Source organism: Haematobia irritans, chromosome 1, assembly GCF_050003625.1.
Source record: "Haematobia irritans isolate KBUSLIRL chromosome 1, ASM5000362v1, whole genome shotgun sequence".
NCBI classification, from domain to species: domain Eukaryota; kingdom Metazoa; phylum Arthropoda; class Insecta; order Diptera; family Muscidae; genus Haematobia; species Haematobia irritans.
Window position 1 is genome coordinate 221677046 of NC_134397.1, and position 101070 is coordinate 221778115.

At 34.2% G+C, this 101070-nt stretch overlaps 4 protein-coding genes across 4 annotated transcripts; 1 reads left to right on the top strand and 3 right to left on the bottom strand.

Moving 5' to 3' along the window:
* The first annotated feature begins 27657 nt into the window (after positions 1–27657).
* On the top strand, positions 27658–91827 carry ChAT (Choline acetyltransferase). Its single transcript, XM_075292885.1, has 6 exons — positions 27658–27849; positions 79230–80209; positions 80270–80392; positions 86614–86818; positions 86878–87078; positions 91390–91827. The coding sequence occupies exons 1-6, from the start codon at positions 27697–27699 to the stop codon at positions 91585–91587; spliced, it is 1860 nt and encodes a 619-aa protein (XP_075149000.1). The 5' UTR covers positions 27658–27696; the 3' UTR covers positions 91588–91827.
* On the bottom strand, positions 32845–33850 carry LOC142222641 (uncharacterized). The gene is made up of 2 exons (XM_075292886.1): positions 33767–33850; positions 32845–33654 (listed from the first exon to the last, which is right to left on the bottom strand). The coding sequence occupies exons 1-2, from the start codon at positions 33774–33776 to the stop codon at positions 32936–32938; spliced, it is 729 nt and encodes a 242-aa protein (XP_075149001.1). The 5' UTR covers positions 33777–33850; the 3' UTR covers positions 32845–32935.
* On the bottom strand, positions 46056–46891 carry LOC142219887 (uncharacterized). The gene is made up of 2 exons (XM_075288652.1): positions 46888–46891; positions 46056–46729 (listed from the first exon to the last, which is right to left on the bottom strand). The coding sequence occupies exons 1-2, from the start codon at positions 46889–46891 to the stop codon at positions 46056–46058; spliced, it is 678 nt and encodes a 225-aa protein (XP_075144767.1).
* Positions 72356–78278, bottom strand: LOC142219888 (uncharacterized). Its single transcript, XM_075288653.1, has 2 exons — positions 78131–78278; positions 72356–73294 (listed from the first exon to the last, which is right to left on the bottom strand). The coding sequence occupies exons 1-2, from the start codon at positions 78276–78278 to the stop codon at positions 72480–72482; spliced, it is 963 nt and encodes a 320-aa protein (XP_075144768.1). The 3' UTR covers positions 72356–72479.
* Positions 91828–101070: the final 9243 nt, after the last annotated feature.

Genomic DNA, 101070 nt, shown 5'->3' on the forward strand with positions numbered 1-101070 from the left:
CTTTTATGCTGTTTGTTTGTCACATGTCTATTCTCTTGGTTCCGAATGTCCACTCTCTTTATTCAAATTAAATAATATTTAGACTTAAGCATATCAAATTGTTGGCCTTATCATAAAACAGTTTTCCGAAATAACATACAAGCGGTTTCACAGAAATTGTTCTCTTTTGGTTCTTTCACTGTGTTATGTTGATATCTTTTGTCAACTCTCCCGGTTTCCATCTCTATTTCTTTCTCTATACTCTCTCTGTCGCTTTGAATAAAATATCATAACATATGTATGTTTAGTCGAAATTTGTAAATTTATATATGTTTGCATTCACACATATGATTTTTATGAAACATTCATGCCTCAAACATAATATATTCTAACATATTAACATAGATACCCCAAACATTTAGTGTTAGTTTAGGAACATTACATGTTTGCACTTAAATATATTGTGTTTTAAAATTGTGCCCGAAACACATTTTGTTTATATCGGAACATATGAAAAACATATTTTTCTAAGAGTGTGTATAGATCTTAATGGGGAATATTTTGAAAAACAATAAAACTATTTGCCCGAATTATAAATTCGTCCCACGTGCACCACTTTTCCCACCCGTCTGCAGCAAAAGTCAACACAAAAACTGATTTTCCTTAAAAAATTTCAAACTCAGAAAAAATGTATAAAATTTTGTCAAATAATTTGGCTCACGTCAAGAAACGTTTCCTCGGCACCACAATTTTTAATTAAAGAACCACGTACGCGCATGTCTATGCATAAGCAACAGATATGTTGTCAGGTGAATGTATATTCACTTGTGAAAGATTCGAAGCAAATGGGTATGTTATCCTTGCAGATATTCCAAGTGGATATGATGTACTTAATTACATAATGTCATTTGAGATAAAAGCATTAAAGGTAACGTCATACCATAGCAAGATTTCGGTTATTTTTACAATATAGAATGCATTACACACACGTGACAAGATGTACATACAACACAACGCAATAGTGTGAAAGAAAATAAATTTTCAGGCGACACCGAAAAAATTCTCTTCGTTATTTTTACAAAACATCCCATCAAAAATAAGAGCTTCTGAAAAGTAGTTTAAATTCTCAGCTTTAATGATTTTTTTCATATTTTCTGGTTTTTGTTTTTACAAATTTATGAATATTTTACAAAACATTCTGCGTTAACCTTCCACGAATTATTTGAATTATAAAAAGGTTTAATTAAAATTGTCAATTATGTTTTACATGTAGAGAAAAAAACTGGTAAACGAAAAAGATAAAAATCTTTTAAAAATGTTCAATACTTTATAAAAATTATTTTATTGCGCTCAATATCATTTAAATTCGTTATAGTATTTCCAATCAAATTGTTTTTTAGATATTGTTAAGTTAATAATCCATCAAGTTAAAAAGTGGCGCCCAACGCCGGATCGGATGAAATTTGCTTCTCTTAGAGCAATCGCAAGCCAAATTTGTGGGTCCGTTTATATGGGGGCTATACGTAAAAGTGGACCGATATGGCCCATTTGCAATACCATTCGACCTACATCAATAACAACTACTTGTGCCAAGTTTCACGTCGATAGCTTGTTTCATTCGGAAGTTAGCGTGATTTCAACATATGGACGGACGGACGGACATATTCAGATCGACTCAGAATTTCACCACGACCCAGAATATATATACTTTATAGGGTCTTAGAGCAATATTTCGATGGGTTACAAACGGAGTGACAAAGTTTATATACCCCTTTCCATGTTATGATACCCATTTTTAAGTCAAATCATTTATTTATAAAGACAATATGACTTCATTGAAATGTTTATCGACTTTTGGGCAAGAAAAAAACTTTATATTATATAATAAAAACTTTATATTATATATATATATATATATATATATATATATATATATATATATATATATATATATATATATATATATATATATATATATATATATATATATATATATATATATATATATATATATATATATATATATATATATATATATATATATATATATATATATATATATATAATATATATATATATATATATATATATATATATATATATATATATATATATATATATATTTATATATATATATATATAATGCTAAGCTAAATTTGCATTCGACTTTGGTTGAATTCACCATACCATCGATAAACACTGGTCTTTGAGGGAAAGAAGTACATGCGCTTTATTTTATTTAATGTTCCAAAATTATCAACCCTCACTTTAATGGTTACCTACATTTGTCACCATTAAATACTCAAAATAATCATTAAGTAAACTAAGGCAAAATAAATTTTTTCTCAGTGTGAAAACATAATAATAGGATCCATTTGGCTTACTATATGTTACATGTCAGTCATGCATCCCATGAAATTTTTAAATTTTAAATTGGAATATTTTTTTTATTAATTTTTATAAATTAACTACCATTTATCTCAATGTTGGTTGGCAACAGCCATCCTCCCTTACTGGGATATTAGCTTTGCGGTCCTTGGTTACAATAACATAAATAAATGTCACGTGTCTTGGTTGCTGCAAATATAATTCCACTCACCCTAAAATTTGTATATTTTGATATTTGCGTACACCTTATCTTAAGGGATGTATTGTTCGTTGAGTATGTGAATGAATTTTCTTTTAATATTTTTCGTTGCGGGATATCATCCAATTACAAAAATATTTCTTTATTAAGGTGTAATAATGTCAACCTGATTCTGTTACCATGGGATTAATGCTATATGTTGATGTAGCAAGGGAGACTGAAGATTTTCTACTTTCAAAGGCAACCAATGACAATAAATTGAATAAAATGAAATTTTTAAAGACAAGTAAGTGGTCAGGTCAACTAACAGAATTAGTTTCTCGCGAAAAAGTTTACTGACTATAAATTTATTTATATTTATATTAATATATTTTATTTATCGCTTAGGTTTACACAATATAACTATTACCCAGTAAAAAGCGTTCGATCAAGGCGAATCTTAAATACCACCATCATGAATCAAATATAATACGAGTATTTCTCAAATTTCATTTCCATAAATTGAAATAGCACGTAAATTTAAATTGGATACTTTTATATCAAGCCCTTACCGATATAAACCAAATTTTACTTATTTCAGGGCAATTGGATAAAACTTGATGACCAAGAATTCAAAACGGTGGATAGGCCTAATGGGAGTTTTTCCAAATATAAAACACGACACAGGTCTTTGTGGGCCTAAAATATCTCTAGATTTCGAATTTCAGGAAAATCGAAAAAATACGGTGTCTAGAAGCCCTAGGTTAGGTTAGGTGGCAGCCCGATGTATCAGGCTCACTTAGACTATTCAGTCCATTGTGATACAAGATTGGTGAACTTTTCTCTTATCACTGAGTGCTGCCCGATTCTATGTTATGCTCAATGACAAGGGACCTCGTTTTTATAGCCGAGTCCGAACGGCGTTGCACATTGCAGTGAAACCACTTAGAGAAGCTTTGAAACCCTCAGAAATGTCAGAAGCCCTATGTGGGGGCTTTACCAATACTGATAAAACCAAATTCGACACAGGTCCTAACTTACCTCTAGATTTCCAATTTTGCATGAAAATTGGAAAATATTGGGGTTTCTAACAGCCAAAAAATCAGGCAAGCCCAAGAAGTCAAAACAGGAGATCGGTTTAAATGGAGCTACATCCATTAGCGTAGCTAGATAATTTTCCTAGGGGGGGCTATAGCCCCCCTAGCTAAAACTTTATAGACTGAACTTATAGGTTCAACTAATGTTTTATTTCATAAAATTGAATAAAAATAGACATTATTTCATAAAATTGAATAAAAATAGACAAAGCAACTAAAAGTACCCTACGGGAAATTGGTGCAAATCGCTACTGACGGACCTATCACAGAACTGGTATCTGTGCTCCAGTTAGTTGCAATTTTCACATTTAGTGAAATAAAATTATCAGAATAACCGTTTGTTCGACATATTTCAAAAGTTTTTTTTTCATTTCGGGTTCGATTAGGAGCCCAAATTGAAAGAGATTTCTAAGAGTTTGTCCGAGACTGGTTCCTGAGGACCTGTTTATGGATTGCTCCTGCTAAATTGTCCCAGGACGTGTCCTTTGGGATGAGTCCAAGACGCGTCCTAAAATGTAAGTTTACTCCGTCAATGACAAACCCATGTTAAAGAGGACGGTCCATTCCATACGTTTTGATCAGAACTGGGACTGGTCCATACATAGGTTGATCCATTTCCCGTAGGGTAGTTCCACACTTTTCCCAGCAAAAAATTGGGAATTGTTCTAAAGGCACAACTTTAAAAGCACTTCCAAAAATGTCCTCACAAAAAAGTTTACTATTTTAACTACACAGGAAGTTTTTTACTTCATTTTTTTTATATTTTAATGCGTAATTTTTTGTTTTCTTTTTGCAAATAGTTTAAAAAAGAGTAAGAATAAATAAAATGGTACAAATTATTCAAAGTTTGCCACAAAAATGCTAAATCCATTATATAAAAATCGATAATATTTGAAAAAACGTTTCAAACAAGCGTTAGAATGCATTAAAAAATCACAAAATTTTTAATTCACATTCAAAACACTGAATTCAGATCACACCTTAAGAAGTGATGCAAATTCATTGCAACGGTTGTTGAAACGGTGGACATTCGTTCTATGACAAGTTCGTATTACATTCATCGCTTCTCCGCCAATTTTGTACCACTTCCAGACCCAAAAAGAACATTTTCACTTCTTTTTTGGCGACGCTTTTTAGCAGCATTATTAAAATATTAATTTATGAAAGAATAGTTTTAATATCAATTACTATTTTTTATTCAACTAAACCACAGTTTTATTTCATAAATATCAGACTTCTACCACAACCCACTAATTCGATCGTGCATGAAAGTCTTTAGTGAAACTTTGTGCGTTGTACGAGTATATACTTGTTTAATTTTTATAAAAATGTAAAATCGTAAATAGGTTTTCAAATTCTGGGGGGGCTAAAATTTTTCTGGGGGGGTCTAAGCCCCCTCCCCAGAGGCCTTCCTACGCTTATGGCTACACCAAAACAAACGGTAATAAGTATCTATAATCAGGACACTTATTACCGGGTCTAAAATACTTTTCCAATTCAATTTCAAGCGAATCAGATACAAATTTGTGTGTCTAGACGCTCTAGAAGTCAAATCGGGAAATCGGTTTATGTGGGTAGTAGAGGTATGCACGTAACACGAAATTTTCGTGACTAACGGCAACGGCGTGAGCTTGCGCGAACGTGATTAAAAAACAAAATGTGCGTGAGTCACGAAAATAATTTCATTGTGAGTGTGCGTGAGTAACGAATTTCGGAAAAAATCCGCCCACGGACATAAAACGTTTACGGGTGGAATTCATTTACAATTTTAGTGATACCTGGGATGTTAAGATTTTAATAACGCTCCCGATTTTAATGGGGGTATATTAACTTTGTCATTCCGTTTGTAACACATCGAAATATAGCTCTAAGACCCCATAAAGTATATATATTCTGGGTCGCGGTGAAATTCTGAGTCGATCTAAGCATGTCCGTCCGACCGCCAGTTGAAATCACGCTAACTTCCGAACGAAACAAGCTATCGACTTGAAACTTGGCACAAGTAGTTGTTATTGATGTAGGTCGGATGGTATTGCAAATGGGCCATATCCATATCCGGTTGAAATTTGGTACATGGTGAAATTTGGTACATTGCGCTTGTATATGGCCGCTAACAACCATGCCAAAATTGGTCCGTATCGATCTATAGTTATATATAGCTGATCCCCAAAAATAATCTTCCAAAATTGTATTCTTATAGAAAATTTTTTCAAAATTTTATTACTATAGAAAATTTTGTCAAACTGAATTATATACGTATTTAATCTGCCCTTTTTATTTAATATATACACCGTATGGACTAACTTACAATTGAGAAGACGGTGTTAAGTAGTTTTAAGATACATTGCCATCGGAAAGTGTTACCGCAACCCAATTAATTCGATTGTGGATGACAGTCTTTAGTACAAGTTTCTATACAATCCATGGTGGAGGGTACATAAGATTCGGCCTGGCCGATCTTACGGCCGTATATACTTGTTTTGTTTCAAATAGGTTAAAAACAGAGTAAGAATTCATAAAATGGTAGAAATCATTTAAATTTTGTCGACAAAACTGTAAAATCCAATCTGAAAAAATTGTGAATTTTTTAAAATTTTTGAGGTCAAACGTTTCCGACAAGCGTTAGAATCCATTAAAAATTATAAAAAATCATAAAAATTATTTATTTGACAAAATATCACAGAATTTGTTAATTTACATCCAAAACATTGAATTCTGATTACACCTAAAGAAGTGATGCGAATTCAGTGCAACGGCTGTTGAAATGGAAGACTTCCATCCTATCCCAGCAAAAAAATGTGGAAGTTCTTCCAAAGACACAACTTTAAAAACACTTCCAGAAGATGCACTCCCAATGATGTTCTTAATTTTAACTACCTACCTTGGTTTTTTCATACTTTTAATGGATAATTTTAACTTTTTTGTTTCAAATAGGTTAAAAACAGAGTAAGAATTCATAAAATGGTAAAAATCATTTAAATTTTGTGGACAAACCTGTTAAATCCAATCTGAAAAAAATTTGAATTTGTTTAAATATTTGAGGTCAAACGTTTCCGACAAGCGTTAGAATCCATTAAAAATTATAAAAAATCACAAAAATTATTTGTTTGACAAAATATCACAGAATTTGTTCATTTACATCCAAAACATTGAATTCGGATCGCACCTAAAGAAGTAATGCAAATTCAGTGCAACGGCTGTTGAAATTGAAGACTTCCATCCTATGACAAGCCCATGTTACATTCCTCGCTTCTGCGTCAATTTTGCACCTCTTCCGGATCCATAAGAACATTTTCATTACTTTTTTGGCGACGCTTTTTTTGCTGGGTAATTCATCCGAGGAACGCTAATTTGAGACAAATAAGACTATAATACCCACCAAAGTTAAGAATGGAAGTCAGTCAAATGGCTCTTCGCCAGCTATTAACAAAAAACAGTTCATGATGCAGTTTGAAAACTGATGTGCGTGGTATTTTAGGACTGGAATATGTTATCAAGATACTAAACTCATCTTCGAAGAATTCTCCAGCTATGAATGCGTGAATTGGTTTTAGATGCATTTGCAATGCAGTGTCATTTGGAGAGCTGCAACCACATAAACATATGATTTTGACATCTTAAAATTTTCTCGAAATAAAAAAAATTGTAATCATGTGGGCCCATGAGTTAACCTTCTTATTTATCCATGACAGGGATGTTTGGCCGCCATATAGGGTTGCCAGATGGACTGGAATGGGCTGGAATTTCCAGATTTTCAATGTCCTGTCCAGTTACAAGCTATTCAATAATATTTCCAGCTAAATATACTTTTGAAATAATATTTCAATACGTTTATTGTTTTATTTTTTTATACCCTCCTCCATAGGATGGTGGTATATTAACTTTGTCATTCCGTTTGTAACACATCGAAATATTTCTCTAAGACCCCATAAAGTATATATATTCTGGGTCGTGGTGAAATTCTGAGTCGATCTAAGCATGTCCGTCCATCCGTCCGTCTGTTGAAATCACGCTAACTTCCGAACGAAACAAGCTATTGACTTGAAACTTGGCACAAGTAGTTGTTATTGATGTAGGTCGAACGGTATTGCAAATGGACCATATCAGTCCACTTTTACGTATAGCACCCATATAAACGGACCCCCAAATTTGGCTTGCGAATCCTCTACGTGAAGCAAATTTCATCCGATCCGGCTGAAATTTGGTACATGGTGTTAGTATATGGTCTCTAACAACCATGAAAAATTGGTCCACATCGGTCCATTATTACATAATATCCCAGCAAAAAAATTTGGAAGTTCTTCTCAAGGCACAACTTTAAAAGAACTTCCAAAAATGCTCTTCCAAAGATGTTCTTTATTTTAACTGCACAGGAAGTTCATTTAATTCAATTGTTTTTATAACCAGATTTTTTCATATTTCTAATAAGAAATATATTTTTATTTGTTTCAAATAGGTTAAAAACATATTAAGAATTAATAAAATGGTACAAATTATTTAAATTTAACCGAAAAAAATGTTAAATACTTTCTAGAAAAATTGCGAATTTTTGAAAATATTTGATGACAAACATTCCGTTATAATGCATTAAAAATCATAAAAAAAAAAATTTAAAATTATTTATTTATCAAAATATAACAAAAAATCTTAATTCACATCCAAAACACTGAATTCACCTCACACCTTAAGAAGTGATGCAAATTCAGTGCAGCATCTGTTGAAATGGAGAACATCCGTCCTATGACAAGCCCATGTTAAATTCATCGCTTCTGCGTCAATTTGGCACCACTTCCGGATCCAAAAAGAACATTTTCACTACCTTTTTTGCGCCGCTTTTTTTGCTGGGATATAATCCCCATATAAAGCGATCCCCCGATTTGGCTTGTGGAGCCTCTAAGAGAAGCAAATTTCATCCGATCCGGCTGAAATTTGGTACATGGTGTTAGTATATGGTCTCTAAACACCATGCAAAAATTGGTCCACATCGGTCCTTAATTATATATAATCCCCATATAAACCGATCCCCCGATTTGGCTTGCGGAGCCTATAATAGAAGCAAATTTCATCCAATCCGGTTGAAATTTGGTACATGGTGTTAGTATATGGTCTCTACTGACCATGCAAAAATTTATCTACATCGGTCTATAATTATATATAGCCGCCATATAAACTGATCACCAGATATGACCTCCGGAGCCTCTTGGAAGACCAAAATTCATCTGATTTAGTTGAAATTTGGTACATGGTATTAATATATGGCTTCAAACACCCATGCAAAAATTGGTCGAAATCGGTCCATAATTATATAGGCCCCATATAAACCGATCACCAGATTTGAACTCCGGAACCCCTTGCAAGAGCAAAATTTATCCGATTCAGTTGAAATTTGGTACGTGATGTTAGTATATGGTATCCAACAACCATGCAGGAATTGGTTCATATCAGTCCATAATTATATATAGCCCCCATATAAACCGATCCCCAGATTTGACCTCCGGTGCCTTTTGGAAAAGCAAAATTCATCCGATCTGGTTGAAATTTGGTACGTGGTGGTAGTATATGATATTTAACAACCATGCCATATATAGCTCCCATATAAACCGATCCCGAGATTTGGTTTTGGAGCCTCTTGGAGGAGCAAATTTCATCCGAGTCAGTTGAAATTTGGTACATTGTGCTAGTATATGGCCGTTAACAACCATGCCTAACTAAGTCCATATCGGTCTATAGTTATATATAGCCCTCAGATAAATCAATCCCCAATCACACAAAAATTGGTCCATATCAAGTTCATAATTGTATATAGCCCCTCTACATACCGTGTAAAAGTCCATATCGATTCGTAATTATTTGTAGACTTACCTATACATAACTTGTTTGTCTAATATATACCACGTATGGACTAACTCACAATTTAGAAAACGATGTTAAAAAGTTTTAAGATACGGCAACCCAAGTAATTCGATTGTGGATGACAGTCTTTCGTAGAAGTTTCTACGCAATCCATGGTGGAGGGTACATAAGATTCGGCCTGGAACATACGGCCATATATACTTGTTTTTTTTTTTTAATTAAATTAAATTTACTTTCTTGTATTTATGTTTATAAAACTACTGAATTATCAATATTTTGTTGTGTTTTTATTATTTATTTCAATATTTTAATAAATACATAGTTTTATTCCTCATATGTGGGGATTTACGAAATCCATTTTTTTCCAAAATTCCAGACAATACGCCACTTCAATCTGACAACCCTACCACCATACCTTATTACATTTCATGTATAGTTTTTTTTATAAAATCGCGAATTTAATTCAATTAATTAAAATGGATACAATCAAGTACAGTAGAAATATCACACATTTTTTTCCAATTAAACTTTTAAAAATCATTCAATTAATAATTTAATTCATTCAATTTTTTAATTTAACCAACAATCTATCACAAAAATGTTCTGTTTCAATTCATTTTATAACTGGATCAATTAAACATTTAATTGAAATTTATTGTATAAATTAAAAATTACATTTAGATTCGCTTAAAAATTTAACTTTTTGAATATTTTTTCAAAATCAGTTAAAATTTTAATTGAAAATAATTTTAAACCGCCGTCCTAAATTCGGCACAAGATGTATCTTTTACACTTCTCTCGAGGACAAAATATCCAAATTTTCCGAATTCAGATAATATGAAACCTTAATATATGTCATCCAATTAAGATATATCGATCCATCCATGAAATTTCCATTCGAAACTACTATACTTCATGGTGTTGGTAATTACTAACACGATGAAACATAGGAACACCCCCACAAGTGATTAATTAATTAAATGCCACATCATGTCTGGTTAGAGGCAACAAACAGGACCATACAACCAAAATGAAATCCTTGCGGATTTAGGCTTGTCTTTCAAAGGTTTTACACACATGTTCCAATCAATTTTGTCATCAAGATTTTGATGATAGGGGAAATGAATGTCATAGTCATAGTCTTTAAGGAATAGTAGTCCTATTACTTTAGCTCCAGGGAAAAAAACCCTCCCAATGGTTTAGTCTTCTTTTTCCATAAACGAAAAAACAAAAATCCTATCAACAGCAAGAGGAAACTGAGGATATAATTAATGAAAGCAAATGATTAAGTTGGCCACAGGAGTTAAGTAGTTAATCTCCAGTGAAACCAATATTATTCCTGCATATAGCATTTGCCGCAAACTCTTGGGTCCATGGACCTTCTATACCTACGAGATAGTCTTTAAGGTTTATGCTATAGCATATAGAAAGTGTCATCTGATGATTTAGTTACATTCAATGAATAAATCTGTCGTGCTTGGACTACACTACACAGTTACCAATAAATCTCTAAGGATAAAGGTGACCATAAATTGGTTGATATGAAACCAAGGTGTCTGTGTGTGTGTGTGCGTATTAAATGGCAAACTGCCATGGTAGCAGAGTTCTGTTTTTTTTTTTTTTTTCCACTAGCCAATTTATCTCTTTGTCACTTTATTGCCCCATAAACTATATCATTTTTCATAATTAATTCGAGTTAATTTCAATTTACAGGTTGGAAGGATTCAATCCTCTCATTACCCAAACGATGGCTTTCCACTGCAGAATCTGTAGACGAATATGGATTTCCTGACGTAAGTAACAATCGAAACAATTTAACTAGAATATTGAAATCTTTGTTGGAAATTTATAGAAATCGTAATGGCAAATATTAAATTTAAAAATTGCATAAATTTGTTAAATTTTGCAATTTAACCACACCCAACAAACAAGTGAACCCACCATGAAAGAAAATATAGGTTTATTTTAGAAAATTTGAACTAAAATAGTTTTCTAATTGCAACATGTTACAAATAATTTAATACTTTTTGTCAAATTAAAGAAAATTTATTAAAAATAATAATTTTTTTCTGTTGTTTAAGAAAATTTCATATTTTGAACAAAAACAAGTATATACAGCAGTAAGTTCGGTCGGGCCGAATCTTAAATACCCACCACCATGAATCAAATATAATACTTCACTTTGAAAACTCTTCGTCGTAGCGGGTTTCTTGATAATATATTGAATTTTAGGGGGTTTGATGACAAATTTTCTCCAAAGCAAATCAGTTCAACCGGATTCTACATATGAAGACTAGATCAGATTCTGGATTTATGAATACCAATTTTGTCAGACTTATAGAGAAATCATAAACATATCGTGTGTTATAATGCCTTGATTTGAAATCTTAAATCTGTAGATTTTTTCCGCCATTATTTAAATGAATACGATGATGATCAGTGCGCCTGTTATAACATACCCTGAAAGAAGTGTTTTCTTTTCTGAGGAACGAAATTTTAGACAAGCATAGTTTTCTTTTGACACAAATTTTAGAGACAATCGTTGAACCGCTTATTAAACATTCGGATTGGTTTGCTCTAAACGAAAATACATTATACGAAAGGGAAATTTCGTTTGTCTAAAAATTCATTCCGGAGGAAAATATTTTTTTCTTTGGGTGTTAAATCAGTCTATATAGATGCATTACCAAACGGTAAAAATAAATGCGATACAGATTTTTGAGGGTCTAAAATTCCAGTATATTTACATTTTTGAGCAAATCGGAAAAAAAACTACGGTTGCTAGAAGCCCAAGGAGTTAAATCTGGAGATCGGTCTATGTGGAGGCTATATTATACTAAAATATGGGTCGACACACACCATATTCGGCTGACCTATTTGTGGTCAGCCGGATTCCAGAAGTCCTAAAAATAAATTCGGGATTTAGGTCTATATGGGGGCTTTACCAAAACATGGACCAATACTCACCACATCTTAATATTCCTCACAATACCTCTAGAATTCCACTTTCAGAAGAATTGGGTGAAAACTAAGAATTCTAGAAGCCCAAGAAGTAAAATCGGGAGATCAGTCTATATAGGGGCTATACCAAAACATGGACCGATACGGACCATTTTCGACACACCTCTTTATGGTCCTAAAATACCTCTAGATTTCTAATTTCTGGCAAATTGGATAAAAACTAGGGATTCTAGAAGCCCTAGTCTATAGGTCTATATGGGGGCTATACCAAACCATGAACCGATAGGCACCATTTGCGACACACCTATTTGTGATCTTAAAATACTAGATTTTCAAATCGGCTAGAAAATATAGTCTCTAGACGCCCAAGAATCTAAATCGGGAGATCGGTCTATATGGCGGCTATACCAAAACATGGACCGATACGGACCATTTTCGACACACCTCTTTATGGTCCCAAAATACCTCTAGATTTCCAATTTCAGCCAAATCGGATAGTAACTACTGTTTCTAGAAGCCCAAGAAGTAAAATCGGGAGATCGGTCTATATGGGGGCTATACCAAAACATGGACCGATACGGACCATTTTCGACACACCTCTTTATGGTTCAAATTACCTCTAGATTTTCAATTTCAGGCAAATCGGATAGAAAATAAAGTTTCTAGACGCCCAAGAAGCAAAATCGGGAGATCGGTCTATATGGGGGCTATACCAAACCATGGACCGATACGGACCATTTTCGACACACCTCTTTATGTCCCCAAAATACCTCTAGATTTCCAATTTCAGGCAAATCGGATAGAAACTACACTATCTAGACGCCCAAGAAGCAAAATCGGGAAATCGGTCCATATGGGGGCTATACCAAAACATGGACCGATATGCACCATTTTCGGTACACTTTTTGATGGTACTAAAATACCTCTAGATTTCCACTTTCAGGTAAATTGGATAAAAACTACAGTTTTTATAAGCCCAAGGCCCCAAATCGGGAGGCCGGTTTATATGGGGACTATATCAAAACTTGGACCGATATAGCCCATCTTCGAACTTGAACTGCCTGCAAACAAAATACGAATCGGTGCCAAATTTCAGGATGATTGCTCCATTATTGGAGGCTGTAGTGTGATTACAACAGACAGACGGACATGCTTATATCGTCTTAGAATTTCTCCCTGATCAAGAATATATATACTTTATATAGTCGGAAATCGATATTCCGATGTGTTAGGTTAGGTTAGGTTAGGTGGCAGCCCGATGTATCGAGCTCACTTACACTATTCATCCCATTGTGATACCACATTAGTGAACTTCTCTCTTATCACTGAGTGCTGCCCGATTCCATGTTAAGCTCAATGACAAGGGACCTCCTTTTTATAGCCGAATCCGAACGGCGTTCCACATTGCAGTGAAACCACTTAAAGAATCTTTGAAACTCTCAGAAATGTCACCAGCATTACTGAGGTGGGATAATCCACCGCTGAAAAACTTTTTGGTGTTCGGTCGAAGCAGGAATCGAACCCACGACCTTGTGTATGCAAGCCGGACATACTAACCATTGCACCACGGTGGCTCCCTTCCGATGTGTTACAAACGGAATGACAAACTAATTACACCCCCGTCATCATTCTATGGTGGTGGGTATAAAAACTTCATAACATTCACGAAATTTCTCATTAAAATTCAGCCAACGAAAGTGTTTCGTAGATACAATGCCATTGTTCACATTTGTTATGAATTTTCTATTAATAATGAAATAATTCATACAAAAAATGAATATCTTATCTTAATGTGAAATTTTCATTATGTCAACGAAAAACGTATATTTCTCTGTAGTTTTGTATTTATGAAAAATAATGATTGTTTCTGTTTTATTTATTTTTAAAGAAAAAATTTTTAGAAAAAAAAAGTTTTTTCAAAATTTTGAAAGATTTCGTACATGTTATGAATTTTCTATTTAATAATGAATGAATTCATACAAAAGGTGAACGTTTTCATTGTTTTAATGAAAATTGTTTATTATGTCAATGAAAAACTTTTCTTTCTATGTAGGTTCGTATTTAAGAAGTAAAATCGGGAGATCGGCTATACCGAAATATGGACCGATACACCCCATTTTCGACACACCTATTTGTGGTTCTAAAATACGTCTAGATTTAGGCAAATCGGGTAGAAAATAAGGTTTCCAGTAGCCCAAGACCCCAAGTCGGGAGGTTGGTATATATGGGGGCTATGGACCGATAGGCACCATTTTCGGCACTCATATTTATGGTCCTAAAATAAATTTAGGTTTTTAATTTCAGGCAAATTGGATAGAAAAAACGGTTTCTAGAAGACCCAGACCCCAAATCGTGTGGTGGGGGCTATACCACAACATGGACCGATATAGCCCATCTTCGAACTTGACCTGTTTGGAGCTAAAAAAATGAGTTTGTGCAAAAATTAAGCAAGATAGCTTTGTTATTGAAGGCTGTAGCGTGATTACAACAGACATCCAGACGGACGTCGTTATATCATCTTAGAATATTTCCCTGATCAAAAACATATAAAGGGTGGTTAAAATTTTAAGGGCCGATGTTGATTTTGAATAAAACACAAACTATTTAGGAAATTATTGTAATTTTATTTTATTATGATATATTAGTATTACTCAATTATGTACTGAGCAAAAATCGGCCAAATGGGCGCCGCGACCTCGGTGGCACACCTTCATCCGATGGTCCAAATTTTCGATGACGCTGAGGCATAATGGAGGTTCTATGCCGTTAATGTGCCTTTATTTCTTGAATTGTTGCTGGCTTATCGACGTACACCTTTTCTTTCAAATAACCCCAAAGAAAAAAGTCCAACGGCGTCAAATCACATGATCTGAGCGGCCAATTGACATCGCCATTACGTGAAATAACACGGCCATTGAATTTGTTGCGCAAAAGAGCCATAAAAAGTTCGTTATCATCTCACGATAGCGAACACCATTCACAGTAACTTCCTGACCGGCCTCATTTTGGAAAAAATACGGCCCGATGATGCCGCCAGCCCATAAACCGCACCAAACAGTCACTCATTGTGGGTGCATTGGTTTTTCGACAATCACTCTTGGATTCTCATTCGCCCAAAGGCGACAATTCTGTTTATTGACGAATCCACTGAGGTGAAAATGTGCCTAATCACTGAAGATGATTTTCTTCGAAAATTGATCATCCACTGTTGCCATTTCTTGGAACCATTTAACACCTTGTTGGATTTTGTATCTCTCCATGGTTCAAATTGAGTAAGTCTGAAATAGAGAAATGTCAAATAAAATTCGGAAAAAAAACATGGCGTTTAGGTGTGGTTCACATTCGCCCTTACAATTTAACCACCCTTTATATACTTTATATGGTCGGAAATCGATATTTCGATGTGTTACAAACGGAATGACAAACTTATAATACCCCCATCACCATTCTATGGTGGTGGCTATAAAAATAATTAAAAGAACTTCCTGTGTAGTTAAAATAAAGAACATCTTTGGGAGGACATATTTTGAAGAGCTTTTAAAGTTGTGCCTTTAGAACAAGTTTCAATTTTTTCCTGGGCAGCTTACTGTATATGAAATTATTTTATTATTTAATCGTTTGATGATATTTTTTTAAAATTTCCACAAGATTTAATATTCACGGTCAGTTTAATATTTTACCAAAAAGCTATTACAGACAAGCAAATGATTTTCATTGAACCATTTATAAATGTTTAATATTGAAATCCATTAAGTCAAATCGAATGGGCTATTGTCAAAGCAATGACATAAAAAGTCCTTAATAGTCTATTTGTAGTCAGGTGAATTAGTTAATTTTTTATAAACTAATCGATAAATACTTTGCAAGTATCTTTTTCTATTCTATTATGGGAAATTCTATCACATGAAATACCTTAGTTGAATTTGATTGAAATTCTTTCATTTATTTATTTTATATGGGGTGCGCACACATCATCTCACCATTCTGCCATAAATTCGAATGAGACCTTAAAACATAGGACTTGATTTACGCACACATACAAACACAACCAAAATGTATAAATTGGTACCGGATACAATAGAAATGTCATGGTGACATTTACAGCTTTAATACTGAACTACAACAAAGAAAGCAAAAAGGACCTAAACAAACGCGGCATCTCTACACATTTGAGCTATCTGCCTGTCTAGCTAACTTCCTTCTAACCAACAATGAACATTTGGGGATGACATTATACTACCGGAAACTGGTAGACAAATACATGCCACAGTAGCAACAGAAGTTCATTCAGGTTCTTTTGATTCAGCTACAACTACTCAATGTCCAATGGATGCTGTTAGTGTGGGGGGATGGAATGATATGGTCGGGGGAATTAAACTTAGGATGGGGTTCTATCATTCGACAGGTTTGAAAATATTTGCATTACTAATTACAACAAACGGGATTACTCAGACTTTGTTTGTACAACGAAACCCCCTTTATGAATTTCAGTGTGACAGTGGGTGAAACAATGGCAAATATTTTGAATTTTTCGACCAAATAAATTAATTTAAGAGTATACAGGGTAGAAAAATTGACTAAAACATCAAATAAAATGTTCTTTTTGGATCCGGAAGTAGTGCAAATTTGGCTCAGATACAAAGAATATTGCATGGGCTTGTCATAGGGTGGAAGTCGTCTTTTTAGGCATCCACTGCCTTGCTTTCGCATTAGTTCTTCACAGAAAAAATTTTCACCCAAATATTTCCAATTAAAATTTTAATTGAATTTTCAAAAATATTCAATAAAATTTTTTATTGATTCAACAAATTCTTTAATTAAAACAATATTCAATTACAAAAATTAATAGTATCAATTAATTTTTTAATTGATACTATCATTTCTGTGATTAAAAACATTTCAATTAAAAATTAATTGGATCATTAATTTCGTGATTAGATCCAAAACTTATTTTTTGGGATTAAAAAAATAAGGAAAAACTAAAACTAAATTTTTTTTTAAATTTTTTTCAACTTTTATCTCTGCATAGAGTCACCCCAGCAAAAAAATTGGAATTTCTTCTAAATGCACAACTTCCAAAAATGTCCATTTCTTTTTTACTACACAGGAAGTTCTTTTAATTCAATCTTTTATAACTCTTTTTTCATCTTTTTAATGGGTAATTTAATCTTTATTGGTTCGAAGTAGATTAAAAATAGAATAAGAAATAATGAAATAGTAGAAGTTGTTTAAATTTTTGTCGAAAAAATTTATAAATCCCGAAAAATTTGGAATTTTTGCAAATATTTGAGATCAAACACTTCAGACAAGCGCTAGAATGCATTATGTTATGCGCTTTACAGACTATCAGTTATTCCAGACGGAATGCCGGTGTTTGTAAAGAATCTTACAGTGTGTCGGATCGATACGACTTGTCGGCGATGACTAAATAATCGGTAAATGTGCTATCGATCCCATAAACATGCAGCAGTATCGATTATGCCTTCGGACTTAACTTATAATGTGCACAATATATGGGATATGTTCGACACGAGCACTGTCGTCCGGAATAACTGATAGTCTGTAAAGCCCATTAGAAATCATAAAAAATTTTAAAAAATATTTATTTGGCAAAACATCACAAAATTTTTTAATTAACATCTAAAACACTGAATTTGGATCACACCTTAAGAAGTGAAGCAAATTCAGTACAACGGCTGTTGAAATAGTGAACATCCGTCCTATGACAAGTCCATGTTTTCTTCTTCTGGATCCAAAAAGAACATTTTCAATATATTTTTGGCATTTTGCTAGAATTCAGTGGGACAATTGCAGGTCGAAAAACTAACTAAATCCCAAGATCCCAAGGGATCTGTAGATTCAAATAACTCTGCGGAGGAACTGCATATACAAAGGACTTCGTGGCGGTACTGTTGCTCAAAATAACTCTATGGAGGATAGAAAATCCGCAGAAATTAATGGGGGATAAGATAACATGAAACTCTAGAGGGGGAGCGGCAGATCCGAAGAGCTCTGTGTGAGAGGAAGAACTGTAAGCCGAAAACTCAGTGGAGAACTGTACAACCCAAGAACTCGTTATGGATCTGTAGTTGCGAAGAATTCAATGGGGGAAGTATGGATCCTAAGAATTCAGTAGGGGAGCATTTTATCAAAAAAATTCAGAAAAAGAATTGGGGACCAAAAAACTCACTGGAAAACTCTATGAGGGATCCGTGGATCCGAAGAACTCTGTGGAGGAACTGCATATAAAACGAATTTGGTGGCGAGACCATTTCTCCAAAGAACTTTATGGAGGATTGAAAATCCGAAGAACTTAGTGGAGCATATGTCCATCTGAAACCCTTGGGGGAGCTGTAGCTCACAAGAACTCAGTGTGAGAGAAAGAACTATGGACCGAAAAATTCAGTGATGAACGGTAGATTCCAAGAACTCGTCATGGATCTGTTGTTGCGAAGAACTCGTAGGGAGTAGTATAGATCCTAAGAATTCAACACGGGAACATTTTATCAAAAGAACTCCGTGGGAGAATTGCAGATCGAAAAACTCACTCGGAAACTATAGATCCGAAGAACTCTGTGGGCTCTTTCTCTAAAGAATTTTATGGAGGATACACAAGGTCGTGGGTTCGATTCTTGCTTCGACCGAACACCAAAAAGTTTTTCAGCGGTGGGTTATCCCACCTCAGTAATGCTGGTGACATTTCTGAGGATTTCGAATCTTCTCTAAGTGGTTTCACTGCAATGTGGAACGCCGTTCGGACTCGGCTATAAAAAGGAGGTCCCTTGTCATTGAGCTTATCGGGCAGCACTCAGTGATAAGAGAGAAGTTCACAATGGACTGAATAGTCTAAGTGAGCCTGATATATCGGGCTGCCACCTAACCTAACCTATGGAGGATTTTCAATCCAAAGAACTTAGTGGGTCGATCTGAAAACCTCGGAGGAGCTGTAGATCCCAAGAACTCAGTGTGGGAGGGAGAACTGTGAACCGAAAAACTTAGTGATGAACTGTAAGAACTCTAAGGGATATCTGTAGATCCGAAGAACTCAGTAGGGGAACTGTAAATCCAAAACAAAAGTCAGTGGAGGAACTTTTGACCAAAAGAACTCAGTGGCAGAACTGTGGACAGAAAACCTTAGTAGGGGAACTGAAGCTCCTAAAAACTCAGTGAGGGATTTATATATACGGAAATATCACGGGAAAACTGTAGATCCCAAGAACTCAATGGGAGAAGTATAGATCCCAAGAATTGAGTAAGGGAACATCAAAAGAACTCCGTAGGAGAATTGGGGATCGGAAAACTCACTCGGAAACTGTAGATCCGAAGAACTCTGTGGACTCTTTCTCCAAAGAAATTTATGGAGAAGTGAAAATCCCTAAAACTTAGTGGGTAATATGTCGATCTGAAAACCTCGGAGGAGCTGTAGCTCCGAAGAACTCAGTGTGAGAGGGAGAACTGTGAACCGAAAAACTTAGGGATGAACTGTAAGAACTCTAAGGGAGATCTGTATATACGAAGAACTCAGTAGGGGAACTGTATATCCAAAACAAAAGTCAGTGGGGGAACTTTTGACGAAAAGAACTCAGTGGCAGAACTGTGGACCGAAAAACTTAGTAGGGGAACTGAAGCTCCTAAAAACTCGTGAGGGATTTATGTATACGAAAATATCACGGGAAAACTGTAGATCCCAAGAACTCAATGGGAGAAGTATAGATCCTAAGAATTGAGTAAGGGAACATCAAAAGAACTCCGTGGGAGAATTGGGGATCGAAAAACTCACTCGGAAACTGTAGATCCGAAGAACTCTGTGGACTCTTTCTCCAAAGAAATTTATGGAGAAGTGAAAATCCCTAAACTTAGTGGGTCATATGTCGATCTAAAAACCTCGGAGGAGCTGTAGCTCCGAAGAACTCAGGGTAAGAGGGAGAACTGTGGACCGAAAAACTCAGTGATGGAATCTAAGAACTTTATGAGCGATCTGTAGATCCGAAGAACTAAGTAGGGGAACAGTAAATCTAAAAAAAGACAGTGGGGAACTTTTTTTGGAAAGAACTCAGTGGGAGAAATGTAGACACAAAAACTTAGTAGGGGAACTGAAGCTCCCAAGAACTCAGCGAGGAATTTATATATACGAAAATATCACGGGAAAACTGTAGATCCCAAGAACTCAGTGGGAGAAGTATAGATCCTAAGAATTCAGTAAGGGAAAATTTTTATCAAAAGAACTCCGTGGGAGAATTGGGGATCGAAAAACTCATTCGGAAAAACTCACTCGGAAACTGTAGATCTGGGGGCTCTATGAGGGAACTTTTGACCAAAAGAACTCAGTGTGGATCGAAAAACTTAGTAGGGGAACTGAAGCTCCGAAGAACCTAGTGAGGGATTTATATACGAATATATCACGGGAAAACTATAGATCCCGGGAATTCAGTGGGGGTTCTATTAATACGACGAACTCAGTGGGAGAAGAGTCGATAAAAAAACTCTGAGGGGAGTATTTAGATCGAAGGACTCACTGAGCGTACAGTAGGTTTGGAGGTATTAGTGTCTCGATGTATTAAGCGTTCAGTTTCGCAATTGCAATGGTAAGCGCCTAGCAGAAAGATACACTAAAATCCGATGTCTAAGTCTTTCGCGACATGCATTAAATTCTCTATCAACGATGAGAACTGCAATTTAAGGACTTGAATTTACCTACAATTAACAGAGCAGTACTTCGTAATATTTGTTTGATATATGGACAACAAAATTAATTTTCAAAATACCTATAAGAAGATAAAGCGGTTTGTTAGGCTGTAGGTTAGGTTAGAAGGCACCGAACGGCTTTACACATTGCTGTGAAACCACTTTTAGGGGATAATCCACCGCGGAAAAACTCGTTGGTGTTCGGTCGAACTAGGAATCAGGCCCACGGTCCTTTGTGTGCAAACTGGGCATGTTAACCATTGTACCACAGTAGCTCTCGGTGACTGTATGAGAACCTCTTCCTGGCATTAGACTTTAATCAAGTTCTCCGGCTTATTAGAAATAGTATGTGTGAGATTTAGAGAAGATAATCCATTCTGCACCCACAGACGGGATATGATCACCCCAAACATTTTTCAATAGCAAGATGTTATTTTTGGATGGTGAGCATGTAACATATTCGCTGCAACCATTTTATTTTCTCGGAAATTATGTACCTGTGTTGGGAGCCACCGTGGTGCAATGGTTAGCATGCCCGACTTGCATACACAAAGTCATGGGTTCAATTCCTGCTTCGACCGAACACCAAAAAGTTTTTCAGCGGTGGATTATCCCACCTCAGTAATGCTGGTGACATTTCTGAGGGTTTCAAACTTCTCTAAGTGGGTTCACTGCAATGTGGAACGCCGTTCGGACTCGGCTATAAAAAGGAGGTCGCTTGTCATTGAGCTTAACATGGAATCGGGCAGCACTCAGTGATAAGAGAGAAGTTCACCAATGTGGTATCACAATGGACTGAATAGTCTAAGTGAGCCTGTTACATCGGGCTGCCACCTAACCTAACCATGTATCTGTTTTTGAAAATCATGTTATGTTTGGCGAGAAAACAACATTTTTGCGACAAACATATTACATGGTCACCATCCAAAAATAACATTTTGCTCTTGGAACATGTTTGAGGTTATCATTTTCCTTCTCTGGGTGTGGACGAGTACTAAGACTTATTGTCGTAAAGTACCTCAGCTGATCCAACATTTAAAATGTAAAGGGAAGGCGGTGGTAGCCCTTGATCTCAAGATGGGATACCATATTTTTAGATTTTTATAAGTGGAGATATTCTTTCCCTTGAAATAATCTACCTCAATTCGTTATTCGTTTTTACTATAAAGAAATTTCTTTTCCTAAGAAACATTTGATATAAAATCTTGAAATCATTGGAAATGTCAAGTGTTGGCCTTTAATACTTCAGTTTCAATAGCAAATTTCATTTTTAATACAAAGCCAAAAAGGTGTTGGCAAACAGGATCAAATTGTTTGCTGTTTTTTCTTTTTACAATTCGATTTTCCAATTTTAACACACAGACGTTTACATTTTGATTTTAATGGGCAAAAGGAAAACTCACCTTCACAAAACAAAGGACACAGAGAGAACGACCCTCAAACACCCAACAAAAAATAATGTTTTTTTTACATTTTATATGCACAGCATCACCAGAAAGCGACAACAGGACATAAAACAACATTTAAATGTTGGGGGGTTGTGTCGACTTGTGCGGCTGCAGCAGGATTAACAAGGATACATTGTACACGCATCCCTAATACCCGTAAAACACCAGCCCCATAAAAGGCTGACTGGCGTGAAGAAAACCTTACGTGTTCGTAAGCCCGGGAAACATCAATGAAAGTGTCACTGAATTCTTTTTCTAACTTTAGGGGAGTGGGAGAAAATTGGGGTAGATGATGTGATACGTACGAGTTTGTACGTGCTCACGTTATTTTCTTGTTTTTCTCCCCCTGGTTTACCAGACTCCAGACAACAACCTAATAAAACGCATTTCATGCAAACGACGAAACTAACTTCTTTATTCTCTGGGGGGACTTACCAAAAAGTTGAGAAATAGAAAAGTTTTGTCAGCAAACAACCAAAATGTATATTTAGTTTAGCAACAAAACACCTTACCTACTATTTAATCCCATTACATTTAGAATGGAGGAGGAGGGTTTCCATCGAATCAACGAAGGCATCTCAAAGAATACAATGAAAAAGAACTTTAAATGGGTACCAAAAGATGTTGAAATTAAAGGCCTTCAAAATACGTATGTTTTAAGTAGGTCTTCCCTAAATCGGTCTGTCAATCTATCAATATGATCAAGTGCTGATGGGGAGCAGGCAATCGGAATATCGTCGATTTGTAGATGACTGGAGTCTTCTCTGAGGTGATGATGATAGGATATTGGTCGGTTTGCAGATGATTGGTGGTTGATGGAAGTGATTGATGAAGAATTCCATTGGTAGATAATCGGAAGAAAGTTCGCTGATGATCAATTGTCGTGTAGATTTGTAATCGATCTAGGAACTAGTATCTTCGCTGATTTCTCGGTAACTGAAACTTTAGATAACGTCTTCTGCTGTCGGACGTATTCGTGCTGCTTCAGTTGATTGTTGCAGAATTTGTATATGATCAGGAACTGGTATCTGCGCAGAGATGATGGTGATGGGTAGTTGGGAGTCTCATTCGGTGCAAGATGATCGGATGTTGGTCGGTTTACATGAAATTCCTCATCAATCAGAAGATGGAAGTGACTGATGAGGAATTTCATTGGTAGCTAATCGGTAGATTTTGAGAACTTCAGTTCGTCAGTTGATTATTGAAGAAAAGTTCGGTTCGTTCATGATCAGTGGTTGAGAAGAATATCGGTTCGTTAAAGATCGCTAGTTGATGAAAGTCCAGTTCGCTGATGATCCATAGTCGTGGAGATTTGTTATCGATTTAGAAACTAGTGTTTTTGCTTATATCTCGGTAGCCAAAACTTTGGATAATGTCTTCTGTCTTCGGACATCTGTGTGTTGCTACAGCAAACTACTTTGCTCGATAGTCTACGAGCGTACTGTAGGCCCGAATGTATCAGAGGTGGAACTGTAGGTGTTATAGTCTCAGTGGTGGAACTGTGGACCCGAACCATTCCTCTACCTCTCTGCCCGTCTATACTATCTCTTTTCTATAAAACATCACTTTGGCTTCCAAAGGAATCCTGATGTTGCCTGATTTCCAAATGGTTCGTTGTTCAACTGCAGACCGAAGTTTCAGTTGTTAAAATATATACCATTAGATTGCAGACCATATGGTCTGTGTATGAACCGTAAATAGAAATTTCAATTGTTGACCTGCAGTGGTGGAACTTTTCCCCTTACAAAGAGTATAAGAAATGAACTACAGATTGATGCCTGATCGAGAGAACTGCAACCGGTGGCTTTTTTTCGTATTGCAATCTTACCCACAAAATGTCGGTGGCAGTGAGTAAGACACCAATTACCATGCGATCTTTTACATTGATACAAATGCGAGATTAAAAAACACCACTAGTATATAACAATGTTCGTATGCAGTGTCTTGCAATCTCAAACCAATCGGCATCGTAACAACGTTCGGTAAACAAAAAACGAGTGTGGCACTTAAGTGTGATTGCACTCAATAACAACAATTACCAGCAGTTGGCATTAGCTCAATAGAATTGAGAGAGTACCAAATAAGAGAATACCAAACTGCTGAGATATGGGTAACCAATTTGTGTGCTTGCTTTACTTCGGTGTTTTCGAGAGACCAACACTCATACTAACAAACACTGACAGTCGTCGCACAGTGGGTTGAGCGGTAGGCAAAGTGGCGATTAATTCAGGAAAGCCGTAATTCTAAAATATTGTTATTTTTTATTGATGGATATTCATAAATACATAAAAAGGCACCACTAGAAACAAAAAAAATTAAAAATTGTTGTTTTAATCTTTTATGGCCTTTTTTGTATTTTGGAAAAAGTGGTCTTATATCACAATTTTCGCTGTAACTTTTCAAAGAAAAACGATAAATTAGGAAATGCAATTGAAAATTAGAGCATACTTAATGTGCTTTTAGAAAAAAAAATGTTCTTAAAAAATAAAAATTAATAAATGTTTAATCTGTATTTATATACCCAAAATTTTAAATTAAAATCCGATTTTTTTTCTTAAAATTCCGTAATTCCACATATTTAAAAAAAATTACACTAGAAAATATTATTATATCTTATTGATCAATATTCATAAAAAAACATAGTATAAAAATAGAACAAACAACCATTAAAGGAAAAAAATAATTAAAAAAAATATAATTGTACGGGTTTTTTATTTACTTCATTTCATTAATTTTAAAAGTATTCATAATCATCATTTACTTCACAACCATTATAAAATTAATTTACTTAATAATAATTTTCTTCTTAATCATCATACAATTCGTTAACATAATCTTCATCTTCATCATCTTCGTCACCATTATCATTTTCATTTTGGGTAAGAATAAGTAACTCCAATGCAGTCTGAGGCATTTGCTGCATTTTCATTTTGCAACTCTTCCTCTTGCTCGAAATAAATGGATCTGAACTTAGAAGAAATCTATTAAAGACGTCTTCTATTGTATTTTCCCGACTGAATTTACGGGAAAAGTGCTCCCTATAGCTTTTGAAGTCCTTATTTCTGGCTTCCTGAGATTCTTCAGTTAGCTTACGAAGCTTTGTAAGTAATTTGGAATTAATTAATTAATTTTTTTCGTGAATGCGCGTGATTTAAAATTACTCAGGCACCCATCTCTAATAAACTGCACACTCAGTAGCTACAATAACAAATACTAAAAGGAATATAAAGACAAAAGCTAATAAGGTCAAAGTGATTTTTTGTTTGTTTTATTTTTTCATATATTTTTTTAGCGACTGGAGTTATTTTACAAATTCTTTAATAAGTCAAAAAATGCAACAAAAAGGCAAAAAGATGTTTTGGAATTTATAAGCTGAAACTTCATATTTTAAGAAAATATAAGCAGTTTTACCAAGTTTCACCGATAATTCAGTTGAAATCCAATACAAACCTCAAAAATACCTCATTTTTGGAGCAATTTCCTTATATTTTTTTTTTCAATATTTTCAAAACATTTATCTAAACAAACAAATATTTATCATATGCTCAAATACCTGAAGTAGACGGCTCCATTATAAAATGTTCACTTTTAGAAGTCTTAATTAAAAAAATTATCACTGGAAATATGCAATTTTTCACTTTTAACCAATGCGCGCAAAAATAATAATAATTATTGAACTTTGAAGACACACTGCAAATAAAGTAAACAACTAAGAACTTTTATTTTGGCAAGTAGTGATGTAGAATTTTATCTTCTTTCACCCGGTACCAAATACGGTTATTAAAGTTAAAGTTCATCTTTTGAATTAATCGCCACTTTTGATGGATTTCAACCCTCTGTGCGTCGGTTGCATTGGATATTGGTGGTTGAAATTTTTTTTTTACCAATTGCTGTTTTAAGATTACAAATATTGGTGTTTACTAAATACACTGGTCGTTTGCGGTAGATCGCAGCCGTTCTCTGATAACCATAGTCCATATTCTCAGTGGATTAATGTCTCACTACTACAATGCTATAGTCCATCTACTGAAGTGTTGAACTGGATACAGAAGTATCATTGTTGATCTGTAGACCAAGGGTTTGAACTTCAAACCAAAGTTTCAATAGTTTAACAGATGATAGTTGACCTGCAGATCCCTGGTATCGAACTACAGCCTGAGGTCTCATTAATGACTTGCAGTTCATTAGGTGAAGGCTTGCCAAAAATTCTCAAAAAACTCTAAGGATAAACCGGCTACATTCAAAGGTTTATAGTATTTTGGTCAAGGAGAAAAACGTATACCAGGGAAATGCGTCTTCTATGCTAAGCAAAACTCACGTTCGTATACTAAGGATAAAACTATTCACTCTATTGTGATACCACAGTGGTTAATTTCTCTCTTAGTGCTGCTCGATTCCATATTTAGCTCAATAACAAAGGACCTCCATTTTAGAGTCCAGTCCGACCAACGTTTACCATACGATGAAGCCACTTAGAAAAGCTTTGAAATGCCACCAGCAATACAAAACCACCCCGGAAGAACTTTTTTGGGTATTCAGTCGAAGGGGATATACTAACCATTGCACCACGGTGGCTCGCAATGTCTTTCATAGAGCATCAACCCAAAATCAATGGTGGAAGTCTCTGCAATTGAACTGCAAACATCTCAATGCTAAAACTGTATATCGGAGTCTTACTTCGTCTGACTTGGATGAAATGCTGGCGGTTTTTTTCCAGATTGCAGCCTAAATGATGTAATGCTGACCTAGATATAATTTATTGGACATCTTACCATAGTTGGTTTTAAGAGACGAGTCTTTGTGGTTGCACTGTTGACCAAATTCTCAACAGTGGAACTCTGGAGCTATAGATCATCATGGTTGATTAGTAGGTCATTGTCTCAGTTACATAGCTGCAGAATGAAGTCTACAGATCAAAGTGTAATCGGTTTCAAATGATAACGAATGTTTTAGTAATGGAACCGACGAGTAAATTCTGGAGAGTGATCTAATAGCAGAGAATTTGTTTCATACTGACCCCAGTATTATTGCATTAAATGTATTATTTTTTATCTTCTTACCATTTCAGACACTTCCCAAGGTACCTGTCCCACCGTTGGAACAAACAATGACCGACTATGTGCGGGCCCTAGAACCCATAACAACACCTGCCCAACTGGAACGCACCAAGGCCATAATAAAACAATTTACAGCACCAAATGGCTTGGGTCCAAGATTACACCAGTATCTGACGGATAAACGTGATGCAGAAGATAATTGGGTAAGTCATGACTATGGAAACGCTTCAAGTTTTAAAGTTCGAATGGCGTGTATTTCCTATCGAACCGATTTGCTATATTTCCAAAATATTATAAAAAATACTCCCACGTTTTAGTACTAGAGATACAAATATTGTGCTTTATCATCACCATTGGGGGGAGTATGAACTCAACGAAACCTCAATCATACCGAACTAAAGACGTTAGATTTTTCTAGTTTTTAAGAATCTGTTCTGTGCAACATAAAATATTGTACGATAAGATCTCGATCTGTAGACGTAAAAAAAATTCAAAATTACTCACATCATCGTAATTCCTTTTTTTAGCATTTCCTTTTTATTCTCTGTATATCGTTTGATCTTGGGTTTCTTCTGAACCCGTTTGGAGTGTCTGACTACTTTTCGAAGTGTTACATTGTTTCAGGTGTCTTCACTCTTCTTATTGATCTGTAAATGAAGGCAGTACCGGGAAACCCATCATACTCTGCTCTATCGACGATATCTTTCCTTTCAGTTAAGTCCCATTTGAAAGCTTTGATCAGTTGGTCTTAAATGAGAGGCTTTTGGTGTTCGGTCGAAGCAGGTATCGAACCCACGACCGCCTTGCATACACAAGGTCGTGGGTTCGATTCCTGTTTCGACCGAACACCAAAAAGTTTTTCAGCGGTGGATTATCCCACCTCAGTAATGCTGGTGACATTTCTGAGGGTTGCAAAGCTTCTCTAAATGGTTTTACTGCAATGTGGAACGCCGTTCGGACTCGGCTATAAAAAGGAGGTCCCTTGTCATTGAGCTTAACATGGAATCGGGCAGCACTCAGTGATAAGAGAGAAGTTCACCACTATGGTATCACAATGGACTGAATAGTCTAAGTGAGCCTGATACATCGGGCTGTCACATAACCTAACCTAAATGAGAGGCTACTTCGTTTTATCAAGCGGACATAGCTTGTGGGAAATATTATTTGTCAGTTCTGAAATCACAAAGACACTACTGGATTTGTATACTGACATCGTAGCCATATCAGTCTCGGTAGTACCGCAGGGTTCGTGTCAATGGTAGCTTCATTCCGATTCAGCCTCGGTAGATTAGCTGTTTCCTGATCAATATGAACTTTAAGCGGAGTTACTTTTGGGTATTGTCTTCTGGTCTTCACGGTCAATGATTCTCAATTATTGAACTGTCATCCGAAAACTTAAGACTCAGTGTTGAACTCTGGTCAAAATCTCAGTAATTCAATATAGGATCTGTGTTTGAACTGTAGATAGAAGTTTCAATTACAGATCTATCGATCAATGTCTCGGTTTTAACTTGCTATTCCATGTTAAACTTTAGACCGATATGTCTACAGACAGAACTGCGAGGGTTCCGATATAGATCCTAGGTTAGGTTAGGTTAGGTGGCAGCACGATGTATCAGGCTCACTTAAACTCTTCACACCACACATTGGTGAACTTCTCTCTTATCACTGAGTGCTGCCCGATTCCTTGTTAAGCTCAATGAAAAGGGACCTCCTTTTTATAGCCGAGTCTGAACGGTGTTCCTCATTGCAATGAAATCACTTAGAGAAAGTTAGGTTAGGTGGCAGCCCGATGTATCAGGCTCACTTAGATTCAGTCCATTGTGATACCCATTGGTGAACTTCTCTCTTATCACTTAGAGAAACTTTGAAACCCTCAGAAATGTCACCAGCATTACTGAGGGTTTCAGAGCATTTTGGTGTTCAGTCGAAGCAGGATTCGAACCCACGACCTTGTGTATGCAAGGCGGACATGCTAATCATTGCACAACGGTGGCTCCCTGGGTTTTTTGCGATTTCTTCTGATATTAGATTAGATTCGATAGAGTCTCCGGGCCATTGCCATCTTCTGTGATAAATTTGGATACGGTAGTACCGTTTGGTCTGTGCAGTACCTTTGGATAGGTTAGTAGTCTCGAGTTCAGTAGGAACTTCCGGGAACTGGCAAAATATTTCGTATGTTATTCTTCTTCCGCCTGTCAGACCATAATACAATTCTACAAGCGGAAATTCGAGCGACCTCGGAATATATTAAATGGATTACCTGAAGAAATAAACCTGAATAACCCCAAGCCTTACGGGGCTACTCGGTCAGAGATACTGGCTTGGCAAATCGAACACATGTAGAACTATGGAACAGTAAAGCCCTCGTAAATACCACGAAAATGGGGAGATCTCGATGAGGACAAAACAAAGGAGCTACTGAATGAGAGTACGGGTACCATAAGTGGGATTGTTGGAGTCATCGCGAGCCTCAGGACACACATACGTTGTATGAGTGTAGTATGTAGATATTTTATGTAGGGTATGCGGAGAGGACGAAAAGAAACTTGAACATTATTTATGTCAGTGGACGGTATTTAAATCTTATCATCTGGGTACCTGCTTTCTGTGGGATAGAAGGAAATGAGCATGTTAAAGACATAGCGATAAAACACAGGGAAACTGAGGTAATAGACTTGAATAACCCCAATCCATATGGGACTACTCGATCAGAGGTAATGTCTTTGAGAAAGCGGGCACATGTAGAACTACGGAACAGTAAAGCGGTCGGAAAGACCAAGAAGATCATACGAGGAGGTCTCAATGAGGACAAAACAAAAGAGCTACTGAAAGAGAGTAGGGATACGATCATGACGAACCATTTGGACCTCAAGACACACTTGCATCGTATAGGTGTACTAACTAATCATTTATGTAGGATATGCTGAGTGGACGAAAAGACACTTGTCACTGTCCGGCACTTACAAGGTACAGATCCGAACATCTGGGTGTCGACAACTTTCCGAACTTAAACGATTGATGGGACTAAAATGGAAACAAATCAAGGAATTCGTCAAGAGCACATAATTCCTAAAAAAAAAATAAAAAAAATGTATATACAGTAGTAAGTTCGGCCGGGCCGAATCTTAAATACCCACCACCATGAATCACAGATATTTTCCCAAGCTGATCAGTTCAACCAGTACGCTTCCCACAGACAAATGTTAAGATTTTTGAAGACTAGATCAGATTCTGAATTTGTAAGAACAATTTTTGTTCAATTTTGTTCGAGTTTTAGAGGAATCATAAACATCTCTTGTAAGTGTGCAAGAGAACGCCTTGATTTGAAATCTACAATCTGTAGATTTTCATCCCAACTATTCATATGATTACCAGAAGTAAAATCTGAAAATTTCGCAATCAGTTGCAATAAGTGAAATCGGTCTATATGGAGGCCTTACCAAATGGACCGATGAAACTAAATCATATACAGTTTGTTATGGGTCTAAAATGCCAGTACATTTTCAATTTGAGGCAAATCGGATAAAACCTACAATTTCTAGAAACCCTAGGAGTTAAATCGGGAGTTCGGTGTAATGGGGGCTATACCAAAACATGGAAGGATACACACAGTATTCAGCACATCTAATTGTAGTTCTAGAATCTAGAGCCCAAATCGGAGGGCCGGTTTATAAGCGGCCTATATCAGAAACTGTACCGATACACGAGCACCTCTTTGTGGTCCTAGAATACCTCTAGATTTCCAATTTCAGGCAAATTGGATAAAAACTACGGATTCCAGCAGCACAGGAAATAAAATCGGGAGATCGGTCTATATGGGTGCTATATAAAAACATGGACCAATAATCTCCGTTTTCGGCCAATCTCTTTATTTTCCTAGAATACCTCTAAATTTCCAATTTCAGGCAAATTGATTAAAAGCTACGGATTCTAGAAGCCCAAGAAGTAAAATCGGGAGATCGGTCTATTTGGAGGCTATATAAAAACATGGACCGGTACTCACCATTTCCGACACACGTCTTTATAGTCGTATAATACCTCTAGATTTCAAATTTCAGACAAATTGGGTAAAAACTACGGATTCTAGAAGCCCAAGAAGTAAAATCGGGAGATCGGTCTATATGGGAGCTATAACCAAACATGGACCGATACTCCCCATTTTCGACACACCAATTTGTGGTCTTAAAATACACACAGTATTCAGCACATCTAATTGTAGTTCTAGAATCTAGAGCCCAAATCGGAGGGCCGGTTTATAAGCGGCCTATATCAAAAACTGTACCGATACACAATATATTCGGAGCACCTCTTTGTGGTCCTAGAATACCTCTAGATTTTCAATTTCAGGCAAATCGAATAGATAATACACTTTCTAGACGCCCAAGAAGCAAAATCGGAAAATGGGTCCATATGGGTGTTATACCAAAATATTTTTGATGGTACTAAAATAACTCTAGATTTCCAATTTCCGGCAAATTGGATAAAAACTACAGTTTCTAAAAGCCCAAGACCCCAAATCGGGAGGTAGGTTTATATGGGGACTATATCAAAACTTGGACCGATATAGCCCATCTTCGAACTTGACCTGCCTGCAAACAAAAGACGAATCTGTGCCAAATTTCTACAATAAAAATGAACACCAACATCTGCGGACCGAATCCTCAGTACTGAGGAAGACTTTTAAAGACCGTGTGGTAAAGTGTCTCAGTGGTTAACTGCGGACCGAAACCTCAAAGATAGAGGAGCAAGCCGAAACTACACTTACTTATTTAACTGCTGTCCCCAAAATCTCAATAACGACAACTCAGTGTTTGCTCTGAAGGCTGGTGTTTCTGTAATTCACCCGCAGAAAGGAGTCATAGTGATTGAAGTACAGGCAGACACCTCATCCATTGAAGTGAAGATAGAAATTTATCTGTGTGAACTGCATATTAAATTCTCAGTAATTAAATTGTAAGCCGAAATTTCGCTGTATAAAGTGCAGGCCGAAGTTTCAATGAATGAAGTTCAGACTGACACCTCATTGACTGAAGTGAATAAATATTTTAGTACCTCTATTGTGGGAATCACCAAGGACCTGTACGCTTATATTTCGGAAATGGACTAGTAGAGATGCATCTCTAATCGTTCACTTTGTCTTGACGGATGATGGTACAATTCATCATCTCTTTAAAATTGTGAAAAAAAGTGAGATCTTTTGTTTTTCAATAAATTTTATTCACCTATTCGATTATCAACCAAATATTATCGTCTTTTTTTCGTTGCAATACAATTCAAAATTTTAAATTAAAAGTCATTGCTAGGAAGAACCTGGATTGGGGGTATTTCCTCAACACTGGGTGGAGTGGGGGGAGCAGTTGGTGGAGTTGGTACGTCAGGATTAGCAGTAGATGGAGAAGGTGGTGGTGGGAAGGCAGTGGACGATGGTGTTGTAGGTGCTGCAGTTGTTGGTGTTGTAGGTGTTGGTGTTGTAGTTGTTGGTGTTGTAGTTGTTGGTGTTGTAGTTGTTGGTGTTGTAGTTGTTGGTGTTGTAGTTGTTGGTGTTGTAGTTGTTGTAGTCGTTGTAGTTGTAGTAGTTGTGGTAGTTGTTGGTGTAGTTGTCTCAGGATAAATTGGAGTTGGTTCCGATGGGCCAGCTGTTGTAGTCACGTTACCTTGTCCACCGCCTTGTCCACCACCTTGGCCATCGATAGGTACACAAACGGGAGGATTTTGAGTACGCAATGATTCACATGTCTGGCACGGAATAAACTTGTCGCATGATTGACATACTTGTTCGACATAGCTGAAGTAGGTGTTGTCCTCACAATTCACCAGAACAGGATTTCCAGTACCTTGACAACGATAGTATGTCGAGAAATTGGCATAGTTGGGCCAAAGATAATACAGATCCGTGCCTACACAGGCCAACTGGAGGCTAGTGCTATATACGGGTACATTAGCACAGGTATCAGCCAAGGCTGAATTAAGACTCAACGCCAATAAGGCAAAACACAAGACAGATTCTAAAACAAAGACAACAAAACCAAATCAAGGTAATATTCTCCGTGCAATATATTTATTTATCCGAAATTTATTTATTTTCTTCTGAAACTGTTTGTTTTATTCTTTTCTTACCAGCTTTCATTGTGTATTCCGTTTATTCGGTAGCTTTCGTTTGGCTGAGTGATTGATTAGTACTTCACTGAAGACGATTTGTGAAAACACTGATTAATTACCCATACCTCATGGCGTTTATATATGACGAAATCACAGTTGATTTTACTTTGCCAAAGAAAGGTTGAACCATGCAGCAGCAAAACAGCCAATTCAAATCAAATAATCGTTACAAGTTAATGTCACTGATTTCATGTATAAATGCGATTGGTTTTTCGTTTTTGATATTTCTAATCAGCCAACTAATTTGTCAAGATTAACACACCACCAGCAGCAAAAGAAAAATATCAGCGAACAAAAACAAATTAACAAAAAAAAAAGACAACACAGCCCCAGATAAATGTTTGTGTAAACGAGAGAAAAACTTGAAAATTTTCAAAGAATTTCAATTAGTAGAAATGTTTTTTAGTTTATATCATAACACAACAAACGAAACCATAATAGACTACTTCTATAAAAAAAATAGTTTGTATTTTTCTTCAAGAGAATTTAAATTAATATCAAAAGATTATTTTTTTAAATAATTGCAAAATTCGAATGGCGCATGGGAAAATGTGGTGGCTGGCGATGGACAATTCTTCGATTGCTCAGTCTGTTACAATTTATTCGAAATATGTCCGTCTGTCACGCTACAGTCTTCAAATATGAAGGTCAAATTCGAAAATGGGCTATATCGGCCCATGTTTCAATATAGTCCCCACACGGACGAAAAATACTGTTTTTCATATGTTTGGGTGTAAAAATTATATGTTTGGAATTCAAATTTTTAAACACAATATTTTTAAGTGCAAGCATATAATGTTCATAAACTAGCATAACATGTTTGGGACATATATGTTAATATGTTAGAACATATTATGTTTGGGACATAAAATGTTTGTAATCATAATATGCTTGGATGTAAACATATATTAATTTAGAAATAGACTATAAACATATATGTGTTTAGAAAGAGAGACATAAAATTTATGCTGGAAGTAAAATAATGAAAGTAACCAATTGGCGTCTTAAAAATATATACATTTCATTAAAGATTGAAAAAATACTATGTGTGAATATAAACAAGTATAAATTTACAAATTTGGATTAAACATATATATGTTGTGATATAAGACTTCGCCAAAAATTGTATATGCTTAAGTAAAAATATTAAAATGGGTATTCGGAGAGAAAATTTATTCGGAACCAAGAGAAAAGACATTTGAAAAACAAGTGAGAAAAGTAGAAAGTCGGGCGGGGCCGACTATATCATACCCTAAACCACCCCTACTGAATTAGTAAACATAAGCATTTGTGGGGTATCATTGGTATAGGCTTTGGAGTATCATTGGTATAGGTTTTGGAGAACATAAAGGGGGGAACATATTAAATAAATGCCTAATATTAGAGCTATAGTTTATTTGGCATCAAAAGAGCTAGTATGCCACTAATATTGAGTCCATTATTAAAAAAGAGGAAATCGGTCAATTAGTTGTGGGTAATAAATCCACATTTGTAAAAATCGGGCAATATTATTATGTAAGAACTACATGTAAGTCTAAATACGATCAGCTAGTACATCAAAATTTGAAATTTGAATAACATAGGTTAATAAATAAGAGTATTATGGCCAAATATGACAAAATCGATCGATGTATATATATGGGACCTATATCTAAATCTGAACCAATTTGTATAATATTTTGCAGGTATGATTGATACCACAGAAGGTCACTTTGTGTAAAATTTGAGTACGATCAGTTAATAAATGAGGCCCCTATGGTCAAAAATAAGATTATTAGGGGCAAATTTTTCAAAATCGGGCGATAAATATATATGGGAGATATATCTAAATTTGAACCGATTTCTATGAAACTTTGCACATACAGTTAGTGCTATAGAAGATTACATTTAGCCAACCTTGGTTACGATCGGTTGATAAATAAGGGTTTTACGGCCAAATTTGGAAAAATCGGGTGATACATATATATGGGAGCTATATCTAAATCTGAACCGATTTCGATGAAATTTCGCACATACAGTTAGAGCTATAGAAGATTACATTTAGCCAACTTTGAGTACGATCGGTTGATAAATAAGGGTTTTACGGCCAAATTTGACCAAATCAGGCGATACATATATATGGGAGCTATATCTAAATCTGAACCGATTTCGATGAAATTGCGCACATACAGTTAGAGGTATAGAAGATTATATTTAGCCAACCTTGAGCACTATCGGTTGATAAATAAGGGTTTTACGGCCAAATTTGGCTAAATCGGGCGATACATATATATGGGAGCTATATCTAAATCTGAACCAATTTCGATTATTTTTGGAATATATTGTCAGTACCATAAAAGATTAGAGTAAGCCAAGTTTTAGTAAGATCGCTTAATAAATAAGGTTTTTATTGCCAAATTTGGGAAAATCGGGCGATACATATATATGGGAGCTATATCTAAATCTGAACCGATTTAGATGAAATTTTGCAGACTTAAAGAACGATGAAAAAGATTACCTTTTGCCAAATTTGGTGACGATCCGTTTGAAAACAAACGCAACGTGACCCCATTTGTCGAAATCGGGCGATACATATATATGGGGCTATATCTAAATTTGATCCGATTTCTTCCAAATTCAATAGCGTTCGTCCTTGTGCCCAAAAAACTCCCTTTACCAAATTTCATCAAAATCGGTTAATAATTGCGACCGGAATCCTGTGAACAACAAATACATGGACAGACGGACGGACACCAAGCGCTAGATCGACTCAGGAGATGATTCTGAGTGGATCGGTATATATTTTATGGGGTCTAAAATCAATATTTCTGGTAGGCACATTTTTTGGCCGATCAAACTTATTTTACCCTGACCACTATGTGGTTTAGGGTATAAAAAGAGAATGAGTTTTGTTTATCATTTTCGCATTACGGGTACAATTTTATGCTATGTTTCAAGTAAAAAACGTCTTTAAAATAAAGTGTTGAAAAACATGTCCTATTTTATAACGATTTTGGCTTTGTAGTCAAGATGCAAAAATGCTACAAATTTAAAGACAATTTCATTAATTTTAAAGAATTTTTCTGAATTATTAAAGTCAAGTTGACCAAAATTTTTTCTTTCATATTATGATACACATTTTCAAGTTAAATCACTTAATTATAAGGACAACACGACTTCATTGAAAAGTTTATCGACTTTTGAACATGGAAAAAACTTTATATTAGAGATATGCGTCTTCTAAGCTAAGCAAAATGTGTATTCTTATTTTAAGGACATGAAATCTTTGGTCTCACGACAATATTTTTGAAGTGTACTCATTTTAGAGTTGTAACAGTGAAATGAAAACATTGGGAAACAGTGAAAAATTAAACAGTAAGATCTATAAAAACAAAGTTTGGTTCCTCTTTATTTATAAGTAGTCGAAGAGGAGTTGACGGATACTTTCGAAAATAAAAGCGGACATTGAGTTCGAGTTTTGCCACTAAAATTATTTCTCATTTTAGCGGCAAAACTCGAATCGGTAAAACCAGAATAACATTATAACTTTTTTCGGCAAATTGTATTATAACTTGGTGGGGAATGATCCAAAGCAACAATTGAATAAGTTTATTTTCTTTAAAATAAATTATTAACAAAAGCAAACAATTGTTCACACCTAAATAAATTTATATGTTGGTCGTAAAATTATTGTTTAGAATTTAACAGGTTGGCTGATAAGTCCCCGATCTGTGACATAGATGGCGTCGCTAGCATTAAATGCATATTATTTTTATAAAGTATCAACCTTCAAATGATTCGTGTCAAAATTTGACGTCTGTAAGTCAATTAGTTTGTGAGATAGAGCGTCTTTGATGAAGCAACTTTTGTTATTGTGAAAAAAATGGAAAAAAAGAAATTCCGTGTTTTGATAAAATACTGTTTTCTGAAGGGAAAAAATACAGTGGAAGCAAAAACTTGGCTTGATAATGAGTTTCCGGACTCTGCCCCAGGGAAATCAACAATAATTGATTGGTATGCAAAATTCAAGCGTGGTGAAATGAGCACGGAGGACGGTGGACGCCCGAAAGAGGTGGTTACCGACAAAAACATCAAAAAAAAACCACAAAATGATTTTGAATGACCGTAAAATGAAGTTGATCGAGATAGCAGAGGCCTTAAAGATATCAAAGAAACGTGTTGGTCATATCATTCATCAATATTTGAATATGCGGAAGCTCTATGCAAAATGGGTGCCGCGCGAACTCACATTTGGCCAAAAACTACAACGTGTTGATGATTCTGAGTGGTGTTTGCAGCTGTTAACTCGTAATACACCCGAGTTTTCCCGTCGATATGTGACAATGGATGAAACATGGGTCCATCACTACACTCCTGAGTCCAATCGACAGTCGGCTGAGTGGACAGCGACCGGTTAACCGTCTCCGAAGCGTGGAAAGACTCAAAAGTCCGCTGGCAAAGTGATGGCCTCTGTTTTTTGGGATGCGCATGGAATATTTTTTATCGATTATCTTGAGAAGGGAAAAACCATCAACAATGACTATTATATGGCGTTATTGGAGCGTTTGAAGGTCAAAATCGCCGCAAAACGTCCCCATATGAAGAAGAAAAAAGTGTTGTTCCACCAAGACAACACACCGTGCCACAAGCCATTGAGAACGATGACAAAAATTCATGAATTGGGCTTCGAATTGCTTCCCCACCCACCGTATTCTCCAGATCTGGCCCCCACAAACTTCTTCTTGTTCTCAGACCTCAAAAGGATGCTCGCAGGGAAAAAAATTGGCTGCAATGAAGAGGTGATCGTCGAAACTGAGGCCTATTTTGAGGCAAAACCGAAGGAGTACTACCAAAATGGTATCAAAAAATTGGAAAGTCGATATAATCGTTGTATCGCTCTTAAAGGGAACTATGTTGAATAATAAAAACGAATTTTGACAAAAAAATGTGTTTTTATTTGTTAGACCGGGGACTTATCAGCCAATCTGTTATGTTGAGTGTAAGTTGAAATGTAAGGTAATTACAGTTCATTTAACTAATGTGCGCAAAAAATTATTAGAATAAAGGGAACTTTCTCCATTTATTTAGAAATTTCGTATAAACATAAACCTCTCAAACTTGGACTCTCTGAAAAAAAAAGTTCGGCCAGGTCGAATCTTATGTACCCTCCACCATGGATTGCGTAGAAAGCTCTGCTAAAGACTGTCATCCACAATCCAATTAATTGGGTTGTATGGAGGCAAATTAATTACCTACATAAAACAATTAAGTTCTTCATCGGTTTATATAGAGGTTTCTATAAATACATAGGAAGCTATTTGGACCAATTTTTGTACGGTTATTACAAATCGAAATTTCAATCCGATCGGATGAAATTTGCACCTGCAGGAAATCAAATCGGGGGATCGGTTTATTTGGGGGGCTCTATATAAAATTATCAATGTCGACTCAGAATTTCACCACGACCCAGAATATATATACTCTGAGACCAATATTTCGATGTGTTACAAAGGAAATGACAAAGTTAATATACCCATCCTATGGTGGAGAGTATATTAAATAAAGGAATTTGGGCATTAAAAAATATATGCTTAGGGAGAAAAAATTTTTTTTTGATCATTGAACAAATTTAGAGGCGAGTTTTTTAGGGTGTACATACAAAAAACTTTTTTCTGATACAATCACGAAATTAATTGAACCAATTAATTTTTTAATTGAAATGTCTTCAATCACAGGAATGGTAGTATCAATTAATAATTGATAGTCAATTAAAAAATTAATTGAATCAATTAAACAATTAATTGATCCAATTAAACAATTAATTGATACTATACTTTTACGTATAGCCCCCATATAAACCGATCCACAGATTTGGCTTGCGGAGCCTCTAAGAAAAGCATATTTCATCCGATCCGGCTGAAATTTGGTACATGATGTTGATATATGGTCTCTAACAACCATGCAAAAATTGGTCTCCATCGGTCCATAATTATATATAGCCCCCATATAAACCGATTCCCAGATTTGGCTTACGGAGCCTCAAAGAGAAGCAAATTTCATCCGATCCGGCTGAAATTTGGTATATGGTCTCTAACAACCATGCTAAAATTGGTCCACATCGGTTCATATAAACCGATCCCCAGATTTGACTTGCGGAGCCTCTAAGAGAAGCAAATTTCATCCGATCCGGTTGAAATTTAAAACATAGTGTTAGTATATGGTCTCTAACAACCGTGCCAAAATTGGTCCATATCGGTCTATAGTTATATATAGCCGATCTCCAATCACACAAAAATTAGTCCATATCCGTTCATAATCATGGTTGCCACTCGAGCCAAAAATAATCTACCAAAATTTTATTTCTATAGAAAATTTTGTCAAAATTTTATTTCTATAGAAAATTTTGTTTAAATTTTATTTCTATAGACAATTTTGTCAAAACTTTATTTCTATAGAAAATTTTGTGAAAATTTTAGTTCTATAGAAAATTTTATTTCTGTAGAAAATTTTGTCAAAATTTTATTTCTATAGAAAATTTTGTAAAAATTTTATTTCTATAGAAAATTTTGTGAAAATTTGAATGAATTATAAACGTATTTAATCGGTCTTTTTATACCCTGCGCCACACTGTGGAATAGGGTATTATAAGTTAGTGCATATGTTTGCAACACCCAGAAGGAGACGAAATAGACACATGGTGTCTTTGGCAAAAATGCTCAGGGTGGGCTCCTGAGTCGATATAGCCATGTCCGTCTGTCCCTGAACACATTTTTGTAATCAAAGTCTAGGTCGCAGTTTTAGTGCAAGAAGCCAGAGTTTTACCCTAATTGGCTTGAAATTTTGCACAGGGAGTAAAATTAGCATTGTAGCTACGTGTGCCAAATTTGGTTGGAATCGGTTCAGATTTAGATATATCTCCCATATATATGTTTTTCTGATTTCGACAAAAATGGTCAAAATACCAATATTTTCCTTGTAAAATCGCCACTGCTTAGTCGATAAGTTGTAAAAATGACTCTAATTTTCCAAAACTTCTAATACATACATATCGAGCGATAAATCATAAATAAACTTTTGCGAAGCTTCCTTAAAATTGCTTCAGATTTAAATGTTTCCAATATTTTTTTACTAACATTGTGTTCCACCGTAGTGCATTAGCCGACTTAAATTTTGAGTCTATAGATTTTGTAGAAGTCTATCAAATTCTGTCCAGATCGAGTGATATTTAAATGTATGTATTTGGGACAAACCTTTATATATAGCCCCCAACACATTTGACGGATGTGATATGGTATCGAAAATTTAGATCTACAAAGTGGTGCAGGGTATAAAATAGTCGGCCCCGCCCGACTTTAGACTTTCCTTACTTGTTTGATTTAATATATACCACGTATGGACTTACAATTACTTACAATTTAGAAGACGGTGTTAAAGGGTGATACGGTCAAAATTTGGTCAAGGGAAAACGCGTGTAAATCGGTGAAATCGTTTATTTAAAAAATCAAATTAAATTTCTTTTTCAAGTTCAATTAGTATAAAATTCAGGAAAAATATTCAGTTAGGCTTTCGCTTTTCGAAATCCGAATTGCCGGGCCTCACGCTTGACACCTGCCATCAGAGTTTGTACAGCCATCTTGTCCACCTTCGTCGCCGCAGAAAGCCAGTTTGCCTTGAACTGTTGCTCGTCCTTAGCAGTTTTTTGGTCTTCTTTAGGTTCCGCTTGACAATAGCCCAGTATTTCTCAATTGGGCGGAGCTCTGGCGTGTTGGGAGGGTTCTTGTCCTTGGGAACCACCTGCACGTTGTTGGCGGCGTACCACTCCATGGCTTTTTTACCGTAATGGCAAGATGCCAAAACAGTACGGAACAACCGTGTTTCTTCAGGAAAGGCAGCAGACGTTTATTCAAACACTCTTTCACGTAAATTTCTTGGTTGACAGTCCCGGAAGCTATGAAAATGCTGATTTTCAAGCCACAGGTACAGATGGCTTGCCAAACCAGATATTTCTTTGCGAACTTTGACAGTTTTATGTGCTTGAAAATATCTGCTACCTTTCCCCTTCCTTTTGCCGTATAAAACTCCTGTCCCGGAAGCTGCTTGTAGTCGGCTTTGACGTAGGTTTCGTCGTCCATTACCACGCAGTCAAACTTCGTCAGCATCGTCGTGTACAGCCTCCGGGATCGCGCTTTGGCTGTCGTATTTTGTTTATCATCGCGATTTGGAGTCACTACCTTCTTGTAAGTCGCTAGTCCGGCTCGTTTTTTGGCTCGATGCACGGTTGTAGACAATACACCCAGCTTATTTGCGGCATCTCGGAGAGAGAGGTTAGGGTTTCGCTTGAAACTACCGGCAACTCTCTTTGTCGTCTTAGCGGCTTCCGGTTTTCGATTTCCCCCCGATCCAGACTTCCTGGCTGTCGACAAACGTTCCCCAAACACTTTAATTACAGTTGTAACGGTTGATTTGGCAACTTTTAGCGATTTTGCCAGCTTTGCGTGCGAGTAGCTCGGATTTTCGCGATGCGCGAGCAAAATTTTGATACGCTGCTCTTCTTGCTTGGACGGCATTTTGACAACTGAAGAGTGATTTCCAAAATCAAAATAGGAGCAACATTCTACACACACACACCTTCAAAATGAGGGCTGTTCAGGTTTTTTTAATGCAAAATTGAAAGAAATACGTCAAGCTTATATTGACCAAATTTTGACCGTATCACCCTTTAGGAGGTTTTAAGATACCTTGCCATCGGCAAGGCGTTACCGCAACTCAAGTAATTCGATTGTGGCAGTGTTTAGAAGAAGTTTCTACGCAATCTAATATATGTTATTGTTAGATCCACAATGAAATAGTATCGACGGTGCCTTGTTGGTAAATATATAAAACATGTGTCCTATTTTAGCAAGAGAACTCCTTTCCAACACATTCCAAAAATGTGGATATTTTTATACCCTCCACCATAGGATGGGGGTATATTAACTTTGTCATTCCGTTTGTAACACATCGAAATATTGCTCTAAGACCCCATAAAGTATATAAAGGGTGATTTGTTAAGAGCTTGATAACTTTTTTTTTTTAAAAAAACGCATAAAATTTGCAAAATCTCATCGGTTCTTTATTTGAAATGTTAGATTGGTCCATGACATTTACTTTTTGAAGATAATTTCATTTAAATGTTGACCGCGGCTGCGTCTTAGGTGGTCCATTCGGAAAGTCCAATTTTGGGCAACTTTTTCGAGCATTTCGGCCGGAATAGCCCGAATTTCTTCGGAAATGTTGTCTTCCAAAGCTGGAATAGTTGCTGGCTTATTTCTGTAGACTTTAGACTTGACGTAGCCCCACAAAAAATAGTCTAAAGGCGTCAAATCGCATGATCTTGGTGGCCAACTTACCGGTCCATTTCTTGAGATGAATTGTTCTCCGAAGTTTTCCCTCAAAATGGCCATAGAATCGCGAGCTGTGTGGCATGTAGCGCCATCTTGTTGAAACCACATGTCAACCAAGTTCAGTTCTTCCATTTTTGGCAACAAAAAGTTTGTTAGCATCGAACGATAGCGATCGCCATTCACCGTAACGTTGCGTCCAACAGCATCTTTGAAAAAATACGGTCCAATGATTCCACCAGCGTACAAACCACACCAAACAGTGCATTTTTCGGGATGCATGGGCAGTTCTTGAACGGCTTCTGGTTGCTCTTCACTCCAAATGCGGCAATTTTGCTTATTTACGTAGCCTTTCAACCAGAAATGAGCCTCATCGCTGAACAAAATTTGTCGATAAAAAAGCGGATTTTCTGCCAACTTTTCTAGGGCCCATTCACTGAAAATTCGACGTTGTGGCTCGTTATTAAGTCTATTCATGATGAAATGTCAAAGCATACTGAGCATCTTTCTCTTTGACACCATGTCTGAAATCCCACGTGATCTGTCAAATACTAATGCATGAAAATCCTAACCTCAAAAGAATCACCCTTTATATTCTGGGTCGTGGTGAAATTCTGAGTCGATCTAAGCATGTCCGTCCGTCCGTCCGTCCGTCTGTCCGTCTGTCCGGCTGTCCGTCCGTCTGTGGAAATCACGCTAACTTCCGAACGAAACAAGCTATCGACTTGAAACTTGGCACAAGTAGATGTTATTGATGTAGGTCGGATGGTATTGAAAATCGGCCATATCGGACCACGTTTACGTATAGCCCCCATATAAACCGATCCCCAAATTTGGCTTGGGGAGCCTCCCGGAGCAGCAAAATTCATCCGATCCGGTTGAAATTTGGTACCTGATGTTAGTATACGGCGTCTAACAACCATGCAAAACTTGGTCCATATCGGTCCATAATTATATATAGCTCCCATATAAACCGATCCCCAGATTTGACCTCCGGAGCCTCTTGGAGGAGCAAAATTCATCCGATCCGGTTGAAATTTAGTACGTGGTCTTAGTATACGGTCTCTAACACCCATGCAAAAATTGGTCCATGTCGGTCCATAATTATATATAGCCCCCATATAAACCGATCCCCAGATTTGACCACCGGAGCCTCTTGGAGGGGAAAAATTCATCCGATCCGGTTGAAATGTGGTACCTGATGTTAGTATACGGTCTCTAACAACCATGCAAAAATTGGTCCATATCGGTCCATAATTATATATAGCCCCCATATAAACCGATCCCCAGATTTGACCTCCGGAGCCTCTTGGAGGGGCAAAATTCATCCGATCCTGTTGAAATTTGGTACCTGATGTTAGTATACGGCCTCTAACAACCATTCAAAAATTGGTCCATATCGGTTCATAATTATATATAGCTCCCATATAAACCGATCCCCAGATTTGAACTCCGGAGCCTCTTGGAGGAGCAAAATTCATCCGATCCAATTGAAATTTAGTACGTGGTGTTAGTATATAGTCTCTAACAACCATGCAAAAATTGGTCCATATCGGTTCATAATTATATATAGCTCCCATATAAACCGATCCCCAGATTTGACCTCAGGAGCCTCTTGGAGGAGCGAAATTCATCCGATCCAGTTGAAATTTGGTACATGGTGTTAGTATATGGTATCTAACAACCATGCAAAAATTGGTCAATATCGGTCTTTAGTTATATATAGCCGATGACTTATTACACAAAAATTGGTCCATATCGCCAAAAATAATCTACCAAAACTTTATTTCCATAGAAAATTTTGTCAAATTTTATTACTATAGAAAGTTGTGTCAAAATTTCATTTCTATAGAAAGTTTTGTCAAACGTTTATTTCTATAGAAATGTTTGTCAAAATTTTATTTCCATAGAAAGTTTTGTCAAAATGTTATTTTTATATAAAATTTTGTAAAAAATTTATTTCTGTAGAAAATTTTGTCAACATTTTATTTCTATACAAAATTTTGTCAACATTTTACTTCCATAGAAAATTTTGTCAACATTTTATTTCTATAGAAAATTTTGTCAAGTTTTTATTTCTATAGAAAATTTTGTCAAAATTTTATTTCAATAGAAAATTTTGTCAAGTTTTCATTTCTATAGAAAATTTTGTCACACTATATTATATACGTATTTAATCGGCCTTTTTTTGTTTAATATATACCCCGTATGGGCTAACTTACAATTTAGAAGACAGTGTTAAAAAGTTTTACGATACCATCGGCAAGTGTTATCGCAACCCAAGTAATTCGATTGTGGATGACAGCCTTTAGTAGAAGTTCCTACGCAATCCATGGTGGAGGGTACATAAGATTCGGCCTGGCCGAACTTACGGCCGTATATACTTGTTTCTTTTTTGTTATTTATTTGCCTCTATTTATTTTGCAATTTTGAAGTATAAGCATAGACCAAGGAAGGTATAGACATCTCAAGTGAATTCACAGCGCTGTAGTTTGTCTGCACACCGTAGATGGCTCTTTCTCGTCTGCAATTGAGTGATGTTTTAATTTGGCTTTAATTTGTTTTCTTTCCTTTGTTCTCTCGTTGAAACACCAAATATTGTGAAAGTTTATAAAATACTGTTCATCCACACCTTTTTTGTAATGCAAATTGACTAATTTATACGGTTATTCTCGTTTTCCAAAAAGAAATTGAGTCACTTGACTGCGCAATTGAGTGGAATCACTGCGCACTGCAAATAAACAAAACCATGGTGAATTATCAAGGTATGTCTCTATATTTTCTTGGTCTATGGTATAAGTATACAAAGGACCATCATAAAAGGATAATACAATTCGAAATTTAACAATAAACTCCTTGCTAGGGCCATTCTGAACATGTGATATATTCTAAATCCTGAGCGGAGCAGCTGTTGGAGGAGTTGGAAAATCTGGGACGCTTGTAGGTGGTGTAGGTGGTTGTGGGAATTCAGTTGGTGGGGTTACTTCAGTAGTTGTGGTAGTAGATGGTGTTGTAGTAGTTGTTGTTGTAGTAGTTGAAGGAGTTGTTGTTGTTGTCGTAGTATTTGGTGCTTGTGTCGTAGTAGTAGTTGTTGTTCCACATGTTGTAGTTGTTGTTCCACATGTTGTAGTTGTTGTAGGAATTGGTGTCGTAACAGCAGTTGTCGTTGTATATTGTGTAGTATTGGTCGGTAAAGGCGTTGTTGAATTACCATTATCGACAGGTGTTGTAGAATTACCATTATCAATGGGTACACAAATTGGAGGATGCTGAGTACGCAATGATTCACAAGCTGGGCATAGAATAAAATCATCACAGGGATAACATGTTTGTAGGACATAATTGAAGTAGGTATTGGGAGCACAATTAAGCAGAACAGGATTTCGCGGACTTTGACAGCCATAGTATGTCGAGAAATTGGCATAGTTGGGCCAATAATAATAGATATCGTCCCCATCACAGGTCAACTCAAGAGTGGTAGTATATTTGGGCACAGCAGCACATGAATCAGCCAAAGCAGAATTAAGGCTCAATGCCAAAGTGGCGAAATACAACATTAGTGCTATAACGAAAAAAAGCAAATTCAGTTCAATTAATTTTATCAAAAGATAATCTTGTTATAGAAAAATTTCTGTTACTTCTTACCAAATTTCATTGTGTTTTCCGTTTAGATAGATTAGTACTTCAATGAAGACGATGTGGGAAAACACTAATTAATACCCATGGCTCTTGGGGTTTATATATGAAGAATTTGTCGTTTTTACTCTGACAAATCAAAACTGGAGGAATCAAATAGCAAACATACATACAATAGAAATGAAATCACCACCTTCACACTATAAAATGCCAATGGTGATTCAAATAAAAAGTGCAACATTTTCAAAATTCAAGAAACGAAATATTCCTAATCATATTATTTTTATGTTAACCTGATATAAATTCTGGCTGGTTTTACGTCCAAATTAATTATTATAGACATTATTATAAGTTTTCTATACACTGAAAAAAAAAAAAAAATATTGTCGTGAGGCCACAGATTTCATGTCCTTAAAATACGAATGCGAATTTTGCTTATCATAAAGGGTGATACGGTCAAAATTTGGTCAATATAAACTTGACGTATTTCTTTCAATTTTGCATTTAAAAAACCTGAACACCCCTCATTTTGAAGATGTGTGGGTGTAGAATGTTGCTCCTATTTTGATTTTGGAAATCACTCTTCAGTTGTCAAAATGCCGTCCAAGCAAGAAGAGCAGCGTATCAAAATTTTGCTCGCGCATCGCGAAAATCCGAGCTACTCACACGCAAAGCTTGCAAAATCGCTAAAAGTTGCCAAATCAACCGTTACAAATGTAATTAAAGTGTTTGGGGAACGTTTGTCGACAGCCAGGAAGTCTGGATCGGAGGGAAATCGAAAACCGGAAGCCGCTGAGACGACAAAGAGAGTTGCCGGTAGTTTCAAGCGAAACCCTAACCTATCTCGCCGAGATGCTGCAAATAAGCTGGGTGTATCGTCTACAACCGTGCATCGAGCCAAAAAACGAGCCGGACTATCGACTTACAAGAAGGGAGTGACTCCAAATCGCGATGATAAACAAAATACGACGGCCAAAGCGCGATGCCGGAGGCTGTACACGACGATGCTAACGAAGTTTGACTGCGTGGTAATGGACGACGAAAACTACATCAAAGCCGACTACAAGCAGCTTCCGGGACAGGAGTTTTATACGACAAAAGGAAGGGGAAAGGTAGCAGATATTTTCAAGCACATAAAACTGTCAAAGTTCGCAAAGAAATATCTGGTTTGGCAAGCCATCTGTACCTGTGGCTTGAAAAGCAGCATTTTCATAGCTTCCGGGACTGTCAACCAAGAAATTTACGTGAAATAGTGTTTGAATAAACGTCTGCTGCCTTTCCTGAAGAAACACGGTTGTTCCGTACTGTTTTGGCCGGATTTGGCATCTTGCCATTACGGTAAAAAGGCCATGGAGTGGTACGCCGCCAACAACGTGCAGGTGGTTCCCAAGGACAAGAACCCTCCCAACACGCCAGAGCTCCGCCCAATTGAGAAATACTGGGCTATTGTCAAGCGGAACCTAAAGAAGACCAAAAAACTGCTAAGGACGAGCAGCAGTTCAAGGCAAACTGGCTTTCTGTGGCGAAGAAGGTGGACAAGATGACTGTACAAACTCTGATGGCAGGTGTCAAGCGTGAGACCCGGCAATTCGGATTTGGAAAAGCGAAAGCCTAACTGGATATTTTTCCTGAATTTTATACTAATTGAACTTGCAAAAGAAATTTAATTTGATTTTTTAAATAAACGATTTCACCGATTTACACGCGTTTTCCCTTAACCAAATTTTGACCGTATCACCCTTTAGAAGACGCATTTCTCTAATACAAAGTTTTTTTTTCTTGTCCAAAAGTCGATAAACTTCGCAATGAAGTAATTTTGCCCTTATAGTTAAGTGACTCAATTTAAAAATGGGAATCTTTACATGTTGTCAAGGTCAACTTGACTTAAATAATTCTGAAAAATTCTTCAAAATAAATAAAAATACTTTTTTTTAACCCTAGAAAGCTTAACCTATTCGGACGAAAAATACTGTTTTTCAAACGTTTGGGTGTAAAACTCATGTGTTTGGATTTCAAATTTGTACCACATTATTTTTAAGTGCAAGTATATAATGTTCATAAACAAGCATAACATGTTTTGGGCCACATAAGAGGTTGCTGATAAGTCCCCGGTCTATCAAAGAAAAACACATTTTTTTTGTCAAAATTCGTTTTTATTATTCAACATTGTTCCCTTCAAGAGCGATACAACGATTATAACTTCCTTCCAATTTTTTGATACCATTTTGGTAGTACTCCATCGGTTTTGCCTCAAAATAGGCCTCAGTTTCGGCGATCACCTCTTCATTGCAGCCAAATTTTTTCCCTGCGAGCATCCTTTTGAGATCTGAGAACAAGAAAAAGTCGCTGGGGGCCAGATCTGGAGAATACGGTGGGTGGGGAAGCAATTCGAAGCCCAATTCATGAATTTTTGCCATCGATCTCAATGACTTGTGGCACGGTGTGTTGTCTTGGTGGAACAACACTTTTTATACCCTCCGCCATAGGATGGGGGTATATTAACTTTGTCATTCCGTTTGTAACACATCGAAATATTGCTCTACGACCCCATAAAGTATATATATTCTGGGTCGTGGTGAAATTCTGAGTCGATCTAAGCATTCATCCCATCCGGTTGAAATTTGGTACCTGATGTTAGTTTACGGCCTCTAATAACCATGCAAAAATTGGTCCATATCGGTCCATAATTATATATAGCCCCCATATAAACCGATCCCCAGATTTGACCTCCGGAGCCTCTTGGAAGAGCAAAATTCATCCGATCCAGTTGAAATTTGGTACATGGTGTTAGTATATGGTCTCTAACAACCATGCAAAAATTGGTCCATATCGGTCCATAATTATATATAGTTCCCATATAAACCGTTCCCAGATTTGACGTCCGGAACCTCTTGGAGGAGCAAAAGTCATCCGATACGGTTGAAATTTGGTACATTTTGTCAATATATGGCCTCTAACAGCCATGTAAAAATTGGTCCATATCGGTCTTTAGTTACACCCTCAAAAAAATCGCTTCTTTAACATATGTTCCAAACATATTTTGCAGGAAGCACATATATTATTGCATACTGCCGAAACATTAATATGTTTGTTTTATGTGAACATATTATATGTTTGGAAGCATTTTGAGCCAAAAATATTATATGCTTGGAAGAATTTTTCCCAAACACGATTGTGCTCATTCCCTAACATACTCGTAATTTTCACTTCCACGAAATTTTTTAGTTATTGGCCCCTTTTTCTGTAATACAAATAATGTTGAAGAAATTATTCATTTTATAAATTTTTTAAATTTTACCTTTCGCCTGCACGGAGAATCGAACCGAGGACCATACAGTTTGTAAGCCAACACACTATCCACTGGGCTACATAGCTGTTATAGTCACCAGTAGATAATTATCGTTTTAAGTTACATTTATATAGCATAGTTTGCAGCGCCCACGAGCCCATGCAAACATAACATTATTTAACAGAAACATACATTTGTTTGCCACGTGGAGCAGTGGTTAGCATGTCTGCCTTGCATGCAAAGGGTCGTGGGTTCAATCCCTGCTCCGACCGAACATTTTTTTTTTTTTTTTTTTTTTTTTTTTTTTTAATTTACACATTTATATTTATACTATATTATTTTTTTTTAATGAAACTTCGAAATATGCGTTATTAAAGATTTATAGTCAGTAACAGTGCTTGATATAAACGAAATTGACTGATTTTTGGATAAAATATTATTTTTTATTGCAAAAATAACAATCTTGTAATAAAAAACTGTTTTTGTACAAAACTTTAAAATTTGGAAGGAATTCAAAAACTAACAAAAGAAGAACGTGGAGTCGAGTATAAACATACATACATAATTTTATAATATAAACATAAATTTATTTAGGAGTGAACAGTGTTTTACTAGCATTTAACACCATCGCTCTAAAATTCCTTTTATTTTTCTTTAATAATTCATTTTAAAGAAAATAAACTTTTTAAATTGTTTTAGCTGTAAAACTCGAACTTAATGCCCGCTTTTATATTTGATGGTGTCCGTCAACTCCTCGTGGACTACTTTTTAATAAAGAGGAACTAAAGTTTGTTTTTTTACATTTTACTGTGTAATTTTTCGCTATTTCCTCCTTATTTCATTTTACTGTCCCAACTCTAAAAAGAGTATAGTGCCCTTTCGTTATTTTTATGAAGACCCCTGATTTCTTTTAACGAACAAAGAAAAAAATTGTGCCCATAATGCCAAAATGATAAACAAAACACATGTCCACACATACATAAAATGCTGCTCTCAAGGCGAAAACATAAGCTGTTTGTTTTTCAAATGTCTATTCTCTTGGTTCAGAATGTATATTCTCTTTATTCAAATTAAATAATATTTAGACTTAAACATATCAAATTTTTGGCCTTATCATAAAACATTTTTCCGAAACAACATACAAGCGGTTTCACAGAAATTGTTCTCTTTTGACTCTTTTGCTGTGTTATATTGATATCTTTCGTCAACTCTCCCGTTTTCCATCTCTATTTCTCTCTATACTCTCTCTGTCGCTTTGAATAAAATATCACAACATATGTATGTTTAGTCGAAATTTGTAAATTTATATATGTTTGTATTCACACATATGATTTTTATGAAACATTGATGCCCCAAACATAATATATTCTAACATATTAACATAGATGTCCCAAACATTTAGTGTTAGTTTAGGAACATTACATGTTCGCACTTAAATATATTGTGGTTTAAAATCGTGCCCGAAACACATTTTGTTTAAATCGGAACATATGAAAAACATATTTTTCTAACAGTGCATATATATCGGATGACTTATTACACAAAAATTGGTCCATATCGCCAAAAATAATCTACCAAAACTTTATTTCCATAGAAAATTTTGTCAAATTTTATTACTATAGAAAGTTTTGTCAAAATTTCATTTCTATAGAAAGTTTTGTCAAAAGTTTATTTCTATACAAATGTTTGTCAAAATTTTATTTCCATAGAAAATTTTGTCAAAATTTTATTTCTATAGAAAATTTTGTAATCTACCAAAACTTTATTTCCATAGAAAATTTTGTCAAATTTTATTACTATAGAAAGTTTTGTTAAAATTTCATTTCTATAGAAAGTTTTGTCAAAAGTTTATTTCTATAGAAATGTTTGTCAAAATTTTATTTCTATAGAAAATTTTGTAAAAAATTTATTTCTGTAGAAAATTTTGTCAACATTTTATTTCTATACAAAATTTTGTCAAAATTTTATTTCTATACAAAATTTTGTCAACATTTTATTTCTATAGAAATTTTTGTCAAAATTGTATTGCTATAGAAAATTTTGTCAACATTTTACTTCCATAGAAAATTTTGTCAACATTTTATTTCTATAGAAAATTTTGTCAAGTTTTTATTTCTATAGAAAATTTTGTCAAAATTTTATTTCTATAGAAAATTTTGTCAAGGTTTCATTTCTATAGAAAATTTTGTCAAAATTTTATTTCTATAGAAAATTTTGTCAAACTAGATTATATACGTATTTAATCGGCCTTTTTTTGTTTAATATATACCCCGTATGGGCTAACTTACAATTTAGAAGACAGTGTTAAAAAGTTTTACGATACCTTGCCATCGGCAAGTGTTATCGCAACCCAAGTAATTCGATTGTGGATGATAGCCTTTAGTAGAAGTTCCTACGCAATCCATGGTGGAGGGTACATAAGATTCGGCCTGGCCGAACTTACGGCCGTATATACTTGTTTCTTCTTCATATGGGGCCGTTTTGCCGCGATGTCGACCTTCAAATGTTCCAATAACGCCATATAATAATAGTCACTGTTGATGGTTTTTCCCTTTTCAAGATAATCGATAAAAATTATTCCATGCGCATCCCAAAAAGCAGAGGCCATTACTTTGCCAGCGGACTTTTGAGTCTTTCCACGCTTCGGAAATGGTTCACCGGTCGCTATCCACTCAGCCGACTGTCGATTGGACTCAGGAGTGTAGTGATGGAGCCATGTTTCATCCATTGTCACATATCGACGGAAAGACTCGGGTGTATTACGAGTTAACAGCTGCAAACACCGCTCAGAATCATCAACACGTTGTTGTTTTTGGTCAAATGTGAGCTCGCGCGGCACCCATTTTGCACAGAGCTTCCGCATATCCAAATATTGATTAATGATATGACCAACATGTTCCTTTGATATCTTGAAGGCCTCTGCTATCTCGATCAACTTCATTTTACGGTCATTCAAATCATTTTGTGGATTTTTTGATGTTTTCGTCGGTAACCACCTCTTTCGGTCGTCCACTGCGTTCACCGTCCTCCGTGCTCATTTCACCACGCTTCAATTTTGCATACCAACCACATATTGTTGATTTCCCTGGGGCAGAGTCCGGAAACTCATTATCAAGCCAAGTTTTTGCTTCCACCGTATTTTTTCCCTTCAGAAAACAGTATTTTATCAAAACACAAAATTCCTTTTTTTGCATTTTTTTTTTACAATAACAAATGTTGCTTCACAAAAGACGCTCTATCACACAAACTAATTGACTTACAGACGTCAAATTTTGACACGAATCATTTGAAGGTTGGTACTATATAAAAATAATATGCATTTAATAATAGTAGCGGCGCCATCTATGTGTCATACCGGGGACTTATCAGCCAACCTGTTAATTGCTTTTCAAACATCTAAACTAATGGCGTTTTCTTTTCTTGTAAAAAATGCGCACTGTTTTTGCATTTTACCCGGAAAATGTACTTTTTAGGTTCTTTTCTAAAAAAACAGGCAAAAGTGCGAAAAGGCTTCGAATTCTGTTGTGAAAATAGCGCCACGCATAGAGGCAAATTACGGACATTTTCAGCACTGCCAACAAACGGGAGTGCTGCGATTGCCCTGTTTCCTTCTTTGAATTCTTTTCTGCCTGCTGAAATGATAGCATTTTTTTTGGGTTGCTGATAACACTTTACAAATGCGCATTCTGTACAGACAAAATGAAGGCAAAGCACTTTTTTTCAGAAAAGAAAACACCATAATTTTATTGATGACAAATTTTGAACATTTGGTTTGAATATTTCTTCTTTGTCATTTGCGCCCCTGTTTGCATTGAAAATCCATCGTTATAAACGGATGGTCGTTATAACCGAGGTCGCTATAAATGAATTCTACTGTATATATATTCTGGGTCGTTGTGAAATTCTGAGTCGATCTAAGCATGTCCGTCCGTCTGTTGAAATCACGCTAACTTCCGAACGAAACAAGCTATCGACTTGAAACTTGGCACAAGTAGTTGTTATCGGTCCATTTTTACGTATAGCCCCCATATAAAGGGACCCTCAGATTTGGCTTGCGGAGCCTCTAACAGAAGCATATTTCATCCGATCCGCTTGAAATTTGGTACGTGGTGTTGGTATATGGTCTCTAACAACGAAGCAAAAATTGGTCCACATCGGTCCATATTTAATTATATATAGCCCCCATATAAACCGATCCCCAGATTTGGCTTGCGGAGCCTCTAGGATGAGCAAAATTCATCCGATCCGGCTGAAATGTGGTACCTGGTATTAGTATATGGTATCTAACAACGTGCAAAAATTGGTCCACATCGGTCCATAATTATATACAGCCCCCATATAAACGGACCCCAGATTTGGCTTACGGAGCTTCTAAGAGAAGCAAATTCCATCAGATCGGACTGAAATTTGGTACGTGGTATTAGTATATGGTCTCTAACAACCATGCCAGGATTGGTCCACATCGGTTCATAATTATATATAGCCCCCATATAAACGGACCCCCAGATTTGGCTTACGGAGCCTATAAGAGAAGCTATTTTCATCCGATTCGGTTGAAATTTGGAACGTGGTATTAGTATATGGTCTCTAACAACCATACCAAAATTGGTCCATATCGGTACGTAATTATATAAAGCCCTTATATAAACCGATCTCCATATTTGACATCCGGAACCTCTTGGAGGAGCAAAATTCATCCGATCCGGTTGAAATTTGGTACATTTCGCTAGTGTATGGCCGATAACAACCATGCCAAAATTGATCCGTATCGATCTGTATTATATATATATAGCCCACAAAAATTTTATATTTCTATACAAAATTTGGTCCAAAATTTATTTCTATAGAAAATATCGAAAATTTTATCAGAACTTTATTTCGGTAGAAAATTTTATCAAAATGTTATTAGAAAATTTATGAAGTATTTCATAGTTGGAGAGGAATATTTTGCAAAATCTTCCAAAACATTAAGAATTCTACCAAACAGTAAAATATCTGCCATTTTTGTTAGACTCGTGTTCATAAGTGTATATAGCCCCCATATAAAGCGACCCCGATATTTCAATTGCGGCTCTATAATTATCGTACAAAAGTTCATATCGGTTCGTAATTTGTTCTTCCTTATATATACCGATCAAGAACTGAATATATGCGTATTTAATCGACCTTTCTGTTGTCTACTATATATCCCGCATGGACTAACTCACAATTTAGAAGATGTTGTTAAGAAGTTTTAAGATGCCTTGCCGTCGGCCGCAACCCAAGTAATTTAATTGTGGATGGCCATCTTTAGTAGAAGTTTCTACGCAATCCATAGTGGAGGGTACATAAGATTCGGCCTGGCCGAACTAACGGCCGTATATACTTGTTTTTTACTAAAATTGTGGTCCGTTCCGGTCATTAACCAATTTAAATTTTGAGTCTAGACATTTTGTGAAAGTTTAAAAAAAATTGTCCAAATCGGTTCATATTGAAATATTTGTATATGGGAACATAAAATATTTGTATATGGGAACATAAATCCTAACAAATTTGAAGCTGCTAAGATGTTGGTATACATAATGGTGAAGGGTATAATATAGTCGACCCCGCCCGACTTTAGACTTTCCTTACTTGTTGTAATGTTTAATTGGATCGATTATTTTTTCTGTGGAGATAAACCGCCCCAAAAATATGCTATTGTTGGATTGTCGGTGATATGTTGATTACATATCACCGACGATCCCTTTTGTTCCTAAAGCTACGAAACATTTATACGATATTAGAAGTACATCTCCTCTCCAACACATTCCAAAAATGTAGATATATTTTTTTATTTATTTGCCTCTATTTATTTAGCAATTTTAAAATTCAATTCAAAATTAAACAATAAAGTCATTGCCAAGGCCAATCTGACGAAGTGATCCATTGTAAATGCTGAGCGGAGCGGCTGTTGGAGGAGTTGGAAAACTTGTAGGTGGAGTTGGAACGCTTGTAGGCGGTGAAGGTGGTTGTGGGATTTCAGTTGATGAAGAAATCGGTGGGGTTATTGCAGCAGTGGTGGTAGTATATGGTGTCGTAGTAGTTGTTGTTGTAGTAGTTGAAGGAGTTGTCGTGGTGTTAGTTGTAGTTGTCGTTGTATTTGGTTCCTGTGTCGTAGTAGTAGTTGTTGTTCCATATGTTGTAGTTGTTGTAGGAGCTTGTGTTGTATTAGTAGTTGTTGATTCATATGTTGTAGTTGTTGTTGTAGGAGCTTGTGTTGTAGTAGTAGTTGTCGTTAAATATGTTGTACTATTGGTCGGTAAAAGCGTTGTTGCATTACTATTATCGACAGGTGTTGTAGAATTACCATTATCGATGGGTAAACAAACTGGAGGATGCTGAGTACGCAATGATTCACAAACTGGGCATGGAATAAAACCATCACATGGATAACATGTTTGCAGGACATAATTGAAGTAGGTATTGGGAACACAATTAAATAGAACAGGATTTCTCGGACCTTGACAACCATAGTATGTTGAGAAATTGGCATAGTTGGGCCATAAATAATAGATATCGTCCCAATCACATGTGACCTCAAGAGTGGTAGTATATTTGGGCACTGCAGCACATGAATCAGCCCAAGCAGACTGAGGGCTCAATGCCAAAGTAAAGAAATACAAAATTGGTGCTATAACAAAAAAAAGAAGAAAGAACACAAAATTAAGATGTTCAATAAAATTCACTTCAGTTTGTCAAAAGATGATCTTGCTGCAGAAAAATGTCTATTTCTTCTTACCAAATTGCATTGTACTTTTCATTATAGATTAGTACTTCAGTGAAGACGATCTGGGAAAACACTGATTACGACCCATGGCTCTTGGTGTTTATATATGAAAATGTCATCATTCTTATTCTGACAATCGGGGGAATCAGACAGCAAACAGACAATAGAAATGCAATCACAACCTACAAATTATAAAATACTAATTGCGTTTCTAATCGAAAATGCAACATTTCCAAAATTGTATGCAAAATTTTTAACGACTTTATCAAAAACTCTTGGATAGAGGAGTTCTGATGCATTATCAATAACTTTAACAAAGCCTCGCCATTTGGGAGAAAGCCCATAAAGAAGAAAGATAAAGAAATGCAACATATTTTCGAAGAAACAAATTCGTCTTAATCAAAAAAAAATTGTTTAATTTAGATTAACAATTAAATGTTTAGATTTTATTTTCAAAAACTCAAACTAAGCATATACGCACACCCAGAGAAGGAATATGATCACCTCAAACATGTTTTAAGAGCAAAATGTTATTTTTGGGTGGTGACCATATTCCTTCTCTGCGTGCAGAGAAGGAATATGATCCCCTCAAATATGTTTCAAGATCATAATGTTATTTTTAAACGGAGAACAGGAATATTTTTGTTGGTTTATGGTAACTATTTTCTCGCCAAGCACATATCAGATGCCTAATTTCCGAAACAATAATATGGTTGCAAGAAACATAATTTTTTGTTTTTGCAAACATAGTGTTGAGAAAAATAACATGATCCTCATGAAAGATATTATGATCATGAAGAAAGTAGCTTTATTCGCAATTAAAAGACCATGGTCGCCTTCCACGAGGGCTGTCTTTATATTTTGGGATTAGGGAACAAAAACAAATATTACACACAAAAAATATTTTTTATCTTCAATCACGAAATTAATTGATCCAATTAATTTTTATACCCTCCACCATAGGATGGGGATATATTAATTTTGTCATTCCGTTTGTAACACATCGAAATATTGCTCTAAGACCCCATAAAGTATATATATTCTGGGTCGTGGTGAAATTCTGAGTCGATCTGAGCATGTCCGTCCGTCCGTCCGTCTGTTGAAATCACGCTAACTTCCGAACGAAACAAGCTATCGACTTGCAACTTGGCACAAGTAGTTGTTATTGATGTAGGTCGGATGGTATGCAAATGGGCCATATCGATCCACTTTTACGTATAGCCCCCATATAAAGTGAGCCCCAAATTTGGCTTGCGGGGAATCTAAGGGAAGCAAATTTCATCCGATCCGGCTGAAATTTGATACATGGTGTAAGTATATGGTCTCTAACAACTATGCAAAAATTGGTCCACATTGGTCAATAATTATATATAGCCCCCATATAAACCGATCCCCCGATTTGGCTTGCGGAGCCTCTAAGAGAAGCAAATTTCATCCGATTCGGCTAAAATTTGGTACATGGTGTTAGTATATGGTCTCTAATGACCATGCAAAAAATGGTCCATATCGGTCCATAATTATATATAGGCCCCATATAAACCGATCCCCAGATTTGACCTACGGAGCCCCATGGAAGACCAAAATTCATCTGATTCACTTGAAAATTGGTACGTGGTGTTAATATATGGCCTCAAACACCCATGCAAAAATTGGTCGAAATCGGTCCATAATTATATATAGCCCCCATATAAACCGATCCCCAGATTTGACCTCCGGAGCCCCTTGGAAGAGCAAAATTCATCCGATTCGGTTGAAATTTGGTACGAGATGCTAGTATATGTTATCCAACAACCATGCAGGAATTGGTTCATATCAGTCCATAATTGTATATAGCCCCATATAAACCGATCCCCAGATTTGACCTCCGGAGCCCCTTGGAAGAGCAAAATTCATCCGATTCGATTGAAATTTGGTACGATATGCTAGTATATGTGATTCAACAACCATGCAGGAATTGGTTCACATCAGTCCATAATTATATATAGCCCCATATAAACCGATCCTCAGATTTGACCTCCGGTGTCTTTTGGAGAAGCAAAATTCATCCGATCTGGTTGAAATTTGGTACGTGGTGGTAGTATATGATATTTAATAGCCATGCCAAAAGTGGTCCATATCAGCCCATAATCATATATAGACCCCATATAAACCGATCCCGAGATTTGGTTTTGGAGCCTCTTGGAGGAGCAAATTTCATCCGAGTCAGTTGAAATTTGGTACATTGTGCTAGTATATGGCCGTTAACAACCATGCCTAACTAGGCCCATATCGGACTATAGTTATATATAGCCCTCAGATAAATCGATCCCCAATCATAAAAAATTGGTCAATATCAAGTTCATAATTGTATATAGCCCCCATATAAGCGACCACTATATTTCAATTCTGGCTCCCTACCACGTATGGACTAACTCACAATTTAGAAAACGATGTTAAGAAGTTTTAAGATACCACAACCCAAGTAATTCGATTGTAGATGACTGTCTTTCGTAGAAGTTTCTACGCAATCCATGTTGGAGGGTACATAAGATTCGGCCGTATATATTTGTTAATTGTAATGTCTTCAATCACAGAAATGATAGTATCAATTAAAAAATTAATTGATACTATTAATATTTGTGATTGACTTTTATTTCAATTAAAAAATTTTTTGAAACAATTAACTCTTTAATTGAATATTTTTTAAAACTCAATTGGAAAAACTTAATTGGAAACATTTTCGTGAATTTTTTTTTCTGTGTAATTATCGAAAATAGCTTCACGAAATTCGTCTTGGATTATTTTTGGATGAGGAACAGGGAACATTTTTTTTTTTTGGGGGGAACAAAAATGTTTGTTTTCTCGCCATACATAAAACGGTTGTCCAAATCAGATACATCAGGACGGAAAAAACAAAATGCTTGGAACAAACATCTTACATGTTTGACGTCCAAAACTAACATTTTGATCTAGAAGGTGATCATATTCCTTCTCTGGCGGGTTTAAAAGAATATGGCAATCTTTTACAATGTTATGTCTTTGGACAAACATGTTTTCCCCCGGTTAAAAGAAACTATCTACCATTTAAAATGTTATGGTCTTACGGTACGGTCACACTGGGCAAATATTTGAACGAAATCGCCACAATCGAACCAGTAAATATTTTTAGCTCATCTTAGGTTTATAACATCACGATAGGAGTATTTTTCAAAAACGGTAATCAAATAATTCCAAAAATCGACCTGGAAAAATGTTTGACTCTCATTTTGTCAAATGTGACCATACCCTTACATAAAGTATATTTTCCTCCGATTAAACATGTTCACATGTTCCGATTAAACATGTTCAAAATCACGTTTCAAAACGATCCGTTCATGAAAGTGAAACAACACACATGTGGTGTCAAATGGAGAACAGACGGTGTCAGTCTGACAACGATAAAATTACACCACGTGTTGTCCAAACAACAACCGGCTTTCATTATCTGAAAACGTAATGGTTACGAATTTCCAAAAAAAAAAATCCGCTACCGTGACTCGAACCTGGATTGTCTGCTCCGTAAGCGTTAACAGTTGCCTTAGTTCTTATAGGTGAGTAATAACAGGTTGGCTGATAAGTCCCCGGTCTGACACATAGATGGCGTCGCTAGTATTAAGTGCATATTATTTTTATATAGTACCAACCTTCAAACGATTCGTGTCAAAATTTGACGTCTGTAAGTCAATTAGTTTGTGAGATAGAGTGTCTTTTGTGAAGCAACTTTTGTTATTGTGAAAAAAATGGAAAAAAAGGAATTTCGTGTTTTGATAAAATACAGTTTTCTGAAGGGAAAAATACGGTGGAAGCAAAAACTTGGCTTGATAATGAGTTTCCGGACTCTGCCCCAGGGAAATCAAAAATAATTGATTGGTATGAAAAATTCAAGCGTGGTGAAATGAGCACGGAGGACGGTGAACGCAGTGGACGCCCGAAAGAGGTTGTTACCGACGAAAACATCAAAAAAATCCACAAAATGATTTTGAATGACCGTGAAATGAAGTTCATCGAGATAGCAGAGGCCTTAAAATTATCAAAGGAACGTGTTGGTCATATCGTTTATCAATATTTGGATATGCGGAAGTTCCGTCGATATGTGACAATGGATGAAACATGGCTCCATCATTACACTCCTGAGTCCAATCGACAGTCTGCTGAGTGGACAGCGACCGGTGAACCGTCTCCGAAGCGTGCAAAGACTCAAAAGTCCGCTGGCAAAGTAATGGCCTTTGTTTTTTTGGGATGCGTATGGAATAATTTGTATCGATTATCTTGAGAAGGGAAAACCCATCAACAGTGACTAATATATGGTGTTATTGGAGCGTTTGAAGGTCGAAATCGCGGCAAAACGGCCCCATATGAAGAAGAAAAAAGTGTTGTTCCACCAAGACAACGCACCGTGCCACAAGTCATTGAGAACGATGGCAAAAATTCATGAATTGGGCTTCGAATTGCTTCCCCACCCACCGTATTCTCCAGATCTGGCCCCCAGCGACTTTTTCTTGTTCTCAGACCTCAAAAGGATGCTCGCAGGGAAAAAATTTGGCTGCAATGAAGAGGTGATCGCCGAAACTGAGACCTATTTTGAAGCAAAACCGAAGGAGTACTACCAAAATGGTATCAAAAAATTGGAAGGTCGTTATAATTGTTGTATCGCTCTTGAAGGGAACTATGTTGAATAATAAAAACGAATTTTGACAAAAAAAATGTGTTTTCTTTGTTAGACCGGGGGCTTATCAGCCAACCTGTTATGTTCGGGGTTTTCACCAAAACACTAAATTAAAATTACAAATATATTTAGGAAGACGATTATATTCTGACCAAGTCTTGCAAAATAATGGATGGAAAAGATCCAAGGAATTGATTGCAAATAATTTTATATTTCTAAATTAATTAATTAAAACAAGTAAAGGGTGATTTGTTAAGAGCTTGATAACTTTTTAAAAAAAAAAACGCATAAAATTTGCAAAATCTCATCGGTTCTTTATTTGAAATGTTAGATTGGTCCATGACATTTACTTTTTGAAGATAATTTCATTTAAATGTTGACCGCGGCTGCGTCTTAGGTGGTCCATTAGGAAAGTCCAATTTTGGGCAACTTTTTCGAGCATTTCGGCCGGAATAGCCCGAATTTCTTCGGAAATGTTGTCTTCCAAAGCTGGAATAGTTGCTGGCTTATTTCTGTAGACTTTAGACTTGACGTAGCCCCACAAAAAATAGTCTAAAGGCGTCAAATCGCATGATCTTGGTGGCCAACTTACCGGTCCATTTCTTGAGATGAATTGTTCTCCGAAGTTTTCCCTCAAAATGGCCATAGAATCGCGAGCTGTGTGGCATGTAGCGCCATCTTGTTGAAACCACATGTCAACCAAGTTCAGTTCTTCCATTTTTGGCAACAAAAAGTTTGTTAGCATCGAACGATAGCGATCGCCATTCACCGTAACGTTGCGTCCAACAGCATCTTTGAAAAAATACGGTCCAATGATTCCACCAGCGTACAAACCACACCAAACAGTGCATTTTTCGGGATGCATGGGCAGTTCTTGAACGGCTTCTGGTTGCTCTTCACTCCAAATGCGGCAATTTTGCTTATTTACGTAGCCATTCAACCAGAAATGAGCCTCATCGCTGAACAAAATTTGTCGATAAAAAAGCGGATTTTCTGCCAACTTTTCTAGGGCCCATTCACTGAAAATTCGACGTTGTGGCAGATCGTAAGTCTATTCATGATGAAATGTCAAATCATACTGAGCATCTTTCTCTTTGACACCATGTCTGAAATCCCACGTGATCTGTCAAATACTAATGCATGAAAATCCTAACCTCAAAAGAATCACCCTTTATATACGGCCGTAAGTTCGGCAAGGCCGAATCTTATGTACCCTCCACAATGGATTGCGTAGAAACTTCTACGAAAGACTGTCATCCACAATCGAATTACTTGGGTTGTGGTATCTTAAAACTTCTTAACATCGTTTTCTAAATTGTGAGTTAGTCCATACGTGGTATATATTCGACAAAAAAGTTATGTATAGTTAAGTCTACAAATAATTACGAATCAATATGGACTTTGTGCACGGTACGTAGAGAGCCAGAATTGAAATATGGGGGTCGCTTATATGGGGGCTATATACAATTATGAACTTGATATGGACCAATTTTTGTGTGATTGGAAATCGATTTATAGTTACGCATGGTTGTTAACGACCATATAGTAGCACAATGTACCAAATTTCAACTCACTCTGATGAAATTTGCTCCTCCAAGAGGCTCCAAAACCAAATCTCGGGATCGGTTTCTATGGGGCTATATATGATTATGGACTGATATGGACCACTTTTGGCATGGTTGTTATATACGATCACCACGTACCAAATTTCAAGCAGATCGCATGAATTTTGCTTCTCCAAAAGGCACCGGAGGTCAAATCTGGGGATCGGTTTATATGGGAGCTATATATAATCATGGGCTGATAGGAACCAATTCCTGCATGGTTGTTGGATACCATATACTAACATCTCGTACCAAATTTCAACCGAATGGAAAAAAATAGTGAAAATTACAAAATTAAGAAATTTTGTGATATTTTGACAAATAAATAATTTTTAATAATTTTTATTTTAGTCTCGAACGTTTGACATCAAAAATTCGCAATTTTTCTAGAATGGATTTAGCATGCTTTTGGGCATAATTTAAATAATTTATACCATTTTATTAATTCTTAATCTGTTTTTAACATATTTGAAAAAAAACATGTTTCCCATTACAAATATGAAAAAAACAGTTTAAAAAAAAAAATTGGCTGAAATGAACTTCCTGTGCAGTTAAAATAAAGAACATCGTTGGGAGGACATTTTTGGAAGTGACTTTAGAAGAACTTCCAAAATTTTTGCTGGGTATGTCAGCTAAGAAATGCTGGCATTAGGAATTTTGGAGATCATCCTCTCCGTCACGATGTTAAACGATCAAATTTGCATACCGTCTCTTTTTATTCTATGCAAATTTGAATGTTTTCAGCATGCGTTAAAAAAGGAACACGCACAAAAGTTTACTTGGATCCAAAGATATTGACCTTCCTTAAGGAATTTTGTATTGATTCCAAGCCGATAAACTGCATCTTTTTCTCTAAATTAAAAATATTTTTTAAAAATATTAGGTAACAGATTTCATTTATTCCCGTATAAACAAATTATTGTTTACAAAACCAAATTATAAAAGATACTTCATAGTAAAAAATGTTTTCTTAATTCTACAAAAAAAGAACTTTAAACCAAAGATGCAAAATCCTCAAAGTAAGTATAATCTGATATTTGAAACCTTTTTATCTTAAATCAAAGGATTCAATATATCAGGTAATTTAAAGACGATTTCCTTAAATCAAAAAATGTTTTTTTTTGCTTTAAGAAATATTTGCCTTAGTTCAAAAACATACTATTTTAAAGAATGTCCCTTCAAATTTCCAAAATTTGTGTCCTAAATTTAATAAAAATCTTTTTCATTATTTTGTCCTTAATATTGGGTAAATTGTGCATCCTAAAATTTATGTTGCGTAATCTTTAATACCACGTAAATATTTGTTTTCAGTGAAATTTCACAATATTTGCCTTAAATTTGTTCCTTTAAATGGAAAACACAAATCTTCGAAAATTGCATCTCTCCGGTAATGTCGTATATCTTTGGAGTAAGGCGAATTTTTTTACGTTAAAGGAATATATTTGTGATTTAAAGAAATAATCTTTAAATAAACTGAGATATAGAATCTTTCGTTTAAAAATGAATAAAACTTCAAATATAGACTAAAATTTATTTATAATTTCGTTTAAAGTTTTGTTTTTTGTAATTTTGAAAACATTGTTTACGTTGAATTATCTGTTATAATTTTGATTTTTACGTGATCAGCTTTGTTAATATATCGCAAAAAGTGACTGAAAATCCAATGAATGAGACCTGTGTAGCTTCTTTAAAAATATCCTTATTTTAAAGAAACATCATTTTTTGGGAACCAAAGACATTAAGGTATATTTGGATTCAATTTTTTTGCTAGCAAATTTACAATATGACCTGAGCTAAATTCACCACATGATAACCTTCTGCGTTGCCTGACGAACTGCTAACAAAATAGTTCAAAATTCGAAATTATTTAAGTAAGCGCATTAAAGAATTTTAATCTTCGCCTTCATTTTATCAACAATGGAAATTCTTTGAAATCCTAATCACTTGTATTAATAAATTCATTTTGATTGATGACTAATGAATGTTGTTAAAAACACATTATCATCGATAATTACTTCTGTTTACGATAATGGATGTCATTCTCTGTAGACGACGAAAAAATTGTTATAATTAGCACAAAATAGAAGTGTTCCAAATTCGGGTTAAATATATACTCGTAGAATGAAATTTAGTGATAAATATCGACAGCTAATAATAATAATATAAGCATTTTCATGCCTACACACAAAAAAATTTCACGAAAAATTTTCCAATTAAAATTTTAATTGAGTTTGAAAAAATATTCAATTAAAAATTTAATTGATTCAACAAATTTTTTAATTGAAACAAAAATCAATCACAAAAATAATAGTATCAATTAATTTTTTAATTGGATCAATTAACTTTTTAATTGACCTTCAATTAATTTTTTAATTGATACTATCATTTCTGTGATCGAAGACATTTCAATTAAAAATTAATTGGATCAATTAATTTCGTAATTGAATCAGAAAAAATTTTTGTGTGTGTAGTTTTGCGTCTTAATCACAGAAGTTCAGCCGAGCCGAAGTTTATATACCCTTTTCCATCAGACGTTTGCATCTATAGTTGCTTGTGGTGCAATGGTTAGCATACCCGCCTTGCATACACAGGGTCGTGGGTTCAAACCCAGTTTCGACCATGCACCAAAAATTTTTTCAACGGTGGATTATCCCGTTGAAAAAACATTTTAGTCTGGTTTGGGAGGAAACCAAAAACTGGAAGGTTATTTACTGTTTGTAAGATTAGTAGAATTCTTGATGTTTTGGTAGATTTTTGAAAAATAACTAAGATGTACTTTACAAATTTTTTCTATAAATAAAATGTTGAAAACATTTTCTATAGAAATAAAATTTTGACAAAATTTTCTATAGAAATAAAATTTTGACAAAATTTTCTGTAAAACTAAAATTTTGACAAAATTTTCTATAGCAATAAAATTTAAAAAAAAAAATTTCTATAGCAATAACATTTTTATAAAAATTTCTATAGCAATAAAATTTTAATAAAAATTTATATAGCAATAAAATTTTGACAAAATTTTCTACAGAAATAAAAATTTGACAAAATGTTCAATAGAACTAAAATTTTGACAAAAAGTCTGTAGAACTAAAATATGACAAAATTTTCTATAGCAATAAAATTTTGATAAAATTTTCTATAGCAATAAAATTTTGATAAAATTTTCTATATCAATAAAATTTTGATAAAATTTTCTATTAAAGTAAAATTTTGACAAAATTTTGTATTGAAGTAAAATTTTGATAAAAATTTCTATAGAAATTAAATTTTGACAAAATTTTCTATAGAAATAAAATTTTGACAAAATATTCTATACACTCAAAAAAAAGATTTTGACCTTCCCTTAAGGATTTTGGTATTGATTCCGAGCCAAAGAAACAGCTTCTTTAAAATAAAGAAATTGTTTAGCGACCTATCTGGCTTTATATCTATCAAATTTTCATTCTATTTTCGCGGTTTATTAATAAAGGTACTCACGTACAAGCAAATGCCAGTTTAAAAATCCAAATTATAATGGATACTTCAAAGTAAAAAATATTTTCTTAATTCCAAAAAAAAACTTTAAACCAAAGACGTTAAATCCTTAAAATAGGTATTAGCCTATATTTGAAGAGTTTTTATCTTAAATCTAAAGTTTCAAAATTTCAGTTAATTTAAGGATTTAAAGAAATCAAAAATGTGTTTCTTGACTTTAAGGAAAATTAGCCTTAGTTCAAAGACATGGGACTTTAGCGGAGGGACGCAAATTTATAAAATTTGTGTCCTAAATTTAATGAAAAAAACATTGAAGCAAAGATTATAAACTTTATTTTAATTAAAATTTCATTATTTAAAAGAAATTTGTCCTTAATATTTTGTCCTAAAATTTAGGTTACGAAATCTTTAATATCACATAAATTTTTTTTCAGTGTAGAAATATTATTTATAGAAATAAAATTTTGAAAAATTTGTTTATAGAAATAAAATTTTGACAAAATTTTCTATAGAAATAAAATTTTGACTAATTTGTTTTTAGAAATAAAATTTTGACAAAATTTTCTATAGAAATAAATTTTTTACAAAATTTTTTATAGAAATAAAGTTTTGACAACATTTTCTAAAAAAAAAATTTTGACACAATTTTCTATAGAAACAAAATGTTGACAAATCTTCAATAGAAATAAAATGTTGACAAAATTTTCTATAGAAATAAAATTTTGACAAAATTTTCTATTGAAATAAAATTTGGCAAAATTTTCTATAGAAATAATATTTTGACAAAATTTTCTATAGAAAGAAAATTCTGACAAATTTCTCTATAGAAATAACATTTTGAAAAAATTTTCTATAGAAATAAATTTTTGACAATTTTGAATTTTCTATAGATATAATATTTTGACAAAATTGTTTATAGAAATAAAATTTTGACAAAATTTTCTATAGAAATAATATTTTGACAAAATTTTCTATAGAAATAAAATTTTGACAAAATTTTCTATAGAAATAAAATTTTAACAAAAAAAATAAAATTTTGACAAAATTTTCTACAGAAATAATATTTTGACAAAATTGTTTATAGAAATACAATTTTGACAAAATTTTCTATAGAAATAAAATTTTAACAAAAAAAATAAAAATTTGATAAAATTTTCTATAGAAATAAAATTTTGACAAAATTTTCTATAGAAATAAAATTTTGACAAAATATTCTATAGAAATAAAATTTTCATAAAATTTTCTATAGAATAAAATTGTTACAAAATTTTATATAAAAATAAAATTTTGAAAAAATATCTATAGAAATAAAATTTTGACAAATTTTTTATAGAAATAAAATTTTGACAAAATTTTCTATGGAAATAAAATTCTAATATAATTTTAATAAAATTTTCTATAGAAATAAAATTTTCACAAAATTAGAAATAAAATTTAGGTTACGAAATCTTTAATATCACGTAAATATTTTTTTCAGTGTAGCAATAAAATTTTGACAAAATTTTTTATAGAAAAAATATTTTGACAAAATTATTTATAGAAATAAAATTTTGAAAAATTTGTTTATAGAAATAAAATTTTGACAAAATTTTCTATAGAAATAAAATTTTGACAAAATTTTCTATAGAAATAAAATTTTGACAAAATTTTCTATAGAAATAAATTTTTTACAAAATTTTTTATAGAAATAAAGTTTTGACAACATTTTCTATAAAAAAAAAAAAATTTGACACAATTTTCTATAGAAACAAAATGTTGACAAATCTTCAATAGAAATAAAATGTTGAAAAAATTTTCTATAGGAATAAAATTTAGACAAAATTTTCTATTGAAATAAAATTTGGCAAAATTTTCTATAGAAATAATATTTTGACAAAATTTTCTATAGAAATAAAATTCTGGCAAATTTCTCTATAGAAATAAAATTTTGAAAAAATTTTTCTATAGAAATAAATTTTTGACAATTTTGAATTTTCTATAGATATAATATTTTGACAAAATTGTTTATAGAAATAAAATTTTGACAAAATTTTCTATAGAAATAATATTTTGACAAAATTGTTTATAGAAATAAAATTTGGACAAAATTTTCTATAGAAATAAAATTTTAACAAAAAAAATTTTTTGACAAAATTTTCTATAGAAATAATATTTTGACAAAATTGTTTATAGAAATAAAATTTTGACAAAATTTTCTATAGAAATAAAATTTTAACAAAAAAAAATAAAAATTTGATAATATTTTCTATAGAAATAAAATTTTGACAAAATTTTCTACAGAAATAAAATTTGGACAAAATATTCTATAGAAATAAAATTTTCATAAAATTTTCTATAGAATAAAATTTTTACAAAATTTTATATAAAAATAAAATTTTTACAAAATTTTATACAAAAATACAATTTTGAAAAAATAACTATAGAAATAAAATTTTGACAAATTTTTTATAGAAATAAAATTTTGATAAAATTTTCTATGGAAATAAAATTCTAATATAATTTTAATAAAATTTTCTATAGAAATAAAATTTTCACAAAATTAGAAATAAAATTTAGGTTACGAAATCTTTCAGATCACGTAAGTATTTTTGTCAGTGTAGCAATAAAATTTTGACAACATTTTCTATAGAAATAATATTTTGACAAAATTGTTTATAGAAATAAAATTTTGACAAATTTGTTTATAGAAATAAAAGTTTGACCAATTTGTTTTTAGAAATAAAATTTTGACAAAATTTTCTCTAGGAATAAAATTTTTACAAAATTTTGTATAGAAATAAACTTTGGACAAAATTTTCTATAGAAATAAAATTTTGACAAAATTTTCTATAGAAATACAATTTGAACAAAATTTTCTATAGAAATAAAATTTTGGCAAAATTTTCTATAGAAATAAAATTTTGGCAAAATTTTCTATTGAAATAAAATTTTGACAAAATTTTCTATAGAAATAATATTTTGACAAAATTTTCTATTGAAATAAATTTTTAATATAATTTTAATAAAATTCCATTGAAATAAATTTTTAATATAATTTTAATAAAATTCCATATCCATAGAAATAAAATTTGGTATGTTTGGGGTGATCATATTCCTCCCCTGCACTGAAAAAAATATTGTCGTGAGGTCAAAGATTTCATGTCTTTAAAATACGAATACAAATTTTGCTTAGCATAGAAAACGCATTTCTCTAAAATAAAGTTATTTTCCTTGTCCAAAAGTCGATAAACTTTTCAGTGGAGTCGTATTGTCCTTATAATTAAGTGATTTGACTTAAAAATGGGTATCTTTACATGAAAGAAAAAAATTATAGGCTTAGGTCAACTTGACTTTAATAATTCAGAAAAATTCTTTAAATTTAATGAAATTGTCTTTAAATTTGTTGTATTTTTGCATCTTGACTACAAAGCAAAAAATCGTTCAAATATAGGACATGTTTTTCAAAACTGTATTTTAAAGAAGTTTTTTACTTCAAACATAGCATAATTTCTACTGGAAGTCGAGTCCTAATTTGGAAAATAAAGTTGCCGTTAACTCGTTTTTAAAGGACTTTGATAGCATATGAAGAAAAAAAGCTGAGAAAGCGAAAAATTAAAATTTGCTTCCTAGAAGCAAGTACACAAAACCTAAATTTAAAAGAGAATTGTGTCTTAAAAGTATCCTTACTTGTATTCTCCGCTTCTTTGGCTCGGAATCAATACCAAATTTTTTAAAGTAAAGACAAAATCTTTAGAACCGAGTATGCTTTTTTTTCAGTGTGGGTGAAGCATCGCTCCACTTTCGTGGCCATGTTTCATTTGGATTTTGCTACTCAGAACTAAACTAAAATTTGACCAAATTTTCTATAGCAATAAAAAAATAAAAAGTTCTATAGAAATTAAATAGAATAGAACTAAAATTTCGACAAAATATTCTATAGAACTAAAATTTTGACAAAATATTCTATAGAAATAAAATTTTGACAAAATTTTCTATAGAAATAAAATGTTGACAAAACTTTCTACAGAAATAAATTTTTGACAAAATTGTTTAAATTTTTTTATAGAAACAAAATTTTGGCAAAATTTTCTATTGAAATAACATTTTGACAAAATTTTCTATAGAAATAAAATGCTGTCAAAATTTTCTATAGAAATAAAATGTTGTCAAAATTTCCTATAGAAGTAAATTTTTGACAAAATTTTCAATAGAAATAAAATTTTGACAACATTTTCTATAAAAATAAAGTTTTGACAACATTTTCTATAGAAATAAAATGTTGACAAAATTTTCTATAGAAATAAAGTTTTGACAACATTTTCTATAAAAACAAAGTTTTGACAAAATTTTCTATAGAAATAATATTTTGACAAAAATTTCGATAGAAATAAAATCCTGACAGAATTGTCTATAGAAATAAAATATTGATAAATCTTCAATAGAAATAAAATGTTGACAAAATTTTCAATAGAAATAAAATTTTACAAAATTTTCTATAAAAATAAAATTTTGACAAAATTTTCTATAAAAATAAAGTTTTCACAAAATTTTCTATGGAAATAATAAAATTTTGTTTTTTATTGTTGGTTTGTTGTTCAATCATATTTGTTGTTTTGATCTCAGCTTAAAACCATTGCATTGACTAAACTACAAGAGTAGCTTAACCAACAGAGGAAAAGAATGTTTGTCAAATTTATTTTGGATATACGCACGTTTCGGAATTATCACATTCCTCATCTTGCAGCATCCACCTCTACTTGCAGCAAAACTATTAACCAATTATCTGAATAAATTCGGGTTATTCACTAAACCCAAAGTGAATTACACTTGAACTTTAAATAATAAAATTTTGATAAAATTTTCTATAGAAATAAAATGTTGACAAACTTTTCTATAGAAATTTTGACAAAACTTTCTATGGAAATACAATTTTGACAAAATTTTCTATAGAAATAAAATTTTGACAAAATTTTCTGTAGAAATAAAATTTTGACAAAATTGTCTACAAAAAAATTGATAAAATTTTCTGTAGAAATAAAATTTTGACAAAATATGCTATAAAAAAAATTGACAAAATTTTTTGTAGAACTAAAATTTGCAAATTTTCTATGGAAATAAAATTTTGGCAAATTTTTCTATAGAAATAAAATTTTCATAAAATTTTCTATAGAAATAAAATTTTCCCAAAATTTTCTATAGAAATAAAATTGTTACAAAATTTTATATAGAAATAAAATTATGAAAAAAATATCTATAGACATAACATTTCACGAAATTTGTTATAGACATAAAATTTTGACAAAATTTTCCATCCAAATAAAATTTTCAAAAAAATAAAATTTTGACAACATATTCTATAGAAATAAAATTTTCACAAAATTTTCTATAGAAATAAAATTTTGATATGTTTGGGGTGATCATATTCCTCCCCTGGGTGAAGCATCGCTCCACTTTTGTGGCCCTGTTTCATTTGGATTTTGCGACTCATTTTCCTGGAACCATTTTTATGCCACCTGGAAATTATGGATACATTACAATTCCCGTGATTCAGGGAAACTTTTATCCTTTATATGGTTAAAAAAAATCAAGATTTCATTTTCGGCTTTCTACTAACCCTCTCAATAGTATAGTAAGGAAATTTTATCAAATCTTTTGTTTTATTTTTTTATTTTTAACAAAAACACTCCCAATATATATTATTTATTTGTATTTTTCTTAGATATTTATGTCCATGTATGTATGTGTATCTCCATTGCATAGTCTTTATTTTAAATAAAAAATAAAATTTAAATGTTCTAATTTTCGAAGAAAAAAAAATATCTGTGCTTTAGCAATGTTAAATGTAATTGAATTAAAATTAAGAAAAATTATCAAAGAAATAAAAATCACCCCATCAATCTATTCTTTTTTGGGAGATTTAGGGGATTTCTTAGGTGCTGGAGCTGGTTTCTTTGGTGTCTTAGCTGGACTCTTGGAGGGTTTCTTGGGTGATTTTTTAATGTCTTTAGTATCGGTGGGCTTTTTCTTCTCACTCTTAGTGGGCTTAAGGGAAGATTTTTTCTTTTCCGCGGTGGGTTTCTTGGGCATACCTGGTTTCTTAACACTTTCCTCGGCGGCATTGGGGTCAACCACTGGAGGTGTTGGAGCTGGAGTTGGTGGCATGGGTGGGGCAGGTTTAACAGATTCAACTGCAGCCTCTACTTCATTCTCTTTCACTTCTTCGGTTTCTTTGTTGTTGTTGTTGTTGTCGCTATTGGGAATCAATACCATAGGAGGCTTGGGAATATCCTCGTTTTCCATTGGTGGAATTTCAGGCATAATTGGTGGTACAGCTTGATGATTTACTTCACCGAAAATTGGTGGACGATTAACAATTTCCAAAGGTCTAAAGGCATCTGGATGGTGGTTATTATGACTGGGTAAATGTAAACCATTCAATGGTGATGATGTAGGCAATATTTCCAAGGCTGGAGCTGGGATATATTTTGTGGGACTGGTACAGACTTGCAAGACAAATGTAAAGACCTCACCAGGATTACAGTTCATAACCATAGGTCTTTCGCCCACACGATGGCAGACATAGTATTCGGCATTGCTTTTATAACTGGGCCAGCGTATGCCCATTTCTTCGTGAGCACATTTTAAGGCATAATCCCTTTTTGAGGCCTGAGCCGTGGCAAGGAAACCAAAGGCAATCAAAAACAGTCCAGTAACTGAAAAATACATTAATTGAGAAAAAAATTAGGAAATCCCGAATAATTTCTTTAGGAATTTATACACACAGAAAAATATTACTTTGCTCCGAAATGAAATTACATTAAAGGCCAAATAAATCCGAATATACAGGAAACAAACCAACGATTATCACTAATCACTGTTATTTGCCTCTAATAGAGACCCTTTACAGAAAATTCTTGAAGAGCTTGAAGAAATTCGAAATTTTCTTTTCGAAGCAAAGGATTTTTTTTGTTGTTGGCGTGTATCCATTAATATATCCATGGAGTATCCTCTTTCTCACTCACCTTTCATCCTTCCAAAATATACGTTGCTAAGTGATGAATATGATGAACTGATTCCATTAACTTGATCAATATCATTATTTATACTTTTCAGTATATTTTCATATCTTCGCATCTTGGAATCGAATCGAAAAATCACCAAATTTCGATAAGACTACAAAACAAAAATTTCCCATCTTGATTGTGAGGAATTTCGAAACGAAAAACAAAAATTAAATAGACAATTTATATATGAGTGATTTGTTATCTGATATCTTTTACATATTTTAACAATTTTGGTAATAAGAACATTCAGATAGCAAAATTTCTATTCGAATTGTATGTAACTCAATACTTTGAACTTTTTAGAAATTGTTTTATTTTTTTTCTTTGTATTTCAAGGTCTTCAAAGCATCAAAACAAATACTTTACAAGATTGATATTAGGTCAGTTTTATTTTCAGTACTCAATACAAAATTTGTATGAGTTAACCACAATATTTTTGCTCTGGAATTCTATCCAAAACATCTGATTAGCAGGTAGCACTAACTATTAGTTATTCTTCTTTGAATCGAACAGATAGATCCCTAAAAACTTCCTTATTTTAAAGAAGTCGCATCCTTGGCTCCAAAATCCTTAGGGGAAGGTCCAAATTTTTCAGTCAGCAAGTAAGCTTTTTTTTGTGAATGAACTTTAAAAAAGCAGGAGTATTTTTTTTTCTCTCCGGACCAACAATCTACGAAATTAGTGCTATAGGCATTTATGCTACAAAAAAGGAAAATAAACATACGCCAATGTTCGGATATCCACTACAATTCCACAATTTCCACTATTCACGATAAAACTACGAACGTGAAAATTTTGTGTCCTGAATACCACGATTTCTTCAAACTTCTCAGATCAAATCAGCAAAAATAAATCAAAAGACGTTTTTAATTAATTATTTTTTAAATATATATATTTTTTTAAATAAATGTTAAAAAATCCAAACATTTTTAAGTGAGCACATTTTTATCCCCAAAAAATGTACATCCATCGCAGACATAATTCAACTTTGGCCATTTCAACCTTGCTCTGCAAAATTTCCCAGGTGCAAAAGTGCAACGGATTGAGATAAATTAAATTTAAAATTGATTATTTTTTTTCAAATTCAATTAAACATGTAATGAAAACAATTTCGGCAATATTTATTCTGTGTACACTAATAGAAAAAACTAATTTCCAAAATCGTGAACGGACGGTAACAAAATGAAATGGAAACGTTCACGAAAAATCAAAACGAAATGTTCACGATTTCATGAACGCATTTCGTGTTTCTTTGGCCAAGAAAAATCTTAAAATATTCGGTAGACGTTCTTAGCGCGTATGGAGCAGACAATCCAGATTCGAGTCCCGGTAGCGGAATTATTTTAATTCGAAACCATTATGGTTTCAGATCATAAACGTTGATTGTTATTTTACCAACCAACTCGGCTAATTATAGCTTATGGAAAGCTACACGACAATTTAACCAATCCACCCCCAGTATACCTCCAATTAAAAGTAAGAATGGCGTTTGGATTAACAAAGGAGCTGAAAAGGTGGAAGTATTTGCAAATCACTTCTACGATATTTTTAAACTGCCGGAAAGAAAATCGGATAATGAAAACATAAGTAAAATTGAAAAGCAAGATAGTCTTAAGATTAAACCTGTTACACTGAAAGAGTTGCAAAACGTAATAACAAGAGATCTAAGCGCAAAAAAGGCACCAGGCTACGATTTGATATCGGGCACAATATTCAAGCATCTCCCAATTCTAGCAAAACAAAAGTTACTGCACATAATAAATTCAAGCTTTCGTTTAAGATATGTCCCACTGGAATGGAAAGTGGCTGAAATAATTCTAATTCAAAAACCAGCAAAACCTGAACACGAGTTAACATCGTACTTTATTGCCTGTTATGTCACTTTATTGCCTGTTATGTCCAAAATTTTTGAAAAGTTATTATTGAAAAGACTCCAAGTTATCATATGTAATCGAAATCTTATCCCAAATCATCAATTTGGGTTCAGAACTGAACATTCGACGATACAGCAAATTCACCGAATTGTTGATGTAGCTGAGAACGCTATCGAAAACAAATGTGTCTGCTCCGCAGTATTTCTGGATGTAGGACAAGCACTTGACAAAGTCTGGCATGAGGGACTCTTATGTAAACTATACAATGATCTCCCAATAGAGTCTTACGAGCAGGGCTGTGGAGTCGAGCCAATTTTGCTCGACTCCGACTCCGAATCCAGCATTTTTCATCAGCTCGACTCCGACTCCGGAGTCGACTCCGGGTAATATAACTAAATCTCATTTTAATACCACTAATTTGTAGTTCTATTGTGGGGGTACCGTAAGTGGATCGATATAAAGTATCGTATTTATTTATGTGTGCAAAAAAGGTCTTAATTTCACATTAGATGTCAATTGAACTCTATATTTCAAATTTAGGGCAATGTTTAATAAATAAAATAATGATATAAATACCCATCATAATATGAGAAGATACCAACAGTATATGTATTTGTGGACCAAAATTATTGATACTATCTCAAATCCTTTAAATTTGCTGCGGGCTATATAAAGGTTTATATTCCCATATGCATGAATTTGAATCTGAATCGATTTAGACAAAATTGTATATACTTCTACAAAATCTATGTACTTAAAATTTAAATCTTACGTTATGGGACGTAACACACTTTTAACAAAAAATAAAAATGCAAGGAAAGTCTAAGTCGGACGGGCCGATTATAATATACTCTGCACAACTTTGTATTTAGATGTACATTTTGATAAAATCTCAAATCAGACTTCTACAAAATCTCGGGCAATATTTGGGAAATATTTATAATTGTTTAGACAATTTCGCATAAATGACTTTATGATTCATTCATTGAAAAATTTGAAAATTTGAGTCATTTCTACAAGTTTTCGACTTAGCAGTGAGTATCAGTGAGCATACACTTTTGGAAAAATTTTTGTCTAGTAAATAAAATTTCGACTAAATTTTCTATAGAAATTAAATTTTTGACAAAATTTTCTATAGAAATCAAATTTTGACCAAATATGTAGAAATAAAATTTTGAATAAAATTTTTATAGAAATAAAATTTGGCAAAATTTTTTATAGAAATAAAAGTTTGAAAAAATTATCAATAGAAATACAATTAAAAAAAATTGTGTAGCAAACAAAATTTTGCAAAATTTTCTATAGAAATAAAATTTTGCAAACTATTATATAGAAACAAAATTTTCTATAGAAAAAAAATTTTGACTAAATTTTATATAGAAAAAAATATTTCTATAGTAATAAAATTTTGAATACATTTTTTATAGCAGTGAGTATCAATGAGCATCAGTAAGAAAAAAAATTTTGAGATAATTTGCTATAGAAATAAAATTTGACAATTTTTTCTTATAGAAATAAAATTTTGAAAAAATTATCAATAAAAAAACAATTTTTTATGAAAAAAAAAATTTATACCAATGAGCATCAGTAAGAAAAAAAAATTTTGAGAAAATTTGCTATAAAAATAAAATTTGAGAATATTTTCTTATAGAAATAAAATTTTGAAAAAATTATCAATAAAAAAACAATTTTAGAAAAATTTTTGTGTAGTAAATAAAATTCTGCAAAATATTCTACAGAAACAAAATTTTGACTAAATTTTCTATAGAAATAAAATTTTGACCAAATTTTCTAATAAAAAAATATATTACTATAAAATTTTGGCAAAATTTTCTATAGAAATAAAATTTTGACCAAATTTTATAATAAAAAAATCTATTACTATAAAATTTTGGCAAAATTTTCTATAGAAATAAAATTTTGACTTAAATTTTTATAGAAATAAAATTATCAATAGAAATAAAATTTTGAAAAAATTTTTGTGTAACAAACAAAATTTTCTATAGATATAAAATTTTGCAAAATATTCTATAGAAACAAAATTTTCACTCAATTTTCTATAGAAATAAAATTTTTACTAAATTTTCTATAGAACAAAAAATATTTCTATAGTAACAAAATTTTGAATATATTTTTTATAGAAATAAAATGTTGACAAAATTTTTTATAGAAATAACATTTTGACAAAAATTTCTATAACAAACAACTTTGAAAAAATTTTCTGTCAATATTCCACATATGTATATACCCTTAAAATAAAATTTAAAAAAAAAAATAATTTCAATTGTTCGAAATATTTCAAATAAATTGATATGGGCATTAAAATGGATCGATCTAGCCCATCTGCTAGTCTAACATTCTAGGAAACATAAAAAGATAGCCGTAATTGGAAGTTGATTTTCATTTACAATCATGCTGTACAGTGATCGAATGAATAACGCAATGGAAACTAATTTGCGTAAAAACTTGCTTAGTTTCAAAAATGTGAAGTGTTTTAAAAAAATTGGTTTAGCCGGAGTCGGAGTCGAGCAAAATTTTTACGACTCAGACTCCAGCAAAATCTTCAGACTCCGACTCCAAGACTCCGACTCCGGCTCCACACATTGCTTACGAGATTTTAAAATCATATCTAAGTCAACGACATATTCGTGTAAAAATTGCAGATAACTATTCCACGCTACGTTCAATAAGAGCTGGGGTTCCACAAGGTAGTATCCTTGGCCCAATATTATATCTACTATATACAAGAGACATTCCATGTTCTGCAGATGCAACGATAGCTACCTTCGCCGACGATACGGCAGTTCTTACCACGGCAGAAACAGAATTAAAGGCAACCACAAAACTTCAGGCTGTCCTGTCTAGTATCTTAACGCCGCTAAATATTTGGATATGACACTAGACGCAAAAATTAAATGGAAAGAACACGTAAAGAAAAAACAACCAAGAAATTAAAATGAAATTCAGTCAGATATACTGGATGTTTGTTGACAACAGAATATCGATTAAAAATAAAATTCTCGTCTACAATCAAATTATTAAACCGATACGGTATACAGCTTTGGGGCTGTGCCGCAAAACAGGATGTGGAAATAATCCAAAAAACCCAAAATAAAATCTTACGAACTATAGTCAATGCTCCCTGGTATATTCGAAAAAGCGATCTGCATCGAGACTTGGGAATAAAGATAATTATTGAGGAAATAAGCCTAAATGCACGAAAACATGCATTAAAGTTACAGTGTCACGAAAAATCGGATCTTAACAAAATATTCTTCAACCATGCGAGGACCAGAAGACTTAGAAGGACTTTGCCTATGGATCTAGTCAATTAATATAATTTGAACAAACTAGACTATAGTTAAAGGACTATTTCTTACAAAACACTCACTTTACTAGAAGAATTGCACTAGTATTTATTGTAAATTAGCATAAAATTACTAGATGAGTTGTTTACTCAGTCGTAATAAAAGTCGAATAAAAAAAATTGACAACGCATGGTATCATTCTATCGTTACCAGACTGACACCGTCCAATTAAATAATGGAAGTTATTAAAATAGCAAAATAGGAAATGGCTTTTGACATCATATGGCAACATGTGGTTCCTCTTTTCATGTTAAGCTTTAACTTTTAACTTTTGAACTACTTTCTTTCCACGCATATACCCTAAAACTCTATTAACATCTCATTTCATTCTGGTATTTTCAGGCTTACTACTATTGGCTAAATGACATGTACATGGATGTCCGTTTGGCACTGCCCATCAATTCCAATCCGGGCATGGTATTTCCACCTAGACGTTTCGATACGGTCCATGATCTTGCTCGTTTTGCGGCCCGCATACTTGATGGCATTCTGTTGCACAAAGAAATGTTGGATACCGATAAACTGCCCCAAGAGAGAGCCGCATCACGTGAAAAGAATCAACCCCTGTGTATGGCTCAATACTATCGTCTGTTGGGCTCGTGTCGAAGGCCAGGCATTGAAAGAGATTCCCAATATTTGCCACAACGAAAATCCGATAGTCATCATGTGATCATAACATGTCGCAATCAAATGTATTGTGTGGTCCTACAGGCCCAAGATCGTGGTAAACTATCGGAAAGTGAAATAGCTTCACAAATCCTATTTGTTTTGAGTGATGCCCAATGTTTGTCAGCGAAACCACCACCATTTGGTTTGTTGACAGCCGAGCCACGATCGCGATGGGCCGAGGATCGAGCCACGCTGCAGCTGGAGGAACGTAATCAACGCAACATTGATTTAATCGAAACAGCACTCATTGTATTGGCTTTGGATGAACCGATACCGTTAAATTTCAATGCTCGTGGTTTTGCGGGAGCCACACCATCACAGCACTATGCCGGTGCGCGAGATGAAACCAATATGGCCCATGAAATGTTACATGGTGGTGGTAGTGAATACAATACCGGTAATCGTTGGTTTGACAAAACCATGCAGATCATTATCTGTACCGATGGCACATGGGGTCTGTGCTATGAGCACTCAACCTCAGAGGGTATAGCTGTAGTACAACTTCTGGAGAAGATCTATAAGAATATTGTAGATAATCCCAGTGATGACAATGGTATACCGCAACATCATTTGCCTCCACCCGAACGTTTGGAATGGGATATTGCTCCCGAGATACAAAGGCGTTTTGTAGAAGCCGCTGTCAGTGTGGATAAGTATGATTTTGCGCAATGGAGTCTGAAGGTTTTCGCAATCTAATTTTCTTCCATTTCCAGGGCTATTGACAATTTGGACTTTTATGTGTATCGCTATAAGGGTTATGGTAAAAATTTCATTAAAGCCTGCCAAGTTAGTCCTGATGTCTATATCCAATTATCGCTACAATTGGCCTACTATAAGTAAGTGAAATTTTGTTTGCTCAAGAAGTTAAATCGGAAGATTTAACTTCAAACTCTTCACGATATAAACCAAATTTGTCATATCTCATTTTGGACATAATATACCTTTATATTTCAAATTTCGGGACAATTGAATAAAAATTGATGTCGAAGAATTCATAACAGATTGTTCTATATAAGAGAGTTATAAATTCGAAAATTTCAAGCAAAACGGAAAAAAACTTCAGGGGTGTCTAGAAGTTCAAGAAATCAAATCCAGAGATCGCTCTATATGAGCCCTATACCAAGACATAAACCGATATGATTACATAGACATATTCGACAATCATATTTGTGGACCAAAAATTCCACTATATTTCACCTTTCTGGCATAGAAATTTCGGTACTTAGAAACCCAAGACCATAGCGTTCTTATTAAAGGGATTGAATTGGAAGATCCACATCAAAGAGAGAGGACTGAGAAAGCCTTCAGATGTTTGGCACTGTGTAGAAGAGAGGTGGGCTCTACCTGGAGCCTGAATCCAAAGGAGACGCATTGAATATATGAGAAATAAGTGCAACTTAGAAATTTTAAAATGGGTCCCATGGGCGGACAATGAAGACCACGTCAACCAGAACCATAGAGACCTATAGAGATCAAAACGAAAGCCACCATGGCTACGATAAGATTGAAGATGTTGGCATAATGGACGGAAACACAAAACATAACGAACCATCAAAGGATAATAGGGGAGATAGTGGTTGAAATGGCGGATGGGGCGACAATCCATGATCGTGTAACTGAGATGGCCATAGCTGCCGAGTGAGACATTTTGACGCCATTTTGAGCGCAAAATAGATACCAGAGGGAAATAACTGCTACACCGATGGATTGAAGATGGGTAATAGGACAGGACTGGGCCTATATGTGTGGAGGACCCAGACACAGAGATCCTATTCCGATGATCGGGCAAAAGTGTGTGCTAGGCAATACCAGCCAATACCGTATTGGCAATACCATGCCAATACGGTTCGTGATCGAACCGTATTGGCATGCAAACGCATCAACGAGTACTCAGAATATGATATGATCCGCATCATATGGGTGCCAGAACATGATGGAATAAAAGGAATCATAAAGACACATTAACTGACGAAAAGACCTAGGACACATAGGGAGTGAACTTAGAGAACGCAAAAACTAATAGAGCCAACGCGAACCGAATTGGATGAATGGGCACGTGAGACGCATAAAGAGATGAAAATACTATAGGCTGATCGGGAAGAAAATACTGAAGATCTACTCTAGGAGAGTTGGACGATAGTCACGTGGCCTTGTGAATATTGATCGGACACCTAGAATTGAGAGCATATCTGCGCCGAAAAGGAAAAGCAGAGGATGGTACATATAAGGCGTGTTTTGAGGATGATGAGTCCTTGGAACACTACCACTAACACTAATACTGAAGATCTACTCTAGGAGAGTTGGACGATAGTCACGAGGCCTTGTGAATATTGACCGGACACCTAGAATTGAGAGCATATCTGCGCCGAAAAGGAACAGCAGAGGATGGTACATATGAGGCGTGTTTTGAGGATGGTGAGTCCTTGGAACACTACTTTTAATACTAGACAGATAGTTAACCATATAGGTGAAGAGGACCCAACCCAGGTGGGAGACAAATTAGGGAATTCGTTAGAGACACAGAGTTCTTGGAATAAAAGAAGGGTATGATGGAAAGAAGAAATTAGTGCGCACAGCAAGCCGAAAACTGGCTTAGGTGTATGTCAGCCGACAAGCGGAATCGTTTATTCAGCATAACCTAACCAAACCATATTTGCCTTGATATTCTATTCCGAACATTTCATCAGTTCAAATTAGGTTAAATTTTGAGAAAGTGACATTTTATCAGTTGATGTCAGTGTTGTTAATTTTTGTAAAAGTTCTATAAATGCATTTACTCCTAAAACCTTACAAACCGAGGTCCTGATCATAAGCGTAGAAAGGCCTTCATGCCCACTTCAGAAACATTTAGTCCCCCTTAGAATTTGAAAACCAATGTACGATTTTCCATTCTATATTAGTAGTGTAGTATAGATAGAGGGACTATAGCCCCCCCCCCCTGGCTAAAGTTGTCTACATACGGCAATGGCCCAAATGAAGGCGAATATGTTCCTTAAGCTACACTCCTGCAACCTGAAAGAAAACCAAGTATATATGGCCGTAAGTTCGGCCAGGCCGAATCTTATGTACCCTCCACCATGGATTGCGTAGAAACTTCTACGAAAGACTGTCATCCACAATCGAATTACTTGGGTTGTGGTATCTTAAATCGTTTTCTAAATTGTGAGCTAGTCCATACGTGGTATATATTACAAAAAGGTATGTGAAGGTAAGTCAACAAATAATTACGAATCGATATGGACTTTTGCACGGTACGAGGGAACCAGAATTGAAATGTGGGGGTCGCTTATATGTGGGCTATATACAATTATGAACTTGATATGGACCAATTTTTGTGTGATTGGGGATCAATTTATTTGACGGCTATATATAACTATAGAACGATATGGACCTAGCTAGGCATGGTTGTTAACGACTAGCACAATGTACCAAATATCAACTGACTCGGATGAAATTTGATTCTCCAAGAGGCTCCAAAGCCTAATATCGGGATCGGTTTATATGGGGGATATATATGATTATGGACTGATATGGACCACTTTTGGCATGGTAGTTAAATATCATATACAACCACCACGTACCAAATTTCAACCAGATCGGATGAATTTTGCTTCTACAAAAGGCACCGGAGGTCAAATCTGGGGATCGGTTTATATGGGGGCTATATATAATTATGGACTGCATGGTTGTTGGATACCATATACTAACATCACGTACCAAATTTCAACCGAATCGGATGAATTTTGCTCTTCCAAGGTGCTCCGGAGGTCAAATCTGGGGATCGGTTTATATGGGGGCTATATATAATTATGGACCGATTTCGACCAATTTTTTCATGGGTGTTTGAGGCCATATATTAACACCACGTATCAAATATCAACAGAATCAGATGAATTTTGGTCTTCCAAGAGGCTCCGGAGGTCAAATCTGGTGATCGGTTTATATGGGGGCTATATATAATTATGGAGCGATGTGGACCAATTTTTGCATGGTCATTAGAGACCATATGCTAACACCATGTACAAAATTTCAGCCGGATCGGATGAAATTTTCTTCTCTTAGAGGCTCCGCAAGCCAAATCTAGGGATCGGTTTATATGGGGGCTATATATAATTATGAACCGATGTGGACCAATTTTTGCATGGTTGTTAAGGACCATATACTAACACCATCATTGGCGGAGCTAGAAATTTTCTCTGGGGGGGGGCTATGCCCCCCCAAACACCCTTCAAAATTTTGTCGAAATTTCCGAAGCGATAAATTACGCCTATTGATAAAACTATACATCCTCAATTTTATTGCGGTGTTAAAGGCAATATGCAGCAAAATCAATCAAAAACAAAAAAAAAACTCAATCACAAAAATTAGTTGTATCAATTAATTTTTTAATTGGCTTTGATGATTGATACTATCATTTTTTTTTATTGAATACATTTCAATTAAAAACAAGTAAGTAAAGTCTAAAGTCGGGCGGAACCGACTATATTATACCCTTCAACACTATGTAGACAAACATTTGTGTTACCATCTCAACTACTTAAAATTTGCTGGGAGCTATATAAAGTTTTGCATTTCCAGATACAAATACTTTTAATGGAAACAATTTTTTGTACTTCTACAAAAACTCTAGAATTAAAATTTAAATCGGCTAACGCCCTGGGATGATACACAATGTTAGTAAAAAATATGGGAAATATGAAGCGAGAGAAATTTTAATGCAATTGTACAAAAGAGATTTTTAATTTTTCAGGCGATACATATGTATTCGAGATATAGGACAATTAGAGTAATATTTACAATTTTTGCTACTCAGCAGTGGCGATTTTACAAGGATATTGGTTAGATCTCGCCAAGATATGTGTAGGCCGACTTGGAGCCTTATTTAAAACTCATCCGTTCTGTGGAAATTTTGGCATCGCAGTGTGTAGGATATGGCTAAGATATGGGGAAATCATCACAGAATTTTGTGTAAACTGTGAGAATTTTGGCCATATTTGTATTCTCTGTGGAAACTATCCAGTCAATTGGAGGAAAATCCCATTGAAAATGGGTCTAAAATATGAAACAGTCGACCATATTTCCCCAACTCTGGTGTACGTAAATATGGGAGCTATATACAACCTGAACCAATTTTGACTTAATTTGGCATGCATAGTTAGAATAATAATTCTGCTATCTATGCGAAATTTCACGTAAATGGGAGTATAACTTTGGGCCCCCTGGTCATATGAGTGCAAATCGGACGGGAGATATATATGGGAGCCATATCTAAATCTGAATCGATTTCAACCAAATTTGGCACAATTACCTATACTACTAAACGTACTCCTTGTGCGAAATTTGAAGCAAATCACGGCAAAACCCTGGATTTTGAGGCCATATAAGTTCAAATCGGACGAAAGATATATAAGGGAGCTATATCTAAATGTGAACCGATTTCAATCAAGTGTACCAAGCATTGGTAGAATGCCAATTCTACCCTCTGTGCAAAATTTCATGAAGATCGGTAGTAAACTTTGGGCTCTGTGGTCATATGAGTCTAAATCGGACGAAAGATATATATGGTAGCTATATCTAAATCTGAACCGATATTTTGCAAGATTTGCGAGATTCATTAAATATTTGGATGTACAGTATTTCAAGAAAATCGGTTGATAAACACGCTAACTATGACCACATCGTAGATAATTATATATGGCAGCTATATCTAAATCTGAACCGATTTTTTCCAAAACCAATAGCAATTGTCTCTGTCTCAAGAAACGGCCCTATGCTAAATTTGAGGACGATCGGACTTAAATTGCGAGCTGTACTTTGTGCACAAAATTACATATACAGACAGACGGACGGACAGACAGACAGACGGACATCGCTAAATCGACTCAGATTTTAATTCTTACCCGATCGGTATACTAAAAGATGGGTTTATGACCACTATTTCTTGGCGTTATATACAAATGCACAAACTTATTATACCCTGTACCACAGTAGTGGTGAAGGGTATAATTAATTAGATCAATTAATTTCATGGTTGAATACAAAAAATATTTTATTGTGTGTTGGAGCCGGTTCCACGACACCGCTATAAATAATCAAATAGCAACTTACCATTATTTAATATAACAAAAAATAAAAGCATTGCTTTAAGTATGTGTTTGAAAAATATTTTATTTAAAAAGCAAAACATAAACTTAACATATTCATCGTGTATAAAAAATACTAAGAATAAAAAATTAAATAAAAGGCAAAAAATAAATTGAATATTATAAAACGTCTATCTTCGATTAGTTTTTAAAAATTCTGTGAGAACAGAATACAACGAAGCAACTGTTGAGAGCAGCGGTGCCAACTCTGTGGATTTTTCGTGATTTTGACGATTTTAGATGGTAAATTGGGCATGTGACGATTCATGATTTTAATCAACGTAGTTATAAATTGACTATTTTTGAAAATGTGCGTCTCAAGTTTCCTTTTAGTGTTTTTATTACGTGTTTTTAGTTGTAACGTAAATATCAATACTAAAAAATATGCTTAACATACTCTCTCTGCCACAATCTTAATTGGATTAAACACATCGCAAAGCTTGAATTAAAATATAAAACAACTGTAGCTTTGATTATTCTGGGGGGGGCAAGAACTATTCTGGGGGGGTATAGCCCCCCCCCCCAGCACCCCCCTAGCTACGCCAATGAACACCATGTACCAAATTTCAGCCGGATCGGATGAAATTTGCTTCTCTTAGAGGGTCTGCAATCCAAATTTGGGGGGTCCGTTTATATGGGGGCTATACGTAAAAGTGTACCGATATGGCCCATTTGTAATACCATTCGACCTACATCAATAACAACTACTTGTTCCAAGTTTCAAGTCGATAGCTTGTTTCGTCATATAGTTTTGCACTTTTAATGTAAATTTCTGGTGGAAAAAATCGAGGAGACTACCCACCTTAAGAGTCAACTTAATTATTTTTTTACTTTTATATATAAATGATATTTTGTAGTACTATAAGAATGGTATATACAAATTTAACTTGTTTTTTTAATCTTCTTTTATCCAGGCTTTATGGACATTTAGTGGCCACTTATGAAAGTGCATCGACCAGGCGTTTTCTATTAGGTCGTGTTGATTGCATACGGAGTGCCAGTACCGAGGCTCTGGAATGGGCCAAGGCTATGTGTCAAGGTGAAGGCCCTAATGTACCTCTCGAAAGTGATCGTGAAGAAGAGGAAGATTCACGCAAGGTGAAATTTAGTATATATAGCGTAAGTATGAGAGCAAGGTTTAGAAAATTGTGAAAATTTTTGTACTCTCCATTTTATAGCGTGATCACTTACGTGAACTTTTCCGCTGTGCTGTGGCCCGTCAAACTGAAGTTATGGTCCAAAATATTCTAGGCAATGGTATCGATATACCTCTATTGGGCCTAAGAGAAGCTAGTCGTGAAGTTACTGGTGAATTGCATGAACTTTTCACCGATGAATCCTATGCCATTTCTCAATGTTTCCTTTTATCCACCAGCCAGGTAAGATTTTCATGTTGCACTGTCTATTTAAAATATTTTTTTTTTTATTTTTCACCACACCAGCACTTGATGTGAGCACTTTTGCACCAGAGTATAGTAAAGTATATGCTAGTTTATACTCACATATTAGCTCTTCTTTATACTACGTTCACACTATGCCCAAAATCGAAGTATGTAGGTTTCGTTTGAAATCTCTACTAGTTTTGGTGAATTTGTACTTTGAGCCAGCTCATATTTGTAATGTAAATATGAGCTGGCTCAAAGTAGATTTCAAGAAAATCTCATTCGAAGTAGATTTCACTGCATTATACAACAGTGCTGTACTGTACTTCACTTTTTGCAACACTGTGATTATTATTTTATTTTAGCTGTATGAAGATGTATATGCGTGTATACATTCGATATTGCTTATTTTTCCACATTTTGGGGAAATCTTTATTTTTACAAAGTAAAGGTCGGAATTTGAGTTTTGGTTGCTCCAATCTTGAGTTCAATTAGCTCAACAGTTATATTTTTTTTAATGAAATAAATATATTCATAATCAACTAGAACATACTGCTATGTTTGCTTTCTCTTTACACAAGGTGACTAATATGTTACTAAAGCGCTATAGCTTTTTAATTTTATTACTCAAAAGCAAAGAAATTCAGAAATCACATTAAATTTTATAATCACCCAATTTAAATAAATTTAATAATCACTCTACACGAAAGTGGTTCGGCGGTAATTTCATCCATTTGCCACGGTGCCTCGTCGTCTTGAGATCAAAGACATTTTTAGTGCCAACCTTAATCCCCAAAATGCTCCAGGCAACGGATGATAAAGTTCACACTCTTGTACTTTGTTTAATACCATTGAAGCAAAATAAGTATCGTTCATAAGTTCAATTTCAAGCAACCTATTTATTATCCCTGTCCCAGTCAGGGTGGACGGGGATGCGTTGAAACGAAAAAAAAAACTTATTTGAAAAAAACTTATTTTATAAGTTATTCTTGGTCTTGGTTGCGATTATCGTGGGTCCTATTGGAATGTCTACCAAAGGCTTCCATACTGTCATTAGGTTATTTTCGAGATAATATTCTGCATTTCTCTTTGGCAAGTAAACGATCATTCAACTGCTCAATTCGATATAGCTTCACATCTAGAAAATTAAATTACGTGGTCACTTTCGTGCAAGCGAGGTAACTATTTGGCTCTTTACAGTCCAACATTTTTTGTACATCGGCGAGCTCTAGCACTTCTTTCAACTTCAATGGCTTTAGACCAAGCTCATTGTACTCTGAACGAATCTGTGGAATACCCAGAAGGAGGCGAGATAGACACATGTCGTTTTTGGCAACAGGGCCTGTCCCTGAGTCGATCTGTCTATCCGTCTATCTGTGAACAGATATAGCTCCCATAAATATATATGTCGCCCGATAGGTACTTATATGGGCCTAGAAGCCAAATTTGATATTTCTCTCATATATGTCACTTATATAACATTTTGCTCTTGAAACATGTTTTGGGTGATCATATTCCTTCTCTGCATATATGACCACAGAGGCCAAAGTTTTACTCCGATTTTCGTGAAATTTTGCGCTGGAATATAATTAACATTAAATTTGAACATTGATTTGAGAGGGTATCGAAAATGTATATCTACAAAGTGAAGCAGGGAATAATATAATATAGTCGGCCCCGACCGACTTTATACTTTTCCTACTTGTTTCTCAATATGTTGTTGCATTCATTGTTCACCTCACGAGCAAGTTTTCTGCAACTACGGTGTGGATTTCGATCAAACCTGAGCTTCATTTTCGGATGATTTCTGGTGTTGTGTCCTTGTTTCATCCAATTTTTGGACGCGCGATGTAACACTGCCAGTGTCGCGAAACACCAAGAGCGATGGTATCAGAAACAAACGACATAAATGCGGGAGTGCTTTGGCGAAGCCTTTTGTGGTTTTTCAACCAAATATAGAGAAGAAAGATCAACATGTTTTTGTTAGCTTGTAAACAATAAAATGTCACAGACACTGGATTAAATCTAAATAAACATGAAGTTGGTTGCAATACATATCGGCCACACTGTAGGCAATAAATCCGACATTCGAAATTGAACGAAATCTCCATGTTTGCCTGTATGAACACTCGAGATTTGCTGTTTTCCAATTGAAAATGTTAACTTTTCGATATTTTTTAGTTTACAGGTACTATTATTATTTTAACAGAAAATCAGCCGCTGAGCTGTTGATTTATTTTGATTTAAATTTAGATGGAAACAAACAATTTAGTTCCATTAATTTTTCTTGTCTTCTAAAATATGTGAAAATACATACAAGGCTACAATGAAAATTACCACAAAAAGCGAAATTTTGGTACTAAATCCACAGTTGTACATAAGAGTATAGTGGATGGCTGCCACCAGATGGGAGTCACCGTGGTGCAATGGTTAGCATGTCCGCCTTGCATACACAGGGTCGTGGGTTCAAACACAGTTTCGACCAAACACCAAAAAATTTTTCAGCGGTGGATTATACCACCTCAGTAATGCTGGTGATATTTCTGAGGGTTTCAAAGCTTCTCTAAGTGGTTTCACTGCAATGTGGAATGCCGTTCGGACTCGGCTATAAAATGGAGATCCCTTGTCATTCAGCTTAACATATAATCGGGCGCACTCAGTGATACGAGAGAAGTTCACCACTGTGGTATCACAATGGACTAAATAGTCTAAGTGAGCCTGAAATATCGGGCTGCCACTATACCTAACCTAACCATAGTGGATTTTGAAAGAGATTATGTGGAAATCCTTCACGACCCAGCTGATAACAGGTTGGCTGACAAGTCCCCGGTCTAACAAAGGAAAACACATTTTTTTTTTTGTTAAAATTCGTTTTTATTATTCATCATAGTTCCCTTCAAGAGCGATACAACGATTATAAGGACCTTCCAATTTCTTGATACCATTTTGGTAGTACTCCTTCGGTTTTGCCTCAAAATAGGCCTCAGTTTCGGCGATCACCTCTTCATTGCAGCCAAATTTTTTCCCTGCGAGCATCCTTTTGAGGTCTGAGAACAAGAAAAAGTCGCTGGGGGCCAGATCTGGAGAATACGGTGGGTGGGGAAGCAATTCGAAGCCCAATTAATGAATTTTTGCCATCGTTCTCAATGACTTGTAGAACGGTGCGTTGTCTTGGTGGAACAACACTTTTTCCGCGATTTCGACCTTCAAACGCTCCAATAACGCCATATAATAGTCACTGTTGATGGTTTTTCCCTTCTCAAGATAATCGATAAAAATTATTCCATGCGCATCCCAAAAAAACAGAAGCCATTACTTTGCCAGCGGACTTTTGAGTCTTTCCACGCTTCGGATACGGTTCAACGGTCGCTGTCCACTCAGCCGACTGTCGATTGGACTCAAGAGTGTAGTGATGGAGCTAGGTTTCATCCATTGTCACATATCGATGGAAAAATTCGGGTGTATTACGAGTTAATAGCTGCAAACACCGCTCAGAATCATCAACACGTTGTTCTTTTTGGTCAAATGTGAGCTCGCGCGGCACCCATTTTGCACAGAGCTTCCGCATATCCAAATATTGATGAATGATATGACCAACACGTTCCTTTGATATCTTTAAGGCCTCTGCTATCTCGATCAACTTCATTTTACGGTCATTCAAAATCATTTTGTGGATTTTTTTGATGTTTTCGTCGGTAACCACCTCTTTCGGACGTCCACTGCGTTCACCGTCCTCCGTGCTCATTTCACCACGCTTGAATTTTGCATACCAATCAATTATTGTTGATTTCCCTGGGGCAGAGTCCGGAAACTCATTATCAAGCCAAGTTTTTGCTTCCATCGTATTTTTTCCCTTCGGAAAACAGTATTTTATCAAAACACGAAATTCTTTTTTTAAAAATAATATGCATTTAACACTAGCGACGCCATCGATGTGTCAGACCGGGGACTTATCAGCCAACCTGTTATTTGCCTACTGAAAATGTACTGCAATCTATGTGAATTTCAGTCAAAATCCTCTTTAAGAAGATTTTGTGTTCCTAGTAGGAAAATACTTTACGCTCATTTAAAAATGCACTTTTCATTTAATTTTATTCAAATAAATTTCATATTTTATATAAAATTTTCAGTACTTTTGCACTCACATATTGTAAGCACTAAAAACACCACACTAGCACCATTAAATGTATAAGGTAAACCAGCTAAACTCAGAGCACTGTGGCACTACGCACAAGCACTAAGGAGTAAATTGTAATTTATAATTGAAATTTAATTTAAAATGCCTCAAACTCTAAAACAAATATTTAGGTGGCATCCACAACCGACAGTTTCATGGGCTATGGACCTGTAACTCCCAAGGGTTATGGTTGTTCCTATAATCCACATCCAGATCAAATTATATTCTGTGTTTCAGCATTTTATGAATGTGAAGATACCAGCGCTTCACGTTATGCCAAATCACTACAAGACTCTTTGGATATAATGAGAGATTTGTTACAGAATTAAATCACCAAACAAAAATGTCCAGAGAAACAAATTGCAAACGAAATTATTTGAATTTAAAAAAAATATATATATAGAAAAACAAAATATCCACTTCCTTCACATTTTCCAGAAAGCCTAAACCGAAGAAGCAAGAAATTTAACAATAACAAAACATATCATAAAATGTACCTTGAACATAAAAACAAAATCGCAACATCAGAAAACAAGCAAATAAAAATATTTAATGAAAAAGAAGAAATACAAAAAAAAAAAAGAATTTTAGAAAAATTATACAAAAATATAAAATTGAAAAAATATAAACCAAATATATATATATATAGTATATACAACAATAAATAAAAAGCAACACAAAAATTATTGAAATTACAAAAAAAAATTATATATTGAATGTTATAAAATGCATCTAAAATATAAAGCAAATTTTAATCGAGTAGGGAACTTACATACATACATCAGCATTCATATGCATATAGACACATACATATATACATCTAATTGAAGTTGAATATAGAAAATGTTTTAGAAAGAATGTTTTAAATGAAATTATTCAATACAACAAGAAAAAAAAGAGAAAAATATATAAAATGTTATAAATATTGTAATAAATTAAATCGTACACAAGCACACTCACATCCCAAAGACTATAAACAATTTAATAGGTATACATATACATATACATATACATATACATATAATTAAATTAGAAATGAGTCAATGTAGAGGTTTTAAAACACACATACTTATATAAGATGAATTTTGGGTATATATATATACATTTAAAACTTAACATATTCTGTAACTGATTACCAAAAGGATTTGTAACCTTACCTCCAGCAATACCCAATGCTTACCAATAACATCTTCGCATTAGCAAATATTTACCATTAACGTGCAGTGTCAAAACCTTACGGGCCGGTTTCTCTATGTCTTGTTATTATTTATCTTGTCAATAAACCAGCTGATCCCATACAAAAGTTTGACTAACCAGTGGTCTATCCTCCGGTTAAGTAAAGGGTGGTTAAAATTTCAAGGGCCGATGTTGATTTTTAATAAACACACAAACTATTTAGGAAATTATTGTAATTTTATTTTATTATGATATATTGGTATTACTCAATTATGTATGGAACAAAATATCGGCCAAATGGGCGCCGCGACCTCGGTGGCACACCTTTATCCGATGGTCCAAATTTTCGATGACGCTGAGGCATAATGGAGGTTCTATGCCGTTAATGTGCCGAATTATCTCATCCTTTAGCTCTTGAATTGTTGCTGGCTTATCGACGTACACCTTTTCTTTCAAATAACCCCAAAGAAAAAAGTCCAACGGTGTCAAATCACATGATCTTGGCGGCCAATTGGCAACGCCATTACGTGAGATAACACGGCCATTGAATTTGTTGCGCAAACGAGCCATTGTTTCGTTAGCTGTGTGGCAAGTGGCAAAGTCCTGCTGAAACCACATATCGTCCACATCCATATCTTCCAGTTCGTTATCATCTCACCATTCACAGTAACTGCCTGACCGGCTTCATTTTGGAAAAAATACGGCCCGATGATGCCGCCAGCCCATAAACCGCACCAAACAGTCACTCTTTGTGGGTGCATTGGTTTTTCGACAATCACTCTTGGATTCTCATTCGCCCAAATGCGGCAATTCTGTTTATTGACGAATCCACTGAGGTGAAAATGTGCCTTATCACTGAAGATGATTTTCTTCGATAATTGATCATCCCCTGTTGCCATTTCTTTGAACCATTTAACACGTTGTTGGATTGTGTATCCCTCCATGGTTAAAATTGAGTAAGTCTGAAATAGAGAAATGTCAAATAAAATTTGGAAAAAACTTGGCGTTTAGGTGTGATTCACATTCAACATCGGCCCTTACAATTTAACCACCCTTTATTAATCGGAGGATGTGAAACCTGTTATAAGAATATCTACTGAATCTAGTAAAGATTAGTGTTGGGAAGTAACGAGTATTTGATTACAAGTACTCGTTACTGACTAATTTTTTGAGTACTCGTTACTAGGAATTGAGTACTCAATATCTTCACATGCCATTTTTTTCTTCTGACGGTAAGCAAGTTGGCGGTTTGGAAGTAAAAATTCTTGACTTCTTGGAAAATATTAATTCAAGTTTTAGAAAGTCGTTTTATCAGTTAAAGGGTGATACGGTCAAAATTTGGTCAAGGGAAAACGCGTGTAAATCGGTGAAATCGTTTATTTAAAAAATCAAATTAAATTTCTTTTTCAAGCTCAATTAGAATAAAATTCAGGAAAAATATTCAGCTAGGCTTTCGCTTTTCCAAATCCGAATTGCCGGGCCTCACGCTTGACACCTGCCATCAGATTTTGTACAGCCACCTTGTCCACCTTCTTCGCCGCAGAAAGCCAGTTTGCCTTGAACTGCTGCTCGTCCTTAGCAGTTTTTTGGTCTTCCTTAGGTTCCGCTTGACAATAGCCCAGTATTTCTCAATTGGGCGGAGCTCTGGCGTGTTGGGAGGATTCTTGTCCTTGGGAACCACCTGCACGTTGTTGGCGGCGTACCACTCCATGGCCTTTTTACCGTAATGGCAAGATGCCAAATCCGGCCAACCGTGTTTCTTCAGGAAAGGCAGCAGACGTTTATTCAAACACTCTTTCACGTAAATTTCGTGGTTGACAGTCCCGGAAGCTATGAAAATGCTGATTTTCAAGCCACAGGTACAGATGGCTTGCCAAACCAGATATTTCTTTGCGAACTTTGACAGTTTTATGTGCTTGAAAATATCTGCTACGTTTCCCATTCCTTTTGCAGTATAAAACTCCTGTCCCGGAAGCTGCTTGTAGTCGGCTTTGACGTAGGTTTCGTCGTCCATTACCACGCAGTTAAACTTCGTCAGCATCGTCGTGTACAGCCTCCGGGATCGCGCTTTGGCCATCGATTTTGTTTATCATCGCGATTTGGAGTCACTACCTTCTTGTAAGTCGATAGTCCGGCTCGTTTTTTGGCTCGATGCACGCTTGTAGACGATACACCCAGCTTATTTGCGGCATCTCGGAGAGAGAGGTTAGGGTTTCGCTTGAAACTACCGGCAACTCTCTTTGTCGCCTCAGCGGCTTCCGGTTTTCGATTTCCCCCCGATCCAGACTTCCTGGCTGTCGACAAACGTTCCCCAAGCACTTTAATTACATTTGTAACGGTTGATTTGGCAACTTTTAGCGATTTTGCCAGCTTTGCGTGCGAGTAGCTCGGATTTTCGCGATGCGCGAGCAAAATTTTGATACGCTGCTCTTCTTGCTTGGACGGCATTTTGACAACTGAAGAGTGAATTCCAAAATCAAAATAGGAACAACATTCTACACACACACACACCTTAAAAATGAGGGGTGTTCAGGTTTTTCAAATGCAAAATTGAATGAAATACGTCAAATTTATATTGACCAAATTTTGAATGTATCACCCTTTAAGATGACACGAAAAGGATATATAGCTTCACCTTTGAAGAAAGTGAAAAATGTATCTGATTTCTTTAAAACGTTTGCATTTGAAAAAAAAATTGCATTCGGTGTAGGTGGTAGCTTTAATTAGATGGATACCACAAACATTCATTGGAGACAACGTCTCATGCGAATAGTATGAATAATAATGTCCTTGAATTCAACTGGTTCAATCCAATTGTTTTCAGAGAACGTGCAAAAAACCCTTGGAAAATGTCAACCTTGGATCTCACAATAAAAATGATCGCTAAATATTTGCATCCACTGTTAATGGTAGAAAATGATGGATTTAAAAAGTTTGCAAATTGCAAGCATCAGTAATACACACAATGCCATCTAGATATACCCTGACGAAAACATACTGAATAGTGAATACGAATATGGCTCTAAAAACTTGAATTATTAGTGGAAATCTTTTTCTAACGAGACCCACATTTTGTAATACTAGAATAAAGTTGGAGAGTGTAATCCGCTTTTCTATAATACACGCAGCGAAGGAATATGATCACCTTAAACATGTTTCAAGAGCAAAATTTTATTTTTGTATGGTGACCATGTAACTTATTTTTCACTAAAATGTTATTTTCTCGTCAAATATAACCTGCTTGCCGAAATCAGATACATGATTTCCGAAAAAATAACATGGCTGCGAAAACTATGTTACATAGTCACCACCCAAAAATAACATTTTGCTCTTAAAACATGTTTGAGGTGATCATATTCCTTCTCTGGGTGTACTGTTTTTAAATTTTAAAAAGAAGAAAATATTGTTAAAAATTAACCACAAAGTCGTTTTAATTTTTTTTTTATAAAAGTAACGAGTAGTAACGAGTACTCAATTCAAAAGTAACGAGTAGTCAAAAGTAATCAAAATTTACAACACTAGTAAAGATCATTCGTCCATATGTTGGAATCACTCTGATAAAATTGAAATGAGCAACTGGTTACACAAATAGCGTTTGTCCTTACATTGCCTACATCCATAGAAAATAGTCGTGAACGGCGTTCACATTTCAAAACGATTCGTTTATGAAAGTGAATCAACACATTTATGGTTTCAAACGGTGGACAGGTGGACGATAAAATGACACCAGCCAGCGTTCGTGATCTGGAAACGCAAAATGGTACGGATTTTATAATCAGGCTTGTACACAAGTTGTACACCAGTATCGAACAATTGTTTTATTTATTAATTTTTTTTATGATTGCAATTTCTTTTTTATTAATATCTATTTTTATTAACCCTTTACATATTAAAAATGGAGAAAAAATAATTTTTTTTTATATATCCCTCAATTTGGGATATTTTTCGTAGATGGGGATTTGGCAATTTGGCGGGGCATTTCCTGGGGACTTTACATTATCTGTACTGTATAATAAATAAGAATAATGGTTTACATGAAATTCGTGGTTTCTACATTCTTAAAAAAGGACTTAAAACAGTAAAGCAATTCCTTAAAAACGTTGTACTTTAATTCTACGGCATACATATGGTGCGAATAGAGCATTTGGACTAGAAACTGGTGCAGGATTTTATTTGGCGATATAAGCACTAATTTACATTTTACTCTGCACGACTAACATATTTTTATACTATTTCGTGAGGACTTGAATCGAAATGCTGCTTCCTGCGTACATCACTTATTCGGAATTATACTTTTTTATACCTTGTCAAAAATGTATTCGAAATTTGTATTTAAATTTGGAGATTTTTTGAGACGAAAACGTTCCAATTTGAGTCGAAGTTTTTTTATTTTCAATCGCGAAATTAATTGATCCAATTAATTTTTAATTAAAATGTCTTCAATCACAGAAGTATCAATTAACCCTCGGACAGACACATGAGTCTGGCCAGACCTTTTTCGATTCTAATTGTAATTAAAATACATTTATAATATAGCTAGAGACTTGAAACTTCAGATACCCTACTAAAATTTTAATACCTATCGATGTGTGAAAAAATCAGGACGGAAAATACGACAGTAATAATGTAATAATATCAACAAAATAGCATATTTTCCATATAAATACATTAAAATACATAGTGGGTCTGGCCTGGCCTGATGTGTTACGAATGTGACTATCGAAACATGTGTATGACGGAGGGTTAAAAAATTAATTGATACTATTAATGTTTGTGATTCATTTTTGTTTTTTAATTGAATATTTTTTAAAACTTAATTAAGACATTAATTGGAAAAAATTTCGCAAAAAAATGTTCTGTGTAGCAACACTGCCACCGACGAAGTTGCCATAATAAGTCTAAAAATAATCTAACGACTTTTCATGGCCAAACAACAACGAATGCCGTTCATGAGATCATGAACATCCATGGAAGTAACCGTATTTTGATTCTTCGTCAATGATTGTGTTTCATTTTGATACAGGGATGAAAATACAATTTTTAAGAAAGTACAAAAAAGGTACTTTTTTGAGCGAAAAAGTACTTTCCACTAAATTTTAACAAAAATTCCATTGGAAGATTATTGTCAAGAGCTCCCTTCAATTGAATTGAAGAAAATAAAATTTTGTTTGCTAACTCCTAAAGTTTAAATATTTTCTTTTTTTGTCTTATATTCGCTTACAAAGACTACCGTAGTATTGTAATCGCGGCTGCCACAGCTCTACTTTATGGTACTACATAAATTTTGTCTGAATAAATAAAGATAAATTTTTGATAAACTTTTCTATAGAAATAAAATTTTGACAAAATTTTCTATAGAAATAAAATTTTGACAAAATTTTCCATAGAAATAAAATTTTGACAAAATTTTCTATAGAAATAAAATTTTGACAAAATTTTCTATAGAAATAAAATTTTGACAAAATTTTCTATAGAAATAAAATTTTGACAAAATTTTCTATAGAAATAAAATTTTGACAAAATTATCTATAGAAATAAAATTTTGATAAAATTTTCTATAGGAATATAATTTTGACAAAATTTTCTATAGAAATAAAATTTTGACAAAATTTTCTATAGAAATAAAATGTTGACAAAATTTTCTATAGAAATAAAATTTTGACAAAATTTTCTATAGAAATAAAATTTTGACAAAATTTTCTATAGAAATAAAATTTTGACAAAATTTTCTATAGAAATAAAATTTTGACAAAATTTTCTATAGAAATAAAATTTTGACAAAATTTTCTATAGAAATAAAATTTTGATAAAATTTTCTATAGGAATATAATTTTGACAAAATTTTCTATAGAAATAAAATTTTGACAAAATTTTCTATAGAAATAAAATTTTGACAAAATTTTCTATAGAAATAAAATGTTGACAAAATTTTCTATAGAAATAAAATTTTGACAAAGTTTTCTATAGAAATAAAATTTTGACAAAATTTTCTATAGAAATAAAATTTTGACAAAATTTTCTATAGAAATAAAATTTTGACAAAATTTTCTATAGAAATAAAATTTTGACAAAATTTTCTATAGAAATAAAATTTTGAAGAAATTTTCTATAGAAATAAAATTTTGACAAAATTTCCTATAGAACTAAAATTTTGACAACATTTCCTATATATGTTGTGTTGATCTCAGCTTTAAAGCCATTGTGTTGACTAAACTACAAGAGTAGCTTAACCAACGGAGGAAAAGAATGTTTGTCAAATTTATTTGGGCAAAGCCCTATAGACTGCAAGATGGTTGGATGGACGCACGTTTCGGAATTACCACATTCCTCATCAGCATCCTCTACTTGCAGCAAATATTTCCTATAGAAATAAAATTTTGACAATATTTTCTTTATTTTTGCAAAATAAAAATTTTTGTTAAATTTTTATCAAAATGTTGGTAGATTACTTTTGTCTTAGCAAATAAGTTTGTTAAAGACTTTATCAAAATATTTAAATATTTTGTCAAAACTATTGTACCATATATCTGATATTGGCTCAAAAATGTGTACACAAAAGGTACTAAATCATTCGCGTGGGTACTACGGTACTGACCAGGGTGAAAAAGTTTTGAAAAAAGTACTATAGTACTGCATTTTCCATCCCTGTTTTGTTACCGTCCGTTCACAATTCTTGGACGTCGCTTTTTTCTAATAGAGTATGTCTTTTAGACATAATAGTCCATACTGTAGAGTAAATTTCAGTTTCGTCCATTGCTGTGGAGTCAGATTCGAAGATTTGGGTTAATTTCTGAGGATTTTGCTGGAGGTTAGGTATAGTGGCAACCAGGGCTGTGGAGTCGAGCCAATTTTGCTCGACTCCGACTCCGACTCCAGCATTTTTCATCAGCTCGACTCCGACTCCGACTCCGGAGTCGACTCCGGGTAATATAACAAAATCTCATTTTAATACCACTAATTTGTAGTTCTATTGTGGGGGTACCGTAAGTGGACGATATAAAGTATCGTGTTTATTTATGTGTGCCAAAAAAGATCTTAATTTCACATTAGATGCCAATTGAATTCTATATTTCAAATTTATGGCAATGTTTAAAAAATAAAATAATGATATAAATACCCATCATAATATGAGAATATACCAACAGTATATGTATTTGTGGACCAAAATTATTGATACTATTTCAAATCCTTTAAATTTGTTGCGAGCTATATAAAGGTTTATATTTCCATATGCATGAATTTGAATCTGAAGACAAAATTGTATATACTTCTACAAAATCTATGTACTTAAAATTTAAATCTAACGTTATGGGACGTAACACAATTTTAACGAAAAATAAAAATGCAAGGAAAGTCTAAAGTCGGGCGGGCCGATTATAATATACTCTGCACAACTTTGTATTTAGATCTACATTTTGATACAATCTCAAATCAGACTTCTACAAAACTCGGGCAATATTTGGGAAATATTTATAATTGTTTAGACAATTTCGCAAAAATGCATTTATGATTCATTCATTGAAAAATTTTAAAATTTGAGTCATTTCTACAAGCTTTCGACTTAGCAGCAATTTTTCCAAAATTGTATGCTCACTGAATACAATTTTGGAAAAATTTTTGTCTAGTAAATAAAATTTTGCAAAATTTTATATAGAAATAAAATTTTGGAAAATTTTCTACAGTAACAAAATTTTGACTAAATTTTCTATAGAAATAAAATTTTGGCAACATTTTCTATAGAAATCAAATTTTGACCAAATATATAGAAATACAATTTTGAATAAAATTTTTGTAGAAATAGAATTTGGCAAAATTTTTTATAGAAAAAAAGTTGGAAAAAATTATCAATAGAAATACAATTTAAAAAAAAAATTGTGTAGCAAACAAAATTTTGCAAAATTTTCTATAGAAATAAAATTTTGCAAAATATTCTATATAAACAACATTTTGACTAAATTTTCTATAGAAGTAAAATTTTGACTAAATTTTATATAGAAAAAAATATTTCTATATTAATAAAATTTTGAATACATTTTTATAGCAGTAAGTATCAGTGAGCATCAGTAAGAAAAAAAATTGAGAAAATTTGCTATAGAAATAAAATTTGACAATTTTTTCTTACAGAAATAAAATTTTGAAAAAATTATCAATAAAAATACAATTTTAGAAAAATTTTTGTGTAGTAAATAAAATTCTGCAAAATATTCTACAGAAACAAAATTTTGACTAAATTTTCTATAGAAATAAAATATTGACAAAAATTTCCTATAGAAATAAAATGTTGACCAAATTTTCTGTAGAAATAAAATTTTGACCAAATTTTCTAATAAAAAAATCTATTACTATAAAATTTTGGCAAAATTTTCTATAGAAATACAATTTTGACTTAAATTTTTATAGAAATAAAATTATCAATAGAAATAAAATTAAAAAAAAAAATTTGTGTAACAAACAAAATTTTGCAAAATTTTCTATAGAAATAAAATTTTGCAAAATATTCTATAGAAACTAAATTTTGACTCAATTTTCTATAGAAATAAAATTTTGACTAAATTTTCTATAGAAATAAAATTTTGACTAAATTTTCTATAGAAAACAAGTAAGGAAAGTTTAAAGTCGGGCGGGGCCGACTATAT

Excerpts from the sequence above, each read along its gene's own strand:
- ChAT (XM_075292885.1), top strand. The coding sequence starts at position 27,697 with ATGACCGACTATGTGCGGGCCCTAGAACCCATAACAACACCTGCCCAA. Across the intron at positions 80,210-80,269 it reads GCCGCTGTCAGTGTGGATAA|GGCTATTGACAATTTGGACT; the intron begins GTATGATTTTGC and ends TTCCATTTCCAG. Across the intron at positions 87,079-91,389 it reads TCCTTTTATCCACCAGCCAG|GTGGCATCCACAACCGACAG; the intron begins GTAAGATTTTCA and ends ACAAATATTTAG.
- LOC142219888 (XM_075288653.1), bottom strand. The coding sequence starts at position 78,278 with ATGGAATGTCTCTTGTATATAGTAGATATAATATTGGGCCAAGGATAC. Across the intron at positions 73,295-78,130 it reads AGATATGATTTTAAAATCTC|TTACTGGACTGTTTTTGATT; the intron begins GTAAGCAATGTG and ends TGTATTTTTCAG.